Raw genomic sequence first — 118075 nt, 5'->3', positions numbered from 1 at the left:
CTGGACGACATGATGCCGCAGCACCCAGCTCCTCACCTGACCTACCTGCAGTGTCAGCACCACGGATCTCCTGGCGAAGGGTCTCTGCCCTGGCTGACCCCTGACTCTCTGCGGGAAATAGGGATTCAAGGTACGGAAGAGTTGGACTTCAACCTGTGCCAGCAGACTCAGATTGGATATGTTTCCTCTGTTAGGACTTTTCTCAGTCTGAGCTCGGTATCTTCTCAGGAAATCAGCCCCACAGTGGGGAAGGACTGGGTGATGGAGGCAGTCAGCTCCTCGGTAAAGAGCAGTGGGGGTAAAAGGAGGACATGGTGGGACAGTTTTTGGGGAGGTGAGGAGAGCCTACAGACGGAGCTGTTGTCAGATCTGTCCCGGGTCAAGGAGAGGATGGTGACAGGCCGGCTTTGTCCCAAACAGCCAGAGGCCGACATGAAAGCCCCTGCTGCAGGAACAACCGCTGTGTTTGTCCAGAGTGACATAAGAGGAGGGACGCAGGGAGAAAACACTGGACCCACTGACCACAAAGACCAGCCGGCCAACAATGGAGGCCTTCACACAGTCCAGAACACAGAGACATCCACACCTGACCAGCACCTCAGCATCAGTAACCACCTGAGCAGATCAGGAGCTGCCACCACCTGCAGTGAGGTGGCACTCCTGACCCCTGATCAGGACCAGGGTTACTCCAGCCTGGAAGAGGAGCACTTCCACATGTGCCACCAGCCTGAGGTGCGTGTCCTGTGTGAAGAGCCTCCACAGCAGGAGGCTGAGACACCTGAAACCAGAGCTCCCATCTCCCCTGTCATGGATGAGGAAGAGTCTGCATCAAGACAAGCTGCTGAGGAAGAGGAGATGAGTAGTGATGAGGAAAACCAGGAGGCAGCAGCGGAGGAGGAGGCGGCGGTGCTCACTAACCCACAGTGCCAGAACAAGGCCATCGCCTTCATCATGGGCTGCCCCTGCAGCGACGAGGACAGCAGCCAGTCTGAGGGAGAGTCCAGTGATGAAGATGATGATGACGGCTTTGACAGTGAGGGCTCCTCTGATCTGTCTGACTCCTCTGATGAAGAGGATGAAGCAGACTCAGATAGTGAGGAAGACTCTGAGGCCGAGCGGCTCTGGAGCTCACTGTCCCACAACTCTGACCCGTACAACCCGCGAAACTTCACCGCCCGCCTGCAGACCCGCAGCACCCCACCCAGGACTATCCCCACCTCCACACCTCCCTCTTCTGCCCAGTCCACCCCGGCCTCCTCACCTGACACCCCCGTGCTCTCTGTGACCTCCCTCGCTGCCTCCCCTCCCCTCGCCGCCTCCCCTCCATCTGGGAGCGACTCCTGGGACGACTCGACCTCAGCCAGCGAGGTGGATGAAGCAGAGAGCCTCCGTCTGTGGGGCTCCTTCAGCTCCTCTGCAGACCCCTACAGCCCCTTTAACTTCCAGGCCTCCATCAGGACTCGAGGGCCTGCAGAGGAGGGGCCCCGGACCAGGGCCAAGGCTAAAAAGGCCCCCAAGACTCCTTCTTGCTCCAGCCAGCAGAGCCTCACATCCCCGCCTGAGTACAGGAAGGAGGAGGCCGAGGAGCGGCTGGACAGTGGCTTCTCTGAACCCTGCACCTCCAACAGCAGCAGCACCAGGAAGAAGGTCAGTGTGTGTTCACTGAGTGTGTGTGTCCAGTCAGTGTGTGTGTTCAGTCAGTGTGTGTGGACTGTTTCACTAAAGGTCAGGAAGTTCAGATTTCCACGTTAACTTCAAAGTCAAACTAAGGAGAGTTTTTCTCGCACAGATGTGCAGAGAAACAGATTTAGCTCTAAGGAAGTGAAAATCTTTCTGAGCGAGTGTTGAAATCTCAAACAGATGGAGAAGTGAGATATCTAAAGTAAATTTGAACAGAGTGATACTCTTCTTTGCTCCTAAATGCGTTAGAGTTTCCAGGTTCCTGCATTCAGAGTATTTTACTTGATTTTCCTGCAGCTCTTCACATGATGAAACCTGATGACTGGAAGTGAAACTTTTTCACCATGACTCAAGAAGGAGTCATGTTTTATGATGGTTAAAGTCTGTCTTCTGACTCAGCCTGATGACGCTGAGCTCTGATTTTGATGTTTGATCTCACTGATCTTCATCCTTTGGGGTGTTAACGATCATTTGTCAGCTTTAAACGTACATATTTAAATTGGACGTTTAAACAGAAATAGATGTGGTTTGAGGAAGTGAAGTGAAACCAGAGCTCAGGTTAAACCAGTTCAGACCATAAACTGTCTGTAGAATGGACAGCGTGGCTCCACCTTTTATCGCTGTATGGTTTTGAAGCCATCTAAGTCATGTTTGTTTTATTTATTTTTTTCAGGAGCATTTTGTGTTGAGTCTTCTCAGTTGTTTTAAGTTCATATTTCAGTGGTAGAGGAGCTGCATACAAGGGTGGGCTGAAAAGTTCAAAGGAGTTTTTCCAGTGATGAAACTTGGTATGCAATAACTTCAACATTTCCCAACACTTACAGCATGGTTTATATTCAGATTAACTAGGGCTGCCACGACTAGTTGACTTAATTGACTACGTCAACGATAAAAATTAATCGACGCAAATTTTAGTAGGTGACGCGTTGTATGGTAAAATCAAATACCAGGGGGTAACACTCATTTGTAACTTCAGTTCACAGCATGAGGTGCTGTGTTATTGAATACTTTTATGGGAAAAGATCACTAAGTTCATACGTGAGGAATATTGATGAGGAAAAATCTCCACTCCCACAGAGCGCTGTGCGCTGACGGAGGCTCTGCATCTCCGGCTTGGACAGCCTGACCGTTCCCGGAGTTTAGCGTCTGATAACGTGATTTAGAGAGTCTCCTTCACTCTCTGTTACCGACAGTTTTTCAGGATCTGAGCCACAAGCTAGTATCAAAACTCCCCTAACTTTTGAAAAGAGAGGACATTTATGATGATGGAGCTCTCACTCTTAAGCCCACACTGCAGCGGTAACACTCAGCGGTGAGGAGGAGGGGCAGAGTGCGCATGAGCGAAGTGGAAGTAGCGCATGTAGAGAAACGAAACTAAACGCGTTGTCATGGAGAGCTGGGAGAGAGTCAGACGGGATCATAAGAGAGCAAAGCCCAAATAAGCAAATAAACATTAGAAAACAAGCCCAAAGTCACTAATAAGTGGTCTGTCCAACACTGCATACAACACTTCATTTCCCTGTTACCTGCTTCATTCATTTTGAGATATTTTTTTGTATAGTACCTATATTTTTATATGTCATCATGAATGAAATACAGATAAACAAACATGACACAGGGCTGACCAATCAGAGGAGAGAACCTAACTCTGAGTAAATGCAGTGAAAATGCAACACACAGGTTGAGTTAAAAAGGTCTGCACATTTTAAAGGCCAAATTAGGTTAAAACTCAAAATAATTGTGATTAATTGACTAATAGAAAAAAACAATCAATAGATTAGTCGACTTTAAAAATAATTGTTAGTAGCAGCCCTAAGATTAACTGACACTGATCTCGTGTTTAAGGACTTTGTAAAAGAAGAGCCAGAGACATTTTGTGAATATGGATCAAATTTGGCAGCGTGGTTTAATCAAATATCTGCAGAAAAAGGGGTCGACCCCCAAGGACGTTCACACTAACATGGTTGCTGCATCAGGGGATGATGCTCCAGTTTTATCAACTGTGAAAAAGTGAGTAGCTGAATTCAAGAGGGGTGGGAAGAGCTTTGAAGATGACACAAGGTCTGGACGTCCTGCCACAACCCAAGAAAACACAGACCATGTTGAAAAGTAAACCAGGTCATAAGTGTCAGAAAATATTGAACTTAATGCACCCCAAGTTTCATCACTTCGGCATAACTCCTCCCTGTTCAGGCCTCCCTCGTATGGTTATCACAAGCCTGTAGCGCCCTCTATCAGCTGTAGACGGTAATGTTTACTACTCGGTTCATGTCAGTCAGTTTGAATTAACATTTAAAAACATGTTACATTATGTTGATTTTTTATATATAAGTCACACCTGACTATGAGTCACAGGAACAAACAAACCGTGAAAAGAAACACCACTCATTGTCCAGGAAATACGATACAGATAACTTATGGAGACAAAAATCATCCATAACCAAGAAGTCAAGTTTATGTAGCACATTTTGAAACAACTGCAGTCAACCAAAGTGCTGAACAAGCTTAAAAACACAACTATTAAAATAAATACTTTGTAAAAATAATTTAAAAAAATCAGGCAGGTGAAAAAAAAACCCCACAATAAATAGAAGAAAAAGCACTAACAGTTGAGTCATTTAATTTAAGGTGGATAAAAACAGAAGTTTGCTTTCTGGATTTTGCAGTAAGATGGTTTAACTAAAATCCCTGAGAGATGTTTGTATTTAAAGTGAATCACAGCATTAGATTGAACAAACTCAAACCATCACTCTCTACATTCAGCATTGAGGATAAAGAAGATCAAACATCCAGCTCAGCGTACTGATCAGGACTTTATGAAACCCTCTGTCCAGTTTCTAAAGAGCAGCTGTGTTTGATGTGATGGAGTCAGATCTGTTCAAGTCAAAGTTTCTCCTCCAGCTCATCCAAACACAGATGTTTCTTCCTGTTGCTCGTGTTTGTAGAGATTAAGTTCAGGACATTGAGGACAATCTCCGCTCGTTTAATGTGTTGATTTAAGTGGCAGTATCCATATGTTATACTGAAAAAAACAAATCAATCAAGACCCTTTGAAGCATCGATATTTATGTAAGCGTGGTCAAGAAAGTGCTGAGGGGGTGCATCACTTCTAAATCATCTTAAGAATTGTTTTGATTTATGTGATCAAAGTTATTTTTAGGGCCAGTTTTCTTTTAGAGGACAGGCCAGAGGACAGAGCAGGAAAAGAGGGGGAGAGGGAACTGAGCAAAGACTGTATAAAACATGGTCGTAGCCTCCAGGACGTCACCCGTCTGTTTCTGGAACAGTGAAATGAAGCCAATCCACGGACGCAGCCACATTGGATATGACGCTTTGAGTCTTCTTTCTAACAGATACAGGCTACCCGTCAATCACATGACCTGAGCTGTGTCTCTGGTTGGACAACCAAACAATCCTAATAACTTCTAAACAGTGTAGTTAGAAAAACATTCCTTCACCGTACAGTGTGTGCTGATAGAGAAATCAGCGTTTTAGACCTAAGCTGTTTTTTAAACTAGGCTGTAAATTGTTTTTTTAATGCTATAAAAATTATTTTACATAAATTCAGCGTAGGGGAGATCGAGCAAGACATTGAAGTCGTGACCAACTATCTAAAACTACCCAGATATTTTCAAAATAAGACAAACTGTCAAAACCAATTTGTATTTAGTTTGACTGCAATGATAAACAGACATAATGAGCGGAGCCGAACTGAACACACAGCTGGTGTAACTTGACAAATGCAGTCAACACGCAACAGAACAGAGATGTACTGCAGATGTACCTGATGGATTTGTGGGGTTAGATTTAAATTTATCTCAATAATTGGGGTCATAAAGTGTCAGACTAGAGGGGTAGAAATAGTTGTAACTTTGCTTTAAGGCTTTTTTTTTCTATAGAAGATACTTCTGTGATATTTTCTGTTTGTGAAAGTCAGTAAAACCAAAGAGCTCAAGCTTTAAAGTTCAGCGTAAGCTTCAGACTGTCCTCCATCTCTGCTCAGCTGATTTATGAAGAGGTTACAGTAAAGGTTTCAGCCTCTCAGGTGAATATGAAAAATTTGATTGTTGATTTGATTTGATTTTTATTCATCTCAAACCTGCAGATAGGCAAACAACACAAGAACGCAACCTTTAGCCCAAAGAGCAATGATGCCACAACAATCCAGTTCCTTGCCACGATGAAAACAGCAACCAAGAGAAAAAAAAAATGCAACCTGAAAGACTCATCCTGATCAGAAACAAACTTTAACTGTCAGACACATTGAATGTCTGAGTTAAGAGTTCATTGTTTGGATCGAGCAGAGCTGAAATAAGTTGAAATCTGTAACAGTTGAATAAGTTATAGGAGGTCGTTCTGAGCAACGCTCACTCAGGACTCTTCTTCTCCTCTTCCTGTCAGGTTCGTTTCTGTGATGACGTGGAGGAGTTCTTTGCCAGCTGCAGTGAGGAGGAGGAGGACCGCCGGGGCCCCTGGGAGGAGCTGGCCCGGGACCGCTGCAGGTTCTTGCGGCGCTGTCAGGAGGTGGAGCAGAGCATCGCCTTCTGCCTGCAGCCGCAGCACCGCAGCCTGGTGTTCCAACGCCTCACCGTCCAGGACGCCTGAGGCAGATGAAGGACAGGTCCTCTACAGGCCATCCAGGACACAAGGACAAAACTCTGTCCTCTGGAGTCCTGGGACTGATTGAAGCACCTGTTGTGTCTGTGACGCATGAGGAGGACTGAGCTGTCCCCCCAGCGCTCAGTCTGACGTGTCACAGCGAGGACGCAGGCTGCACGTGTTGGAGTCAGCAGCTGCACAGACTGAGAGCTGCTGAACTCTTTCCTGACCCTCTCCCCTCTCACATTGGAGTCTGCGTTTGTTTCTCCAGCTTGGTCTGTCTCACAGAGTCAGGGCTGCTCCAGAGCAGACTCCTCCACTGAAACACTAGCAGAGGGTTTGAAGAGCTGAATCACTGTGAGGAGCGTCTTCAGAGGAAACGTCAGCAGGGTTTTTCTTTTCCAGGAGGAAAACGATGTCTAAAAGCGTCTGCAGCTTCTTTTCAGTGTCACCCTTTGTTTCAACCTCACCTCAGTTCATTCCCCTCCTCTTATCAGCCAGCTCACTGTTTTAGTTTTTGTGCCAAAGGTTTCACCTCAGACCCAGAAACAAGCTGCTGTTTTCATCCTGCAGAGAGTCAGGAGGTGTCAGAGGCACCAAAAGAGGATTTAAAAAAGGAAACATATCTTTGTTGAAGTAAAAACCCACCCAGTGTGCTTCAAACAGATCAGTCATCAGGAATATTTCAGCTCTGTCTCCATCTTTGTTTCATTGATGATCAGTTTTGGATGAAAGCAGCAGCTTCCTCTTTCTGCTCATTCGTCCCCTTGTGTTAAACAAACCCAAGCAGTAAAGAGAATATCTTAAAGTCTGTTAAATATTAATGAACTCAGTTCAGTATTTAAACTCACTGCGCAGCAGAAAAAGCTTCAGTTTTATCTCTAAAGCCAAAGATTGCTCCAGTCTGAGCAAAGATAAGGACGAGTCACGTGTTTGAATCTGATTTGCATGAAATTCTCTCATAAATGTTGAAACTTCCTCGGCCTGCTCGCTCAGGACAAAACACAATCACTGATAATCAGTAACCAGCTTTTCTTAAGTCTTTATAAATTTATTTCTCTGATTCTTAGGCTCCAAAAAAACAGGACACAGCATCAGCTCCTCCTGAAGATGTTAAAACACTTTCTTTACACGTGAAACTTCAATAAAACAGGCTCAAGAAACCGAATATCACCATCACGTCTTCCCTGCTGACTCGGCTTCGATTGAGTCCATCAGATGTCAGGAAGTGGAAAGAAAAACTTGTTTTGATCTTTCAAGCGTTTTCAGTTTTAAACAGGAAACAGGATGAGCAGCTGTGCTTTTCAAAATAAAATAAAAATGCTGATAGATAGAAACAGTCCTTAAAGTTGACAAAGTTTCCTGTCTGGAGATGAACTCGCAGAATTAGTTTAAGAATAACAAAAAAACTCAAAATAAAATCTTTTTTAAAGTCATATTCATCCAGAGCCTCACCTGTTTTTGTACTAACTTCTCAGTATTCAGACTGAACCAAATATTCAATAAAAGATTTGTTGACTCATAAAACGAAGGGATTCATTTGATTTGAAGTGTAAAAACTTTTGAGGGAAACAGATTTAAAAACTAAATGCAGAAAAACTCAGCAAAGATCACAAAGAGTAAACCTGGTCTCTCAAACTTGGGTCACTTTGTAAAGATGGTCAAACTGACTCTCAGGTGCAGATGTGAGGTTAGGAGATTATCATTTTCACAGGCAGTGGAAGAACAGCGACCCCTGCTGTCTGTGAAGTGAATGACTTCAGTCTAGGGACGTAGCACCTGTTTCTAGATGAAGACCTTCTAGAAAACTCTCCTTGTTTTTTCTCTGCTTGGTTTGTGCAGATGTTATCAGACTCTTAGAATAACAACCTGAGCCTGTCAGGGACAAAAATAAGAACTTTGAGTTTATCCAGGGTGATGTTACAGCCTGTTTGTAGGATAAAGAGTTTTTCCACATCTGGTCCCTGTTAGTCAGAGAAAGCCCTGAGTGTTTTTAAAGTGTGCACAGGTTAAGATAAACTCTTTTTCTTTCAGTGTTTGGTCACGCTGTGCTCACAGTGACAGATGCTAAAACAAGTCACAGCGTGTGAACGTAGCTCTGACAGAAGGTCTTCATGTGGACTGAAGCATCTGGATGTTTGCTGTTGAATTACTGCTCAGTGTTAAATTAACCTCAGCCGTGTTTCTGTCCCCTCATGTCCCTGGACTAATGATTAAAATAATGAGTGAACGCTGTGTTTAAAACCATCTGAAGAAGTGTTAGTCAGCAGGAGTTGGAGCAGATAAATCCTTGGTCATATTTTAATCATAAATGCTTATTTTTCTAAAGCATCTTCTGTTTGGTGGCTGGCTCATTCTGCTTCACTAAAAAACGTTTGAGGATTAAATATTAAATCAATATTTAATGATCACACTCTGGCTCCTTTGCGTTTCTTTGTCTTCTCTTTGTCTCTCCCCCTCCACACACAGTAACTGAGTCATAAAATGTGTGTTACAGTGAACCTTGATCAGTCTTTAGACCTCTTACCCAGCAGGTGTCTCCCTTCACACAGTCTAAAGACCACTCTCCAGGTTTGTCAACTTCCTGATGAAGACTCCATTACCCAGAAGCCCCAGACTTCCTGTTTGGTGTGGTTCTTATGCTGTCCCTGGAGTGTGTGGCGTGAAAGGCACATGGTGTGTTTCATCCTGCTTTTTACTCTTTAGGTTTGTAAATACTCTTATTTATACATCCTAAAAGCAGCTCATAACATGAAATGCTATCAATCAAAACTAAGAAGAGGAAGTGACAAAATACACAAAATGAAACTGAATGGCACACGAGTCAGAACTTTTGAATTATTCTTTATTGCATTGATTAATTTGATTGAATTAATTAGTATTGCATGTGGATATTCTCCACATGCAGTCCGCTCACCTTTATAGAGAGTGGACTGTTCATGACCTAGTTCAGCTGTCGCTCACAACAACAGCACCAGGAGGATGAAAGATGGAGAGACACGGCGATCGTCCAAAGCAACGAAACTCTGAGGTAGGAAGAGTTACTCCTAACCCCTTATTCACACATAAAGCATGAGCGTCACCCTGTTCAGATTGTAATTTACATCACCACCCATTCATTGTGCATCACCCATTCACCATGCATCACCTCTTAATTCAAAATAACAGGACCCTCCGAGAAATCAAACAGTTTTATTTAAAACAGGTTTAATTTTTTTTTTTTTTTTTTTTACAAAAGTTAGTCCAGAAAAGGAAAAGGTTTGTCTTTGTACTTTTCAGGTTGTATGAATAAGTCTTAAAGTAGGAAGTGGACTTTCTTTTCCCCAAGTTAGTGTTTTCTATCTGAGGACTGAGCTTCAGTCTCTTCTGTTCAGACTGACAGACACCATAAGACTTACAAAACCTGAACCTAACACAACACTCTGTCTCCAGCCTGGTTTGTACCTCTCCATCAACCCTGAGCTGTAGGTGTATGTAAACCTTTTTTAACACAGAAGCTGCTTCATGTAACCTGACGTGTGCCTCCTCCAAAATGTAAGTTAATGTAAATTTCAGAAAACAGACTGCATGTTTCCTCTCCTCCTTGTCTCACCGTTATGTTTTTTTTTTGTAACAGGATGTCTCAAATCGTGTACCCTGACAGTACAGACAACTTTTTGCACTTAAACTCCATTTCCACCAAGCAGTTCAGTTTGTTTTGTCTTGGTACAGCATGCGTTCTGTGGCATTTCTACTGACTAATCCTGGGACAGGTCCCCAAATAACAGAGACAAACTGTCCCACTTTTTGGTACCTTTATGTTGGGGTGCCATACTAAACTGATCTGATCCTTGCAGGAGGAGCTACAACACTACAGACCGTTGATTGGTCAAAAGAATGGTCACTTCCTGTGTGACAGTGGCAGCTGAATTTCTCCTGTTGGCTCACAGTCTTCTCTGAAACAAAGCTTGATAGTTCTTTGTAACAAAGAGCCACATGCCAATCACAAAGAAGACGAACTGATGGATGTCTCCCGTCATTGCTCTTTGTTTACTGTGTCACATTTTTATTCTACGCTGGATTTATTAGTGGGGTACACTGTGCCACACTGCTATGGCGTCACACTATTATTTAACTGTTGCAGCTATCAGCATCCACCTTAAGGCCCATTTATGCTCAACATACGTACAGATACAGGCAGATACAGTCGCCATGTTTGTTTTTGAGTTTTGTTGTCATTGACTTTTGACTCTGGTTGCCCCCCTCCCCGCCCCCTCATGCCAACGTAAAGGACACACACACAAGTATGTGAGCAGTGACAGTAACATTGTTTGAAACGAACAGATATATTTTCGTACGTGAAGGGAGGAGAAATGGGCCTTTACACGCCACCTACCAGGCTTAACCGAGCCAACCCGTACCAAACTGTACTGATCTAAACCGGACTGCTTGGTGGAAACTGGGCTTTTGATTTCTCAGCTGGTGCACTCAAAAGGTCAAAAAGTTAAGCCCACCTCTAGAATCAGCAATTCCAATATGGCCTCCGCCGACAAAAGGCTTCAATATTCTCTATTAGGGACAGATGGGTGACATCATAGAAGCTGTGTCTTTATTTTATACTGCCAGTGATTTTCACCTTTTTGAAAACTAAACTCTCTTTATTCCTTAAATTAAAAAAACAAACAAAATAAAATTAGCTTTCAGTTCAGGATAGCACAACCATTATGTCATCTACGTCTTTGAGGAACAGTAATCGAGCACTGATTCACAGAAATCTTTGCTTTTAAAGTCAGTCAAAGTCTGTTTCCTTTCGGGAATTTAAGGAATCCAGAGTCGAGTTCTCAAGTAAGTAAAAAAAACAGTTTGAAAACATAAAATTTAATGTCAGATCATGCTTTTCAAGTTCAGTACAATAATTCAAATTCAGTTTCTAAAGACAAATCTCAGCCCACACAGCTGGCCACCAGGATGTAGAGTCACCACAGAAGTATGAGCCAGGATCTTCAGAGACCTTTAAGTCATTCAGGATCTCTTTGGTCCAATGTTTACAGGAGAACTGTTTCAATGGTTTTGGTGGTTTTCTGTTTGCAGTTTTCATAAAGCCCAAAGTGCATTGTGGGAGTTATGTTCAACACGTGACCCCCTCAGACTCTCCACCACAGTCCGGTTCTGGAGACTCCCCTCTGCTGTGCCTGCCGTCCTCCAGCTCCACCAGGCCCTGCAGGTACTTGATGTACCTGATGGCGGCCCTCAGCGTCTCCACCTTGCTCAGCCTCTTGTCGGCGCTCTGACCCGGCAGGTGGTCCCTCAGTTTGGCGTAGCCCTGGTTCACACAGCGGACCCTCTGACGCTCCCGCTCGTTCCGTTTCTGGATGAACGCCGGCTCGAAGGGACACTCGTACACGCTGAAGTGTCCGTGGTGGTGGAAGGGGGACAGGTAGGGCAGGAGACCTGGCCCCCTCAGTGGACCTTTATAGGGGTCCATGGTGGAGGGGTAGAGGAGGAAGGGGACCGAGCTGGACAGGGAGCGCTGAGAGAGGCTGCTGTCCTCACGGTGACCAGCAGGGGGAGACAGGCTGAAGCTCAGGTACGATGCTGGAGAGAAGGTGGAGCTCATCATGAGACCTGGAGCAGACCTCAGAGACCAGCAGGAACCAGCAGAGACCTCAGAGAAGGTTCATCATCAGACCGTCTGAGTCCTGACGAGACACAGAGACACAAAGTCTATTTAAATACAGCACTGCATTCTTGGTACTGCCCAGCAGGGGGCGACTCCACCAGTCTGGAAGTCTGTTTGTCTCAAGTCTCAGGCCCTGTTTACACGACAACATTTCATCTGAAAACGCTATAACGCAGTGAAAAGAAAACCGGCGTTTACACGAAAATGTTGTGGGACTGAAAACGCTGCAGTAATGCTGCTGTAGTTGACGCCATAACTGTCTTGTCTAGAAGCAGCTTTTGGGAGATCTCCACTGAAGTAGAGTTGGGCTGATCATCTGGTGTGTTGGGGAATACTAAGTTAAAAAGTGGAGAAACAGATGAACATTTTGTATAAAGACAGTCACAGATTTAGCAGATTGAGCAGCACAAGCACAACATGGTAGTTCACGAGGATCGTAACAACGGTACTGTTGGATTGTTGGATGCGCTTGCACGAAGTGGAGTGTGACCGTTGCCGTGTAAACGTCCCCTTAGTCTCAAGATGGTTTAAAAGCCAAGGAATAAAAAATGAGTTTTAAAGACGTGTTTTAAAAAATGGACAGTGAGGGGACTTGTGTAATTTCATTACTAAAATCTTCACCTTGCATTTCCAAAGTCAGACCCCATGTCCATTTTCATCTGGCCTCCTGCTTTCATCAATATATTAAGCATGTCCCAAAACCAAAACCAAAGTCTATTAAGTCACGTCTCAATAAACAAAATTTGGACTGAGCTAAAAGAATCTTAAAATGGACTCTAAACCCACTGGCAGCCAGAAGAGGGAGGCCAGGATGGGAGTAATGTGCTCCCTCGGCTGCGTTCTGCACCATCTAGAGGGAGCACTGACTGACTCCTAAATAAAGTGTGAAACAGTAATCCAGCCGAGATGTGGTAAAAGCGTGGATTAGTGTTTCGAAGTGCTGCTGTGTGAGGAAAGCTTCAATTTTCACAATAATGTGATTCTGCCACAGAGCCAGTTTTTCCAATCCACTTCAAAATCACCGTCCATCCTCAAACCCAAGTTTGACCCAAATAAAGTTTGTAATTCCTGGTTATGTCCTGCCAGTCATCTACCAATCAGAGCTAACGTAACCTCACTCTTCATTTTATTGATAGACTCTCAAGTTTGAACAGACCACTGCAGAATAACTGCTGACTGTGGGTTGGAGTCAACATTATGACACAGAGCCAGTTTTTCAAAGGGTTTTCAAATTGGATTAAATTTCAAAAATGGGTTTTTCAAAAGGGAAAGAAGGATTTTTAAAACAGATTAGATCACATAGTCTAATCCTAGTTTTAATCTCAATCAAACTCTCATTTTATGTTCAAAATTTTTCAGTAGGATTTGGATCACTTTAATAAAACAACAACAACAACAACAACAAAATCACACAGGATTATCCTGATACCAACAGGGGGAGGATTTCAGGAAGAAAATTAGTAAAATTGGTCAAAAAATACAACATTTGTATCGTTTAGTCTTTATACTTTGATTTATATTTCGGACTTAACCTGTTGAACTGTTATAGTGACGAAGTAGATCAAGTAGGCAGAGGCTACCAATGAAGCATTTAGTGCAGTAAGGAAAAAAAAGATCTTGTCCCCATGAAATAATCCCTCAAACACATTTTAATAACAAAAAAAAAATCACATATTTGATTTTTTTTGTCATTCATCACTGTAGATTGATTTCAAAGAAACAATCATCAGAGATGAACCTGTCAAAATCTGTCAAAAACCTGTCAAAAAATGCAACTGATGTTTGTGGGGTTTTTTTTGTTTTGTTTTGTCTCAAAATCAGAAACTCTCAAAGTGCGTCTCTTGTTGTTCTTTACGGAGCTGGTAGCCCACATTGTGATACGTGGTCCCATTTAGAGCACTGGTAATCTGGATTTGGAAATTTGAAAACTGTGTATCTGGATCAGGGTGGTCGGATCCAATGTTGCTTTGAAAAACCGGCATAAAACTGAGACTCATTACCTGATGGTGGATAGCAGAAAATGGGATTTTCGTCGTCATTTTGATCATTTAAATTAATTTAATAATTCAATTAAATTCTCCTGTTAAGCTTTTTTTCTGATCTGACGTCTTTTTCTTTTTGACAGTCCAGCTCCAGTGTCCAACATCACTACAAAATAAATCCAAGAAATCCTAGAAACAGTTTCCTGAGTGAGACCAGCAGCAGAACGTTCCAACAAACATCACTAAATCTGAAAATTCATCAGGCCAGGTGTTCAAAGAATTTAATCAAGATCAAAATGATCCAGATTTGGAAATCCCATTTCTCAGTTTTAGGCTGATTTTTCAAAGCAACACTGGATTGGATCACCCTGATCCAGAAACACAGTTTTCAAGATTACCAAATCCAGATTACCAGTGCTCTAAATGGGACCACTTATTACATTATGGGCTACCAGCTCTGTAAAGAATAACAGGTAGTAGAGCCAACATGGGGTCATTATGGGTGTATTTCAGTTTTTAAAAAATAAATAAAAATAACACTGGCATCCACTTCTATTTTTATATTTCTTTTATGACCTCTCATCTGATCCACAACAAATGACTAACAAATATGCCCAAAAAATGTAAAGTGGATATTTAAAAAAGGGTCTGAAATGTTAAAAAAAAAAAGGCTAAATGTCCAATAATTAGCAAAATAATTAAAAAATGTTCAGGGTTGTTCTTCATCTGTGAAGAAGAATCCAGCATTTTAAGCTCAGCTTTCAAAAGGCTGATCTGAAGTTTTTCTCTGGTTTGCTGCAGTTTTTCAGCTTGATTTGTTCCTCTGCCAGGAGTATCTGTGCTTCTGCTCTTTCAGTTTCTCTTTGGTTCTACTTTACTACACTGAAAGGCTTCATTGGTAGGCTAAAATAGCTTTATCTACTTTATTACTGTAATAGTTAAACAAGTCAAGTGCAAAATACAAATAAATGTATCAGTACTAAATGATACAAATGTTGTTTAATTTGACCAATTTTTAAGTTTTTCTTCATTTTTTCATGAAATCCTGCCGCCTGTTGGGATCAGGATAATCCTGTTTTCTTGGATCAAAGTGATCCAAATCCTACCAAAAAGTTCTGAACAACACAAACAGGTTTGATCTAGATTAAAACTAGGATTTGATTACGTGATCCAATCCGATCGTAAAATCCTTCTTTCCCTTTTGAACAAACCTTTTTCAGAATTAACCAAAATCCGATTGGATCACTGTCGAACAACTGGTCCCTGGACATATCCTGGATCATACAACAGAAAGTCATCAGTCAAATCACCTACAGCCTGATGCATCTTCCTCCAGCTCCTTCAGTCGGCTTTAAAACAATAAGAGAGACCAGCTCACGCAGACCCAAAGGTTTCAGTTAAAGATTTCAGTTTGATTTTCCTCTAAAGCAAAAACATGAATAAAATCTGAGAATAAACAGATTATAACCACCAAAATGAAAGCTGTGAGTGTGATATCAAAGAACATGAACTCAGAGTGATAATTAACATTAATGTGTTTATATAACTGTAATAAATGTACAGATATATAACCTCTCCATGTGATCGTAGAAAGAGAAGGAGATGCTGCTTTCTTTGTCTCACCTTCAGGATGCTGCTGCTGCTGCTTCCTCCTCTGACCCGACAGGATGAAACACTGAAGCTTTACCTGCTCTTACATGCTGGAGCTCCGCCCCTCCAGGTGTGTGAGGAGACGTGAGGTAACGAGAGAGAAGTAGACACACACACACACACACACACACAGAGTTGATGACTGTAACACACTGCTTTCTGTCTGATGATGGAGGACTAGAAGTTGGAGGAGTGAAGATGTCTGATTCAAGTTTTTATTTTGTCGACGTGACGCAAAAATTTCTTTAACCTTCCTACTAATGTTATCAGTATGAGTGTACGTGTGTGTGGACGCGTGGAGGTGTGTGTGTAAAGGTGTGTGTGATGTGTGTCGTCGCAGTCAGTGTGAAACATCAAAGGGCACGGACAGATAAAAATGAGTGTTTGCAGTTTCCTCTTCCTAAATCCTGTATTTCCAGATGAAAGACATCAGCGCCACACACCCTTCCTGTCAGCCTCTCATCACACAACACACACTGATGACTGTTTACACACACTCACACACACACACACACACCTGTAACATGAGCTGCTGTCTGAGAGTGTGCTGCAGTCGCCTGAACTGCTTTCAGCAACCGTTTAAAGAAAAGTTTAAAATCTACGGACTGTGCCTTTAGTTTTATTAAAGCTGTGATCATTTCTTCATGCAGAGGATTTCAACAGCTTTACCTTTAAAGAGGAGTCTGAATTTACCTTACCTTCAGATTTAACAGTTCTAACTAAACAAACCATCAGCAATAATACTGATTTGTCCCTGAGTATTTATACTTTTTTAAAAATCATATTTCATGTTTTTATGGAACGTTTTGTCCGCAAAATTGTGTTTTCTTAAATCTTGTGACAAATCTCATGATTCTTCCTTTGATTCTGTAAATAAGCTTCTGCAGGCCACTGATCTTAAACCTTATCAGAGTCAAAGCTCCGTGTTGTGAAATCAACAAGCTGCAGGATATCACATTGTTAGTTCCAGGAACTAAATGGTTCCTGTAGACCAGTGGAGGGCCATTAGAAAGAGTCTTAGGCTGTATTCAGACCAGAAAAGTCCTTTGGTCCACTTGTTTGGTCCGGACCAAAAGCGAACTTGATCATTTTCGTTTGGTGCGGTTCGTATTCAGATTGTACTTTTTACAAGTGGACTATATTCTGTAAACACATCCACGTGTGTGACGATCAGTGCTCTCATTGGACAGCACTGACAAAGGGCGGCACACAGAGTACAGACCCGGAAATGGAGGTAAACATGTGTGTTTGTGCTCTTATTAGAGCTGCAAAATCATTTTCAGTTTCAAGAGCAGCTCCTTCAAAGAAAGCTCAACAACACTCCAGTTCAAATTTTGGAACAGCGAAGACGAATGATCGCAGCAAGGAGGCGCTATGCTCTGCGTGTCCTGACCCACAACATGCTAGCAACAGTGTGGCTAAACAGAAGACGGAGGATCAGGTATGAACCAAAGACGGTTAGGTTACGGTGGCTTTATAGGCCCAAAAGGCACAAATATCCTGTAGTTAGTTCGGATGGACCTTGGTTTGTATTCAGACCTGCACTGGAGAACCACGAACAGCACCAGAGTTCGTTTGGAAGCGGACCGAGACCACCTCAAAAAGAGGGTCTCGGTCCGGTTGTTTGGTCCGCACCAGGGTTCATTTGTGTCTATTCACACCTGCATGAAAAGTCCACACCAGTGTGGGAAACGAATCCGTTTAAAGTGGACCAAACAGTCCTCACTTGCAAAAAGTACAATCTGAATACAAACCGCACCAAACGAAAAAAATACTGCTTTTGATGCTGTTCTTTTTTTTTTTTTTTTTGCACTGCGGTTGGATTTATTGGATTGATACTTGTAAAGTCCTAAACAGGCAAAAAGACGGCAGAGATGGACTGGCGTTTTCCAGTTTAAAGAGTAATTTGGTTAACTGGAGACTTCCAGCTGGGTGCGTCCTTCTCAAACAGCTTCAGAAGTGCAGATTTGGACATTGATTGAAAATTAAACTAGGGAGCATTCCCAACGATTTCTTCTGTGTTTCAACAGCTGTTATAAAATGGATCTACTGACACGTTCAGCTGAAGGTCTCCAGTTTAAACTGTAACACTGGAGCTGACAGAGATACACTCACCAACCACTTTGTTAGGTACACCTGTCCAACTGCTCGTTAACACAAATTTCTAATCAGCCAATCACATGGCAGCAACTCAATGCACTTAGGCATGTAGACATGGTCAAGACCATCTGCTGCAGTTCAAAGCGAGCATCAGAATGGGGAAGAAAGGTGATTTAAGTGACTTTGAACGTGGCATGGTTGTTGGTCTGAGTATTTCAGAAACTGCTGATCTACTGGGATTTTAACCCACAACCATCTCTAGGGTTTACAGAGAATGATCCCCAAAAAAAGAAAATATCCAGTGAGCGGCAGTTCACTGGGACAAAATGCTTTGTTGATGCCAGAGGTCAGAGGAGAATGGACAGACTGGTTGGAGCTGATAGAAAGGCAACAGTAACTCAAATAACCACTGGTTACAACCGAGGTCTGCAGAAGAGCATCTCTGAACACACAACACGTCCAACCTTGAGGCAGATGGCCTACAGCAGCAGAAGACCACACCGGGTGACCCTCCTGTCAGCTAAGAACAGGAAACTGAGGCTACAATTCACACAGCATCACCAAAACTGGACAATAGAAGATTGGAAAAACGTTGCCTGGTCTGTTGAGTCTGGATTTCTGCTCCACATTCAGATGGTAGGGTCAGAATTTGGCATCAACAACATGAAAGCATGGATCCATCCTGCCTTGTATCAACAGTTCAGGCTGCTGCTGGTGGTGTAATGGTGTGGGGGATATTTTCTTGGCTCACTTTGGACCCCTTAGTACCAACTGAGCATGGTTTAAAGTCCACAGCCTACCTGAGTATTGTTGCTGACCATGTCCATCCCTTTATGAGCACAGTGTACCCATCTTCTGATGGCTACTTCCAGCAGGATAACGCTCCATGTCATAAAGCTGGAATCATCTCAGACTGGTTTCTTCAACATGACAATGAGTTCCCTGTACTCAAATGTCCTCCACAGTCCCCAGATCTCAATCCAATAGAGCACCTTTGGGATGTGGTGGAACGGGAGATTCTCATCATGGATGTTCAGCCGACAAATCTGCAGCAACTGTGTGATGCTATCATGTCAATATGGAGCAAACTCTATGAGGAATGTTTCCAGTACCTCGTTGAATCTATGCCACCAAGGATTAAGGCAGTTCTGAAGGCAAAAGAGGGTCCAACCAGGTACTAGCAAGGGCTACATAATAAAGTTGCCGGTAAAGTGTATAAGCTCACAAGTGGTCTGATATGAATCAGTGCCGGGAGCTGACATTTAGGATTCCCGTAGGATAGGAGTCGACTTTACCATCAATCACGGAATTGGGATGGTACAGGATGAAAAGTTAACAGGAGCAGGAACTAATCAGAAAGATAAAATATAATGCGTGACATCTGTTGCCATTTTGTCATTTTTTTCCAATAAGCCTACACTGTAACGCAAGTGAAACAAACTACACTTCCCAGGAGCCAACAGAGCTCCCGGCTGCTGTCTTCCACCGGAATTCAAAAGAACAGCAATAGAGGGAGTAAACACTGGTGTAGAATCCAATGTGCTAAAAGTGATTTGCAATGCAATGTAAGACCAGTCTATTAAACTGATAGAACTGCACAGCTCTCTTGCTTTGTGTCGTTTTTTTTTGTTGTTTGTTAACAATTAAAACATAAAAGATTTTTCCATACTTAATGGTAACAATTGCTTCATAGATAAGTAAAATAAAACTTCATATGCTTGGGTTTATTACACTAAAGTTGGCATTTTTGTTTTGATTGAGGCAATAAATGGCTCCCTATTTTACTACAGATGAACTGTAACTGTTGCCATATCTTTAGAAAAAAAGCTGCATAACACAAAGTAATTAAAAAAGAATGGGGAGAAAATCAGATCAAATTCAATCTTTTGCCTAAAAACTAAAAGAAGGGAAAAACATGGGAGTGAGACAGGAGCAGGACTCATTTTACCATGAGTGGGGTGAGGAGTCCATTCCCCTGTCACTCTCATAAGTACAGTCTGGTACAGGTTGGATCAGTAAAACCTGATCCTGTTTGCATTTCCACAGCCATCCATACTCTCTTGGTAGATGGTGTGTAAGCTGGTTGTTAATAGCAGCATCAAATACATAAAAGCCTGGTGGCATAGCAGCACAGCACAGTGTACCCTGCGAATAAAACCATTGAAGAAGAAAACATCATTTCATTTCGACAGCAGTTTCATGCAGTTTGGTGACGCCATTTTCTAAACTTCACAAAGTCAACTGGCGATTTACACATGGCAGGGTTACCAATGTTTTTTATCCCGCTGACGCACAGGAAGTGACGATTCTTAAGATCAACCAACAGACTATAGTGTATTTAGCTCTTAGTTGGATCAGAATGTCTGTCACCCCAACAGAAGAGGACCAAAAAGTGGAAGGGTATAGGTCGGTACTTTGGGGACCTGTCCCGCTTTTAGTCAAAGGAAACTCCAAAAAAATGTGTTCTGCACCCTGACGAACCGAGCTGAACTGAACTGAACCACTTGGTGGTAATTCAGTGGTTTCAGTTTCTGTGGTCAAAAAGCTCATTTTCATCTCTTTGAAAGCCTCTGTGAGCAGTTTTTTATCCCAATGTTAAAATGAAGTTGTGACTGAATACTCTACAAAAAGTTGAAAAAGACCCTCTGTGAGAAGACTGATAATATAAATATTAAGAATCAATTTACAACAAATGTTATCTCAATTCACATGAATGGGCCCAGACCTGCTCATGTTATCAGTGTCACTTTTTCTCTTTGTTTTTGACAGAACCATCAAAATGACTCCATGAGCTGCTGTAGTTAATGATTCATACACGGACAGAACAGAAGCTTGACATGGGGCCCTATGGGAACTGACTCACTGTAGGATTCAGCCTCTAGTGGACTCTCAGGGAACTGCAGTTTTTCTCAGAATTTGCTGCTAGATGAGGATCAATAATCTGATCCTGATCACTGTGATGGATCTGAATTATAAACATGTTTTGAGGTGAGACCTGCTCCCTGAGAGTATGAAGAGCTGAGAAACTTCAGTTTGTCGTCAGCGTTTCACTTCAGATGTTTCCTCCTCGTGCTAATCTCTGTGTCTGTGTGTGTTCCTGCAGGAGGAAGCTTTCTGTCTCACACACACACACACTCCTCTGTTGTAGTGGTGTGTGTGTTTGCTCTGTTGTTTCAGTGTAACATCAAAGATCGAACATGCAGAGACTTGAAGGACTTTACCTGAGTTTAATACCTGTTTTACTGTCGTCCACTCTTCATGTTAATGACCACAGAGATTTTAATGTCAGTGTCTCCTGCTCTGTGCTTGATGTTTATCTAACCTCAGTTTGTTTCTGTCCCCATCATAGCATCCAAACAGTAATCCTAAAATTGATCATATGTATGTGTTATATGAAATGTTTTAAGTATCTTAAAATTTATCTTAAAAAATGATAGGGATAAAGAAATCTATTAAAATAAATAAAGCTGTAGACTTTGTTTGTTGCTTAGTTTTGTTGTTTAAAAATGATCCTCAGCAGTCTTCACCCCAGATTCTTAGGTTAATATTTACCACACAGAAAAGTGACAGATTCCTCCTGTAAAACTCAAATATTAATATTGCTCAATTTTAAATTCTTCTTCTTTATTTAAATTCATGACTAAAATCTTCACCTTGTGTGTCCAAAGTCAGACCCCCAGTCCATTTTCATCCGGCCTCCTGCTTTCATCTTACAACATATTATGACTCCAAACCAAAATCAAAGTCTGTACATCCTGCAGACACTCAACAACTCTTACAGCTGACGTCTTTAAATGAAGGGATTCATCAGGATGTGATAATGTGAGAGTTCAGGACACAAGACAAGATTAATGTTATGAAATGGAGCAAAAAGACAAGAAATTGCTTCACAAAAAAAAAGGAGAAAGAAACATTTGGGTCTAAAATTCTTGAGGTCAAAATAGTCCTGATAAAATCCAAATCCTGATCCTGATATAAAAACTTCCTGACATGATTTTCTCCATATCGCCCCCTAAAGGAGAACATTTTCCCTGGTCAGAAGCAGAGTTTGCTGATATTTATGCAGCACATTTTACTGCAGAAAACTGACCACTGATCATCTGGTATTAAGAGACACCTGAGGGACAGGTGAGCTTTGATTTCATTAGAGTGTGATGACAGAACAAGGAGGTTTGAGCGACTGATAGACTGATTTTTACAGAAATCACTAAGAGAAATTGTTAAAAAATAAAGCACTCACATGTGACTCTAACAGTTCATAAACACGTCAGTAAGAGCTGCTGGACCTCCACCTGTTTCAAAAATCAAATGTGGCTCTCTTTGAACTCCTGGTCAAAATTTTCAAATGACCCAAACTGGTATATGTTTTGTTTTTTTGTTTGTTTGTTTCCCTGTAAATAACATGTCTCTGTTTCTTTTATTGATATTTTTTAAATCAGGTACTTTGTTTATTATTATTAATATCATTTTGATAATAAAAGCCATAAAAAAACCATCAGTTACTGCAGTGCCCTCACAGCAGTAAGGGAGGATATGTTGAAGTTTCTTTGTTTCTAAAGTAGGAGAAAAGGAAGGAAAATGTATTTCTGTAGACATCAAACTCTTTGATAAATATCTTTAAAAACTCAGATTGATTAAATTCATTTTTTTAAGAATGCTGATGTGCTAATTTAGATAAATACTAACCCTCCTTCATGCAGAAATGAAGGGTTGAAAGAAAAAGGTTGGTTTGTGTTCTACTCCAGAGGAAGTGCACCCTCTTGTGGCCTGTGAAATTTAAGCCAAGGTGGAAGTAACTGATTACCTTTGTTATCGTCTGGCTTCTATGTGACGATGTCATCTACTTATCGTCTTTTACTGTGTTTTATTGCTTTACATCTACCTTTGCCTTTTACCACAGTTGTTTATAGATTTAGGTATTTATTTTTTATTTTTGTTCTGGTTTTTCTCTCTTACTGTTGTACTTTTATGTGTTTACTGTACATTTTGAGGCTGTACCTCTGATTAGCTTTTGTCCTGTCATTGTTTGTTTACTGACTTTCGTGATGTTTATGATTTGCTTTGTCTTTTTGTGGACTTCTGAGCACTTTGTGAACTAATGTTTTTTTTAAAGATGCTGTATGAAACAGTTATTACTTTTATAATTATTAGTATTATTAGAATGAGTAATGTTTGCATACATTTACTTTTCTGTGTATTTTGTGTAAATGTTTCTATTTTACTATATTTTACATTTCATTAGCTACAGATTTAAAAAAGAAACTGTCCATCTACAGCGTGCCCATAGCTGATTGGCTGAAATATCTGGACCAGAGGTGTCAGCAGTTTTATTTTTTAAGGGGAGAAAAGCTGTCCTAGCTATCCTGGTCCAGAGTGACAAGTCATTGCCTCCTTTGGCAGCTCCAATAAATCATTTGTGATAATTCATTCTGAGTGTTTGGCATAGTTCTGGAGGAATCGTGGCCCAGTTGCCTTTGCAGAATTATTTTAATTCAGCCAGATTGGAGGGTTTTCAAGCATGGACCTTTTTTTTTATGGTCAGACCACAACATCTCAGTTTGAGTTTGGTGAGGCTGTTCCAAAACCTGCTTTAATGTGTGTGTGTGTGTGTGTGTGTGTGTGTGTGTGTGTGTTTTTTTTTTTTTTTTTTTTTTTTTTTAAATATGACTGAAGCGGGGCCTTCTCTGCCTCCTTAACTCTTTTCAGCACCTTGGACAGCCCCCCTGTGCACAGACCTGACAGCTGTAAGCCTGTACAAACTTTTCAGAACAAGAGTCTAAAGATTCCTAAATTTAGATCCTTCATAACTTTGGATGGGATGACAGACCTTGTTCTCATGGGGGCGCAAAAGCCATCATGAACTAAAAGAAGAGCTTCACTGATATGTTTGTTATGAACAAACTTGGTGGGTCACTTAACAAGGACAAAACGTAATTTTTACACAACCTTAAGGCCTGTATTGTGTTGTTTGTGATGTTAATAACTCAGTCTAAATTATCAACATTGAGGAGAGAGGCAGATGGTGACGGAGGCAAACAGACAGGGGGATGTGGTCAGTCGGAGAGACAGACACAGAGTCTGAAAAAATTCAGAGTACGGCTCATATTTAGCAGCTGGATAAAAGAAACTAAGACTTTTTCAAGGATCTAGTTTAAGTCAATTGCTAATATTAAAGATGTCCTCACTAAGACCAAGAAAGTGCACACATCAGTCCAGACTGGCTCCCTGTCTGTGAGAGGATAGATTTTTTTTTTTAAAAAAGCACTTCTGCTGGCTTATAAAGCAATGAATGGATCAGAGCCAAAATATTTCAGAGATCTTCTAACTCACTGCCAACCATCGAGACCACTCAGGTCATCTGAATCAGGTCTGCTTTCAGTCTGAAACATGGAGACACAGCATTCAGCTTCTATGCTCCAAATATCTGGAACAAAGTGCCAACAAAAAAAAACATGTTTGCTGAAACTCTGCTTTAAATCTAGATTGAAGACTCAACTTTTTACAGCTGCTTTTATTAGAATATTTTAACTATTCATTTCAATCTTCATCATACTTATATTTTAAGATATGTCTCAATAGATTTTAACCTTCTCTTTTTCCATATTATTTCATTAATTTGTTTATGGCTTCGATATAAATGTTTTCTTTTAATTTGTTTTCAATTTTCTTTTAATATGTTCCACTGACTTTTTTTCAGTGATTATTTGAATGTCTCTCTGATGCTGAAATGTGCCATATAAATAGACTTGCCTTGCCTGCATCTGTTTGGGGTGATAAAAATACCATTACACCGTAAAGTCTGACACTTGTTTCTGATCAAATCTTCACTCTAAGTCAAAAAGTATGAAATATCTTAAACCTTAGCATTTTCCTTTCCATCTTCCTATTACCCAAAGCACAGGTTTATATCGAAACAAGTAAAAAAATCACTTTGTGTTTAGTTTACCTTTTTTAAAACTTCATTTATTATCAGTTTTAGCAGTCTACGAACACAAACTGTGTTCATGACACCACGCATGAATGATTTGAGAAATCTTTAAAAACGTGTCTTCGAGCGATTGAATAAATATGTAGATCTGAGGATGTGACTTATCTTTAACATATCTAATTTAAAGAAGAGTGAATATTCTCATCAAAAAGACACTGAATATAAAATGTTATGTATCACTTCAGCCACCAGGAGGCGCTCGTGGTGCTATGAGAGTGCCAGACTGAGCTGAGAAAACTTTCATGACAATAATCACAGAGCATGAACAGAAAAAAGAATCAGACCTAAAATAAAACGCCCGTGAAACATGTTTATGATGGAAAATATGTTTAATATTTATTGAATAAATGACGTCATGATACAACAGACCAAATTAAAATAGTGGGAGAAGAACGTGCAGCCTTCACAGAAGGCCTGATTCTCTCCGGTTTGTCTACACAGTAGATATTAACAGAAAAATGTGCAAATGTTGCACGACTCAGTGTATTAAAGCTCCAAACTCACGCGCACACTGTGCGTCACGGAGACGCGTGTCCGCGTGGTGCGCGTGGATCTCGTGAGCTTGTCTTTGAAATATGAACATTATTAAGATTGTGGATCGGAAAGATGTCCGAGCTACCACGGCCTCCACAGAGCGCTGTGACTCCGCGCAGACGAGCGCGAGGATGAGCGCTTCCGCGTCGAACTCCGCCGCCTCTGCTCGCCGCACACGTGCCGCTGCAGCGCGGCTCTCTGCAGCACGTAGAAGCGCTTGATCTCCTCCCTCTCTGCGGGCTGCAGGGGCGCGTGGAGCGACAGGTGGCGCAGGGTCTCCTGCAGACACTGGGAGAAGCCTTGCGAATAGCTGGGGGCCACACGGGCCAGAGCGCGCCGCCTCAAGAGCCCCACAGCAAGCTCCAGGATGTCCGCCTTCTCCAGCCGGGAGGGGGTCTGAGCGCCGGGAGGGGCCGCCGGGTTCAGGAGCCCTCTGAGCTCCTCGATGCTGTTATTGATCCGATCTCTCCGGACCTTCTCCGCCATGAGCTTCCGCAGCTGAAGACAGGAGAAAAAAGAATGTTAGACACTGATGAAGAAGTAGAAGAAGAAGAACAAAAGAGAAGGAGAAGAAGAAGATGAAGAAGAGGACAGAAGGGGAAGAAGAAGAACAAACAGCAGCTGGCTCGGGATCTCGTCTCTTACCTTGTTGCTGGAGTTGTTGGGGTCCACAGGTTTCTCTTCAGGTCTGCTCTGGGTCACAGGAGCCATGTTTAGTCTCGGTGTCAGTGGGTCTCTGCTGTCTCGGGGTCTTCGTGTCACTCTTATTTATACTCCTGAGGGGGCCCCAGTCCTCGTGGACTCCTCACACCTGAGACTTTCCCACAGTCTGCCGCCATAAAGCCATAAAGTCAGACTACAGACAGCGTCCTGTCTGCAACACCTCCTGACTTCCTCCTTCTCCTCTCCTCCTCCTCCTCTTCGTCGTCTCTTTGCTCAGAAGTGTGCCGCGGCTGTCACGTGCTGTTACACCTCCCACCTGACGTTCTCACCTCGTGACGGAAACATCAAAGCCCCTCGCGAGCAGACACAAACAAACCGAGAGAAAAACACGGTCTGGGGGGCTTCGTGTGGCTCAAGGTGGGTCACGTGACGGCGGGCACGAGGTGACAGCAGGAAGCGGCTAACGACTTCACACAGAGCTGCTGCCGTGGGACACATCCACGGGACACATCCACGCGCCACCCGGCGGGACGTCCCGAGAGACACGCAGCCGAAACAAAGCGTGGAGGAGGAAGATCTCCAACATGAATAAAAACAACAGAACAGAGGATTCAAACAGCACGAGCAGAACAAACATCGATTAATCGATCAGGCTTTGCTCGGTCACACTTTTCATCTCAGACCTGCTGCTGGGAAAGGTAACAGCGCGTGCTCAGGTGTGACGTTAAAGCTCTGTTCTAAAGTATCTACGCAAGAAAATACAAAAAAACATGTGCAGCGAGCTCTATGCGCATTTTACTCACAGAAGAACTCTTACACTATGAGGGAGATATCTGATGGAGGAACCTCAGATAAAAGTCTGAAGCTTCTCTTCTTCTGTGGCACCGTTTATGATAAATTAACGTTTATGTGATAAAATCTGAACTTTTAGGATGGAGACTCATCAGGAGGGAAAGAACTTTTAGTAACTGCTTCTAAAGTGTAAAAAACACAAAACCACACAAAACCCATAAAAAAAAAAAAAAAAAAAAAACTTGTTTAGGTCTTGGAGAAGGGGAGTCTAGGAGACAGATGTCAGGGGTCAGTCTGGTGTATACAGTATCAGTTTTATGATGTCTAGTAACGCATCAGAAGAGATGTGGAGATTTTGTTTCTAAACAGATGAATTGATCAGATCATTTAAATTTTAAAGGCTTAATCAAGATTTTTCTGTTTCCTCACACACTCTGCTTGGTGCAGGACTCATTCATTTTAAAGTTTATGTACTCACACTTACAACAGTTGGGTTAAAAACAACCCAGTTAGGGCTGTTTTTATAACCAAACCTCTGGGTCATTCCAGCACCAGCTCAGCAGGAATATGACCCAGAGGGAGGAGTTGGTCCATTTTAACCAGATGAGTTTGATATTCTACCCAAATTAACTCCAATTCTGGGTTGTTTCAGCCACAAATATATTTTCAGTAATCAATCCAAATGTTAGGTTAAATTGACTAACACACGTATAAAAAAAAAGGTTGTTCCAACTTCAAAGGTTATTTTTTCCGCAAGACTGTCAGTTTTTAATCTTTTTTTTTTTTTTTTTTTTTTTTTAACTCATTCCAATGGATCGACATGATATTTTTGATGAGTGTGTTTTATTCCTGTAAATTCATTTTTTTCCTTAGACACAGACATTATCTTAAATCCTTAATCTTTTGTTGTTGTTTTTATTTTGTTTAATACATTGTTTTATTACCTTCTGTTAATTGTGTACTTTTTATCCTTGTCCTCCTTGCATATTTATTGTTCATTTTTATTTGAAAAGAACTTTGTAACCTTGTTAAAAAAATTCTATGTAAATAAATAGATATTATTATTATTATTATTATTATTATTATTATTATTATTATTATTGTTATTATTATTATTATTATTATTATTATCATTATTATAGTGGTAGTATTTTGATAGACTGTAATTTTATTTCTTTTATTAAAGCTTATACTAAATGCTTGTTAAATCTAAGCTGTAGATACTGATAGATGTATTAGTTGATGAATAATTTAATAAAAATAATTGTGTCTGAAAACAGAGGAAAACAGATGTCAACATTTATTTCAGTGACACACAGAAATAGATGCAGACATCTTCTCTGTCCTCATCTTTAAACGACTCTTCATCAACCTCAGGTGTTTTCATCATCCTGTTATAAGAGACTTGCCCAGGTTAGTACAGACATTACTCCACCTCCTCACTGACCTCCTCTCTCAGGTCTCACAGAAATGTTTGGAGAAAACTCTTGTTTGATTCAGAGAGCTTTAAGAAAGTTTGCAGTTTTGTTTGAGTACAGCTATTAAATCTAAATCCTGAGCAGACATGGAGGACAAACATTGCAGATCAAACAAAACAAAATGAGACATGAAAAAAAAACCTCAACACAGCACCAGATATGGCAGATGTGGGGTCAGGTGGCAGAGTGCTGTCTGTAGATTTGAAATCACTCAGTTTGATGAAGAATCCATCAGGATGATCAGTCTGCTGCTCCCTGACTGCAGTGTGCTGCTCATTCAGAGCGTCTTTGGCGTTAGCACAACACAACACTATAATAGCTAGCTCTCCTAATGAATTCAATGTTTTTTTGTTTTTTGTTTTTAAATCAAAATGAGACTTTCTATCACAGTGCAACAGGCAGAGGTGAAAGTTTTTAGATGTTTGTTTTCTGGGTCAAACTGGACATCGTGATCCTGAGCCTGAAACAGTTTCTGTTTTAAAGTCTGCATGTTTTTTTTGTTTTACTAACAGATATAAAATCATTTTACTGCAAATAAAAACAAAACATTTGTCACAATAAGAATAAAATAGTCCTGAAACCACTTTTTTTTTAAAAAATTATATATATATGCAAATATTGTTGTGAATATTTTTCAACTTCACTATTTAATACCCATTTCTGTTTTCATCAAGATATGTTTCATCTTCAGGATAATAAAGGTGGGCAGTCAACTGTAAAAATAGAATAAATAGAAAGATAAAAGGTGCAGAATATTGAGATTTTCAAGTGAAAACTTATTATTTTACACCTAGAGCTCTGTAGCTCTGGATTACGAACAGGTTTGACTCTGTATTTAGGGTCTGATTTCTGTGTGTGTGTGTGTGTGTGTGTGTGTGTGTGTGTGTGTGTGTGTGTGTGTGTGTGTGTGTGTGTGTGTGTGTGTACAGAGCAGATAAACTGACCTGGAGTCAGTGTTCAGCTCTTATCTTTATGTGTTTACTGTCCCTCATCAGGACAAAACATCTGCAGCAGGAAGGTTCCCAGCTCATAAACCTGTGTGTGTGTGTGTGTGTGTGTGTGTGTGTGTGTGTGTGTATGTGTGTGTGTGTGTGTGTGTGTGTGTGTGTGTGTGTGTGTGTGTGTGTGTGTGTGTGTGTGTGTGTCCTGAGAGTGTGGGAAAGCTGCTGCAGCCTGGGCCTCATGTCTTTGTCATGTTAATGTGTGTGTATAAATAGAGGAGGGGGCTCCTGGCTCTCCTCACAGCTCACTCTGCTCTCCACTGAAGCTCCTCTCTGCTCCTCCATGGCTCCCTGCTCCTCCACACACTCACAGCTCTGCCTGCCCTCCACCAGAGACAGACACAGAGTAAGTCTCACTCTCCGTCCGTCTGTCTGCCTGCCTGCCTGCCTCTCTGTCTGTCTGTCTGTCTGTCTGTCTGTGACGTCACTGAGCGTGTCTGACCTCCTCCTCTTTCTCCTCCAGATGAGGAAACCTCTGGTGGAGAAGATGCGCAGAGATCGCATCAACAGCTGCATCGAGCAGCTCAAGGTGCTGCTGGAGAAGGAGTTCCACAAACAGGACCCCAACGCCAAGCTGGAGAAGGCCGACGTGCTGGAGATGACCGTGGTCTTCCTCAAGCAGCAGCTGCAGCCTCAGAGCCCTCAGAGCTCTCAGAGCCACGGCTACTCCCGCTGCTGGAAGGAGACGCTGCACTTCCTGTCCTCAGACTCCCTCAAGGAGCTCACGCTGCCACACCTCCACCTGCTCCGCACAGGAGAGCCCAGGCTGGGCCACAGCTGCTCCTCCTCCTCCTCCTCCTCCTCCCCACACGGACACGTCAAAGCTGAAGCAGAGAAGCAGCTGAGCGACTCCCACAGAGTCGTGTGGAGGCCATGGTAGGAACTGAGGATGATGGAGGACCTTCATCACGCTCACTCTGTGGGACTCCTGTCTGTTACCTGCTCAACACTTCCTTTATTTTGAAAGGACACAGGAAGTGAGCTGGTGTTTCTTCACGTTGAAGCTGCTCAGGTTGTGCTCTGTTGATGCTGGCTGTAAACTCTGAGGACAGGTTCATGTTCTCTGACTGAGACTGACCATCAGTCATCACGTCTGCTGCCTTCTGTGAAGGCTCTGAGAGCGTGTGTGTGTGTGTGTGTGTGTGTGTGTGTGTGTGTGTGTGTGTGTGTGTGTGTGTGTGTGTGTGAGTGTGTGTGTGTGTGTGCTCTCTGTATGGATCAATGATTCTGTGTTGGAAACAAAAACTCTTTTCTTGTAGAAAAGTTAAAATGTACTCTCAGAGGAGAAATGTCAAAATAAACTTTTGTTTTTACATCAATTATTTTCATGTTCTGAGTTTTTTTCAAGTCCGTGTTTTGTTGGCGTCACAGGGAAAGGGAAACATAAATCACATTAGTGGAAGCAGAGCAGCAGTAGATATGTGTGTTTGTAGGTGTGTGTGTTGGATCAGAACGTGCACACCTGTCTGCTCTCAGACATCAGAGCAGGGCACAGCTTTCCCACGACCCCACACAGGTCTGATTATAGGAGGCACACACACACACACACACACACACACACACACACACACACACCCTAGCCTCTCTGTAGACTGTATAAAACATGGGCGGTACGTCATCTCCCCTGAAGTGAAGCCAAAACTTTAGCTCTAAATGAATCAGCTCATTAGAGCCTTAAGTGTCTCAAACTCTTTGATTTCAGCATTTAATCCTTTGACTACTTATCTGTCAGCTGCGTTAGTTTAAGGAGAGTGTGTTCGTGTGTGTGTGTGTGTGTGTGTGTGTGTGTGTGTGTGTGTGTGTGTGTGTGTGTGTGTGTGTGTGTGTGTAAATAACAGAGCTGATTAAAGTGAAAGCAGCTCAGCACTCTTCAATAAACCACAAACATGGCTCCTCAGGTTTCCCTCCAGATTCACAGATTACAGAGGAAGAGGAGGAGGAGGAGGGGGCAGCCGGGGGTGGAGGGTTCTCACCATCGTGGGGGGGTGGAGGTGGCTAAGGGGGGGTAATTTAACACGGCACACTTCCTTTGTGTCGGGGATGAAGGGCAGAGAGGAGGAGGAGTGTGGGAACGAGGAGGAGAGCAGGACTCCACAGAGAGGAGGAGACGCCCTGCAGCCGCGAAGCAGCTGTTTGATGAAACCAGATCTGACAGACCTGAGGGGGGGCAGGGCCAAGACCCCCACAGGACACATGATGGAGGCTGCACGTGTGACAGAGTACAGGTCACTCTACATCAGAAAACACGTGTGTGTGTGCAAAATGATGACGATTCATTTATTTGGATTAAAACACCATCTGTTACCGGGCAGATTATCTCTGCTCTCAGCTTCTGTCTGAGTTCCATTTAAATCTTAAACGAGTTGCTCTTCATTTAGCTAGATTATCTTAACAGATGAGTGTTCAAATCTCTGGACATGTTATCTAAAATGTGTAAATATCTTATAACTTTTGTGGGGTTTTGATAAATATGAGTCAGAGCCAAAGAGCTGCAGACGACAAACTTCAGCACTTTTGCTTAAAATTCCCTGGGTGATGTGTTGGTGTCTTGATGCAGGTGTGATCTGATTTGGGATTTGCATCATTTGTGAATTTGTAGTTATTTTTTTTGTTTGTTTTGTTGTTTTAGATTTTTTTTTGCACATTTTTGGTTTGTTGTGTTAGCATTTGATTTCTGCATGCCTTCTTTAAGTTACATCTTTCCTCTTGCAGCTTGTTTCTCCTGATGAAGACAGTTCTCGATGTTGCAGATCGTTTCTGCACAATTTGGTCACCGTACCACAGACTGCACAGAAACAGTGACGACACAGCAGCTCCCCAGAGTGAAGCCAAAATCTAGCATGAGCTGCAGTGAGTTTATTATGAATGAACACATCCAAATATCAGCTGCATCAACTCTGTGTCATAATCTCTGCACTCTGAACTCAGTCTGTTACCGACAGCTGTAATAAGATGAACTTTAACCCCTCACACAGGAAACAAAATGACCTGGAGACTCAGAGTTCTCAAAGTTAAGCGACAGCACATTGTTGGACTCCTCAGTTTCACTTCACAACTTTTCTGTTTTATTTCCTGAAATATTTTCACTCTTTAGTTCTCTTTGTGTCTTGCTTTTTAAATGTAACTTTTCTATTTGTGCATACATTATCATTATTACAAGGGCTGAACGATTTTGGGAAATAATCTAATTGCATTTTTTTTTTTTTACCAATATTGCGATTTAGCATGCAATTTTTGGGGGGGTTATGCTTATCTTCTACATTATTCACTTAACACAAGCGATAAACTGTTCTATTACCAACACAACAAAGGATAGTGTAACATACAAACAATTTTATTCTGTTTGCCAGGCCTACATTTCATGTTTACAAATAACATATACCTTTAACTATCTATTATAATCACAGTAGAACACTAATTAACTGATATAAATTCAAACTTTTTTAGACGTGTAATATAATTATCATTAATTACCTTAAATAAAATCAGAGAAAGGAACAAAGCACTGCAGAACAACAGGCCTATTATGAACAATAAAATAATAAATAAATATGAATCCTCTCGTCTATCTATGGATCTCATATAAATTACAGTTCAGAAATGTAAAAAAGACCAAATCTCTGGCTCAACCACTGAAATATGTCAACATGTGGAATGCACTTTTTCATAAAATGAAAAAGATACACTGTGTGAACATAGATTTAAATATTAATTGTATATAAATCACACTGATTTCTCATCAGTAACAAAACACAAGCTAAAGTAAATGCACTTTATTTGTTTTGTTTTGTTTTTTAAATTGCAGCCTTCACCATTTAAAGATTGCATTTTTTTTACATTGTGATGTCAGTTTTAATTTAATTAATTGTTCAGCCCTAATTATGACTCACACTTTGGTTCATTTGTTTGTAAAATACTGAATTTAAAGCTTAGTTTGAGTCATTTTGCTTATAGCGCTCAAAATTACAGTAGAGATGTAGTTCATACGATGACCAGTAGGTGTCAGCTGATTTACAAAAGCTACAACATAACAGAAGCTAAGAAGACAGTTATGGGCACAGAAAAGTTAGTGAGTGATTGTATGATGAATATATCTTTAATGCTAACATTATTGATTCATAAAGCTAAATATTAGATGACATATTTTTCTGGTAAAAAAAGAAATATAAGTACTATGAAGGATATCACAAGGTGAGACCCCTTCTAAGCTTTATTTATCATAGATGAAGTTAAAAAATCATTTCCTTATTTTGCAACAGTTATCCCAACAGTCCATTAGGATAACTGTCCTCTTTTAACTTCCGTCGTGTTGTGGCTTTTTGCAAATCGTCTGACAGCCGTTTGCCACTGTAAGTTCAGCATCAAATACTGTGAAATGTTTTAGTTTCCACATGTTGAATAGAGCCAGTTTGAGCTCATGGCATGGCTAAATAAAGAGTTTAAAGAGAGATTCAGACAGTCTGCTCAGAGAGGAGCTTGGCTGCAGACTCTGATCATTGTGCACAGACATAAAAACCTCTGTGCTGGTTTAAGGTTTAGCTCTCTTTGTTTTTAATATGGAAATAAGATGCAGAGCTTTTACTAACTGATATTTAAAGACGGTGCTCCTCACACTTTTACCTTTCAACACATCTGAGTCTGACTCAGTCTTCCTGTTTCCTCATTTATTTTAGTTTAAGGTCTTCTTGGCGACATATTGTTAGCCTCATAGCATAATTACCTGGGTCAAGGATATTTACATAGATAATATCATAAATGTGTTTTGTCTTCTGTTCTGATAACTTTTAAATATGACTCAGGGGATTAGGCTGTGAGGCTAAGGATATAATTAATGAGTGGTCGAACTTTCTGCCTGACCCAAAAAATCAGGAACTGAAATAAAAAAAAAACTCAGAACATGAGAATAATTGATGTAAAAACAAAAGTTTATTTTGTCATTTCTCCTCTGAGAGTACATTTTAACTTTTCTACAAGAAAAGAGTTTTTGTTTCCAACACAGAATCATTGATACATACAGAGAGCACACACGGACACACACACACACACACACACACACACACACACACACACACACACACACACACACGCTCTCAGAGCCTTCACAGAAGGCAGCAGACGTGATGACTGATGGTCAGTCTCAGTCAGAGAACATGAACCTGTCCTCAGAGTTTACAGCCAGCATCAACAGAGCTCAACCTGAGCAGCTTCAACGTGAAGAAACACCAGCTCACTTCCTGTGTCCTTTCAAAATAAAGGAAGTGTTGAGCAGGTAACAGATAGGAGTCCCACAGAGTGAGCGTGATGAAGGTCCTCCATCATCCTCAGTTCCTACCACGGCCTCCACACGGCTCTGTGGGAGTCGCTCAGCTGCTTCTCTGCTTCAGCCTGGACGTGTCCGAGTGAGGAGGAGGAGGAGGAGGAGGAGGAGGAGGAGCTGTGGCCCAGCCTGGGCTCTCCTGTGCGGAGCAGGTGGAGGTGTGGCAGCGTGAGCTCCTTGAGGGAGTCTGAGGACAGGAAGTGCAGCGTCTCCTTCCAGCAGCGGGAGTAGCCGTGGCTCTGAGAGCTCTGAGAGCTCTGAGGCTGCAGCTGCTGCTTGAGGAAGACCACGGTCATCTCCAGCACGTCGGCCTTCTCCAGCTTGGCGTTGGGGTCCTGTTTGTGGAACTCCTTCTCCAGCAGCACCTTGAGCTGCTCGATGCAGCTGTTGATGCGATCTCTGCGCATCTTCTCCACCAGAGGTTTCCTCATCTGGAGGAGAAAGAGGAGGAGGTCAGACACACGCTCAGTGACGTCACAGACAGACAGACAGACAGACAGAGAGGCAGGCAGACAGACAGACAGACAGACAGACAGACAGACAGACAAGCAGACAGACGGAGAGGGAGACTTACTCTGTGTCTGTCTCTGGTGGAGGGCAGGCAGAGCTGTGAGTGTGTGGAGGAGCAGGGAGCCATGGAGGAGCAGAGAGGAGCTTCAGTGGAGAGCAGAGTGAGCTGTGAGGAGAGCTAGGAGCCCCCTCCTCTATTTATACACACACATTAACATGACAAAGACATGAGGCCCAGGCTGCAGCAGCTTTCCCACACTCTCAGGACACACACACACACACACACACACACACACACACACACACACACACACACACACACACACACACACACACACACACACACACACACACACACACACACAGGTTTATGAGCTGGGAACCTTCCTGCTGCAGATGTTTTGTCCTGATGAGGGACAGTAAACACATAAAGATAAGAGCTGAACACTGACTCCAGGTCAGTTTATCTGCTCTGTACACACACACACACACACACACACACACACACACACACACACACACACACACACACACACACACACACACACACACACACACACACACACCTGTTTGATTGGAATGTATCAAACACTAAGCTGTCGGCCTTTATCTCCCTAAAGATAAAACGAAAGATCTCTGAAATCAGAGAGAAGTAGTAAAATCTAAAGATGAGGAAAAAGCATGAGAACATCTGCACAAATATCAAAATAGAAGTTTGTTTTATAAACTTTGGGCCAAAAGTTTATATCGATTTGCAGAAAAATTAGCTGCAACAAAAACAACTGACTGGTCCATCATCATAAATTAACATTTTAATTTTTTTGGTCAGGATGTTGTTTTGTGTCGATAATCTGTCTTTGTTTATGACTCTTCCCTTGTAGTTTCTCTGTAAATCGCTCTGTAAACCTGAATCGTGGTGAGCTAAACTCAGCCTGCTGGTGTCAGAGCTTCAGACAGGTTCAGATTTGGAGGGAAAATCACTCGCTGTCATTAAAGCCCATTAAGCCCCGTCCTGTGGGAAGGCACACTTCTATTGTGGGCCCCTCCTCCTCCTCCTCCTCCTCCTCCTCCTCCTCACCCTTCCTTTTGCAGAGTGTGTAATAAATGGGAAAGGGAGTGTGGGAAAGGAGGTTGAGATCCTGCTCACACACACCCTCCAGTCAATAGACCCCCCCCCCCCCCCCCCTCCTCAGAAAGCCTTTCAACCTGTGGGATCAGATCAGAGGCTCCGCAGAGCCGGGGGCCACGTGTGGACCGTCTCTGAGCGTTCCCGCCTTCGCACACATCAACCAGACCTCCTGAGAGTTTCAGCGTGTTTGTACTCACCTACTGATGACTGCACCTCCTCCCTCCTCCTCCTCCTGCTGCAGCTCTCTCATCCACCAAACATGTGCTCCCACACCTGCCCCCCCACCTCTGGAACAACTTCTGACACCGTTCACATCAAAGTCCCTGAGATGAGCTACCAGTCCTGGTTTGTTCTCCCAACGTGTCCCCAGCTTCAGCCAGGCTTCACAGGGACAGAAGGAGTCAAAGCATCGTTTTTCAGACTATCAAAGCAGTGAAGTGTGCAGTTGTTGTTTTTTTGGTGAGTCTCAGTTTCACTGTTAACTGGGCATGTTAGTTTTATCTAACTTTTATTTCAGGTTAAAAACGAGGCTTGTTGAAAATAAAAATCTCTTTTCCAGAGCATCCTGGCTACAACAGGGAGCAGCACAGTTACACGGTCACAACACACACACACACAAATAACACACGTAAATCAACAGGTACACATAACAAATAGCTCCAGGATTCAGAAGATCACTAGATACATGCGACAAAACATCTGCAGACAGATGCATCTGCCTCCAAATCGTTCATGATCTGTTGAAGTGTCTTTCTGCAGGTCATTCCAGTCAGACGGAGCAGCAACTTGAAAGATTTTCCCTCAGGTTCAGTCTGACCCTCAGAGGTGACGGTAATCTAAGATCTTGCAATTGGAGATTATGAATTTGTGTGTTCTTCTGAACACTGAAGGTGAGGAGATCAGAGGGAAGCAGACTTTAGAGTAGGGATGGTACCTTTCACATTTGAAACCATACAGTACCAATGCAAGGTACCTGGAAATCGGTATCAGTACTGAATGGTACCAATTTTTGGTACTTGTGTGCTTTAATGTGGTAATAAATATTAATTGGTTTAAAAATCTCTCAGTTTTTCAATTTAACACATTTGTTCCTCAAAATTTAAACTTGCAATGCTGTGTTCATGTCCAGTATGGAAAATCACCTTCTCTTCCACTCCCTCACAGTCACACGGATGGGTACCTAAACATGGTATAATTTGTTTTTACATGAATTGGTACTTGGTACTACAGACAGAATTTGGTCAGTATCTATAAAGTACCAAATCAGTACCCACCAGTGGCGATTGCTTTAAGACTGCAAGGGAAGCTCAGCTTCCCCTAAAATGTCCCTAAAAAAAGTGGTGATATGTTCTGCTGTGTGTACATTTCATTGACAAAATCTGGGCTTGAATTCCTTCATCTTTTGTTCAGAATCAGCTCCTATCACAGGTAACTGGCTCCACCTCCTTCTCATTCATCCCCGCAGCGTCTCAGCGCTTTAACACAGTCGGACGCTGAGCGTCTTCTGACTTCAGCGGGGAAGCGTAGAGTGGGTTGTTCCACTGTGGAAACTGGACGGTCATTGGATAAACGCTGGGCTTTGTCCCGCCCATCGGACGCTAAGCGTCTCTGGGGGTCTATGAGGCAGTGGGCTGGCCTGGACACTGGGCTTCTGCATGATGATTGGATGATCTGTCTGAGGCCGAATCCCTTTTTGATTGACAGTGAAATGAGCCAGTCAGCGATCTTGAAGTATAACCCTCCACCAGAGCATCTTCTGAGTTTTATCGTCAGTTGTTCTGGACTGATCCGGAGGCTTTATCGCTCCACAGTGAGTTTACCTTTCTTAAAAACGACGAGCGTTGTGTTTAAAGATTCTCTCTCTTTTCACCAATAAGCAGCTACAGCTACAGCTGAGGAGCTTCTCCCCCTGTCACTCACACTTACAGCCTGTCGTAGTCTCATGTAGCAGCTCTAGCTGCTAGCAAGCTGACACGGAGGGTAGAATTTAAGCTAAATAAATAAACTAATTTATGATGTAGGCCGGAAAAAAAATGAGCTTCCCCTCCTTGACTGACCAGCAGCCGCCACTGGTACCCACCCTTACCTAAAAGACATCTAGGAATGATAAAATACCAGTGTTTCAGTCTGTGACAGCAGGGAAGACCATCCTTCACAAGACTTACACCAGGAATACATCAGGTACATCTCCTGTCCTGTTTTGCTCTGTTGCTGGTGACTGCATGCCCTCTCATCTGTCAACTCACACTGGCTGCGTGTTCAGTCCCGTAGGTTGCTTCCCACTCCAATGATGATCCCCTTCCTTTTCATGTTGACGTGTAAAACTTCAAACCTGTTGAATTCTGATCTGGCTGAACCTGCCAGAGCACAGACACAACTGCACCACAAGAAGCAGATCCAGTGTGAGTTGGCCCATTGGTTTGAATAAAAACGTATCTGATCTGGTCATGTGACAGATGAGGATACTGCCAGGATCCATAGCATGCAACACCAAGCACAGACAGAAGAGAAGGAGCAACAAGTTTCTTTTTGGCTTCAAGGAAACTTTGATGTAGAACAGTTTGTTAGCTGCTCGTCTTGTAGATATCTGTTCACAGAGAGAAAGAAGTGTTCCTCACTTTAACCACCATGGGAGCCTGAGGTGTCAGTCTACTGGATTTTGTTCCTCCTGCTGTGACTCTCCATACATATTGTTCTTCCTACAGAACAGAACCATGAGCACAACTCAGAGTAAAACCTGTGAGTGGTAATCAGAGTAGAAGTGCTCTTACATCATATGTTAAACACTGAGGGACTCTCCCAGCTCCTGGAGTAACTTTACTTTGTAGTGTTACTTTAAAAGTGATCATTTGAAAGAGATTTCTTGAATAAAGTTCTTTTACTGTGAATATGATCTCAGAGTGTTGTGTTTGAGAGTGAGGCAGCAGGTGCAGGGATCCTTTCGTCTTCTTCTTCTTCTGTGGTCTTCAGGCCACGTTTCTGACCGATGAGTCACCGTACAAAAACATTCCAGCACCGAGCATTCAGACAGAAAACACTCCCCCCTCCATACGTGCACACGACCAGCAACACGTCTCCACGAGTGTGTGAGTGTGTGTGTTTCTGAGGAATGTGTGAGAGCGGCATGCGACTCCTCGTTCCCACACTTCAGGGTCCATTCACCCTGCGGCGACCGCCACTGATCCCCCCCACACACATTATACTCCAGCCTCAATGGGCCATCTGGACAGTTACTGGAGAGCCAACACACACACACACACACACACACACACACACACACACACACACACACACACACACACACACACACACACACACACACACACACACACCTGAAGAGTCAGTTAAGATCCATCAAGACTCCCGTCCAAACCATGGACAGACTACACTTATAAATGTTTATTTCTGGGGGAGCGTGGTGCAGATCTGACCTGGTGCTGGTATCGATGGTGTTTCTGGTTTCTGTGTGTCAGAATGTGTCCTTCCTGTTCACCTGTGGATCAGACTGTGGATGTGTTCAGAGACCACATCATACAGAGACCCAGGTCACTGTTCAAACACACCGTTAGCAGCAAAATGAGGAGGATAATCTTATTCTGATTTTATCATCTGCTGCTTTAGCTTTGGGTGGTCCCTGAAAAACTTTCTGCAGCTCTCAAAGTCTGATGTTAATGCTAGCTGATGCTAGCTGCAGCTACTGCTGCTTCTTATTCTCATAGTAAATGTCCATTGCAATGACATCTTGAAGAATTGTTGAGTTAAAACTTCAGGAAATTTTTGTAATCTCTTTCTCCTTTGAAACACAGAGAAACATCTACGCAATTGATGTTGTATTTACTCTTGACAGTTTGTTGTGGGTCCTTTACCTTTCTGCTGAGACAGAATGTCTTCAGCTTCTTAAAATGGAAATGAAATTATAATGGTTGTTTTAAAGAGACAGAACTGTATTTCAGGAATAATTGATAACAATAAAATATGCCTTCATCAGACCTCTACATATCAAATGTCCTTATTTATGCAGGGATAAAGTGGTTAGCAGGTGGTTATTGGAACCAGAAACCTAACAGGCTGGAACAAGACCCCAGGCTTATCACACAACTAACTTAAGATAAATCAACTGCTAATTTAAGAAACCATCAAATTTGGTAAAAACTTTAACTAAATATTAGTTTATCAATTTAAAATTATTTTTGCTATCAGATGCTAATTTTAAAGCAAAATTGTTTATAAATACACTTCATGTCCCTTTCATTGACAGTTTGAAAGTGAAAGGATTAATATGATGCTAACCGATGCAAACTTTTTCACCAAATTGTTTTCCAGTATAATGCAACCTGGAGCTAACACTATAGCCACATTATTTACCATAATGATGAACAGGCATCACATCAATAAACAATGTGGCTTATATGTTATGTCTGTTAGCATCCTGTTGGTAAACAATGCGACTGAAAAGTTAGCTTCTGGAAATGTCATTCTGGTGTCAAAAACCAATGATTTGGCTACATTGCTAACCAATACTGTACTAAAAGAAGGTTAGCCACCTTGTTTATCAATATGATGCTAATAGAGGCAAATTTTTAGCCAAATAATTCCCATAATTATGCTAACAGAAGCTAACGTTATAGCCACATTGTTCACAATAATATTGTAACAGAAATAAATGTATCAACTACATTGTTTACCATCATAATGACAACATAAGCTAATGTTTAAGCCACCTCATTTAACAATAAGATGCTAACAGATGCAAATGTTTTTGCCACAGTTTCCCGTTATTATGTTTCGCAACACTTGTGTGTTTTGCCACATTGTTCACCAATATGACACTTAGAGAGGCTTATGTTGTAGCCAAATCGTTTACCAATATGATGCTAACAGGAGCTAACATTTAGGGCACTTTTTCGTTTTTTTTTTTTGTTACGAAATTGATGAACAACCAGCACACTGATAAAAAAAGGCTTGAATACAAGCTTCAATTGGAACAATTTCAGTAAACAAAAGCTAATGTTTTGCCATATTGTTAACCAATATTATGCTAAAAGTGGCTAAGTTAGAGCAATATTGTTTATCCTATAATGCTAACAGAAGGCTATAATTTAGCCACCTTGTTTATCAATATGATGCTAACAAATGCATTTTTTTAATCAAATTGTTTTCCATTTTTATGCTAACGGAAGCTCATGTTGTAGCCACACTGTTTATCTTAATTCTGTTAACAGATGCTACATTTTTTTTTAGCCAAATTATTTTCCTTTATTATTCCAACAGAAGACAGTGTTTTAACCACATTGTTTACCAATAAGATGCTAATGGAAGCTAACACCTTTATCTTACTCCATGGCCGGTGGTGTTAACTAGCAGAGGCTAAACTCTCTAAACTCTTTTCTAAAGACTGGTTTGCCATGATTGTAATCAATTTGTCCCTGGTGTTGCTCATGTAAGTGAACAGTAATGGGAGGTTTGGACCAATCAGAATCAAGCATCTTACACAGCTGGGATGTGCGTAAGAAGGCAAGGCATAATTTAATTTGTTATGTTTTTAAATGTCAAACTGAAGTCATTTGATGTTAGTAGATGTTAGTAACAATACGAAACTTGAATCTGACATGCATTAGTTGCTCTGTTTCATTTATTGTGAACTGTTCATCTGCTATTTGACTAAAGTATCCATTGCATCCGACCTAATTAATCCTTGGCGAATGAATTACTAGAGAACTCTTTTTGTTGCTTTTTGTCCCGCAGCGTGAAGTTATTCCTGCAGAGGGAACTCAGGAGGCAGAAAGAGGACGGACAAAGCAAAGTGACACCATGATGACAGATATTTTTCTTTTCTATTACTGCATGTAACTGCATCCATTCATTTGGTTTCATTATGTGCACAGAGACTGACTGGTGGCTTACCGCTGATATGAAGTCATCACTCTCTCTGGTTACCTGCTGTGTTCACACACCAGCTCACACTGATTCCTGCAGGAGTCTGTAGAAGATGGCAGGACCAAAGCTTGTGTCCCTGCAGCTCACCTGAGCCAAAGTTTCTGGGAGATTTCAGGAGTTGTGTGCATGAATGAAAAAAGCACATTTTACTTTCTGTGCTCCCTTAAACAAAAAGAAAGCTTTCCCGCCATGAGCGGGTCTCTCTGATGACCTGTGGAGAGTCAGAGGTCAGGGGATGTGGCGCCATTTGAAGACTTTTGACCTGAAGGTTTCACTGGGTTAAACTTCAACTTCCAAACAGAAACATTTCACTCTGTGTGTGTGTGTGGAACAGAGCGAGTATTTGTCTCTCTGTCTTTTCTTTCTTGTTGTAACTCCCCCTCTTCACACACACACCCACACAAACACACTCACACACACTCTTTGTCCAAACAGCAACACACTCAATTTAGCATGAAGTCACTGGAACCTTCTTTGTCATTATCTGTGCCGCTCATTGGTCTGTAAGTGTGGGAACCTGCCGCCACACTGACACCCACACACTGCAGAGTGCTGCCCTCAGTTTGGACTGCAGTTAGTCCTCTACAGGTTCTCTGAGTCAACCTGAAAAATAAAAACCTTTGACTTTCGACTTTCAGCTTAAAACTTCAAATACACTCAGCCATAAAACATACACATAAATATTAACATCTCACAAACCTTGGCATGTGCTGACATTAAGAATACAGCTGGAGGAAAGTATAACAGCTCCCCCTGAAGACTGAATCTCAGACTTACAGTAACTCAGTTGTAGTCTCACTGTAAAAAGGGTTTAAGTATGATTGCATCGCTAGATCTGAGATTCACAGTCATTGGGTCTGAGAATTACTGTATCTTGGTCTCAGATCCACTGATTTATTCTTCAGATAAACTCCCTCCAGCTAACAGATTTACAGAAAATAGGTCTCAAATTCACTATAACTATGTCTCAGATTCACTGTAGCAAGGTCTTGGATTCATAGTAACTAGGTCTCATTTTCAGCTCAGTTTGATCTCAGATTCAGTGGAACATGATGAGAATTACTGTACTAAGATTTACTGTAAAATGTATCAGATTTAGTCATACTAATTCCTCTTCACTCTTCTAGGTATCGAATTTACTGCAGTAGGTCTCAGATTCACTGTAACATGGTTTAAGAGTGACTGTTGTCTTTGATTCATAATAACATATTTCAGAGTTACCATGAAAAGGTCTCAGATCCACAGTCACCAGGCCTTATAATTGCTCAATCTTGGTTTTAAGACATGTATTGACAGTAACAAAGTCCGAGATTCACTGTAATGAGGTCTGAGATTCACTGTATCTTGCTCTCAGATTCACAGTGACTGGGTCTCAGTTCAACAGTTACTGTGTTTTGGATGCACAGGAGCTAGGTCTCAGATTCAAAGTCATCAAGACTTAGAATTACTGACTCTAGGTCTCAGTTGCACTGTAAATATGGCATGATGCACTTTTACTAAATCTTAGATTCACTCTTTGTGGAAACAGGTTTCAGGTTCACCGTTCTCCCAGCAGGTCTGTTGATCTTCTAAATAATTTCTTACAAGCCTTTGACAGTACACAGATTGTCATAGATGTTTACTTCCTCATTTGTCTTTTTTTTCTTCACTTCACATTAACAAGGTCTCAGTTTCACGGTATCAAGATCTCAGATACACAGTAACTTTATCTCAGATTCATGAGAGCAAGGTCTGAGAGTCACTGTAACTTTGTTTCGGATTCACAGTAACAAGGTCTCAGATTGTCAGTAACCAGGTCTCAGATTCACTGTAGATATTGATCAGAGTTACTCATACTCTCAGATTCTCTCTTTCTAGGTCTCAGACTCTCAGTTCTCCCAGCCGATCTGCTGATCCTTTAAATAGTCACTTATAAGCCTTTGACAGGTTTCAGTTATTCACAGATGTTTACTGCCTCACTTGTCTTTTTCCTTAATAATCTTTAAAACAACTCTGGTGTTTTTTCCCCAGCACATGGTAGTGTTTTGAAGAGACATGAGACATTGTGTTGGAGATGGTTTGCTTGGAGTATCTTGGAGTCCAGAGGAAAGTTTGCTTAGTCAGTGATGGTTTGGGTATGCTATACTATCTGCTGCCATTGGTCCACCGTGTTTTCTTAAGTCTGGAGTCAAAGCAGATGATCACTGAGACATTACAGAGAAGCTCTGTGAACTCACTGAATTTCCAGTGGACCATGAGCATCACTCCTACAGGAGCTTCCTCGACCTCATCGGTTTGATGCAGATCTCCAGCAGAGAAGAGGACTTCATCACTGACACCCTGGAGCTCCACATTGAGCAATCATGCTTCCTCCTACTGATCGTTTTCCAGCAGGACTTGGCTAAGTTGTGTTCCAAAAGCTGGAACATGCTCATACTGTGCTTGATTGTGCAGAAAACCATGCATGTAAATGAATGCGCTTTTCAGAGGGCAAACATTGCTGCACTTCTTTTTTAAAATGGTCTCTGTAACAATCAGAAGAATCAAAACTGAATTTTTGACCCCAAAGAGATCCCACCTGAATCCCTGAGAGTGCAGGTTGGGTTGTGGTCTATTAGGCCATACTGGGGAGCTGAACCACTGGGAGTTTAAATGATGGGATTTTAAAGGTGATTCTTCCCGGAATGAAGAGAACTGACCCTGGAGGACAACAGCTGACGACTGGGATGCCCCAGTTTCCCTCCAGCTCTCCCAGCAGCTCCCACACTTCATTGCTGGTAAGTGCGTCCATATGTTAATAAGCAGCTTAACATTTCCATGTGAATGATGCACAAAGTGCGGCTTCATTATTGGCCTGAAACTGCTGGATGTGTGACCGTTGAATCAGTGTTGATCTGTTTGCAGAGTCCAACAATGAATATGAGCGCTGAGAACGGTATCTGAAGCATGCAGCCTGCAGCACACTTGCTATTGTGTCTCCATCTCTGGTCCACAACAATGCATTCCTCTCTTTTCTCTGCAGAGGAGCGATGCCTCGGCCACAATGAGAAGACCTGCCCTGCTCCTACTTCAAACACACTCCTGATATAACAATAATTTAGTTCACATGTAAATGAGCATCACATGCATCTTCAATAACTGTCAGTCAAACCATAAAACCCCCAGAATGACCCCTGAGAACAAGGGCTCAGTTAAATATACAGAGATCTGGTTGTAAGGACATTCATTCTAAAAATGCAGATACTTCTGCCAACTTTCATCCAAGATGAAGTTTCAATTCTGAAGATTAATGAGCGTCATATCAGTTTTTAGACTACATGTATCTGCACTTATTAGACCTTTATCTGTTCTTCTATGACAGATGGTCTGTGTGCAAGACTGCATGCTTCTTCTTTTTTGGCAAATCCACAGCATATTTTTTCATATAATGTGCATTGACAATAAAGGTGCTCTATTCTATTCCTCTGTTCTCTTTTATTCTGTTCTGTGTGAGATGCTAACATGAACAATTTGATGGTTTTTCAAAATCCTTGAAATGAAAAACTCACAAAAACAATGGGAATGGGACATCCAAACACCAAGAGTGTTGTAATGCTAAAATAAATGAATAAATTAATGAATAAACTGCTTGGTTTATGATCAACGGGTCAGTCACAAGACTGGGTATAAAACGGACACACCAGAGAGCTCAAATCTCTCAGCACAAAACAAAGGGAGAGGGTCACCACTCTGTGAGAGACTCCGTGAGCAAATAGTTTGACAGAGAATACTGTTTCTTAGAGAAAAATCAGACAGAATCAGAAGATTTATCATCTACGTTCAAGACTCAGAGAATCTGGAGAAATCACTGTAGAAAAGGAACAAGGACCAAAGCAGCACTGGCATCAACAGAATCAACTGAGGAGATCACAAACTGCATTCATTCTAAGTTTTCATAGTCCTGGAAAAAAAGCTTTTGCCACAATCATTTATAACTTATTAATCCATAAACTTGAACGGGTTGGGATCAGGGGGTTAGTTCTGCACTGGGGGAGAAGTTATTTTAGCGACAGAAAACAATTTGTAAAGTTGGAGGAATGTTCATCTTCATGCTTGTGGTGTCCCCCAGGGGTTGGTATTAGGTCCAAAACTATTTATGCTTTATATACATGACATATGCAAAGTTTCAAAGATATTAATTAGTACTTTTGAAGGATGACACAAATACTTTTTGTTAAGGGGGATTTACACTAACCACTGGGGAAGAGGGAATGTACAAACTGAAAATGTGGTTTGACAGAAAGAGAATCTCATATTAAACCTTTGTTAAACCAAATTCATGCTATTCGGCTATTGCAACAAAAATACACGATAAAAGTAGATGCAGTGGATATTGAAAGAGAAATACTTAAAAATAAGTTTATTGGGGCGTAAATTGATGATAAAATAAACTGGAAGTCTCATATAAACATGTCCAAATCAAACTCTCAAGAAGCATTTCAGTTCTGAGCAAACAAAAACACATTCTGGACCAGAAATCACTCCACATTCTCAACTGTCCACTGATTTTACCATATTCACTTCACTGTGCAGAGGTTTGGGGCAATACCTACAAATGTACAACACAATTACAATGAATACTGCAGAGAAGGGCCATAAGAATAATTCATAAAACAGGTTGTAGAGACACAAATTCACAGTTCTTAAAACCAAAAGCATTAAAACTCACTGACCTGGTTCATTTTCAAACAGCACAAATCATGTACAAAGTGATAAATAACCTACTTTCATGGAAAAATTAAAAAAGAAAAAGAAAAAAAAAATCAACAGAAATGGGGGTGATATAATCTGAGGGGGGAGTTCAGCTTAAAAAATCAGTATTCAAAAGTTTCTGTGTGTTTCTGTTTGTAGAGTGAGGCTGTAAAGCAGAGCTGTGTGGAGCTCCACAATGTTCAATCTTTGGACTGTTCAGACACACGGGGTACAGGGATTAAGATGGGCTTTAACAATCAGGTATTTTCATTATGTATTTATTTACTCTATTTTATACTTGTTGTAAATATGTGTGTTTAAGGAGAGTGATTGTTAACTGAGTAGTGGAAAAGGGTTGTGTTAAAACGAGCTCATGCTTCAGACATGTTGGGTTCGTATTGTCATTGTTGTTTTGACTTTTCTCATTTCATTTGTTTGTTTGATTTCTTTTGGTTTGATTTCTTGTGTTACTTGCACTTGTTACTGGATCAGAAGAGTCTGTGTCATGGGGAGCTTACACATCTGTGAAGGTCTCATTAATGTTGAACAATATCCACAGGTTTTGGAGCAACATGTGCTGCCATCCACACAAAGACTTTTCAGGAAGAGCTTACAGGAACATTTGGAGCACAAGGTCATGAGAAATGGGACAAAGGACTCTGAACTATTGAGCAGCTGAAACCCTCCACCAGGACAGAATGGGACATTTCACTTCAAACTCCAAAATCTAGTTAGACAGATGTCTGTCTAACATGAGTCTGGTTCTGTCCGAGGTTTCTGCCCGTTAAAGGGAAGTTTTTCCTTGCCATTGTAACTTGCTAAATGCTGCAAAGTCCTGTACTCATGGTGGATTAAGATAAGATAAGACTCCTTATCTTGTCTTGATGTTGGGTTTCTGCTAATAAAATTTTATTAACATTTACGGGTCTAGACCTGTAAATGTTTTTGTAAAGTGTCTTGAAATAACATTTGTTATGATTTGGCGCTATATAAATAAAGATTGATTGATTGATTGATTGATAGTTTACTGGTTCACAAACGTTGACAGAGAATTCTATTCTATTCTATTCTATTCTATTCTATTCTATTCTATTCTACTAATTGGATCCAGAACAGCAGACCATGCTCCATTATCAGGACAGTCCTGTTACTGTAAACACTCTGCTGCCCTCTAGTGTCTGATGTGGTAAACGCACGGCACTCACCTAAGTGTCTGAAAACTGAAAAAAAAAAAAAAAAAAACCTTTAAAATTGTTAGAGGGCATTTTTGCATTATCATGAAATGTTCTTTTTTTTTTTTTTTTTTTTTTTTACTTTTGGGTGACCTCATCTTTTTTCTTAACCTCTTTCAGTTCAACACTTACTTTTGTACCATTTCAAACTTTTCATTGGACTTAGAGCGCTAGATTTTCAATTAAAAAAGGTAAACGCTGAGGTTTATTGTGGCGGTATGAAAAAAAAAAAAAAAGTTAACAGTCTTTCATATTTTCAGCACGCTGACCAACATGAAGGTCAACAGAACAAGTCAGGACAAGTTCAGCAACCAAAAGGTAAACAGGTCTGAATTGATCGTGGTGGCTGGCAGCAGTCAGGGGTTTGTAGGATAAAGTTGGCAGCTGTGAATGGACATGGATCTCAGCAGGAACAGTCACCATGTGGAGATGGAGGAGGAAGAGGAGGAGAAGGTCCATGTTTCTCCCAGAGAGTCATCCAGGGGGATCTTCCTCCAGGTGCTGCCCTCATGCCTGCTGGCCGGGCTGGGGATGGTCATGGCTGGTATGCTGCTGGACCAGGTTCAGGTGAGTGGCGTGCTGACTGATGGTTGAATGACTGCTGTGTGTAATCCAGACTACTGTAGGAGCACTCCATGGTAATCAGCATCAGAAACACACAGGTCTTAGTTGGATATCTCAGTGATCTAGGGACATTTATGATTGATGCAGAAAGAGTTTCGGACTCCTCATGTCCCTCAGAAGTGACCGGGCTGAGCTGTGAGCTGATGACAGAAAGTGTGGAGGTCACACTGACACAATGCAGCATTAAGTGACCTTGCTCTGTCAAAACAAATTGACATTTTGGCAATGCACATGAATTTTTAGTCCAGTCAAGGCAAGCTACTGCCCCCCCCTTCTCTCCCTTCTGTCTCTTTCTCTTATTCAGCCGATGTGTTTTCATAATTTTGGTTAGAATATTTACATATACCTAAAAGCAAGCAAATCTATATATATATATATATATATATATATATATATATATATATATATATATATATATATATAAAAATATATCTATAAATAAATAAATATATATATATATATATATATATATATATATATATATATATATATATATATATATATATATACATATATATATATATATATATATAAATATATATATATATATATATATATATATCCCCTCCTTGCTCATAGTGGTGAGCAGTGGACAGCTGTCATTTTCTCCAATGGCCTCTGTGGTACAACTGCATATTAGCCGGTGTCAATTTATTTTATTTTTTTTCCAAGGGATTTTTTATTATTATTTTCAATTATTTATTTATTTGTTTATTTGTTTGTTTATTTATGTGTTTGTTTATTTATGTGTTTGTTTTAACAAAAAGCTAAAGACATGTATCAGCGGATTAAAAGGTATTTCAGTTTTAAAGTCACAAAATTAAAATGTTTGACAATGTGTTGTATTGTTTTACAAAGCATAAAAAGACATAGTTTCTTACTAAATTACAAATAAAAAAAATGAATTTATTTTTACATCCAGTATATGCTCAGGCGCATGTAGTCCACTGGAAAACTTTTTTAAATTTCATAGCCCAAGAAGATTTATAACACTTAAGGAAAAAGCCATGACATGTGCTCTCCTGATTCATGCATTGTGGGTAAAAGTGATCTCTGAGGATGTGACCACAGTTAGGGAGCTTGAAACTGCTGTCACTGAAAAAGGTCGCAGATTATTTTTGTAGAGTGGACAGTGTCAGAGCGCAGTTACGCTGAGTAACTGCGCCGGACTAACTGTAACAAGTTACAGTTAGTCCAGCATGCTGCCTACTGATTATGATTGTAGTATTTAGTCCGACTGTCCTGTTGGGTCTATTTTGTTGTAAACTACTCTTGTTTTTTGTTTGAGGAAAGCGGAAGTACAGCTGATGGATTTTTTAAAGGTTTATTATAAATGCGCAAACCATGGGTACAACTTTTAGGCATTTTAGGTATTGCAATGCAACAAGATTGCCCGACGGGGCATGTTGTAGGAATCATTGATGGAGAATACTTATCTTATTTCAGTGAGGAATTATTTCAAGTATAGTATACTTTTTGTGTTTTTAGTGCTTACTTTATTTTTGAATGGTTTAAAGTATATTTTAAATTCATGGAGAAAAAAAAATTGGAAGAGATTTAAGGGCCTTTTTTTTTAAATTCAACAAATAACAAAATTTAAATGGTTTTGAATTATATTACAGCAGAATTCATCAAATTTGTTTTTGAAAATTACAATAAAAGTTAAATTGGTTATTGAAATGAATCCGGAAGGCTTTTTATTTTATTTATTTATTTTTTTTTACAGCTTATTGAAAAAAAAAAACACTTCCATTTAATCCATTCATGGTTCAAAGAAAAAAAAGTTAATAAAGTGGTTTATCTGGGCTTCAGTGAATTTTGTAGAACTAAAAATTTGTGTCATGGTGAACTCCTCTTTTAAGAGAGGAAGTGAGAAGATCTGCCGGGGTTTCCTTTACATCACTTCACTTCTTTCTCATGGACAGCCAACATTACTGATGTTGCACTCCAGCTGTAAAGTTAACTTATTCCAGTAGGTGGCGGTAATTCATCCCAACCTGAGTTTCAACATACAGAAAAAGAAGATAAACAGTATTAACGCCGTGCATTGTGGGAAACAGTATGCCATGAAGACTGGTCTGATACATACTGAGACATTTTCCTGGATCAGCAGGACATCCGGGACCTTTTAGCATACTGCAGATTTCTCTCTTTTTCACATACTACTTACTAAATCTCTACGTACTGCGGGTATAGTAGGGAAATTTCAAAACGGCCACAATCTATGATATTTAGACTGAATCATGGGTAAGGAAGTCAACTTGATAACTGTTTTTCATCTTCATCATATGCCAGGCTTCAGATCTGACACAGGCACAGACATCCACATTAAATCATCCCCACTGTTAAAAATGTTCTCAACAAAACTGACACGCATTGTGAAAACATTCTGCTCTTTAAAGTGAGAAAAACAAGTGAGACATATTCAAAACATTTACTAAAATCTTTAAGGCATTAGGAGCTGAATCTGAAGAGTCAGGCATAAAATGTGTGCATGAGAACAGGGTGGGTATGTGCAGTTTTTGCACTGTAAAAAGTGATTTTGCACATTTGTTGTTCTAACATATTATTTGAAATCAGCTTGACAAAATATTACTGAAGTTATTGTGAGAACACATGATTAAACGTTGTCATCATATCAACTACCAAAATATGTTTCAACTTTAAAATCTGTGTCCACATAAATTAGAAATGCATGTCAGCTTGACAATGAAGATATCTGGGTGGGAGAAGGTATAAAACACACCTACCTCATCATGTTTCTGTTAAGTTTAAATACAGCACTGTTAAAAAAAAAAAACCTGCTGCCAGTACTTTACTGTTGTTTGACATTAGAAAAAAATCTTCTTTTTGTTGTTGTTGTTGCTTTGTAACTGTGAGTGAGGAGAAAAACAGTGGATATCAGACCCTGCTGAACAGTGATTCGTCAAACTGCAGGGGGCACCACCTGTCTGCGCTCTGCTGCATGAACTGGCTGTCTGTGCTCTGCAGCACAGACAGGCTATCATTGCTCCACAGTGCATGGGCCCATGTACTCAATAATTTTTTCAGTGCGTTAACTGTTTATATTAATAAATAAGATGTGTTGATGGGTTATGACAGACAAGACATCAGGTCACTGCCATAAAGCATAAACAGCTGGTCTGTGCCATTTAGAGCACAGACAGCTTATGCCCTCTGTGCAGCATCTCAATGAACAGCAGGGTCTTATATCCACTGTGTTCCCTCATCACTTGCGGTTACAAAACGTCATCATCACAAAAATTACTTTGCTGTTAAAACTTGATGAATTAAGTTTGACCACCACCTTTTGTAGTTCTCTTGACCTTTTTTTCTAGTTCAAAATATTCAACTACTCAGTCTAACATAAAGTAATTGAAAGCAGTAATTGACAAATGTGTTACCATAAAAGTACTCTGGTGAAAGTTAAAGTCACCTTTTAGAATATTACTTGAGTAAAAGTCTTGAAGTACCTGATTTTTATTGTACATAAGTATCAAAAGTAATTTCTTTATACAAAATATACTGAAGTATTAAAAGTATAAGCAAAAGTATTTTTGAAAAGTAGGAAGTTAGAATTTTGATTTAGAAATTTATTGTGGCATCCTTACTGTAAAAGGACAATATCCAGGCACAGGAGAAAGAGGCTTGAACTTCTTCAGTGAAAGCTTGCACACTGCTGTTTCAGTGACTCTCTGCATTTCATCTGGTAGGAAGAAACTTTCACTCCAATGTGAAAAACCTTATCATGCAAATACAGCCACAGGTGTTATCTTCAGAAGCATCACAGAGTTCACAGAGTTCCCCACTGTGGTCAACATGCTCAACCATAGACTACAGTCTGTGCAGTAGAGACTGTGAGGGATTCTGGGAGAATCTGAGAGGAGCCAGGTGACAAAAATAATATTTTTTTTCTATCTTTCGAGAGTCTTCTCTTAAAACTTCTTGACTCTACCTCCTGACATATTTTACAATCCCTGAGAAAATACACAAGAACGTCAGCTGTCAATCATCATTAAACATGACAAAAAACCTCGTTTTTAACCTTAAATAACTAATGAAAACAAAACTTTTCAGAAGAAAAGGTCTTGAACACAAGACAGCCAAATGATATCTTCAAATCACAACAACAATCAGACGTGAGAAACATTTCTACGAGGTGTATTTATTCTTTAAGGTTTGACCACAGCCCATCTGGAATGACTGGGGAGATGGATTTATTTTTTTTACCTATAGCTACTGTAGCCAGCCACCAGGGAGAGCAGTTTTTGTGTTGACCTCACTTCGAGTCGAGCAAGATGATGTCCAGTTTTTTTAACCGTCTATGTGATCAACAGATGTTACCGGAGTATCGTTAGCATCAGTGCCTGCATCAATAATGTGACGTACCCAGACAAACTGAATGTCTTCTTTGCGCTTGACATGGTTGACATGACAAACAGGCATTACGTCACCATCTAAAATTTCTTCTGATTTTATTTTGTAGTACCAAGCACAGTAACAAAGTATTTATATTTTGTTACATTACGACACTGCTTAACTCAGTCAAAGCAAGAAGATGACATGAGTGAGCTCATTTGAATCAACATTTATTTTTACAGTGTGGAGGTGTGAACAGTTATCCTGACAATGTAAATCCTCACATTAGAGCTGCAGTGAATCATCGCTGACATTGAAAGCTGTAGTCTCTCAATGTCAGCGATGATCAAACTGTAGCTGCCATGTGGACAGAGGCCAACGAGAGAGGAGAGGAATATAAAAAGGTAACGACAGGTTAACGAATGAGACAGAGCTCGCTGTGTTTAACACAGCCTGGCTCCTGATTTCTGCCTCCATAATCTGCTCATGTTATCCTCTCTCATCATCCTGTTTTTCTTTTCCTCTCAATGTCAGTTTACCAATACACACAGTAGATATTTAGGAGTGAATTCTGTTCTTTAATTCATGAGCATATGCATCGTATTTAACTTCACGACACAATTTACAGCTGGAAGTCAGAGGGGGGAGCTGCAGAGTGTTGCACCCATTCCAAGCCATGTCTCAAGGACACTTTTCAGCTGAGTCACTGGCTGTATGTGAGTGTGTGTGTGTGTGTGTGTGTGTGTGTGTGTGTGTGTGTGTGTGTGTGTGTGTGTGTGTGTGTGTGTGTGTGTGTGTGTGTGTGTGTGTGTGTGAGGACATGGTCTGACTAAGTGTTCTGTGTGTGTCACATTATCAAGTGAGAACAAAGGATTACTGAGGGAACACACAGCAGAACAAAGTGTCAGATCTTGTCAGATTCTCATTGTTTGACTCGTGTTGAACAGATCAGGTGTTCTCAGAGGCTGTTCTTAGTCATGTCTGAGCCAGAGCAGGGAAAAACTGGTGTGATACTGAGTGGATAATGAGGTCTGAATGACAAGGCAAGGAGAGGAAAAACCAGTGAGCTCTGATAAGTCTAGAGGAGGACAGTAAAAAGACAGTAAGCCGGTGTGTTCCCCCTGATCAAGGAGGAAAATCTGTCCTCTCCAGTCAGCAGCAGCACCACGTGTTGGTGACAGGTACAGCACCTGCTGCTGCTTGGAGTGCGTCACCCACTAATAGTGAGGACATCGAAGAACAGGGAAAGGAGGAGCTATCAAAGAGAGGGAGAGCACAACTGCAGTATCCTCTGATGTGGTCATAAAAGAGAGCAGAAGAGGAGAAGTGAGGAAGGAAGAGTCCTGAGAGTCCGTACAAAGACACATCCTCGCACACAGGCTTATCCCTTCCTCCATCACAGAGCTCTGTCACGACTCATCTCCATCTGGAGCCCGAGGGAAGCCCTGGCAGCGATGCGACAGCTGCCATTCCTCTTCAGAAAAGCCTCCAGCGTCACAGCATCCAGAGTCCCACAGCTCGCAGCCTGGACACACATCCCGGCGTCCCCCTGATCAAAATGAGGAAGGGGCTCCAGAGTGGTCCGGCTCAGACGGGACACCAGCACAGAGGTGAGGAGAAGGAGAGGGAGGCATGGTGGGAGAAGGAGGAGAAGGAATGGCAGCACAGGAGGGCTGAAAAGAAGCTCCTGGCCTTCTGGATGTCCTTGTCCATCAGGACCTGGACTTTCTTCAGGCCCCGTGAGAGACCAGGCTTCCAGCGCTCTGCCTCGGCTGCCCGGCTGCTGAAGAGTGAGGCATGAAGAGAGGAAGTGTGTGTGTGTGTGCTGGATGCATGTGTGTGTGTGGAGGTCTGTCGTTCACATAGTGACAGATGAGGCCTCACAGACCTGCTGTCAAGTGGACCTGTGTGTGTATGTGTGTGTGGAGTGTGTGTGTGTGTCTCAATATGTGTATGCTTGTGTTTGAAAGCAGCTTCCTCTGCCTGCTCCACCACTTGCGAGAGCACTCTGTGTTGCTGCCCCAGTGACAGGTGAAGGGCAAAACAAACTTGTTGCAAAGCTCTCCTCTCCTCCTCCTCTGTTGCCTTTTCTCATTTCAAACCACTTTATGGAAACCGTTCCAGCAACATCTGTGACTGTGAAGGAGCTTTGAGTGAGGAGGAAACCACCTGGGGAAAGTCAGAAAAAGAGGATCGTGCTCTCTACACTCTGCTCAAACCCACCTGAGTGCCCAACGACAAGCTCTGACGCAGACTTTGTGGTGAAGGCTTTGAGTTCACGACCAGCACCTCTCCAGGCGGGGATGGGTTAACACAGACTGGTCATGGTGGTGACCCATCTGGCTCTGGAGCTGTGCTTCCAGAGGAACAAGCTGAGGGGCTTCACCTGTAGGTTGACCCGCTCGGCTCATGGCGTCCTGCCCGAGAGCTTGTGGACCATCGCTGGACAAGTCCTGTTCCCGTACATGGTGTCTGGCCTGGGGATGGTGGCAGCTGGGATAGTCATGGATATCGTGCAAGTATGGAAAGAAAAGTGTGACTGTGCATGAGAGACAGTACTGCTCATGTTAGTTTATCATGATATTTATTTACTACTGTAGAGTTCTAATAAGGAGGATGAATGCTGCATGAGGATCTGTGGCTGTTTATCTGTTATCGGTTCATGGAGGGAGTAAAACAGTGTCAGAGAAATGCAAAGAAAAAAGACTTTTTGGAAAATCTGGGCTATTAAAAGAGAAAATTGATCTTAAAGTCAAGTTTTGTTTTTTTTTTACACTAGAATAAAAGACTTGTCTCATACCAAAACAGAGCAATGACAGTTTGTTCTGGTGACAATAAGACAGACCATCATCAGGGTTTATGAGCTTAAGTCTTTCCCTCTAAAGCCTCTTTCGTCATCACCAGCAAAGAAACAGGACCCTTGAAAACAACAGGTGCACACTCCTGTAGAGCTGACATGTGGGGTTGAATAAGAGAAACATGACAATACAGGAAGTTGACAGAGGTGATGACGATCATAACCAACCTTAAAAAGGCAGATTAAAGTGATAACAGGCCCAGCATTAGATTTTAAACTCACTGTAAAGTTATCAGCTGATTTACTCACAGTAACCTCTATAAGCACAGGCCTCTGAATTCCAGTGACAAAATACTCTGAACCCTCTGATGAATGAATTATGAAAGCCTGTGTCAACATTTGTTCCTAAAGTGTTTTTATTTGCCCTAAAGCATGAAACAAAAAATGTTTTGAAATATTATATTTTGTCCATAAAGTTATAGATGTCCTCTTCAGAGGACTACATGCACTACATATTCCATATAGCAGTATGAACTTAATGAAAAATTGAATTAAATTGTTTTTTTCTTTGTAATTTCATGAATAATTATTTCTTTTAAAGCTTTTTTTGAAAGATTTTGATATATTTCCACACATTTAATTCATATACGTCTATTGTTGCACAGCTATTGAAAAGTCATTTTTTCCTAAATTTAGTGGTCTCTGTGGTTGAACTGGGCTCTAGAGGCTGGGACCACTACCTGGACGTGTTCGAGTTTCAGCTCTCTCTTACAAAGTGACTCTTTTGAATATCCTTATCGCAGTCATGCTTTTGTGTTGATTTTCTGGTAAATGCTTTTGTTTTATGGCCTGCTCCCCGCCAAATAGCAGCTAGGCTAAATAAACAGCTGGTAAACAAGGAACTGAACTAATGAAATCTGTAATGGCTAAATATTTAAGACCTATTACTGATAAAAACACATTATCAGACTCAATATGAGCCACATTTAAAAGTCATTTTCTCCTTATTGCAATGATTTCTATCAGCACCTATCATTGTGTCAGTAAGTGAAAGAAAGAAATATGGATTTTTTTATCTCTCTTTTTCAAAAATTAGATCTTTTTCACAAAGTTATACATGTGCATCAGTTAAGATTTTTAAAACTATGTGAAAACCTTTGGAAAGCAAAACAAAATATTATTACCAAAAATAATCAAAAAAAAATCTTGTCCTATTTTTATGAAAGTAGACTTTGAGTGAACAGATCTTTGACTTTATTTAAAAAAAAAAAAAAAATGCTCAGAAAAAAATAAATTAAAAAACTTTTCCTTCTTATTTTTCCACACTAAGGAGAATAAAACATTTAGGGGTTAATGGGTTAAAATCCATAAATAAGGCCTGATTTGTTTAAAGTAAGTATAAAAAATCACCAAATGAGTCAGAAAATGTTCATGTTAAGTTATTAGATTTTGTGTCACATATGAAACATGACGTTAACATTTGCTTGGATTCCAGTTTTTAAAGTTCCTGCTGAGGAGTTTGTTGTTGTTTGTTGATGATGTTGGAGTTACCTTTACAAGTTAAGGCCACAAACACAACCACAGCTGCCTCAGCTGCTGGATACTTTAAAAACTTAAATCAGGAATATGTCACTGCTGTGTTCACAAAGCCACGAGTGGGAGGAGAGTTAACTTTTACTGGGTTAAAGTGGATTTAAAAATGGAGTAGGCTGTGTTTGAGGAGGTCAAAAGAGACAAAAGGTGGTCTATAAAAACCTTCTCTGTGTTCTGTTTCAGCATTGGGAGGTGTTCAGAGAGATCTCTGAGGTCTTTATCTTGGTGCCCGCTCTGGTGGGTCTGAAAGGCAATCTGGAAATGACACTGGCATCCAGGCTATCAACAGCAGTGAGTGGAAACACACTTGAGCGCGCACACACACACACACACACACACACACACACACACACACACACACACACACACACACACACACACACACACACACACACACACACACACACACACACACACACACACACACTTAGCTTTTTTCAGCTTCCCAACATCAGCAAAGTTTTAGGTTCAAATAATCCTCTGATCATGTGACTTCCTCTCATAGAGCAACATCTCAATTAAACTCTGAAGGATTATCACTCATAAGCTTTAAACACCTTGAACAAATGAGAACATTTGTTAAAGTAATGTTCGTCTAATCTGGACAGGAAGTAGCTCTTGGATTTGGACAGTGACCCATAATAACTTTAAAGCTGTTCCTCACAGACTGTGAGGGGAAAACCTGATGATGTGAACCTGTTTCCATCCGCAGGCCAACACAGGGCAGCTGGACGAGGCTCAGCAGCAGTGGAGGATGGTGATCTGTAATCTGGCTCTCATTCAGGTGACACACACTGCTCCAGCGCACAGCCGCTTCCCTGTTAATAGCACACTCCATCATTCTGACCCGCCTCTGCTGAGTTGGAGACAAATCTATTTAAGCTTTAGGACCTTTACTGCTTCAGTAAGGTCATCCTGACCATCAAAGCGCTTATTTATCTCAAACAATTAACTCTTCTTCCGCTCAAAACAAGAGGGAAATGAGGATACCTGCGGCTGCGAGGGCAGCATAGCTGTTACATCATTTTACTTTGCACACAGAAACAAACTGCAAAATGACAGCCCCCACCACCACCACCACCACCACTAGGAAAAAAAACTTCAAGGGTCAGAATCATTACACCCCCATGCTAACAGTCAGCTGTGTGTCCTCTCTGCTGATCACTGCATGCATGTTGTTTGTTCTTGTTTGTAACAAGTCTCTGACACAAATCAATTTAATTCAATTCAATTCAAGAAAGCTTTATTGGCATGAAATACACATGTTTACATTGCTGAAGAAAGTTTGACATAGAAGAAATGTGCACACAGTTAAACATACTTTAAGAATGAGGAACCCCAGCCTGTTTTTCTATGGTGAATATTTCAAGCTCCTCCAGATCTGATGCTCTTCTGCCATGGACCCTGGTCTTCAGTTCAGACCCCCTTACAGGTTTTTAATGGGATTCAAATCAGGGCTTTGTGCAGGTCAGCCATTAGTGTTCACATGGTTTTCTAGAGCTAGTTCTTCACCAGGAGTCACGTATGTTTTGGGTAGTTGTCATGATGGAAGACAAAACCAGATCCAGTTTTGCTGCTGGTAGCTTGAGGTTTTCTTTCAAAACCTTCACAACTCTTTCTTTCCTCTCGATTCAACCTGGAGGAGATTCACAGTTCCAGACAGAGCCCTGAAGCATCCCCACAGCATGATACTCCCAACGTCGTGTTGGAGTGACGTCTCTCTGTCTCTCAAAAGAGCTCTGGTTTAGTCTCCTCTGACCAAAGAACATTTTGTCTGCTTCCAGTCTGCAGAATCCAGATCCAGATGGTCCTAAGCATCCTTCAGTCTGCTGGCTTGAAGGTTCCTTTCTCTCACTTGTCTTTAGAAGTGGACTTTTCTTGACCTGGATCCTCCACATCAGTACGTTTCTGGGACATCAGAGCTCTAGTGACGGTCTTCTTTGACAATTCCTGACTCGGCTTAGTCCTGAACTGGTTTAGTTTGGTTGTTCTGGGCTCTCGTACACATCTCTCTCTCTGGTTTTCTTTCCAGTGTCCAGTTTCAGATCTTGACTCCCTCCCTCTGACAGACTGGTTCTGTCTCTCTTTGAATTTCTTGATGATACCTCTCACTCCACTTCTTCACACTTGGAAACAACGCTGTGATAAATTTGTGTTTCCTTTGCCTGCTCTGTAAGCATCAACTCTTCTTATTAAGTCCAGTCTAAAGTGGTTTCTTGTTTTGTTGGCCTGATGCTTTCAGCTCCAGTGACAGCTCAAAGCCTGAGCTGTCACTGGAGATGATGATTAAAGCTCCACAGTGGTGCTTTGGCTAAATAAAAAGTTGTTTTTTTTCTCTCAATGGGGGCTGATAATACTGACCTTGGTAGCGTATTTATTTATTTATGTTTGTAAAATAATGTAAGCATCCAAAATAAAAGTAGGGTTAGAGAAAACTGTGTTCAAAGTTCACTGATCTATTTGACAGCACTTGGGACACTTTTAAACAAAACTTAAAATAGGCAAATCACTTTGACCTCAGCTGTGTATGGGCTGTTTGTTTTTCTTACTTTTTACACCGTGTTAATGAAGTATGGCTTTACATTATTTGGCTGTCTTTGATCATCATCCCCCCCTGCATGTTTCGTGACATGATGTCTGACCTATAGGTATCTAAAATGGTCACTAGGGGGCAATGCAAAATTGTTTGTGAAGTTTTGATTTTAGTAAATCATCAGTAAACAGTTGAGTGAGTTTACCGAGCCACCATTCAGCCAATCGTCTACGAGTATTATGACTCACAGATGAAAGAAACTTAAAATTTATTAATATGAGCATGACCTGTGACAGAACCAGAGCCCCTTTTAGCTGTTTCTGAACTGAATTCCAGACTTTCAGAGCGTTTTCTCTTTTGGTGACACCTTTTCTATCAGATTGGTTTCTATTTTCTGCAAGAAGCATCCTGTTAATCTGATGTGTCTACAGAAGACAAGGTTAAAGCACCTTGATTGTTTTCCTGTTGAATGCAGTTTAACTCCTAAATACTCCAGAGATGAAGTTTGTCTGTACTCTGAGTTTGATTCCTCTGAAAAATGAAATGAGAGAGAGAAGTATGTGACTCTTAAGCAAACTGTGGCCTTTAGAGTTTACATGACCTCTTGTGATTTCCCTTGAATCTCCCGTTTCCTCCCACAGTAAAAAATAAATGAATAAATAAAAAAATAAATCACAGCCCATGCAGGGTGATTAGCACCTCTGTACAAAGTGTGAGTGTGAACCGCTCTCAGCCCTGTGATGTGCTGGCGACCTGCCCAGAATGTACAAGCCTCTCGCCAAATGTGAGCTGGGATCAGTTTATCTAATAACATTAATTTATTAGACAGAAAGAATGCTGGGTATTTCAAGTTTAGTTGATTCACACACACACACCACCTCAGGAACACATACACTGCCTGGCCAATAAAAGTCACCACCTGGATTAAACTAAGCAAATAGGTACAAGCCTCCTATTGGTTAATTACTGCATGGGTGATTATCTTTCAGCTGGCAACACGTTATTTAACCACAACTGGTGCAATGAGTTGCTTCTCATTTCTTCAACAACCATGTGGAAAGACACATCCTGTGGTGGTGGAAAAGATGTTTGTCTGTTTGAGAAGAGTCAAATCATTGACATGCATCAAGCATCTAAGGAGGTTGCAGAATCTACTAAAACTGGGTTGAGAACTGTTCAACGTATCATTAAAAACTGGAAGGATGGTGGGGGCCCATCGTCTTCAAGGAAGAAATGTGATAAAAAAATATCCTTAAATTAGGGATGGGTACCAAATTAGGTACTTTTATAGGTACGGTCCAAATTCTGTCAAAAGTACCGGATACCGATTCACATAAAAGCCAAAAGGTACCATGTTTAGGTACCTAAATGCATCTTTGCGACTGTGAGGGAGTGGGAGAGTAGGCAATTTTCCATGGTGGACATGGACACAGCATAACAAGGTTATATATTGAAGAATAAATATGCTAAGTTGAAAAATGTTTATATTTTATTATTGGACAAATTGATATTTTTTACCACATAAATACAAAAAAAGTACCAATAAATTGGTACTGTTGAGTACCGGTACCAATGGCCAGGTACTGGGAATCGGTACTGTATCGTTTGTATCGTTAAATGTGGAAGGTACCCATCCCTATTAATGATCATGATTGGCAATCACTGAAGCCGCGTTTCCACCAAGCAGACCAGTTCCGTTTTGTCTCGGTACAGCGTGCATTTTGCAGCGTTTCCACTGACTTATACCAGGACAGATCCCTATAAACTGAGACAAGCCGGCCTACTTTTTTGGGACTCTTTCGTATGTGTGCCAGACTGAACCGATCCGCTCTCGGAAAGTGGAGCAACACACTGCAGACCGATGATTGGTCAAAAGAATCATCACTTATCCCGACAGCGGCTGCATTTCTCCTGGCGGCACACAGATTTCTCTGAAACAAAGCTTGATTACACTTTGTATCAAAGAACTACATGACAATCACAGAGAGGACAAAATGCTGCATGTCTTCCATCTGTGCTCTTTGTTTAGGAGTAAGCTGCAATGGAATCACGCTATTGTTTAACAGCTGCGGCTTTCAGCATCCGGCTTACATGCCACCTACCATGAGAGAGCACAGTTTGCTGTGGAAACAGAAACGGGATCAGGCTTGAATGTATCAAACTGTCCCAAACTGTACTGAACTGACTCGGACTGCTTGGTGGAAATGCGGCTTTAGATGTTTAGTGAAATCAAACTGAAAAAAAAACAACAGTAGAACTCAGGGCTGTGTTTAATAGTGAAAGTAAGAACATTTCCACACACACAATGAGAATGGAACTCAAGGGATTGGGACTTAACAGCTGTGTGGGCTTGAGAAAACCACTTATCAGAGAGGCTAACTAGAAAAAAATGTCTGATGAGTCCAGGTTGACCCTGTTCCAGAGTGATGGGCCATCAGGGTAAGAAGAGAGGCAGATGAAGTGATCACCCAGCATGCCTTTAGTGCCTACTGTCCAAGCTTGTGGGGGCAGTCTATGATCTGGGGTTGCTGCAGTTGATCAGGTCTACGTTCAGCAACAGTCTGTGCTCAAAGAATGAGGTCAGTTGACTACCTGAATATACTGAATGGCTAGGTTATTTCATCAATGGGTTTTTTTCTTCCCTGATGGCACGGCCATATTCCAAGATAACAATACCAGGATTCATCGGGCTCAAATTGTGAAAGAGTGGTTCAGGGAGCATGAGACATCATTTTCCCACATGGATTGGCCACCACAGAGTCCAGACCTTAACCCCACTGAGAATCTTTGGGATGTGCTGGAGAAGGCTTTGTGCAGCGGTCAAACTCTACCATCATCAATGAAGATCTTGGTGAAAAATTAATGAAACACTGGATGGAAATAAATCTTGTGACACTGCAAAAGCTTATCCAAAAAATCCCACAGCAATGTGTGCTGTAATCAAAGCTAAAGGCGGTCCAACCAAATATTAGAGTGAGTAACCTTTTTGTATAGTGGTGACTTATTTTTGATCAAGCAGTGTATTTTACAGTTAAACATATACGTAAACATATGCATATATGACACAGTGAAAAATGATGTATCAATAGTGGAGAAAGAAATCTATCTTTGCCTCTCTGCTCTGGTTTCCCTCCCCAGCTCCAGGCCACAGTCGTGGGTTTTCTGGCAGCTGTTGCAGCAGTGGGTCTGGGAGTTCTGACCAGGGGTAGACTCAACTTTATCCAGGCCGCCATCCTGTGTGCCAGCAGCATTACCACTGCCTTCATCACTGCACTGACTCTGGGTAAAATGAGCTGCTGCAGAGATAAGAATACTTGAAACATGAGAAAGCAATCAGTGTAATTTAATTTAATAATCTGTATCAAGTCTTCTTCTGGTGTGTCCTCTTCAGGTCTGGTGATGGTGGCAGTGATTATGGGATCCAGAAAAGTGGGCATCAACCCAGATAACGTGGCCACGCCCATCGCTGCCAGCCTGGGCGACCTCATCACTCTGTCTTTGCTGGCTGGGATCAGCAGCCTCTTTTTCCTCTTCAGAGGTCAGAGGTCACACGTTACAGAATCATTTCTTATACTCTGTTTGTCCCTGTGGTTTGTTAGACTCTGTGTTATGATCAACCCAGACAAAAGCAAAAAAGGCTCAAAATGAATCCACAATGTGGGGATTTAGGAGTGTTTCTGCCAGAAGGGGGCATCATCAACAAACAGATAACAGGAGCGTCTGCAGCAATGAAAAGGACTTCTCTGTGTCATTTATGAAGCCGTTCATGAGTTTCTTTTGACCCACCTGCTGTGAGCATGTGAGCACAGTTTCTTTTAACTGATGGGTTTTCTGTCTTATTCTCCAGACTCGTGGTACTTACCTCCTGCCGTGTGTGGCTTCTTCTTGTTCCTTATCCCACTATGGTTCACTATTGCTCGCCGTTCTCCACCAATCAGAGAGGTCCTAAAGTCAGGCTGGACACCAGTCATAATGGCCATGTCCATCAGCAGGTGAGCTAAGCCACCTTACCTTCCAGAGGACTGACTTCCAAACCTACTATGTTCATCCCCTGTTCATCCCCTGCTCTGATCACAAAAGCTTTGACATATTAAAAACAAGAGTATTTCATTCAAAGCTTCCAGGAGGGAGAGGAGGTGTTTTGCCTTATTTCAAGGCTTTATTCTGTCCATCTGGTGGTTTCACATGATTTATGGCTCCAGAAAAATCCCCCTTTTTCTCTCACTGGTGTTTTAGAAAACCCTTATTTCAGCGTTTGTTTCAGCTGCTGTCTCTTTAAGGCTCCACACTCCACAAGGTCCCTTCTCTCTGATTGGCCAGCTTTCTTGAAGCTTGTTGAAAGCCAAGCTATGGGCAGACCTTGGTGTTTGAGGCCCACCCCCCGAACATGTCATAGACCAGGAAGCCTAAATGCAGCGACCTCATCATTTCAGGAAGTCCGAGATCTTGTCCTGTTTTCAAAAACAAAGGATTTTGATTAGTTTACAGACTGATTGGGGGATTTTTATGACATATGAATGTAGTGGCTTGAAAACTTGCACACATTTAGTATGAACATCCAGCACTAATACTTGTAGGGTTAAAAAAATTCTGTGAATTTGAAAATTTCCATGGGAATTTCCAGAAATTAACAGGAATTCAAGGGAATTCTCTAGAATTTATAATAACTGCATTTACCTGGGCATAAACATGTATGCATATTTAACATTTGAATTAGTTACAAGCAGACATCCATACACAGTCTAATGCAGTGTTTTTAAATGACACTGTACATTCATTTTCTGGACTTTTCCCTTACTTTCATGATAATGGGCACAAGTTTTTATCAAAGCAAGCCTCTAAAAATGATCCACATTTCATGAGTATTTGTTAGTTTGACTTAAATGTGTCCATTACTCAAAGTTAAACATATCATATATTTACCTCAGTACTGTCAATAAAGGTTACCTTAACAGGATTTCTGGACTCCAAATCCAGAAATGTGGTCTCAAATGGAACTGCTGTAGGCTGGTGGAGTAGTGACTAGTGATGATCGTGTTTCAACCAGGATCATTTTTGAAAAAAAAATTAAAAAAATCATTAATTGATAATAATAATAATAATAATAATAATAATAATAATAATAATAATAATAATAATAATAATAATAATAATAATAACAATAATCATAATAATATGAATAATAATAATAACAATAACAATAATAATAATATGAATAATAACAATATGAATAATCATAATAATAATAATTCATTTTATTTGTGGGTGCCTTTCGTGAGGTCACCAAATTTCCAAAATTTCCTCGAAATTTTTAGGAGAATTCGTTTAGGTTGACAGCAACATGGCATTCAATGAAATCTACTGGAACTTTTCCATTTGCAACCCCTATTTCCTTTACTTTACTACATCTACTTTTAAAATACAAGTAAGCATAATAACCCCTCTTTAAACTGGTCATGAACCAGACTCAAACCAATACTGACGCCTCTTTATGAGTCCCAAATGCAAACCACACCATCAGAGTAATTATAGGCTTCCCTTTTAACAGCCTCCTGCAGCAGCAGCAGCCATTACATTTCACACAGTTAATTTGCTGTATGAGTGATACATTTGGGTGTTTGAGGGAACAGGGAGAGGCTTTTTTTGTGGATGCCACTCTGCCAACAGGAGTTAACAAAAAGAACCAAACCTGAAGTTCCCCTCAGGACCTTAAAGCAGATCAGTAGAGTCAGGTACTTTAATGACCTCTTTTTTTAACACATATACACGTGCTCTGTGTTGATTTCTCCTCAGTGTTGGTGGTCTGATTCTTGATAAGACAGTAAGCAATCCAGACTTTGAAGGCATGGCAGTGTTGACTCCAGTCATCAACGGTGAGTGGAAGATATAATCATAGCTGAATGTTTAGATCCAGCGGGCCCCTCAAAGTCAGGTCCTCTGGCAGTGACTTGAGTTAAAACCCACATTATCTGCTGCAGTAAGAATTTACTAGAATACATCGACACTCTGGACTGTAATCTGGAGAAGACTGGATAACTGGGTCAGGGGTTCTGCTTTTATTCCATCCATTACTGAGAAAATCAATCTCAGCTCTAACAATGGTGTCATATCAAAACTTTCCAGTCCATTAAAGTTATTTCAGGATTAGCTCATCCATGCTTACATCATCCAGTCTTACTTCATCCCATGCAAATTTACACAGCTGACAACATGAACTCAGAGTCTGGCGTGCTCTCATTCTGATAATCTAACTAAAACCTCTGGAGGCTGCACTCTGACACCATTCATTTCATTTTAGTTGAATAACCTTTGTTTATTTTAAAAACAACCGCCAGCTTCCTTTCACAAGGGATGAGTCTTGATGTGTTTCACAAACAGCTGCGGGAAGAAATAATGAGTCCTTTGTTTTTGCTGTGCTACATATCTGCATGGTCTCTGCCCTTAGAGGTTCTCCATTAAAGCAGAAACAACCAAAGATGATATTTTATCAACACTATGATAAAGTTGGAGTCATGAGCAGGTAGAATTTGTTGATTTCTTGATGGGAAAAATCATGGATACAGCTATATGCAGGATTTATACATTGTTTTATAAATGTTTCTACATTTTTGGTTCAGGGTGCCTCTCACTCTGTCCAAGTCCCAGACCCTAGATCCAGTAAAACAGCCCCAGACCCTCATGCTTCCTCCTTCATGTGTACATTTAATGTAGGGTAATGTATGCATTGGTAAGAAATAATCAAGCTGAGAAATTATATTCTGTAAAACACTGAGGCAGCTTAAAAAACTATTAATATCTTATAGATAGATAGATAGATAGATAGATAGATAGATAGATAGATAGATAGATAGATAGATAGATAGATAGATAGATAGAGTTTATTGTCATTGTGACATGTAAAATGCACAACGAAATTAAAAGAGCCATACAGTTAGTGCAATTTTAAAATCTCTTTCTGTTGATTCTTTTGGTAGGATTAATTTTTCCAAATTAGTCATATTTTATTAGATTCCTGTAACTGGAGATGCTTCAGATATGAAGAATTGTGAATAACATTTGTTTGTACTGATGTTGCAGTATCATTGCTCTCAAGCAGCATGCTGTCGCACATCCAGAGAGCACTGGCGACAGATTTTACCATGTCCTTTGAAATAATTTCACTCACACTGTCAATGGTGAAAGGTAAATGGACTTGAGCTTATATAGAGCTTTTCTAGTAGTCATGGACTACTCAAAGCCGCTTTACACCACAGGTCACAGTTACCCATTCACACCCAGTCGCACGCACATTCACTCACTGGTGAAACACAGTTTTTTTTTAAATAAAAAAATTTAAATATTCACCAGTATATCTAACACGTTCACACACTTTCATGCCCATTCCCACACCACTGATGTAGCAGTGGGGTTTAGTGTCTTCCCAAGGACATGCCATGTGTCGCTCAGAGCGGGGCTTGAACCTCCAACCTTTCGATCACCGACCAAGCACACGCTCCAACTGCGCCACCGACGCCCCTCCACTGATAGGTTTACTTCTGATTTCCTGTGACTTTCTCTCACCCAATTAACGATGAGCGCTTATTCCATGCTTAAAATCAACCAACCAACTGCTGGTGGACGCGAACGCATGTTGAATTCAGGCAGAGTGGTGCTGTGTTCAAGGCAAACGGAAAATATGGGACAAAATTGCATCCCGTATTGATTCATAACGGGACGCAACCTTTGAGTGTGAAATACGGGACGCATTTTACGGGACGGGTGGCAACCCTAATTTGATGTCACACTCTGAGGAACTATTCTTTCACCTACTCGACGTACGCCGTACAGAAATCCTGATGATGAAACAAAGATTTCAGACTCTGATTCATTAGTTCATATCTCCATCTTCCTGTCTTCAGTAGTCCGTTGGTGGAGTCTGATGATCCAGCCTCTGGTTCTTCTTCTGCCTCTGTCTCAGTGATGGATGTCTTTCTTTCTGCAGTCTGACATGTCAAAGGTGCAGCTCAAAGTCTTCTCTTCACAGTAACTGAAACTGAGACTGAGACACTACCTCTTCTTTGAAGCTGTGGAGCTTGAAGCTGTTGACCCTCAGAAACTGGTCTTCTGGTTCTGGTTCTGGTTTAGCTCTGCCAGACCTCTTCCTGTCAGAGTCTCCTGGCCCAGTTTCTAAGTGTCTTTGGATGCTGAAGGAAACTCTCCTCACTGAGCTCACCTTGACTTTCTTTGACTTCATGTCTCTGTAGTAAAGACCTGTTTCTGTAAATGTTCTGATGCTCTGTCTGTCTTTCTGCATGAATTACCTTTTCCTGATCATTTTTAGAGCGTGAATGGGCATGAAGAGCGTCGCACGACTTTCTGCAGAACAATACTGTTCAATAACGGAACTGGTAGCACAAACTTTCAGGGCTTGATCAATAAATCTTTTTGTGTACCTTTCAAGCCACTCATTGGACTTGAAATGCATGAATTTCAATCTAAAACTAGAAAATTTGACCGTTCTGAAACTTTTAACTGGTAGTAACGTGTGTTTGCTCTTTTAATTGAAGCTGAAACAATCTGAAATGCATCCCACTCACTGAGCACAGAGATGAATACAGACATGTTTTCCTGACGGAGCAGCAGAGCTGGGATGAGGGGTGGTGGAGTCTCAGCAGTACTTATCTTTGAAGAGCATCATGTGACGAGCCTCATTATGATCATTAGAGAGCGCCTCATGGAAACTGATGTCATGTTGAAACAGTCTGAGCATGAAAAGCCTGCAGCGTATTCCATTATTAATGAAGCTTTTATATTTCAGCTATTAATCAATCATGAGGAATTAAAGTGGCTCTGAAGTGGAGCAGCCTCCTCCCAGGCAGCCCCAGACACGTATTAAGAGCCAGATCTTCACTGGCTGAAGTTTGGTGCCCACAAAGCAGCATACTAAGCAGAGAGAAATAACAATGGTCTTTACATGGACCACAGGCCTGATCAGAATGCCAACTATGCAGTCACTGGCTCCTGATCGCAGCATCTCGTCTCGCTGCTGCCAAAGAATCCTGCCTCTATTGAAGTCACCGTACAGGAAGTGCATTTGCATATCAACTGAAGCGCTCTTACCCTGTTCATCGGAGCTGGTGGTGGAAGAAAAAAAGACTCAATAAGCTCCCTGTAGTGTAAGCCCTGAATTTCCCAGTTTTATACTTTGTTAGGAAGAAAATAAAAGACCATTTAGGGATCTAAATTCACAGTTTTATTTACACAAAACACATCAGTGTGCAATGTTATTATTTCAGAGAGTGTTCTGGAAAAAAATAAGCTTTATTCTACTTTGTCAGCAAAATACCTAAAGAAGAATTTGGCCTGTACACAAAGCTGTCAGATAGATGGACTGGGATTAAAAATTTATTTTTGAAATGATGTTCAGCAGAAATCTGAAGTAGCATAAAATGCTGGAAGAATTAATCCATAAAAGGTTTTTAGGGTTAGAGGTAACCTTCTTGTTTTCTAGAACAAATGTTCAGCTGAAAAATGATCAGTTAGCTGTCACTATCTCACAGTTTGTACGGATTATATTCTAAATTAACAATGACGAGTTTAGGCCCAATTTTTTTCAGCATTGTAAGGCATAGAGTTTTATCAGTTGAGTCTCTGAATCATGTTATGCATTTTTTTTATGTATTTTTAATTTTGTTCTTTGTTTTGAGGAAAATAGGATTTTTATGACTGGCAACAATTGTTGCTGGTTGTCACACAGCTTGTCTCTGGGTCACCTAAGAACTATATAGAAATAATAATAGTTATAATTCTGATAAATTTATAAAAAAAAAATAATATGGTCATAATAAATTATTTAAAAAAAGGTTGTGTGTTTGTGTGTGGGGCGTGGTATGTGTGGGCATTGGCTATTATAAGTTCTTGTGTGTCTAGACAATTGCACCTGAAAAGTAAATTAAGAGCAATCCTACAGCCAGTGTTTTCATTCAGTTTTGGGGCTCTAATTTTGTAGACCAGGCGCAAGCGCAGGCGCACCTGCCCTGTACCGGCCTTCGCCGCGCGGACAGGGCGTGAGTGGGTTTAACACAGCCGAGCGCTGTTTTCACCAATCAAATGAGCGTCTCTCCTCGCCTTTAAATGCCCTGCGGCCGAGGCGCAGCATCTGATTGGTCTGAGTGATCCCGACTCGCGGAAAGTGTGCTGGAAAGACCCGGTAGCGGAGACAGTCAGAGCTGCTGTCCCTGCAGCAGGAGAATGGACAGCGGGGCGCATCGGAGGACACGAAGCACGTCACCATGTGGGCCAGCTCCCAGGACAGATTTAATCTGTTCCTTTGTCATTAATAGGAGTAAAAAATGAAGAGACAGTTACACAGCTGGCTTATCCATTCAGAATACTTTTGATCCACCTGCACTCCTGGTTTGTCATCGTCAAATAGCAGAACCTTTGGTGATATACTGTATACTCTCCTGGTGTCTCCACCTCATCCTCCTTACAACAATGTACTCCATCTTTTTAGATCAGGTTAAAAATAAAGACTAAAACAGAGAAATATGGGAAACCACGGGTAAATCCTGAGTGACATACATTTATTTTGTCTTTTTTTTCTTCGTCTTTTCTCTCCCTCTTTTCTTTGAATTAAATGAAATGAGAGAACCAGATTTATACTCAGTATCAGATGTTAAGGCTGTTCATTGTTTAATTGTAAGATGTGCATCAAACTTCCAGCTGCCATCAGGTTAACTTTCCATTATGACAAACGGCTTTAATCTGACATCAGATGTGACGGGAAGATACAAATGTATATGCTGGTTCAGACAGTTACATTAAATAGTGATTGCTGTGATTGTTTATTGCATTAAAATGTGCCTGACACTCTGGAAACCTGCCTCTGAGGCTTTGATGACATGTGCGCCCGTCACCAAATTACAGCTGCGGAGGGTGCGCTCCGCTTTGCGCTGAGAATAGACCAGTTTGGAGCTGGTGAGCTTTCAGCGCACTTTCTGCTCTGTTTTTGGCACGAAATTGTCACTGCACCAACATGAATCTGATGACACCTACTAGCATATAAGTGGGAAAAGTTGCACTGGTATCGTTAAGATTTGTTATTGTGAGAAGAAATTACAGTGATACACTTCAGCTACAATTGTTGCTGGTGGGACAAAACAGTTTATATATCCCAGTTCATTTTTTGTATGTCTGGTCTGTCAATTCCAGCTTAAAAAACAAAAACAAAAAAAAATTCACAAATCAGCTCATCTTAACCTAAGAATGTATAAGTGCAACATGTGTTTTCCACATCCATGCAGGTGTTGGGGGAAATCTTGTTGCCATCCAGGCCAGCAGGATGTCCACCTACCTTCACTACTGGAGCGTTCCTGGAAGTCTCCCAGTGAAAGCAGGAGACAGCTGCTCTGGACCCTGTGCCACCTTCTGTTCTTCAGGTCAGACTCAAAATATGTTTAAAAAGCCCCTCTTTCTACTTTTAGTTTGTTGATAAAGCTTTTGTTTTTGTGCTGTGGTACCTTTCCTGTTAACAGTCATTTTCCTACTGTAGCTAGCTGAAAGACAGAAAGAAAGACACAATACTTTTTGCCTGATCCACACCAGTAACTGATACGCTGATCCAGCTGTGAGCAGTTCTGGCTGCTCCCAGAATTTCATTGTTGTCAGTTTGTGGTCACCAATTCACAGTTGGGTGTTTTACAGAAATCTAAATGAATAGTTACAGCTCTGCCACTGAGAGATTTATATGTAGGAAATGTTTGCGAGGGTGAGAACATAATAAGGACAAAGGTTCAACAATTCAACAGTGTTTTTTGAATGTTACTGAGCACAACAGCTCACACAGCTTGTTACTGCTAACCCACTGTTTCTCTAGATGTGAACTCCAAATCAGCCCGAGTCCTGGTCTCCCTCGTAGTCCCAGGTCACCTCCTCTTCCTGTACTTCATCCAGCTTCTACAGGGTGGCCACACGGCGATGACCCCCATCTTCATCATCTGCTACATGTCTGCAGCTCTGCTTCAGGTCAGGTCAACCCATCCCTGCTGAGCAGATAAACAAGTAGAAAGCTCTGGGGTAAAAAATATGAGACCACTGCAAAATGTCCAGTTTCTCTGATTTTACTTTTTAGGTTTGTGTTTGAGTAAAATTAATATTTGTATTTTATTCCATAGACGCTTAACTACAAATCAAAATATTGTAATTCTGCGCATTTATTTGCAATCCATGTATTTGAAAATGACAGATAGTTAAAATATCAAAGAAGATGCAACGTATTCAGAACCCAAGTAATGTAAATAAAACAAGTTTATATTCATTTTTTAACAACACAATACTTCTGTATTACTTTAGGGGGAGTTCAGAAATCAATATTTGGTGGAATAACTGATATCCAGTCACAATGCTCATGCATCTACACGTTATCTATCCATTAGTATTTCACATTAATGCTGGTGACTTTATGAAACTCCTGGATCAAAACTTCAAGCAGCCCAGCTTTGATTGGTGGTTTGTGACGATCCGTCCTCTTGATCGCATTCCAGAGGTTTCCAATGGGGTTCAGGTCTGGAAACTGGACTGGGTCTTGAGCTGATGGTCCTTCATCCACACCTTGATGACCGACCTGTTTGGCATGGAGCATCGTCCAGATAAAAAAAACAATCTTCAGAGGTTGGGAACATTGTCAGAGCAGAAGGAAGCAGGTTTTCCTACAAGATGACCCTGTTCATGGCTTTATTCATGCGTCCTTCACGAAGATCAATCTGCCTGATTCCAGCTGTGCTGACAGATCCTCACTGATCCTCCACTAAATTTCACAGTGGGTGTGAGACACTGATGCTTCTAGGCCTCTCCAGGTCTTCATCAAACCATTAGACCAGCAGGTGTTGGGTAAAGCTGAACTCCAGACCCATCAGAAGAGAAGATGACCATACACCAGTCCTCTACAGTCCAGTCCTTCTGGTCCTTCTCAGACCTCAGTCTGGCTCTTCTTTGCTACTCATTGCAGAGGGACTTTGTTCTAGCTTTACGGGACTCGAGCCCCTTCTCCAGGAGCCTGTTTCAAACTGTTCTTTCTGTGAACTTCACCCCAGCTGCCATTAGCCGGTCTTTCTGGAGGTCACATGACGTCACCCTGTGGTTGCTGGGTGACACTGGATGAGTTGGCGGTTGTCCTGCTCAGTGGAGACACGTTTTTCGCCTGTAGCTTTGTTGTTCCCAATTTTTGATCTTTCTCTTATGAACCGCCATCTGAAAAGTTTTAAGGGTAAAGGCAACCTGACACTTTCTGTATCTGTCTGCCAGTAAAGCCTAAATTGAACCCCTCCTTCTTCTTATTCTAATATTTTATTTTTAACTATTTTGGAATATTCAATACTGTACTGACCCGAATAGAAGACAAGGTTTCCTTTATTAAAAAAAATGTGAAAAAGTGGGGTCGTCTTATAATCAGGGTCCAACCATTGACACAGGCCGATAGTTGTCTAGGGTAGCTGCTTCACACCAGAGGGCACCAGCTTTTTGTAAAGCCACTGACCTCACGGTGGCTGCAGTGATCTGTCAATCACAGCAGATACACAGTGACAGGAGATGGGAAATGGAGAGGGGAAGTGGTCAGAGTTCAAAGTGGACCATAAGTTGGGTGAGATGACAGACAACTGAAGCCAAGTTATGATGCTGGTTTTAAGATAATGATGGTCAATGCAGCAGAGATGTTAAACAACTGTCAAAAAAACAAACAAAAAAAATTAACAGAGTGTGATGTCTGAAGTCCACTCATCCAGAAAGCGTCTGAAAAATGAGAACTGCAAAAGAAAAGCTTATGGTGGTTCTCAAAGCGTCCGTTTCCAAGAGACTGACGGTCAGGTGTGCGAGTCTGTTATTAAGAAATGTAGCAAAGGCACACCCCTTACTAGAGCTGTCATCAGAATTACACATGAAACACAGATCTTAGAATTTCAAAAGTAGTATCTATAAATAAAGTAAATGTTGGTTATCAGAGTCTTTTTCTGGAGATTGGTCTTGAAAAGAGAGGGGTCATCTTATAATCGGTGTCGTCCTATATCCAGGTCAATACAGTGGTTATTTTTCGGCCCTTTTACTTTTGAAGTCCAACCATAACTGTTTTTACCATCCAGCTGGTTCCACTGCAAGAGGACAGTGATGACCACAGTAGTGGTTTTATACTTTTCCTTGTTGGATCAGATTTGGTTCAGGTCATCAGCACCTCATTACAGTAGAATGAGGTCTGCTTTGGTGGTATGAAACAGACACTGGGATGAAACGGCGCTAACACATGTAGAGATGATGTTTCAGGAGAGATTAGCAGTGGTCTCTTTATTTTTCCAGAGCAGTATGAACAGTATAAATGTTCAGGTCTATGTTTTGTCTAAGGCTTCAGAGACTCATTTTAAACCACTGTCATCATCCAGGTGGTGATTTTGCTCCATGTGGCCGGCCTGATGGTGCGATGGCTGTGGAGAAGGGGACAGGATCCAGACAACTTCTCCATCCCTTACCTCACCGCTCTGGGTGACCTGTTGGGGACGGGCCTGCTGGCTTTGAGTTTCAGACTGATCCTGGTGGTCAGTTCCTCTGGGACTGGACTGTGACACTGACCTAAAGGCCTGGACTCCCTGAGTGTGCAGTTCACTTGATACACGCTGCAGAGAACACTGAGTTTATGCAGGGGTGAGACCCACATGTAGTTTTTCGGCTCAGTGCTGAAACCAGGATGGTGGTGAAACATTTTACTGGGGATTTTCACATCAGAAAGAGTGATGACACAAAGGATGCTTAAATTTCTGAGTGTGAGCACTGACGCTATAAGGCCCATTTATCCTCCCTTTACGTACAAAAATATATTTGAAATAGCCGTTACTGCTCACATATGTCCATGTGTCCTACATTGGCGTTGCTGTTAATCACTACATCCACCAGGGGGGGCAGCCCAGAGTCAAAAGTTCATGACATCAACAAACATAAAAACAAACATGGGGACTGTAAAGGAGATATTGCTAATGTACCTCTTGCATAAAATACAAAAACAGAAGCAGCGTTGAAGGAGGCGGTGGTCGGTGTGGTCGTTAAATACATCGTGAAAGTTCCACCATTGTTATTTCTTCTTTGTGTCTCACTTAAGCTTAACATACCGGGTTGGAACAGCAACACTGCCCCCACAGTTTCCGGTGGTACTGCTCCGTTTGGTTCCTATCTGTAAGCTTTATGGGAACGATCAGAATTACGGAGAGCACAGACAGAAGGCTCTATGTAATGTTGAGCAAAAATTGGCCTTCACAGTGTAACCTCCATAGGTTTACTTATTGGAAAATCAGTCCAACCAAGCATATTAAAAAAAAAATCTTTTTTATTCTCCTTGACATCATTTTGCCTAATTCAAGTTATCCTTAAAACCTCTCACAACTTCCTTATTTTATCTTATAAAGCCAGAAAAATGAATTCAGCAGTTAACGAATTCAAAATTTAACCTCTTAAGACCCAGCGTCCACATATGTGGACATTACATTTCTGCTTCTCAGACTCATGATACTTCATTTTTTAAATTTTGACCTATTAGCCACATTTAGGGACCCTGCCCACGTCATCTTTTGGTGAAATCACAACATTACACCCATTTTAGTGAAAAAGAAAACAACATATCTAAGTACAATAACACTACTAGCAGCTAATAGAGAAGTCATAACATATATAATCAAACTTCCTGTACAAAGACCAAGTTTAGGTATTACACTTATTAGGTCTTACTTATCCCAAATAGCATGGTGAATTTAAAATTGCACACCAGACAAAAGCTCAGGTCTTAAGAGATTAAACAAAAAAAAACAAAAAAAAAAACATTTTCTGTATTTATCAACACCATACATTTTGAAGGTGTGTGATACAGAGCGTTATTCTTCCCAGTGAGCAAAGTAACATTCAATGAACCAGAGCAAAGTGAACCAAAGCTTGAACATCCTCACAGGACACGAGGCACACAGCTAGAGGATAAGAAAACAAAGTTCAAATCAAACCAAATCGGCTTGATTTTACTTTCATTCTCCTCTCTTTTCAGAAGAATCACAAAGCAGATCGAAAGGACTGAAGAAATGAGGTTTTTATTTTGTGCTTATAGATACAGTCAACATGAGAGCAATCAAACACATAAAAATCAGATCACAGAAAAATTTGTCTTTGTAATCAAATAATCAAATAATCCTGGTGTGATAGATACTTTTCTCTAAGTATAACTTATGTGCTTGGTAGGATTGTTTTCTCTCCTAAAAAATCCCCTTAACTGTCGAGGATTTAGCTTTAAGGGCAACAAAGATGAAACATTTGGCTCAGAGTGAGAGGAAGAGGATGAGGAAGGTGTGACTTCAGGCTCTGTATTCGCCGGCTCCCTGTTGTCAGTAGTCGTACAGTAGTCGTACACTGTTCCTGGCTGATCTCAACGCTAACACTGCCTGTTGACGGCTATGTAAAAACTGCATCCATCTAAATCTGTACACGGCGCTCTATAAGCACTGTACCGTATAGTGTTGACACCTGTACACCTGCTGTCAGCTCTTAAGTATTAGGCAGCACATGAATGTATTAAGGCAATAATACTAATGTAGGCATTTAGAGTAAATGTTTATAATTCCTCTGCTGCAGTTTGCAAATGAATGTTAGATTTTATTCATTTCCACTTGGACTGTGAATCCTCTTCAGTTCTGCTCCTTCCTCAGTGCCGCTAATTATAAACTCCTGTGCCCAAGTGTCTCTACGTCTGTATGCTAGTCTGTGTTTCAAGTTTTGACGGATACAGATATTACTTTGTGCTATTTTTGTGATGAAATAGTTTATAATGGGTCTCTCTGTATGAGGCCCTTCCTGTTGTTTGATATGCACTTTTAGATAGATACTTGTCTTTACAATCGATCTATTAATAGCACCTAATGATGGTAATAATCCTACTCGCACAAGGACAAAAAGGCTTGGTAGAGCTGTGTAAAACTCTAGATGATATCTTTGCTGAAATAAAGACTGATCTGTATGTTATATTAACTGTGTTGTGCAGAATGTCTGTAGAGGAGCAGCAGTGTGCGGAGTTGAAGACGCTGTGTTCACATCACAATGACTCCAGTGTTCACACCAATGATCAAAGTGTTGCTGTAATAGATTTATTTGTCAACTGTAAAAGAAACTATTTAACCATGTTGTTCTTGGTTTAAAGGAGAAACACTTAACACAATAAATTAAGACAAAACCATAGTTGCACATCAATCTTTTCCGGCAGCACAAAAAAGTCACAGTAACAAACGTCATTGTCTGTGGGGATAAAAAAAAGGCTCAATTAAAGGCACATCCATGTGGAGGCATACGCTGAAGACGGTAACACTCCTGATCAAAATTTCAAGACCAGTTGGAAATTTGCAGCAAGTTGCATTTTACACTGTTGGATCTCAAAGACGCTATGAGGATCTGCTTTTATTGGGCCGGCTCGCCACCTTTTGGCCCAAGATGTGACTTTTCACCAGGTGTGTGTTTTTTTGGAACAAATTTTTTTTTTTTTCAGGACAACTTTGTACTGGATTGCAACATTGTAAGGTATTTATCAGTACAGTTACGTAGGGCTCTTGTTTGAAATGTGACAACAAGCTAACATTGTCATGTCATGTCCTGCCGAACATTAACACAAACAGTTTAGTTCCTGTGTTAGCCTTTAGCTCGTGCTCTATCTCTCTCCTGATATCTTTCTTCTGCTCTTCTGTCCTTTTTCTGTCTGACAGTTAGGCTCCAGTGTCCACCATCCCTACAAAATTAATCACAGAAATTGTTTTCAGCAGAGAAAAACACATATGCCGCTTTTCACTACTGAACTTCATCAGCTGGCGTGGTGTTGTCATAGAAACTTTGACGTGCCGTAAATCAATCTGGTCCTGCTCGACCCAATTGGGAAGCCACAAAGTCACATTTCAAAATAACCTATATCGGTGCTGATAATGTGATTGTGAAGTGTGGATTATGATCAGACAGATAACTAAGATCACTTTGAAACTCCCTACAACCCCTTTAAGAATGTTCTAAGTGGAATTTCAAAATTAAGAAACAGGTGCGAAAAAAAAAAAATAAATAAAACTGAGCAAGCAATTTATGGAAAACAAGTAGAGTAGTAGTAAAGTAAAACAGTCTGTTTACCAGCTGATCAAAAGTTTAAGACCAAAATCTGCACAAAAATGTGGATTCGATGTCATTTCCTGTCAGGTATTCTCTCTGTTATGACCTCTTGATAATAAAGGCTAGAAGACTTTCTTTTTTTGAACATGGTCGGATTGTTGAGCTGCATCAGCAAGGGCTCTTACAACACGCCATCACTGCTGAGGTTGAAGACAGATATTTTGAATTTCTTCAAAGACCCTGAGGGTTATGGAAACAAGAATGTTCAAGTGTTTGACCCACCCAAAAAATTTGCTGGCGCTGAGCTGGAGGATCTGATTGGCTGTCTGTCAAGACACGGGACGATCCTGGACCCAAATTAAGGCTGTTAGTGGAGCCGACTGCGGCCCAATAATCATCAGATAGCTTCTGAGAAAGAAGGGCTTTGAGGGCAAACACTTGTCAAAGGTCCAAACTCACTGTTTGGACTTTTTCAGAGAGCAGCAAACATGGGACACTGAAAGGTGAAGAAAGTTTGATTCTCTGAGGAGTAAAAACTGAACCTTGACATGACCAAGAGATCCCACTCGAGATGTTTGGATGGTGGCGCCATCATGATCTGGGCTTTTTCCTACAATGGAGCTTCAGGTTGATCAGGGGCGCCAAAGGGTGGCTGGCTCTGTGGAGATGTTGCAGGGGGCCTCCTTCATGACCGAGGGCCCTGGTCTGTGTGGTAATGACTGGGTTTCTTAACTTCTTCCAGAGGAATGAGCTCTCTCTTTGGACCATCCTGATGTTCCCCTGATCTAAATCACTCTGAGAACATTTGGGGATGGATGGAGAGGGACGTTTACAGAAATGGACATCAGTTCCAGACAGTTGATGCCCTTCATGAAGCCATCTTCACCTCTTGGAGCAACGTCCCCACAGCCTCCTGGAAACACTCACATCGAGAACAAGACTGTGGAGCTCCTCATCACTGAGTCCTTTCTTGAAACTTTTATTTCTACTTGAGGAGGTTTTCTTTTCTTAAGCTTCAATCGTAAACTTTTGATCAGCTGGTGAACATCCTATTTCTGTTTGTTTTTATTCAACGTAAATTGTTGCAGTTTTTCAGCTGGTTCTTTAAATTCTGATCAGGCGTGTACACACATTGCTGCAGCAGATTACATTTTTCATCAAAACAATAGACAAACCAGAGGTTGAACGTTATCATTCAAAGGCAGTGACCAAAAACAACATTCCAATCACTGTTTTACAGTAAATATTCCCTCTTCCTTCATATCTTCTTCACCACTTGAGTCCTGCTCCTGAGGACATTCAGAAGCAGGGAACAACATGTGTTTTCTGCAGTGGTCCATAGTAAGGCCAACAACACAGAATCCTGGCTCCTCAGGGTCCAGTTTTGTTGTAGTTGAGTCCCAGCCTCATCTGAAGTTGAGGTAGGCTGGAACAGAGTAGTTGAAGAGCAGGAAGTCCATCCGGTAGAGGTTATACAGCTTCTTCTGGTAGAAGGGGCTGATGTTGTGGAAGAACTGAGCCGCCATGTCTCCTGTAGTCCTTGTGCTTTTGGATGAGGCGGGAAAGCTGACCTGGTTCTCCACCCCAGCCAGCTGAAGCACATAGCGGGAGTCCTGCTCCAGCGTCTCGTACTTCCCCACAACGTTGTAGTGGATGAGGCAGGGATGGCACAGCGAGTGCACCCGCTCCCAGTGCTCGTTGAAGGGCTCTTCCCGCTGAGTGGCCGGGTCCACCAGGTAATACACAAACTCCTCAAAGGAGACGTCGTTCCCTCGCTCCAGAGCCTCAGCCTGTGGGTTCGGCCGATGCCGCTGTACGATCTTGGTGCCGTATCGTTTATGGAAAGCCGTGTTGTAGCTTCGAGTGAATTTGTTGCGGTAGGCGGACACCAGCCGCTCGAAGGGCTCACGCACAAAGATGAACTTCAGGTAGGAGCGCAGGCGCTGGTTGATCTGAGAGGTGGAGTACTCCGACAGGGTGCGAAGGTTCCCAGCAACATGGGCCTCATTGGCAGGGATCTCCAGTGGGTCCTGGTGAGGCCCTGCTACACCTGTCAGAACCATGAGCACCCGCTTCCAGTTGGTGCACGCCACTTTGGGGACATAGCAGTACAACAATCCATGCTGATCATCCACAATGACATGCTTCAGATCCTCGGGGATAAGGACTCTGCGTTTGCGGGTGTAGGAGCGGCAGCCTTCTTCCAACACCTCCCTTCGACCCTGATGGATCGCCTGAATGGCTGACTCAGTCTGCAGAAAGAGAGAAAAACTAATGAGACAAAGAAATTCTGAAACAACATTTAGGTTCACAAATCTTAATTTCAGGACAACACTGATGGATACGGTGTGAGTGAAAACAAATCTGGGGGGAAGTTGCAGCAGCAGCAGAGCCAAATTGGATCAGTCTAATCAAATAATTGAATCGACTGTTCATTTACTGCACTGGTGACAGCAGCCTAATGCGCAAGGAGGTTTAAAATAAATATATTTATGTGGCTCAGATATTGGAACACTAAGTCTAACTCTGAGAATGTACTGTATTTACAGTAACTTCTCCTCTGGAGGTCTTGATAGTGGCCCAGCCCTTTCCTTATAAAGTCATGGGTCAGCAGGTTTAGCCCGGCCTTCTTGTGGCACAAACGTCTTATTTACTTCTTTCATTTGCTCGGCCTGGCTCTCCTCTGCAGCGGTCACAGCCCTGAGTTGCTCTCTTTGACTCAGGGTCTGACACGATGTGTGGCTCTCTGTGTTTACTGGCAGACACTGTGACATCAAGGAAACAGCCTTTTGCTAAGACCTGAGCCAACAGTGACCTTCTCTCAGCAGGAGTGTGTGTGCTGTACATGTACACTGCATGTCTGTCCACCTCAGGCTCTAAAGCCTTAATACCAGCCACTTCCAGGTTTTTCATGGTCTCCCTTTTCAGAGGAAACCAAAATAGCATCAAAGATTTACGACAACACTACATCCCATTCAGAAGGTACACAGCAGTGTAAACAGACACAACTGGGGATGCCCAATACCAAACTAATTTCCAGGTTTTTAATATCTGCCAATACTGAGTCCTGATCCAGTATTTGGGTTCACAGACATAAACTTTAAGAGTTCTATCGGAAACTCAAAAACCATCCACTCCCTCTCTCTTAGTTGATTTGATCCAAAGACGCTGCAGGAGACCCCAGAGACAGAGACAGATAACTGTGCTGCACTTGTTGATGAAGAGTTTATCAGAGCCTTAGCTGTTTTCTATCTTTCTTTTTTGGTGTTGACATGTCGTGAGTTATACTAACGTAGCTCTGCTCTAACGCAGCATCCACTTCAATCAGGAGAGTCTAGAGCAGCGGGAATCATAAAGTGAGAAGGCTGACTCTAAAATAGGGAAACGTGTGTCGTTGTGAAGTTCTGTCTGTCTTCGGTGTGTGATGCGCATGTACGCGACAGCGCTCTCTCTTCAGAACAGGGAGAGTTCAGGTGGAGGAGACTGACTGAGCCAGTGAAAGAGAGGGAGAATTCAATCCACAATGTCTTACACAGTGCCCGTGATAGATGAAGTATTAAGACATAAGCACTCGCACGGCCAGATGAAAATTTTTACTCGCACACGCTGAAAAAATGCTAACAAGCTAGCCACAACTTTGTTCTCATCTTCTGCCATTCCTCTCACCGCTCTAACCACTCTGCCCGCTGTTCGGACTTCACGAAGGCCTATGCTCTTCTGTTTTTGTCCCGCCCCCCAAAAAATCAAATTGTGATTGGTCAATTTTCCTGTCTCTCTCCAAACCAAAACACAGCCTGGCCTTAATGAAGTCTAACGAGCTAGCAAACCGGGCTCCGTTAGAGATAACATGTCTCAAGACAGTAACCCTTTCATTGCTGAAGTGAACTTTGCAGCAAAACTTACATGGTGTATTAAATGTATTTTATTCAACTAAATGAGAAATTATATTTATATATATATATATATATATAAGATATATATATATATATATATATATATATATATATATATATATATATATATATATATATATATATATATATATATATATATATATATATACATATATATATATATACATATATATATATATATATATATATATATATATATATATATATAGATAGATAGATAGATAGATAGATAGATAGATATATGATATATGATACGTATATATTTTGGTCCAGATTTTTTAAGGCCTCCTCTGAAGGCCTAGAAGTCCCTGAAGGTTCCCCACTAAAAAATAATAACTAAAATATTCTTGAGCTCATTAATTCCATTAACTTAGTCCAGCTAGTTTTGATGTTAAAGTCATTTAATCTATTTTACATGCTCTCCTATATGAGGCCTCCTGAATGTGTGTTCATGTAATACAGCACACTCAAATCCAAGACTGCCCTGAACACAACTCTCATGAAATGGTCCTGGACCATAGCCATAAATATTAGATATTAACTATCTCATGTTTTCCTCTTTTTCTAAATGTTTGTTTCGCCACAAACTACATTACAGCTCAATCCGAACTGAACCATCCCAAACTGTTAAGTACCGGAGTCAATCCAGTGTGCTGCGAGGCTCAGCAGAAACACAAAAAAACATCTTTGTCAAAAAAATCTCATCATGTTTAAAATCCCCTCTCATGTTGTCACAGACTGTGCTGTACAGCTCCATTGAGGTAGGATCAAAAACCAAGTGCTTGAACAGCAGGACAAATGGTGAATAACAGAGATGGCATGATCCTGGGATGTTTTGTGGTGCATGAATGTATTCAAGTGTGGCTGTTGGACTGCTTTCACTTTGTTTGATATTTCCTCACTGCTGGTATTGAAGCCATAGAGTTGCAAATGCTAAGGTAACAGACTTTCCTGTGCTTGTTTGTTTTGACCTTTAAAAACTATATGTCCCTGGAGAGTTACTCATTGTACCTCAGGTCTCTAGAGTGGTATGGAAGGTGGAGCTTTTAGTTATCGGACTCCTCTTTCTGGAATCATCTACCAGTTGATGTCCTCTGGGACAGACGCCCTCTCTATTTTAGAAGTAGGCCTGAGGGGGGATGGTACAGAAAGCTGCTATTTGCCTCTCTCCTCTGTCTGTCAGTCTAACTTCTGATCTATGTTTTTCTGATCTTGATGTTCCAGAGTATCATGTTAACCATAGATCTTCCTGGGAGTCTCTGAGTTTGTCTTGTAGGTTCGCCTAGATTGTTGCTGTGGACAGCCTGCCATGACTTTTTCCAGTTTCACCATAACCCTTACTACAAGCCAAACTACAGACTCCATCTCTGTCTCTCTCAGAGGTTTCTGACCATTAAAGGGAAGTTTTCCTCTGCCATTGTAAACTTGTAAATGCTGCAAAGGTCTGTACTCGTGCTGGGTTAAGATAGGAGCAGACTCTCAATCTTGTCCTGATGTTGGTTCTCTGGTAATAAAATAGCACTAGCAGGTCTAGACCAAGCGGCAACCTCCGGTCTAAGAATATGAGACAATGCTGAAGTGCTAAAATCTGCTGTTTCTGGAGAGTTCGCTTGAGGCTGGCTCTGGAAGTACCAGAAGTCACCAGACATGCACCGATCGATTGGTGCCAATTTCCTTAATTTTAGGTGATCGGTGATCGGCCTTACATATGAAACTGATCTTATATACCTCAGGGAAGGTCTGGCAGCCAGCCATTGTTGCTTTTTGCTCTGAGACCTAAAACTCAGGACACTTTATTGGTTGTTTCAGCTAAGACATAAAGATTTTATTGTTTCACTGGTATTGTTCAATGATTTTCAATAAAACAAGATTGGAAAATTGAAGGTATGTGCTGTCAGTTATAAAAACAAAAAACAAACAAAAATAAATTGGTATCGGCAGGTCAGGCTTTTTAAAGATCGGTGATTGGACAGAAAATTGAGATCTGTGCACCCCTAGAAGTCACACACGAATCAAGCCAAAAAAGGCTGTTTTCAAAGCAAAACTTAACCTATTTACAGCCTGGTTCAAAAAACATCTCCTGTCTTTAGGGATGGGTACCTTTCACATTTAAAACAATATGGTACCAATGTCCGGTACCTCGCAATTGGTATTGGTACTCAATGGTACCAAATCTTCAGTACTTTTGTGTATTTATGTGGTAATAACTATTAGTTTGTTTAATAACAAAACCTCAAAGTTTTTTTATTTAACATACTTCTTCTTTATCATATAGCCTTGCAATGCTGTGTTCATGTCCAGCATGGAAAATCTCCTACTCTTCCACTCCCTCACAGTCACGGGGATGTGTTTAGGTACCTAAATATGGTACCTTTCGATTTTTACATAAATCAGAACTCTGTTCTACAGATGGGATTTGGTGAGTAACTATAAAAGTACCAAATTCAGTACCCATCCCTACCTGTCTGAATCGCTAATTTCACCATCGCCACACGGAACAGGGGTGAATTTCTTCTAACTCTGCAGGATATGGAGATTGTGAGCTCACCCAATCAGAGGCACAGCTCAGCTCATGTGACTGACAGGCGCCCTACAGCTGCACTCAAAGCCGCCATAGCCAATGTGCTCCATAGTCTGTTTTAAAAACAGACGGATGACATAAGGGAGAATATGTCCGTCTGTGGTCTAGACCTGATCATGTTAATGGAAAGTGTCTTGAGATAATGTCTGTTGTGATTAGGCGGAACATTAATAAAAATTGACTAATTGAATGATCTATGTGGCTTCCCTTATATATGACACACACTGGTGTCATGAAATGGAAAGAATTGATGGTTCAGGATTTTCTAGCTGTTTGTCAGATATTTCAGGATTCACTTTATTTGTTCCAGAGCACAGTCAGGAAGTACTGACTATATTTAAAAACATCAGCTGGGTTCTTAAACAAGTATAAGTGAAAATGCAGGAGAACAGATCAGCAGTAGTCAGTGTAAACAGCTGATGAAGCTGGATTTCGTCTGTCAGTGGTCTGCAGCTCATTAAGCTCAGACTTTATTTAATTTCCTGTAACACGTCGCTCTGAGCATGCTCATATTGCAGGCGCTTGTTAAAACAGATGAAGACATTCTGCATTAATCCAATTTAGCGCTGCTCTTCACCTTGGCAGCCTGCAGCTTCCACATCTTAGAGAAATGTTTAAAGGAAAGGGGGGGGGGGGGGGGGATAACAGGCTCCTAAAAGTAGAACGATGTCTGCTGGAGCTGCTTCCCTGGCATGTTCACCTTCGTCCTTTTCAGGAAGATTTAACCAAAAACAGATGTCACAGAGGAGAGGAGATTGTATCGAGCCATGTCCTACGTGTGGCGCAAAAAGTGACATTGATGAATATCTGGAAACTTTCATTGCTTCTTAGAAAGATTAAACAACATTCAGGAATGAAGATGAATCAGGATGATTTAACTAGAAATATGACGGGAATAAAGGATATATTAGTGTGTTTGTTTTAGCTGGAGCTGGGACTAACTGTTGGATCTGAGTTGACTGTGTTTGGGTCAGGCTGGAGGAGGCCTGCTAGCATTGTTTCTTCAAAATAAGACTGAAGGGAATACTGTCAAACTCCCGGGGCAAAAAGGAACACACCACATGTCCACAGATCTTGGTTTGTAATGATGTCGTATTTGCTTTTTAATTCTAGCTATTTTAGTTCAAATGTTAGCAAGCTACAGATTCCTTTTTGAATGAAATTAAAGTCAAAGGTAGGGTCAGCAGGATTTTCCTACAAGAAATAGAAAGTCAACTTTCACGGGAATAATTCTGCTCAACCATCTCCTACAAGCCTCAATAAATGTGTGTCAGTGGATAAGTTTACATGCAGTCAGTAACCTTTTCATATTCAGAATATTAGCAATAACCTGGTTGCACACAGCCATGTAAACACCAATAACCATTTTAAAAAACCAGTAAATGCTCATATTCCAGTTTTTAAAAGCCTGAAAATTCCAAGTGTTCTTGCTTTTCTAACCTGGATATTTGGTCATGTATACACCTATCAGGATATCCCCATCCAAATGAATATTAATTTGTGTTTGGCGCATGCTCTGTTCACATGGAATCTTGTTTTTGGATATAGGAAGTCTGCCGTGCTGCTGCTGTTGTTGCTATGGATACAGGCAGAAGAAGAGGAAATGAATGCATTGCGTCATGAAGTTGTCCGTGCGTCAAGATGTTGCTCATGCGTCTGTTTTTATCAGTGTACCATGTAAACAGGAATAACCCTGTTCACTCACACGTGTAAACAGGTTATTCTGAATATTTACGAGCCCTGAATATTGACCTTAAGCCGAATACTGGCTGCATGTAAACGTAGTCAGTGTCTGTGTCTGCCCCAACCCCCTCCTTAGCCAGTATGATAATTTTTTGGTTGTTTCAGGACAGTTCGGGGCAGTGAGTAGACATTGCTACCTCAGCATGCCCAAATGACTTTGAGTGCTGATTAGCGGGAAGAAGAAGCTAATCAGAGCAGCTAGTGGACATAGCACAAAGAAAAAAAATAACCAAAGAGAAACAGGACAAACAGATAAAGCTTTTTCCTTAATGAGGGTGAGGCTTGGCTCAACTTTCACTCACTTTGGGCACTTAGTATCAGAACCACCAGTTTGTAAAGTTTCTTTTGTTACCTTTTTGCTAATTTTCCACTTCCTGTTTCATTTTGTTAACTTGTGTCTCTTTCTTTTTCAGTTCCTGTCAAGCTTCTCCCCCACTGCTGATCACCGGGCCCCTCCCTTATGTGTTTCACCTGTGTCTTGTTTTCTGTGCACTCCCTGTGGGTATTTTACCCTGGTCTCCCCTTCACTCCCTGCCAGATTATCACAAGTAGTACTTTGATTTTCCAGCATCTCTTCCTATTTGATCTCTCGTGTTCTGACCCTATTCTAGCTTTCTCGTTGACCCTCTGCCTGCCGATTTTGTACCTCTGCCTGTGTTTGGATATCTCGTGTACCGACCTATTTTCTGGATTAAAGACCTGTGTTTGAACTCTGACTCCTGTGCCTCGAGTCCTCCTGTCTGTGCCCTTGACACTTAGAGAGAAGCTTGGGATAAAGAGCGACGCCAGTTGACTTTCTGCTGGGTATATGTCAAATACCTGTGATTAGCTTGTGCTAACATGCCAAGTCAGGTGTACGGCTCTCAAGTCTCTCCCATGTAGAGATTTGATGCTACAGGTGGTTGCTGGGCTAGTGAGTGTGTTAGGAGGGAGGTTGTGGGTATGTGATGCTGCTGGCACCGAGCCAAGGAGGAGGAGCCTAGTTTGAATTTGTTCACCAACACATAACGAAAATTCCCACAGACCCTACCTTTAAGCTGAGGCTGAAGGAAAATCATCGTCTAATGAAAGCATTTTTCCAGAAAGTAAGAAACTCCCAGATTTATTGGGCTTCTTATCACACAAGTTGCCATTTTGACCAAAGGTCCAGGTTCTTTTGGTCCCTGTTAAAACATTTCCCAGAACGAAACTGTTCCTGTGATGTTTAGACTGTGAGGCTGAGGTCCCGGGTAGGTTAAGCAAAACAGCAGAATGTCGTACGGGGAGAAAAAACAAAGGTAAACGCAAAACACCACCTGACCATTAGAGGGCAGTAAGACCACAAGAAGGACAGACAATCTGTGTGGCACTGAAAAGGGACAAGTGCTTGTGGCAAAGCCAGCGCTGGTGGAAAACATTTCTAAAAGCCCCAAACAGCTGTGACCAACAAAATGGAGATAGATGCATGTTTCAGCTTAAATAACAACCCGGATTATGGATGACTTTTAGTGGGAAACATTCTTCTGTAACAGCTTTTGATCATCATTAAATATTCATCTGGTGGGTATATTTTATCACATATATCAAACTAAACTAGAACACATTTTTCGAGAACTTCTCCTTTGTTTAAACAGCTGTTGTAAACTGGATCCACTGACACGTTCATTTGAAGGTCTCCAGTTTACAGGGTCACTCTTTAAACTGAAACACTGGGAGCTGACAGAGATATGACAGAGACATTCACAATATCAGGCTCAAAGAAGACTGTTGGTTAGGAGGAACTAAACCAAGTTAATATAGCTGGGGGTCATCTCATTGTGAAGGGAGTGAGGGAGGGGGAAATAAAACACTGTGGCTGCTCCACCAATCAGAGACCATGATCATTTTCAGGGATACGTTTCTCCCCAGAGCTAGACTTCTACCCTCATTCTGACAATTTAAAAGCACATTGTTCCAGAGGAAAGGGCCTAGTTCCAGATGGTGTTTCCTATGGTTGAAACGCAGCTTTATCAATTATGCCACAAAAGCGCACAGTAGAAAAATATCTTCTCGTGTTACTCTTTATTGTGGTTAAACTACCTCTGTTATCTGTGTGTGTGTATTTCTCTTGCAGGCATCGCTTTCCATCAGATGCTGCTGAAGTCAGAGCTCTGACTTCCTGTAGCCTGACACTGCCAGTACAAACTCATAAATCCTCCGCTGCCACTGGTGTAATTCAGCAAAGATGGCTGACCTTTAGTTCACTGGAAATAACAACATCAAAGCAGTTGTATCTGACAGGAAGAATTTCCCGGTAATAAAAACATCGCTGGGATTAGAGGAGATTTATGTATCTGCCACTGACTCTGACCAAGAGATGCTTTTCTGGAAGCTAAATAGAGACAGGTTGAGCCTGAATCAAATGAAGTTGAACTGAAATGGATGTAACCATCGTTAGCTCAGAATCATGTTGAATGTTTGTTTTTCTTTTTGTTTGTTTTCTACCTGAAAGCTGAGCATCTTCAATAAAAACTGCGCAAGGCAGACATATTCAGTCCCAGGCTGTTGTGCAAGTCCTTGGCATCCTTCATTTTCATAAGCACATAAAGACCAGACAGAGATAAGTTCAATTTAAACGTCATCTGTTATCTGAATTTGTGCTCCATGAAAGGAAGTAGATCAAACATTTTCAACTTACTGTTTGGGGACAATGACAGAAATCGCTGAAATATGCAGAAGGAAATCAAACAACCATTTAATTGAACCTGAGATTTTTTGTGTTCAGTTAATCTGATTGATTCCACACTATTGGTGTGCTAGAAAAACTGAATGGGGTTTTCAATATCAGAATTGAATCCTCTATTGTACTGTTTTTCAGTCTAATCTTTGTTTATAACTTGGGTTGGAAAAACGTTACCACTTTCTCCAACAGAGGGTGAAATGTTTTTCTTGGACTATCTAGTGATGTAAGGTCAGATCCTAAAAATTGACTTATGTGATGTGCATTTCTTGGGCTCCTGATATGGTCTGTAGAGATTGTCATCATCATCATTAACTTTTTCACATAAACTGGTGTTAAAAAACTAAACAAAAAATTGAAGAACTGGAGTTCCCAAAGAATTGCAAATTACACTAGCTGGGCACCCAAAAAATCATAAAAGAATGAAATCAGGAGAAAGCATATCGTCCCAGCCCTTCTAGCTATGGTGTCCTCCTCTGGGTGAGCTCAGCTAGCTTCTTGGCCCTATTGCTGGAAAATTAGCCCCAAGGTCCCTCCTGGTTGGCAAAAAACAGCTGCCCTCTTGGGCGACAAGAGCATCCTGTATGCGCCTTTTTTTCGCACCTGCCCTTCAAAACATCTGCACACACCACTGTTCACATGTGTACAAATGATCCAAGCAAAGGAGAAAAACACTTTCCTGTTTTGGCAAAAATAAACAATGCAGTTGTTGAAGGAAGCCTCAGTTAGTGGTGGGTTTCAACTATGAGCTATAATAAATGGATGTAGTACCTGTGATGTCATCCATCCGTTTCTTATAAGGGGTTTTGAAGCAAACGGTCGTGGGAAACCTAGTGACTCATGGACTTCTAGCCTCCTCACTGACAGCTACAGGGGGCCAGACCTGTCAGTCCCTGTGAGCTGGGCCTCTGATTGGGTAAACTTTTAATCTTAATATCTTCTAAACCAAGTCATGAAATAAATTTAATCCCCTGCTGTGTGTACTGTAAGAGAAATGAACTATTCAGACCCAAGACATGAACCAGGCTGTAAATGTGTTTTTTAATGCTGTTAAATTCTGCTTTTTGGCTTGGTGTGTGAGTGGTTTCCAGTCGTTCTGCAGCCAACCTCAAGTGGACACTTGGTGAACTACAGCTTTTAGCACTTTTACAAAGGCTTATGCCTTAAGACTGGTCTAAGTCTTAAACCTCTCCATTGGCTCATCTTCAACAGGAAGGCTGTGGCTGCTGGTTTGAGGATTTTAAAGGGTTCCTACAGGCTAGGGCAAGTTAAATTCAAGACTTCTTCAGACTTTTTGATGCCATTTGAAATTAAATTTAAGACCGACTTTACAATAAACACAAATGGAAAAGGCCACATTAATTACATAGGGTTGGGGGCAATTAATGGAGTCCCAGCTGCAACCACATCAGTGTTTGTTGGTTCTGCCACTGTGATTGTGTGATGTTACCACCAGAGTCACTTTGTAAATTACTTTCAAAAAAGGATAAAATGTTAGCATTTATTTTGAGATTCAGAACTACCTACAATTACACTTATGTGTTGAATTTTTTAAGACTTTAAAGATTAATTAAAGACATTGTAAGGCCGTCTGAGGCCTTGTTTTTAGAATAATGAGTTCAATGCTCTATAATACTCCCAGGATTCTGGGAAGCCTGTTTCAACCAAATGTTTTTCCCTTGCCTGTGAAGTTTTTCTCAAAGTACAAGGACACAGTACAGATAAACATATATGGGGTTTATCCCATATCATGGGGTTTGTAGGTGTCAGCCGGTTTGCAAACACACCAACACAAATGCAAGAGCAAAAACATGAATGCAAAACCCTTGCGAAAGAAGAATATATTGCAGCATATTGGAAAATATCATGTCATATAGTAGGTAATATATTCCCATATATGAAATTTAGTATTTATATTTTCCAATATATTGCAATATATGGAAAGCAGCAATCATTTGTATATTTTGCAATATTTTGCAATATATTTCATGAATATATAATACATTGCAGATCTGCCCTCAATATATTATTCCATGTATATCATAATATATAACAATACATTTCAAAAAAAATATTGGTACATATATTTTTCTTTCGTAAGGGAACCCACAACACATCGGAAGTTAAGAGAACAGTTATCCTAACAGACACAGAAAAGTTGTGAAAGTAAGGACATTATCATTTTCTTTTTTGACTTCAGCTATGACAAATAAAGCTTTAATGCTAACGTTGTGACATGACTGATTCATATAGCTAAATCTAAGATGACATATATTTCCTATAATTAAAGAAATTAGTACTATGATGGATATACAAGGTGAGACCCCTACCAAGCTTTGTTTATCATGGATGAAGTTAAAAATGATAATCATTTAATTACTTCTCAATTTTTCTGTGTCTGTTGAGATGATTAACCTTTTCTGTTGTGGCTGTACTTCCATTGTGTTGTGTTGTGGAGTTTACATTTGTGTTGTAGCTTTTGCATTCGTGTTTTTGCTCTTGTATTTGTGTTGTGGCTTTTGCAAGTTGTCTATTTATAGTTTTCTAACGGTATAAATGCAATTGCTTCTTTTAAAACACAAAAAATGACCAAAAAAAAAAGAAATATATAGTTAGTAAGTGTCAGGTGGCGAGCATCTTTTGGTAACACTGTACTTCAGAGGTCCGCAAATGTCACCACACTTAGGTAATAATTAGACAAAGTTTTTTCTTATGTCTTTGAAATTAGCACATAACTTCTTTACAATAATGTCCAAATTTATTGTTGCAAGTCACAATTGGTAGGTTACTGTTTTTTCCAGTTTCTTTGAAATTTACTACAAACTGCAAGGTAAGAGGGTGACGATTAACAAATAATTTATTTGAAATTAGATCACAACCCACCACAAAATGTTTTTAGAAGTATCCCAACGTTTCTGCTATTTCAGGCAGGTGATAAATAGCTGCTTAGTTCTTGAAAACAGAAGTTAGCTTCATTGTTTCCTCTGATAATTACCTTTGAAATGTGAATAATTCAATTTCCCAATAAGCAGTTGATAGGTAGCTAATTGTTATTTAATTTCACCAAGTTCTTCAGCACCGAGTTTGTTGGTATGCATAATTGAGATCAGATGCAAAATGATAAACCTTTATGATTAGGCCTATAATATTTTACATGATACAACTGAAGGCTTCAGATGTGATATTCACCCAGAGTGGGGTTGTAAATTGGCCTTACCTGATTGTGATTTATCTATTGTATTTATTTATTTATTCATTTATTTGATTAGGACAGTGCACATCAATCAACAATTTCGATAAACACGTCATTGTAAATATGCCGAAATTAGCACAATAGCTAAATTTCATCCGTTGTCCTAAGGCAGGTGATCAAATGGGAAGAAACAAAGTAAAAATAACAACACTTTCCACAAGACACAAGAATAAAAAACACGCCGTTTTAACAAACAAGATTGACGCAACGTGTAAACAACAGATGACTCACAATCTATCTAAAAACAATAAAAGATAGACACTGTGAGTACAGGCCCACTGCAAAACAGAATCTGGCCTGAAGTTATGTGCTAAATTACACCAAATTCTCATGAAATTTTGGGGGTAATTTCAGAAAAATAAGAAAAAACTTTGTGTAATTATTACCTAAGTGTGATGAAATTTGCGGACCTCAGAAGTAAAGTGTTACCCATTTTTTTGTTCTAATAACTGTATGAAATTTGCCATTCGTTGGCCATAAATACATGGTATTGTAGCTTGGAACACTGAGGAAGTCAGGAATTCAAAGTGTAAAAGAGTCCAGGTGTGACAGCCACTATGTTAGACACTTGCTAACTGCTTCTGTGCCCCTAGTTCTGGAGGAGCTGGACTCATTGCTTGCTGGGCGTGAAAGCCCCTCGACAGCCTTGCCTGAACACTGACCAGCGTCCCCTGTTTGTTTGTTTGTGCTATGGTTGTGGGTGCACTGTGTAAATAAACTTTGGTTATCCTCAATTTAAGCTGTTCCTTCTCATATTTGTCATGGCTATGAAGCCAGGTTATGACACCAGGCCTGAAGAAAGCTGTTTGCTGTAAATCAGTGTTCACGTTGTTGTTTGACAGGACTGACCTGGTCACCCTCATAAAGTGTCTGCAGAGGACTCCTCCTCGACTTCTGCCCGCCGCCCCGCTCCCCCGGCGGCTCCGAAGCTGAGGAAAAAACAGAACACATCAAGAAATCTGAGGGAAAAACTTGAGGAACAAATGTGTGCTGAGTTAAGATAATAATCAGATCAGTGAAATATCAAATAACAGCACTCAGTGAACAATCCTTTAAAACTGTGGAGCGTTCCCCTGAGAGCTAAAGCAGGGAGAAGAACTGGGGGAAAGGCTAAATGATATGTGATCCAGCAGAAAAAACTTGTTGTTCTGGAAAATAAAAGTTTTATGGGGTTGTTGCTGCCAAAGTTTTTTTTGTAGGATACAGGTTTTTGGTGGGGACTGGCTCAAACTGATAATATGTCGCCCTATCTCAGATGTTAAAAGTAAGACTACTGCCAGACTGAAATTAGGTAAGAAGTCAGCCTCTGTCTCCTTGGTAACTCCTGACGTGAGTGAAAGTGTGAAGTGCTAGAGGATGTGTTTGAGGTTCATTTTATTCTGTAATAACTGTCAGTGGTTATGTTTCCCTTGTATGATCACAGCAGACAGTAAAGACAGAAACATGTCTGCATTATAACACTGCATCTGAAAAACTGTGTGTGTTTGTGTGTTCAAGCTTTAATATTAACCAGCTTTCTATCTGTAAATGTATACAGATGGGGGCACAGCTGGGGCTCATTAGCTAGTCTGTGTCAGCAGTGTGTAACTCTATCTAAAGCTTTAAAGTGCTGAGTCATTGAGACAGAGGAAGAGAGAATGAGACCTGAGAAGGTTTCACCACCAAGACAACACAACTCCAGGAACTGTGACAAAGATCGACTTCATTTACAGAAAAAATAAGCTCTTATGGTTGACCTCAAACTCATTTTTTAATATAATTGTTCTAGAGAGCATCAGCCTGGCATCATTACAGTTAAAGATGCTAGGAGGAGGATCTGTTTGAATTGCACTCCCTCCCCACCTTCTGGCCTGGAGTCTCACGTGCACTGTCATAAATTACTTTTCGTGAGGCGTGTGTTTGTTTTGGGATTAAATGCAGATCAGAATGAAACAAATTTTTATCATTCAAGACAACTGGGTAAGGTATTTATCAGTAAAGTGGCTCTAGGGTTTAAAGTGTGTCATCAAGCAAAGGTTGTAGTAGCAGGCTATATGTAGCGCTGTCAGCAGCTGGGTGCTCTGACGTAGTAAACACTGTCATTTAGCTCAGCTGACAGCCTGGTGCTCTAAGACATGTCTGTAACATGTAATGTTAGTGAATCCTGGTTATGACCTGCCAGTCATCTACCAATCAGAGCTAACATAACCTCACTCTTCATTTTATTGATAGACTCTCAAGTTTGAACAGACCACTGCAGAATAACTGCTGACTGTGGGTTGGAATGAACATTAGCACAAACAGATTAGCTCCAGTGTAAGCCTTTAGCTCGTGCTCTATCTCTCTCCTGTTTATCTTTCTTCTGCTCTTCTGTCCTTTTTCTGTCTGACAGTTGGGCTCCTGTGTCCACCATCACAACAAAATTAATCACAGAAATCGTTTTCAGTAGAAAAAAAACACAGAAATTGGCGTTTTATCTCTTCTCACGACTAAACTTTGTCAGCCAGCGTGGTGTTAACAAAGATACCTAGACAAGTCAATCCAGTCCTGGTCAACCCAAACTGGAAGCTAAGAAGTAGCAATTTCAAATAACCTGTAACCTGTAATATTGGCGCTGGTTATCTCATTTTAAGTGTGGATTACAGTCAGGCAAATATCTAGAAGGGAGACATTTTCAAGATCACTTTCGAACTCCTCACAACTTCTTTAAGACTGGCTCAGGATTTCAGGAGTGAACATAACCAGAATAAGAAAAGGTGTACACTTTCTGATTCAGCTTTCACTCTCAAATGAAAGCTGCTTTCTAACTGAGAGAAAAGGAAACTTCTTCAGCTGTTGTTACTGTATAATCAAACAAAGTATGCAGTTATTCGTCTCAGTTGTTGCATCTTTTTTTCAAGTGATACAAGTTAACAGAACAGAGTCTACAGCATCTAGCAGGTGTGTGCCGGATGCCAACACTGTCGTTTCATGTAAAGACTCTTGAGCTTTCAGAACAGGGGACAGATGAATGCATGACTGAGGTTTCTTTCTGATAGAGGAGTATCTGTGCTCACAGAGCTGAATGTTTAGGACGTGCTGTGGATGGCACAGGGCGTCATCTTGTGTTGGAAAAGACTAAAAATAGAAAGAGTGGACCTTTCCTCTGCTTCCCAGCCTCAACAAGAACACAAGTTAACGTCCTCTGAGGACGGCTCATACTTCCAATATCAGGGGACGTTTGTTCCAAAATATTAAATACAGATCAGTGCAGATAGCTGTAAGTCCACTGCTGGTACAGTCACTGGGAACAGTGGGAGGTACTTAGAGCATTCTCACAGTGTGAACCAAGGTTATTAGAAGTATTTTCCTTTATTAAAGTGGGTGTGTTTTTTCTGACAGTTGCATTAACAGAAGATTTATTTCAATCCTTTGCATCTCAGCTGCTTGAAACTTCCAATAACAAGGGTCAAAGGAAGCAATTTGAACCCTCCTGGAGCTTGAGGTCATTTTATGAAATTAAAAAAAGCCTCTACCCAAAAAACCAGCAACCCAGAAAAGTTGCTTCTTTCAAAACATTTTGGTTTGGTTATAAAAAGCTATGTGGAAATGAACTCTGTACAGTTTTGATCAACATTCATGAGGAATTTCACAAAGAGTCATATAAAAACATCACAGGTTTAATTTAACTGTTCAGCTCAGCAGATGGATGGCTGATAACACAGAAACAGTGCACCACGCACAAACCAGGACATGACAATCTGTCTTTAAAGGGTTAAAAAAAAAAGTCACGACAAGCACAGCCCATATGGTGCATAAACCCGTCTCAGCTGTAAAATAAATTCTCCCATTGACGAGGCCCACCAACCCCACCTCAGGCCCAGTCAAAGGAAGGAGCAGCCCCCCTCCTGGTCTGAGTTAACCCTATCTTTGAAGGAAAACTCAGGCATTCCTCCTGGCTCGTGCAGCACTGCGGGCTCAGGGAAATGCAAAATATAGAAAGGCTGATGTGTGTTCCTCCTGTCTGGGCCATAAACGGAGCTCTGTGTTTACGTCCCGCTGGGAAAACTGGGGCCCCTCCCCCCTCCTTGGCCTCTCCTTCCAAAGAGCAGCCTCACTCAGAGACACGCTGTACTAGCGAGGGCCTGATCTTCGTAGGCCACAAAAACGGTGTTAGAGCAAAGTCAGACAAATGTGTGAGCCAAAGCGTCTCATCACTGAGTTTTTAGAAATGTGAAAATTTACAGTGCCTTTAATCTCTAATCAGGCAAATCAGCTCATCTGATGTTGGCAGCCTTTGGTTTGCAGTTATAAACCTCTCTGCAAACAATCTGATACGTAACGTTGTGTAGGTGTGACCTGTTTCTCTGACATATCAAAATCTAACCTCACACTTAAATCAATACAACCTCTCTTTTTATTTCTAAATGACACTACACCATAAAAAAAGTCTCTGTTGAAACTGTAGAAACAAATTACTAATACCCAAGATGCTCCTCACTATGTTAGTTAGGGTTAAATAACTTGTTGCCAGCTGAAACATAATTACCCGTGCAGTAATTCTCCAATGAGAGGCTGTTACATATTTTCTTAGTTAAATCCAGGTGGTGAATTTTCTGTAATGTATCACATTTGAAGAAATGTGCAAAACTGAAGACAGTCTGTGAACCCTGTAGAGTTTAAAATCTGTGAATCTGAAAAAGGTAGATTGAGTAAATCTGTTTGTTCTTTCATCACTATCTATACTAGCCTTACTTTAATCAGTGGTGGTCAAAATGATTAGACCACCTGACTGATTTGACAGTATTGACCTTTTTTTGCCTGCAAATCATGATGCTGAAAAATGAAGATGGTTTCTCTGAGCACAACAAATATCAGTTGAAAAGAGTCCTTCCATTTGTATCTCCTCTGAACTTAAACATTAGTTTGTTCACCTTCTACAGCAGTCACAGCAGCACGTCTCTAGAAAAGTGTCAGTCGGTTTACGTGCAGATTTTTTTCATTCTAAATGAAATCATTCCGGTTAAAGATCTCAGGTCAACTGTTAACATTTGACATGATCTATTTTAATCTGGTGTTTACATGCGCCACAACAATTAATCAAAACAGCCATTTTGCCAACATGTGGAGCACAGATCTATAAACACACTATGTAAATATCAAAGATAGAGGTCTATTGTCAATTAAGCACATTAGTCGCAACAGATAAGTTTCACCGATTACATGACAAAACTTTGCTTAAATGATCGGTTTGAGAAAAGTAATATTCTACCTCTGTGAAATTAAATACAACTTGTTTTCAGCCTGTTTAGTCTTACAGTGTTTATATGGCGCATTATTATTTGGTTTGAGCTTCTAACCCAGCTCTAATCAGAATATTAAAGTGATACTCCGGGATGGAACAAGTTGGGTCCTATCACAAGGTTTAGGGCAGAAATTACCCCTACAGCAGTGTTTTTGTGCAGCAGGAGCCCAGAGCGCTCACACCAAACACCCCCTCCCTGCTCCTCAGATTCTTTCCTCTGCACTCAGACGGGGCCATTTTTTACTTGACCAAAAACACAAATAAACAGATTACCACCGAAAAAATCTGATCAGCCGCCTCAGTTACACAATAACGTAACACCATAGCAGCACAACACAGGGTACCCAGCGAATAAATTCAAAGAAGAAGACAAATGGTACACAGTAAACGAAGAGCAATAATGGGAAAAATCCAGCATTTCGTTCTCTCTGTGATTGGCATATAGCTCTTTGATACGAGGTGAAATCGCTAACGCACAGTAAGTGATGATTCTTTTGACCAATCAATGGTCTGCAGTGTTGTAGCTCCACCTTCTGGGATCGGATCGGTTTAGTCTGGCACCCTAACGGGAGGGTCCCAAATCGTCTTGGTTATTTGGGGATCTGTCCCTGAATGAGTCAGTGGGAATGCCACAAAATGTGTGCCTTACTGAGACGGAACAAACTGAACCACTTGATGGAAACAGGGCTTTAGGCTTCATGTAAACACAGCTAATAAATTTTCTGAGAACTTTAGCACCAAAGTTATCCCATGTCTTTAGGCTTTCCTTTGAATGTACAATAGATCTGCCTACTTTATTTTACAACTAGACCAAACCTGCTGGATGGGGCAATAAAGTAGTCACTGTTGCTGGTTGTGTGCATGGGTTTTAGTGCATTGATCTGATGTTCATGAGTGACCACTAAGGCTACGTTCACATTAAGGGCTGCAGTCTGAATGTAGCCTATAGTTGGGTCATTTTGGAGCGAAACGTGACCGCAGTGAGCGAAGGTCCGTTTCTCAATGGATTTGTCATCTAGGAGGGCTAAAAAACAAATTTAGCCGGGGTGTATTTTTTAAAATGGTGGGGAACATTTTTTAGAGGCCAAAATCCAAAATGGCTGTCATGGAAATGATCTTTTTAAAAGCTCAGGAGCAAAGACACGTGTGATGTCACAAGGAAAACGCAGGCTGTTTTCAAATTCACCCCCTACATACTGTGTATGAAAGTAGTATGTAGTAGGCACTGCGTACTGCCTACTACACTTGAATGTAAATTGTACTTTGACTGTTCTGTTAGGTTTATTTCGTAGCGGAGCGGAAAAAGGATTTTTTTTCTAAAAAAAATTTTTTATACGATTTATTTTTCAAACTTAATTTTGATTGTACAAAACAAACCATGAGTAGCCGACATGTTGACATTTTAGTTATTCATCTGCAAAAATATTGCCAGAAGCAGCATTTTATATGAAACAGCCAGTTGTGGAGAATACTTATTATTTCGTAGAAGAATTACTTATCATTTCGTGACGGTGTACAGCGGCCTATTAGGGTCACTCAAAAGAAAAAAACACATCAAGGATAAACATCACACACACAATTCAGTATTAAGGATGAGGTGAAGCAGGAAAATTTAAGGTGGTGGAAATATAGAGGTGAAATACAGAATGTAACAGTAAAATGTCATACTATACTTGGCAGTGGTTTACACTAATAATGCCACAGTCCGGCCGTTACAAACTGTTAACAGAAAAACAACAACAGACCTTTTTACAAGTTCTTACACATTAAAACCTGCTTGGAGTTTCCTCCAGCTGGCATAGCTCTTAAGGTTCACTGAGATATTTAAGCTCCCTTACCACGACAAGGTGCAAATGACTGAACGTTGAAATGCTGAGACCTACATAACTTTTGCTCGAAGGAATAATGATATCACAAGGGAAAAGGAATGTCCCATCCAATCATAGTTTTTTTTTCATGTAAACAAGCAGGAAAACACTGCGGCCGTTTTCAAATTCACCTTCTATACTAGCAGTGCGTACTGATTTTTCCAAAATGTAGCATGTAGTATACAGTATGCAAACAAAAGCAAAGTTGCAGTATGCAAAAAAAATACCCAGATGACGAACTGATTCGGGAAACAATTCACAGTACACATTGGACCAGTCTGCTTCGCCTACTGTTGCAGGCAAAGCACCTGAATTGAAAATGACTGAGAGCTTTAACAATCAGAGAAGCAAAATATACAAATACAAGAGCCTCTACTTGTTATCTTTACGTTTTCAACACGCAATAGTGTGTAATAACTTCTAAAAACTTTTGTAACTTAAATTGTGTATATATTTTTATTCTACTCTGTACAAAGTTCTTGGCTTTTTGTAATATTTAGTGTTTCTCTGAGGGTCTTTCTATTCATAGCAATTGTACTGAGAGAGTGCAGTTTAAACCGGAGTCAAATACCTTGTATTCTTGAAAATACTTGGTGAATAAAGGCGATTCTGATTCTGCAAAGGTCTGTTGTTTTTCCATTAACAGTTTGTAACGGCAAGACTGCAGCATTAATAGTGTAAACCACTGCCAAGTATAGTATGACATTTTACTGTTACATTCTGTATTTCACCTCTATATTTCCACCACCTTAAATTTTCCCGCTTCACCTCATTCTCAATGCTGAATTGTGTGTGTGATATTATCCTTGATGTGTTTTTTTTCTTTTGAGTGGCCCTAATAGGCCATCATACGCTATCACGAAATAAGTAATTCCTCTCCGAAATAATAAGTATTCTCCACCACTGACTGTTTCATATAAAATGCTGCTTCTGGCAATATTTTTGCAGATTAATAACAGAAATGTCAACATGTCGGCTACTCATGGTTTATTTTGTACAATCAAATTTAAGTTTGAAAAAAAAATCCTATTTCTGCTTCGCTACGAAATAAACCTAACAGAACAGTCATAGTACACACTACATTCAAGTGTAGTAGACAGTATGCAGTGCCTACTACACACTACTTTCATACACAGTATGTAGGAGGTGAATTTGAAAACAGCCTGCGTTTTCCTTGTGACATCACACGTGTCTTTGCTCCAGTGGTTTCCATGGTGATGATAAATCTCCATTCATTTAAATGGGAGCGAAATAAAGAAATCTATTGATTTCCATTGGTCTGAAACTGCAAAAGAATTTAATAAAGCCAAAAAAATAGTGATATAGACCTGAAAAGTCATTTCTGCATAGTCCTTTTGAATGGGAAATGGTCAATCAACAATGGTTGTTTACACATAAACATCCACTTTATTGACTTCAGATGTTATTTCTGTGAACTTTAACTGCATATTACTCAACTCATCATAAGCAGAGCTTCCATTTTAACCTTATAGAGACTCTGTAACAACACTGAAAAAATATGCCCCCAAAATGGCAAAAACTCCCACAAAATACCCTTAAAAAAAACATCAAAAGTGGCAGCCATCTTGAATTTGAAGGTTCAAATAAGGGCAAATCATTATCCAACCCTGAAATATGTTTTTCTCAACAAAAATAAGGTCTGAAAACATGTATTGTTCATCATTGTAGGTCGAGCTTTTAAAAAGATCATTTCCATGACAGCCATTTTGGATTTTGGCCTCTAAAAAATGTTCCCCACCATTTTAAAAAATACACCCTGGCTAAATTTGTTTTTTAGCCCTCCTAGATGACAAATCCATTGAGAAACGGACCTTCGCTCACCGCGGTCACATTTCGCTCCAAAATGACCCAACTACTAAGTAACCTCTCGAACATCATTTAATGAGCAATAATATGGAAAGCTAAACTTGTTGATTAAATAGGTTTTAAAGCACAAATTAAACCTTTGGAAAGGATTTCAACCTGGCTTCAGGCAAAGTTACATCTCTGAGACACTTCAGCGCTGACAGACTAAAACTCTGGGGTTCCTCAGGGTTTGATTCTTGAGCCACTGTTTTTTTTACATGCTCCCTCTGAATCGTGTCGCACAAAAATAGATTTTGTTGTTCTAAAAAAAAAAAAACAAACTCATATTAACCTACAAAGATCTTCTGATAGATGACTAGGTGACTAAAGCCCTTTAGCATCAGTGAATCACTGTTTGGATCAGACATCACATAAGTATCATACAAACCACCAGTTTCTTGGCTATCCCTGGAAAACTCATCATCAGTTTGAATTTTTTCACCAGCCAAAATGTTTGTAGAGTGGTGGCAATGGGAACACTCGGGAAATATGAACAGCTAGCATCAGTGTTTGTGATTGGGGCATCACTGGATGTGTATTTCTATGCAGGACAGTAAAACCTGAGATGTTGCTGTAAAGCTTGTCATATCTTCTTTTAAGAGCCGTTTAAATTTTCTTGCTAGCCCAAATGGTTGAGGAGTAACGATACTTTAAAGAGCACTTGTAAAATGAGAGTGCCAGCACTCTGATGGGTTTCTAAGTGTTTTAAGAGCTGGATGCAACGGTTAAATTTACTTGACACAAAAATCCTGAAAGACATAAATATTTTGCCAAAGCTTGAACTCAGAACTACAACCCCAAAACTGAAGCAGCTGCAGCCTGAGTTTCATCAAGGTTATAGAGAACAGAGATAGAGATCACAGAGAAATTACAGAGCACCTTACTGCTTTCCGGAGCCCTTAGACAGACTTCTACCTTCATTAAGATAAGATTTTGAGTGCTGCTGCTTCTCTATAATTGAATCAACCTCAGACAAGTGTCCAATCTCAGTGAAGAATATTAACACGGTAATAAAACTCTGACCTTTTCCTGCAGATATCTGAAATATGCTCTGAGTCAATGATTTTATTCATGGTTTCTTAATTCTGCGACAGTTTTATCTGCATTTCTTTGACACTTCTCTTTTGAACTTCTTTGAATGAAACGTGCTGTGTTAATAAAACTGCTCAGCCCTGCCAAGACTCCCAAAGCAGATGGCCATACTGAAAAAAAATATCCTGAATAATTGCTGAATCATCAGTTTATTAAAACACAGCTGGCCGGAGGGGAAAGGTTGAAACAGCAGGGGTCACCCTGAGCAGTCAGGAGAGGGTCCTGATGGCTGAGGATCCGAGGAAATGAGTTCAGCTGGCAGCTCTGTGGGATCACAAAAAGTTTAGATCACATGCTGTTCATCTCTGAATACCTTTAAACTGTATTACCTTAAAAGTCTTGAGGGGACTTTGGGACATTAAACTGATGCCATGTCCAAGTTATGTCAAAAGCAGCCCTCCTAATAATTAGTTTGAAGCACCAGAAGTGTGGGCTGAGGTCTGTGCCACTAGATTTAAAATGTTTGAAAGGGATGATTTATAATCAAATTTAATGTTTTGAAAAAAAAATTGCTCTAAAATTGTTTTAAGATGAGTAACCAAGCTCATTAACGAAGACGTTACCTTCTGGAAAAGTTGATCCGCTTATTCTATTCAAAATTGATGACACATACCCCCACCTCAGCACAGATGTCCACTATCACAGTCATTAAGTCCAGAGGGGTTTTCCACAAAGCTGGCAAAAATAGGCCGGGCTATTGCCAGTAAGCGTGGCTTTTATAAGCGGCCACTTTAATCTAAGCTGCAACTCGTTCCACTAACGAGGCTCAGCTGATTTTCAGAGATGCTTAAAGCTATGGTCTACAATTTGAAGCTAGGTAATTATTATTAACAGCGTTTTGAGGCCGTTATGGTCCGCTCTACTCACTATAAAGACCAAAAAGAACGAAAAAATCCATTCAGTACAGCAGCTGCAAAACGGCTTAATAATTGACCAATCTGAACCGCCGTTTCCCTCATTTCGGATTTGTGTGTTAGTCCATCCTATCCCCTGTCTCCTCTGCTCTGCACCGTCATGCCCATGGTCCCACCTCGTCCTTCCCCACTACCCCTCTCACGTCAGCTAGCTGCTCAGCTACCGAAGCATCATGGAGCCAGAGAAAACCGAAACCAGGAAGCTGTTACTGTTACCCTCCACAGGGAAGGGAAGAAACGAAAAAGTTTCAAGGAAAAGGCTGAAGCAAGGAAGAATTATGAGCGATGCAGGTGCCAACAGAGACTGAATTGGAGAACTGTACGACCAGTGGAAAAAGCTGCAGAGAGATTTGGGACTGAAGACTGACGCCGAGACAGCTGAGTTTTCTGTTGAACAGGTAATGACTTTGTTTACCACAGTGGGAGATGTGTTACAACGAGGATGACTGTCTTGTTTGTTACATTTTCTGCCGGCCTTCTTGCTCTGTCGGAGGGAGCGTGTTGTTAGGAGGCGAAGAAGGGCGATATGAGCTGGGGGGCGGGATCTTGGAACATGGAGGGGAGGGGTGAGTGAGGCTGCGTTTTTCAAATGTGTCTCATCAGCCAAACTGAGTTTCAGATTGTAGACCATAGCTTTAAGTAAGTCAGGATAATTTTGCCCTGCACTCTGACCACTCAGCCACTGACTTTCCTGCATCAGGGACAGAGAGTCTAGTATCTGACGTGTCTTGATTCACGGTTATTCCAGTCTAGTATGACTGGGGTGGTACACCTGTCAAAGGATAACGCAGGTGTCCCAAAGCGAGCTCAGGGAGGATGGAAACCTCTCATGGAGCCGAAGGGCAAAAGCTGGCTTCATCTTAATTTTCAGATTTTCAGTGTGAATACAGAACGTGAAAGCGGGGCCTCACGATCCTTCTGACTTTTTGAGTTGTAAGCAGGAGTTGTCCGAAAAGTTACCAAAAGGTCTCAATTTATGTTTCCGAACAAGAACATCATTCATTACAGTTCTAGACTAATTTAATGTGACACATGCAGTTCACAAGGCGTCTTTCAGAAGCCTGTCGGACCTTCTCTGAAACACAGCTAAGGTAAGCCTGACTGTAAGCCTGCCCGGGGCCAGGCTTGTCGCGCTGGCTAATTTACCATGGTTTCCAAGCCATGCTAGCCCTAAGCCTCAGTTGTGGAACCGAACTCTCACTAAAGTTAGCGAGGCTGACTGAGCCAGGCTTTGAGCTAAGCCAGCTTCGTGGAATAACCCCCTGTACTGAAGTCTTGTAATGCCAAACCAAATAAAGGTGACGCAGTGGTCGTGCCACGCAGAACTGAAATTGAATTTTTTTCAATCTCATATCTGCTTAAGGTCTCCAATTATTAAATTTGAATTCTAGGACATCACAATTACATTTTGTTTTTCAGCAGGGGGAGGTGGGGTGTGGTGGAGCTTGTCAATCAAAATCCTGCTCATAAACTTCTGTGGGTGAGAGCGGTGTGCTTATTGGGTGAGAGTAGGGCTGAACAATTTATTGTTTTCAGATCGAAATCGCAATTTTAGACAATGCAATTTTGAGATCGCAAAAGCAGCAATTTTTTGCAGCGCTCCTGACTGACTCAGGATCTGTTGTGTCAAGTATTATACACATTCTGTTTTACAAATTTGTAGACAATCAACATGTTAAAAGTGCTGTCAAGCAGGTCAACAACACAAAGCCTCTGTTTAGGAGTAGAAGTTGATGAAAACAGATTATTTATCATCATTATTGATGATTAAAAAATTGTGAATTGCAATATCTGCCAGAAAAATTAGATCTTTTCCTAAAATCATTCAGCCCTACATGTGAATATCCCAAAGCTTGATTTGAAGAAAATTGTGAATGGAATTGAAATCACAATATCTGCCAGAAAAATCGCTATTCAATCTTTTCTTAAAATCGTTCAGCCCTAATATGAGGAGAAGATGTGAGATGACAGAGACAAAGAGATACGCTGCAAGTCAGAAAAGTTCAGGCAGCTCACGCTACAACTGAGGATGTGTGACTAATGAGCACTGTCAGATAAACGTCACACTTTAAAAAAAGGTAAGGCAGTTTTGACGCTAGGTTGTAATTCAAATCCTGAAAAACTGTCAGTAATGAAGGGTGAAGAAGATGGGAGTGATCTTTTATTTCTCTAAATCCCGTTATTAAGCACTAAACACTGGTATCTGTCAGGCTGTCCAAGTCTGAGAAGCTGAGGATGTGTCGCCTGTCAGGGGCCATGGAGATATTTCCTCATCAATATTCCTCATGTATGAATTTAGTGACTTTTCTCCTTGAATGTATCCACTGACACAGCACCTCACTAATTTGGTTTATAAGTAGCACCTGGCTATAAGTCACAGGACCAGCCAAACTATGAAAAACAGTGAGACTTAAAAGTCCTGAAAATATAGAAAATAATTCAATTTCAGTTTCTAATGACACAAATCTTAGCCCATATGTAAGTTCTTCAAGAAGGTTCTTGGAGGATAAAAAATGCATCACAATGCAATCCAGACCAGCCTTCCTCCCACTCATGTCTGGTGGTGTACTAACCGTATAAATATGCACGTCCTCATGGTGAAGACACCACACAATGGAAGAGACCATCTTGTCCAGACATGTCTTAAATAAAATCTCAGACTCGTAATGATGTGTGATTTTTCTAACTCAGACGGACGGTTGTGTTAAAGGCATCTCATATTGTGTCCTCTGTTTATCCCATTGTGTGGGTCTGTGACAGTGCTGCAGTAAAGCCACCGTGCATCCATATAATTATCCTAAATTTAGGTCTGCAACGTGAATCCTGTCTGTGACAAAAAAAAATGGAAAAAGACAAACAAGTCAGTTTTAGGCTGAGTAACTCTGAGTTGGTCATGCATTCCTTTGTTATGTGGCTGATCTCCTGCAGCTTCATATAGTGTTTGCACAAACATTACGACCTTTAGCCCAGATGGAGCAGAAGCAGGAGGACAGAGGTGTTCTAAATGCAAATGGGACAGACTGGATAAATTATCTGAAACTAATTTAAATGGATTTAAAGTGAACAGGCTGCGCTGATGAAACATGAAACCTATTCTGTATTCAATCTGACCCCCAAACACCCTGATACCAAAGGCAGAGTAAGGTTAAAAGAATCAAACTCAGACATTTTACCCTTCACCCAAAGAGCTCTGAAAGGCTGTTTCTATAGATTTTTGTCCCAAAGTAATCTGCAAACAAACTAATGATATTAGTTATCAGATTAAGGGCATTATGCCACAAAATGACACACAGTTCAGGTGTTGTGGAAAAACTAAGTTGGTCAAAGTTTGAGAGAGTTTTAGTAAGAGGAATCTTAACTCCATACTTCTTGTTTCCCAAACAGTCCGTGCCTGTGTGCCCTCTCACAGCTCACTGTAACCCAAAGCTGTTTCTCTTCTGAAGGGAACAGACTCAAGTTTTGTGTCGGACCAGATTCTCTTCACTGCTAATTTCAGAGAGTTCAAGGTTTCACATTACATCGAGTAAACAAAAGTGCACCTTAGATCTGAATATCATGTGATTCAAGGCTGGCCAAGTCAAAGATCACATGACTACAGTCAGCAAGAAAAACAAACTGAAATCAGTGCAGAGAACGGTGTTCTGTCATTCTTCACTTTGAGCAGATAGCATGAATCGATGCCTCCACTCAGACTTTGACAAGTCAGCAGATTTCTCTCCATGTGTTAAACATAGTCGAGAATTCTATCTTACTTTTGAGTCGGGATGTTCAGTCCAGATCTTGAGCATCGGATCAAGGCCAATCTTGATCCTTTTAACTGATTATTCATGTTAGCCATCATTACGCAAAATTTACCACTGAACACTGTGTCAGTATAAACAAGTGGTCTGAGTTCACCCAGCCTCATCAAGTTGATGATAAAATAATAAAATGAGGTATGGCACGTTGATATGAAACAGGAGCCACATTCAGCTTTGCGATAGAACACACATGTGCACAGCCAGACACTTTACAGCAATATCATCTGCTTTACAGCACCCTATGGTAAATCTCCAGGGACCTACAGCACAAAGAGGCCAAAACAAAGAAATGATCTTTCTCAAGGTGTTCAGTAAGACCAAAACATCCTCAAACAACCTGCAGTGTAGTTTTCTCACAGAAGAAAGGCTGTTCAGCTGTTTCTGTGCTTTAACAGAACACATAAACATCCACTGAGAGAAAGAGTGTCCACAAAGCTCTGAGAAGAAGGTGGGAGGCATAGACTGATGAAAAAAAAAGACATCAGCTCATTTGGCTCGTTGTCAGGTCTCCACAAAAACTGCTCACACCCCTGTGCTGTGGTGATATGAAGATATTATCAGGCTGTATTGTGTTCAAGTCCTCTTTTTTTTCTGAAAAGTTTCTTTTTCATTGGTTACCAGACATTAAAAACAGGGTTTCACGTCGCGTTCAATGATGATTGACAGCTCCTGTTTCTGTGTATTTCTTTCATGATTGGTAAGATATGACATTAAGGAGAACCAAGAAGAGAATAGACTCTCAAAAGAAAAATAACCAAACTCACTCAGACTCTTTACTGTACAGACTTTGGATGCACAACAGTAGCGTCCCTAATGGTTTTTTTTTTTACATTTAAAACCGTAAAATGCTAAAGGGGAGGCCACACTGTCGGTTCTATATACAGTCCATGGCAGGACACATGTTTATGCCATCTTGGTTATTCATGGCATGTCGTGCCATTTAAACACTTTGTTTCCAAGCAGAATTAATTAAGAATTAACATTAACAATTAACAATTTGAAATCTAGGATATCACAAAATTGTAGTGCATGAAAAATCAAATGATACACGAAGAAGAGAAGATTTGTAAATTTTAAAACGTCCGTGTTCACTGCCACTGACATCTATAGACATCAATTAGATTGCAACTGTTTACTGGGTCTGTAGGAGTAAATTAAGTTTTTCAGCAGGGGGAGGCAGGGTCTGGTGGAGCTTGTCAATCAAAATCCTGCTTGTAAACTACTGTGGATGAGAGCGGTGTGCTCTTTGGATGAGAGCTCAGCATGGATATGAGGAGAAGATGTGAGATGACAGAGGCAAACAGAGACGCTGCAAGTCAGAAAAGGTCAGGCAGCTCATGCTCCAACTGAGGATGTGTTGGCGTAGTTTGGAGAGAAAGAGCGGCGCCATCATGAAAAACAATGTTGAAGATCATGGAGAGGATCAAAGGATGGAGCACCAAGATGAACACCATCAAAAAAAAAAGTATGTTTTGGTCTGTTTTTTGGATCAAAAACAGGTAGTTTTGGTGTTAACATGGCCTTGGAAAACAATATTATTTGGGTCTTGAAAGATCGTTCAAGATGCTCTGAAAATGGCTGGCAGTCAATGAGTTAGTGCTGCATTAATTTTAATAATGCGCTAATTTTAACTAATTAATCTAACAAATGCGTTCCAGTGATAGCCCTCAAGGAGAAAAAACACAAGTTAGTAACATTAGTGTCTAATATTTTGGTTCATAGTCTCACACCATTTCATGAAAGAAAGGGTCAAAAATGTATCTCTAAAAGCCTCCATTATCGTGAGTCCATGGCAGAGTCCTGCACTGGGTCCGACGGGTACCCACAGGGGTACCCACAGTACCCCAGGCGGGTACCTGCAAAAACAGCTGATTTGCGGGTGGTTTTTAAAAACTTTTTTTTTCCCGGGTTCGGATCTGGGTGGAAAAAATAACATGCAGGTCGGGTCGCGGGTTTTAGTTTGACACATCAAATTTAATATAAAATAATAATAAATACAATAAAATAAAAACGTAAGTTGTAAGCTGGTTGTACCTGCTGAGCGTCGCTTAAGTCTGGACAGAAAGTAAGTCTATTTGTATGTAAGAAGATCACAGAGGGTTGATGATGGAGCTGAAGTCAGGCTTTTATTGGAATATTTGCTTTATTCAGGTGCGTTGTTTACTCACTGGCATCTGAACTATGGCGATATACCATTCAATTTTCAGACAATATGACCAAAAATGATTACCTTAAATAAGGTTAAGGGTCGGGCTGCGGGTCGGGTTTCAACGGGTCGGATCGGGTTGCGGTACTAATCGGGCTGATCCGTGGGTTTGCGGTTCGGGTGCGGGTTTGTACGTCCCTGGGTCGGGGCGGGGTGGATCTTGAAAATTGGACCCGTGCAGGACTCTGGTCCATGGTCAGACAAACTGTTAATGAATGAAGTAAGTTCAGCACTGTTACTGTGCAAAATGCCCAATGTGCTGAAGAAGAATCCTAGGGTGTCTGCTAAAGACTCACACAAACCTCTAGCACATACTAACAGATCTGTTGACCAATCTACGAACACTAAATAAGAATGGAGCTCATGGGAGAACAGTATGAAGGAAGCCACTGCCATCCGAAGAAAAATGTAAATTTAAAAAACTGCTTCAGGTTTAGTTTGTAAAATAGGACCTGGATGTTTCACAGCACTACTGGCAAAATATTCTGAGGACAGATGAAAGCTTATTTGAGCTGTTAGGAAGGAACACACAAAAACTATGTGTGAAGAAAAAAGCCACAGTACACTAACGTCCAAACTACTGCTGCACGATTTGGGGAAAAGGTGCGATTTGCAATTAGGTGGACAGTATTGTGGTTGCGATTGTGCTTGCGATTTAATAAAATAAGTTGTGTCATGATGAGTCTACAGACTTGCTTGGTTATCATGGAGAAAAATCTGAATTGCATGTGCTGACATTGCGATTGCGATTGCGATAATCGTGCAGCCCTAGTCCAAACCTTATCCTTACTGTGAAGTTTGGTGGAGGGGCATCGTGGCTTAGGGGCTGCTTTGCTGCCTCGGGGCCTGGACCGATTGCTGTCATCAGTGGAAAAGCAATTTGAAGCTTAATAGAAGATGGGTGATGTAACAGGAAACTAACCCAATGCACAGAAGTAAATCAACTACAAAATGGCTTCAACAGAAGACAGAGGAGTGGTCCAGTCAGAATCCTGACTTCAAACTGATTGAGATGCTGTGAATTGATCTCTAGAGAGAGATTCCCACTTCAACTACAGGACACATTTAGTCAAAGTTATTGCTGCCAAAGGGAAGGTCCACTAGTTATTAAATCCAAGGGTTCACGTCCTTTTTCCAGCCTGCAGTGTGACTGACAGATCACAACACATTTTACGACCAAATTACGCAGAAATTGAGGTCAACCAAAGGGTTCACAAACTTTTTCTTGGAAATGTACATTAAATGAGCAGAGCTTTCACAATAAACACTCAAAAACAACAACTAGTGCACAGCTGTTCACAGTTTTTAGCACATACTGTGATAAATAAATTCATATTAGATCAGAGGGTTTTAAGTCCACACGCCAGGATCACTCATGAAAAGTCAACAAACTCCACAGCTTCAGGCGCCAACATCATTCTCTGATTCCCTCTCCCTGAAATCATTTTAATGCCGCGGCCACACCAAACGCGAACACGCGAATTTACTCGCGCGAATGGCCTGTAACGCGCCGCGTGAACGCCCGAGTCTCGCCGCTGGACTTTTTTGACAAGCTGAGGCGCGAACGCGCGGCACTGCGCGGCACTGCGCATGCGGAGTAGAGAGCTCGTTCATTTAAAGACCGAAAGTCCAAAAGAGCAGCTGAAAAACAATGAGCTGTGGTTTCCAAAGCATGACAGGAGAGTGTGTGAAAGCTTTGGAGATCACAATCAATGCCTGCTGCCTCTCCCTGGTAATCCACCAGCCCTGCTTGGCTGTTCCCTGCGATCTCATCCCCGATCCCCCGAACCTCCGACCCCCCGTACCCCCGACCACCCGAACCCCCGACCCATGTTCCCGGAGGTCTCCCTGGAGATAATGAAGGGGTGGAGGAAAGAGAGGAGCACAGAGAACTTCCATCTTTCCCTGGCTCTGCCCCTGCCCCACTCTTTCCTCCCCTCTATCAGGCTCAAAACTCCTCTGAGGAAAACACAGTCGGACTCAGTTATAGCCCGTACAGGCAGATCCAGCTGGGAACGAATGTTTTCAGAACTTACATTCAAAACCTGTCTCCTCAGAGACTTTCAACCAAGCCTGCTCCTGTTTTTCTGGTCTCTGTAGAGTACACACGTCGTATCGTATAACTCTGGATGATGACACACCGCACAGATTGTTTTCTCCTCCATCCTCCGGCGGAGTTGGAGCCGGAGCAGGCGGCAGTTGCCCCCCAACGTTGTCAAAACAATGACGTCGTGGGGGAATATTTTGAACTCAAGCGAATTCGCGTCTACCGCCCAAACGCGTGAACGCTCCAAACTCGCCGCGCCAAACGCGCGAATCGCGCCGCCCAAGGCGAATCGGCGGCTAAACGCGTCTTTGCATTGACTTTGTATGTAATCGCGCCGCAAATTCGCGTTTGGTGTGGCCGCACCATTATACATCCAAAAAAAGCACGTGTTTCATAATTCCCAACTTTGACAGGAAGGCTGGATCCCGTACAGCTTGAGTCTTGTTTACAGCTGTGTTATATGATTAATTGGAGGATGGGAGGGCACAGCAGTGACAGGCTGACAGGAAGTTTTCTCGCTATAACTGCTGAAACCATCACTGTGCGCGGTCTTCACAGCCCAAGTGGTTAAAAAAGGCATTGGGTGTCTCTACTGTCCTGTCCAGATACATCACAACACACAAAACCAGATCTTACTGGGCTTCAGATTGTCCAACACAAAGACTTTGACACCTTCTGTGGGCTTTGACTGAAGGTCTATTTTAGATTTTCTTTAAGCTGCCAACTGTCAGTCAGGTGAACTGTGCCTCCAACAGGGAAACCTTTCAAACCGTTATATTTTGTAAACTGCTAAGTTATATAAAATACAACCCATACACTGAAATGTTTTTACAATACAAATTGCCATTTCTAGCCTTGTGTGTATGTGGTTTCTGGTACTTCCAGAGCCAGCCTCTAGTGAACACTTGACAAACTGCTGTTTATAGCACTTCAGCAGCAGATTCTTGCATTACTGCTTGGTTTAACCCTCCTCTTTTTTCCAGGATGGGTAAGTAAGGCTCCATTTACACAACAACGTTTCATCTGAAAACACTTAAACGCAGTGAAAACAATCTGCGTTTACACGGCAACACTGAGGGACTGAAAACGCTGTAGTAAGCATGCCAGGCCTGTAGTTGGCGCTATAACTGTCGTGTCCAGAAGCAGCTTTTGGTAGATCTCCACTGAGTCGATCATCTGGTGTATTGGGGAATACTAAGCTAAAAAAGTGGAGGAAAAGATGCACATTTTGTTGAAAGACAGTCAGCAGATAGAGCAGCACAAGCACAACACGGTAGTTTGCGACGATCGTAACAATGGTATTGTTGTCCTGTTGTATGCACTCCGTACGCGGGAAGCATAGTTTCAGTTTCCACTGAAAACGCCAGCTTACTGTTTACATGGCAACAGTATTGGCACCTTTTCAGAAAAATCCCACTCTGGAGGCCGTTTTCAAAAGTTTGAGTTTAAGGTAAGCTGAAACGCAAAAAAACTTAAGCATTTTACCCTAAAACCGTTGTTGTGTTAACGGCCCCTAAACTATGGTAGCACATAGAGGTGAGTATTGGCAAGAACAGCACTATACAATACACATCATGATACTTCGGTCATGTTACAATATCACAATATTGAGATATTATTGTAATATTCTCCACAGTTAACTATTTGATTGAAAACATTTTTTTTTTCTTGTGTTTGAAATAATTAAAGTCAGATCCAGCGTTTCATACGTTAACTTAACTTGACAACATAAAGTGCATCAAGTCTGTCACTTACACTACTGTGACATTAAACTAATGTTGCAAACAATCATTGATTAAAGTCGTGTTCAGTTGGTGAAACTGATAAATGTCACTTAGTGTAACCAATGTTACTCATAAATATCTAATATTGCACAAAACATGACTATGATTTTTATTTTATCAGTCTGCTACACTATAAAGATTAAACTCAACATGATTTTAAAGTAACTGACCCAAGAACAGAGAAAAAACATTGATGCTTAAACTATCAAAACTCACATCATCAAGTTTAGGAATAAAACATGTTGAATATATTTCTTACAGCTTATAGGCAACATACAGCGGAGTAGCTCTTTGGCGCCATCTACTGCAGTGGAGGTGTGGAAGATGTAGCATACTTCCAACTTAACTAAAATATACATTTTTATTTTGACAAAAGAAAAAAACTATATTAAGAGTAGAGATTGGTACCTTTCACATTTGAACCGATACGGTTCCGATGCAGTACCTGGCAATCGGTACCAGTACTCAACGATACCAATTTTTCGGTACTTTTTTGTGTTTATGTGGTAAAAAATATCAATTTGTTTCATAATAAAACATAAAAATTGTTAAGCTTAGCAAATTTATTCTTCAATACATAACCTTGCAATGCTGTGTTTATGTCCAGCATGGAAAATCACCTACCCTTCAACCCTCTTACAGTCACAAGGATGCATTAAGGTACCTAAACAAGGTACCTTTTGGTTTTACGTGAATCGGTACCTGGTACTTTTGACAGAATTCGGTCGGTACCGATAAAAGTACCTAATTCTGTACCCATCTCTAATTAAGAGTTTGAAAGTTGTTATTTTATCACAGGTCAAAGAATCACAATAAATTGCTGATTCATATTTTTCACACCTCTAGTAGCACATAAATGTGCACATCGTCGACAAATGAAAAACATTTTAAAATATTGTATTTAATCTACAACAATTTGTGTGAAGTCAAACACAGTTTTTAAATCCAGACGAGAACGACGAGCTCTTTCACCACATGTCCAAGAAATATGCTCATCACAACCTTCAAGCATAAACAAATATCTAAGAACGATTGAGACATTTTGTTGGTTTTATTTGATAAAGCAAGAAAAAGGAACTTGTTGGTAACCTCATCAAAAAAAACTTACAATATGCAACATGTAAGTTGGTTAAAACCACTAGCTTCTGACCAAACTGAGCTAGCCGAGTTGGTATAATTTGGACGTAGCCCCATGTGCGTCACCTTTTGAATCTGAACCAGTTTTGAAGCCAAACTGTTCTTTATCTTGTGAGTGGTTAGAGGGAAACGAACCAGTCAGATGCTTCCGGCTTCACTTCTCATGGCCGGAGGTTGCTACTTGAAATAAACTTAAGAAATGTTTTGTCCGAGCTTTTCAAACCTGGACCTGGAACCCCTGCAGGGGCTCATCAATGCATGGTGAAATCCTCCTGCTCAATGAAGTACGCTTTATTCAGCTGGCAGGGTGTCCACAACTTAAGTTACACTCCAGGATGTAGTGTGAGTCTGAAGGGTCCGGTTGCAGAAAAGAACCCAGAACTGACTGACCTCTCCCTTAAAAACCCAAAGGCTCCTCACAGTATGAGCTATATAAGCTTTTTGGCCCGTGATATAGCTGGATGTGTCTGAATGAGGCCTTTGTATGTGGCAGAAAGCGAGAGAGAGACCTTGGAGAGGTGGAAACAGATCCTAGTGAAGGCCAATACCAGTCAGCTGCAGTGTTTCTCAGATCCCCCTCAACATAGGAGAGGAAACATTCTACAGATAACTTCTTTAATGAGAGTGTTTCGTCTTGACTGCACAATCAGCAGCTTTCTGGGAAATCTGAACACAGGATGGGAGTGAAACGGGTGAAAGACAAATCCCTTAAGGATGTGAATACCTCAAATATAGAGCTTCTTTGATCCTTATCTTCCTTTATACTTTGTTTTTTTAAATGGTTTTTATCAGTTTTTAAAAGCACCAAACTACAATTACAGAGCATGATTAGTAAATGGTTTATTATCAGCTATGGAGGTACAAATAAAACTGTGAACTTTCCTTAACCTCTCCAAAGTGTATCTTTATTTTTATTTATTTATTATTATTTTTTTAATGAACAGATTCAATGTGCACAAGCTACTTAAGTTTTGAGATACTAAAAAAATCCTAATTTTTTTTTCTAGGGTTCTGGACCCTGCCCCTTTTCTATCTACCACCTCAGTTTCAATGATATCACTTGTGAAAACTATTATCATTTTCACCCATTGTCATGGTTGTTTCAAGTAAAGATTCGTAAAGTTGTTAAATGGGGAAAAATAGATATTTAAAGTGAACAACTGTGAAGATATAGAAATGTATATTGATGTAACAGGAAGCAGAGCAGGCTGTTGAGTTGTAATGCTAATCGATAAGAACAGGATCAGCTCACCTAGCTTCAGACTGCTGTTGAAGTACAGGAGGACCATAATGAAACATCCAAGACACAAGGCGAAAACCATCCGACTGACTCTGGGGCTCCTCATCCTGAGTCTTTGGAGCTGCCCCAGAACAGAGTCCGTTCCTGCCAGTATTCATGCGAACAAAAAGCCGGTTTGTTCGGGCCTCGGTGCCTACTTTATCACCGATGAGAGCACCGATCCGGCTCGCTGACCCCTGCTAACCCGCGTCTCCCCGCACATCCTTGGTGTCTCGTCTGGAATTCGCGGCGGTGAAGAACAGGGAGAGGACGGGCTCAGTCGAGCCGGGTCGCAGACTCCAGCGGTCCACCGTGGTTCACGTAACGGTCTGGTGTGCTCGTCCAGGGAAAGTGGAACAGGCTGTGTGACTGACGGTGTAGTCGAAGCAGAGGCCACCAGTTTGTTTGTTCAAGGGGGGGTCTCACAGCCAACCCGAACAGCGTCTTCCCATCGGTGGGCTGTGTCTTTAACCCCTGTCTCCCCGCGCCGGGGTCTGTCTGCATGCGGGGCTCATAGTGATATAATCAAGTTTGCTCCTCTGCCTTTAAAGAAACAGGAAGCTGGTTGTTCCTTCAAATTAAATGTCCATGCTACCATCCTCATGCGACAGTGACCCCAGCAGTTTTCAAATGAATGATACAAAAAATTAAAAGCCATGACACTGTCACTGTGAAATAATAATTAATAAAATATTCATATACAATTCAGATTGGCCTTAATTTCTTTTAATTTTTTTTTTCTGAACACTGCTCTGGGGGAATTGCATGCTCTTATTTGGAAGTGTACACGCTTAGAAATGAAGGTTTAGAAATGTGCCTTTAAAGGTACATGTACCTTGTTGCTGCAGCAGTACCCTGTCAGGGTATGAGCACTGTACTGTTGACATTGGTAAATTTTTTACCTTTTCCTTTGTACCTCTAAAATAACATTTCGGTCTGGCACGAAAATGTACTTTTTGTGGGGGAACAAAACTGGTATGAAGTACAGCTGGAGCAACAGCCAATTTGAGTTTTTATGTGGTAAAAATGTCCCTGGAAATTCAGACACAAAAGTTTCACATTGATCAAATGACTGTTGTAAAAAAGAAATTAGTTTACATCTTTGACAAAATCAGACTTTTCCATGCTAATCATCTTAATTAATTTGTTTGTTTTTTGGTTAATTCAATCCATGTTTGTTATATAGCTACTGACCTGTTCATAAAATGCCAGACCTTGGTAAAAGCGAAAGTCCAAGGGCTATAGGCAGGGGTGCAAATCCTGGGGGACAGTGTGTGTGTTCCCCCCTCCCATACCCTACATCAGCACTCACCAACAGTCCAGCCTCTCACTGTGTTAAATGCAAGTGCAACAAAGCTAATGCGAACACCACAACACGAACGCAAAAGCCACATCAGAAGATAGGAGGACAGTTATCCTTACAGAAAAGTTGTGAAAGTAAGTTAATGATTGTTTTCTTTTATAACTTAAGCTTTGATAAATATAGCTCTAATGCTAACGTAAATAAAGAAATATAAGTACACTGAAGGATATCAGTGACACCCCAACAAAGGTATATTTATCATAGATGATGTTTTGAAGAAACTAACTTGGACAACTTTTTTGTGTCTGTTTGGATAAGTAACCTCTTTTATCTTCTGTTGTGGCTGAACTTCAGTTGTGTTGTAGCTTTTGAATTCATGTTTTTTACTTTTGCAATTGAGTTGTAGCTTTTGCAAATCATCTGACACCCACCAGCCTCCGGACCTTATCTCCCTCATGTCTGAGAGCTTGTGCTGACCAGCTGGCCCTTGTTTTCACCTTGATCTTCAACAGATCTCTGGAGCTACACTATTAGTCCAGTCCCAAAGACACCCTCTGTCACAGGACTGAACGACTACAGGTCCATCAGCCTGACATCTGTAGTCATGAAGTCTTTTTAATGACTGGTGTTGAGCTACCTGATGGACATTACAAGACCCCTGGAGGAAGAAAAGGATAAATGTCCCTATTTACCAAAACAACATAAACAAAATAGCGCTAACTTGATGCTAATGTATATTGAAAAATGCATTGATATGCTAGCGGCTAGCATACATTAATATTACTTTAGCATCAGGGTAGAATTTCAACTTTCATCACAGAAACATATCTTTGTAAACAATACAGAAAACTCCAAATGTCAAATAGGCCAACTATCAGTCAAATGAAAGAAAAGTTATGTGCAGGCTCGTGACTGGCCTCATAACTACGGCAAGGTTCCAAACAACTCAAACAATTGCAATAACCACTTCAAGACACTAGATGGCCTACTTGAGTCAATAATGTATAAAAAAACAGTACAGCAACGTGGCATGAAGTGCCATTTTTACTTATTTTTATTTATTTACATCCAGAGATTCAGATCTAGTGACCAGTTACATATTTATTAATAAATATAAACTCTATAAACTCAATGTTGTTGACCCTGGGGTCCAGATGGCTTAGCAGTCTAGGTCACACCCCATGAGGTTCGCTCTTGAGCAGGTGGCCTGGGTTCGAGCCCAGTCTGCTTTCCACATGTCATTCCCCACTCTCAACTAGTTTTTTTCGTCTCTATCCACCGTCCTGATACCCCCCCCCCCCCCCCCCCCCCAAAAAAAAAAG

General features: G+C 41.1%; 7 protein-coding genes across 10 annotated transcripts in view; 3 read left to right on the top strand and 4 right to left on the bottom strand.

Annotated features, from left to right (window-relative positions):
* The window catches only part of ppp1r15b (protein phosphatase 1, regulatory subunit 15B), a 7313-nt gene extending 1028 nt beyond the window's left edge, over window positions 1–6285 (top strand). Inside the window, exons 1-2 of the mRNA XM_074692904.1 lie at window positions 1–1647; window positions 6082–6285. The exon at window positions 1–1647 is cut by the window's left edge and continues 1028 nt beyond it. Of these exons, the coding sequence (XP_074549005.1) occupies window positions 1–1647; window positions 6082–6285 (1851 nt within the window). The remainder of the gene's footprint in view (window positions 1648–6081) is intronic.
* A 5101-nt stretch (window positions 6286–11386) lies between these two features.
* On the bottom strand, window positions 11387–11875 carry LOC141807002 (achaete-scute homolog 5-like). Its single transcript, XM_074692792.1, has one exon. The coding sequence runs from the start codon at window positions 11873–11875 to the stop codon at window positions 11387–11389; it is 489 nt and encodes a 162-aa protein (XP_074548893.1).
* A 13203-nt stretch (window positions 11876–25078) lies between these two features.
* Window positions 25079–26095, bottom strand: LOC141794636 (transcription factor HES-5-like). Its single transcript, XM_074675007.1, has 2 exons — window positions 25838–26095; window positions 25079–25690 (listed from the first exon to the last, which is right to left on the bottom strand). Exons 1-2 carry the CDS (start codon window positions 25901–25903, stop codon window positions 25274–25276), a joined length of 483 nt encoding a protein of 160 aa, XP_074531108.1. The 5' UTR covers window positions 25904–26095; the 3' UTR covers window positions 25079–25273.
* A 3285-nt stretch (window positions 26096–29380) lies between these two features.
* On the top strand, window positions 29381–30006 carry LOC141794638 (transcription factor HES-5-like). Its single transcript, XM_074675021.1, has 2 exons — window positions 29381–29472; window positions 29590–30006. Exons 1-2 carry the CDS (start codon window positions 29410–29412, stop codon window positions 30004–30006), a joined length of 480 nt encoding a protein of 159 aa, XP_074531122.1. The 5' UTR covers window positions 29381–29409.
* A 4165-nt stretch (window positions 30007–34171) lies between these two features.
* On the bottom strand, window positions 34172–36302 carry LOC141796243 (transcription factor HES-5-like). Of its 3 annotated transcripts, none has more exons than XM_074677236.1 (3): window positions 36280–36302; window positions 35018–35119; window positions 34172–34874 (listed from the first exon to the last, which is right to left on the bottom strand). In XM_074677236.1, the coding sequence occupies exons 2-3, from the start codon at window positions 35078–35080 to the stop codon at window positions 34455–34457; spliced, it is 483 nt and encodes a 160-aa protein (XP_074533337.1). In that variant the 5' UTR covers window positions 35081–35119; window positions 36280–36302; the 3' UTR covers window positions 34172–34454. The 3 variants fall into 3 exon arrangements, with proteins under 3 accessions (XP_074533337.1, XP_074533355.1, XP_074533347.1); XM_074677254.1 differs by having other exon boundaries at window positions 35018–35050; window positions 36280–36301; XM_074677246.1 differs by having other exon boundaries at window positions 35018–35097; window positions 36280–36296.
* A 17547-nt stretch (window positions 36303–53849) lies between these two features.
* On the top strand, window positions 53850–77012 carry LOC141788686 (solute carrier family 41 member 1-like). 2 transcript variants are annotated; one of them, XM_074667678.1, is made up of 10 exons: window positions 53873–55463; window positions 57518–57625; window positions 58047–58118; window positions 63006–63150; window positions 63259–63405; window positions 63715–63859; window positions 65661–65740; window positions 71153–71287; window positions 71725–71873; window positions 74279–77012. In XM_074667678.1, exons 1-10 carry the CDS (start codon window positions 55269–55271, stop codon window positions 74456–74458), a joined length of 1356 nt encoding a protein of 451 aa, XP_074523779.1. In that variant the 5' UTR covers window positions 53873–55268; the 3' UTR covers window positions 74459–77012. The 2 variants fall into 2 exon arrangements, with proteins under 2 accessions (XP_074523788.1, XP_074523779.1); XM_074667687.1 differs by lacking the exon at window positions 65661–65740 and having other exon boundaries at window positions 53850–55463.
* A 94-nt stretch (window positions 77013–77106) lies between these two features.
* Window positions 77107–115982, bottom strand: LOC141788697 (carbohydrate sulfotransferase 11-like). Its single transcript, XM_074667700.1, has 3 exons — window positions 115424–115982; window positions 93044–93123; window positions 77107–80257 (listed from the first exon to the last, which is right to left on the bottom strand). Exons 1-3 carry the CDS (start codon window positions 115515–115517, stop codon window positions 79412–79414), a joined length of 1020 nt encoding a protein of 339 aa, XP_074523801.1. The 5' UTR covers window positions 115518–115982; the 3' UTR covers window positions 77107–79411.
* Between the last annotated feature and the right edge of the window lie 2093 nt (window positions 115983–118075).

This window comes from Halichoeres trimaculatus, unplaced genomic scaffold, assembly GCF_033239565.1.
Source record: "Halichoeres trimaculatus isolate MK-OKI-2021-1 unplaced genomic scaffold, fHalTri1.1 fHalTri1_scaffold_1, whole genome shotgun sequence".
Lineage (NCBI taxonomy): Eukaryota > Metazoa > Chordata > Actinopteri > Labriformes > Labridae > Halichoeres > Halichoeres trimaculatus.
This window is presented reverse-complemented; position numbering and strand designations above follow the sequence as displayed.

Bases quoted from the DNA above. Each gene is read 5' to 3' on its own strand.
- LOC141794636 (XM_074675007.1), bottom strand. From the start codon at position 25,903: ATGGCTCCTGTGACCCAGAGCAGACCTGAAGAGAAACCTGTGGACCCC. The intron at 25,691-25,837 runs GTAAGAGACGAG...TCCTGTCTTCAG, and splicing joins CCAACAACTCCAGCAACAAG to CTGCGGAAGCTCATGGCGGA.
- LOC141788697 (XM_074667700.1), bottom strand. From the start codon at position 115,517: ATGAGGAGCCCCAGAGTCAGTCGGATGGTTTTCGCCTTGTGTCTTGGA. The intron at 93,124-115,423 runs GTGAGCTGATCC...TTTTTTCCTCAG, and splicing joins CAACAGCAGTCTGAAGCTAG to CTTCGGAGCCGCCGGGGGAG. The intron at 80,258-93,043 runs GTCAGTCCTGTC...CTCTTTCTGCAG, and splicing joins CACTTTATGAGGGTGACCAG to ACTGAGTCAGCCATTCAGGC.
- LOC141788686 (XM_074667678.1), top strand. From the start codon at position 55,269: ATGGTGGTGACCCATCTGGCTCTGGAGCTGTGCTTCCAGAGGAACAAG. The intron at 55,464-57,517 runs GTATGGAAAGAA...GTTCTGTTTCAG, and splicing joins TAGTCATGGATATCGTGCAA to CATTGGGAGGTGTTCAGAGA. The intron at 63,860-65,660 runs GTGAGCTAAGCC...ATTTCTCCTCAG, and splicing joins ATGGCCATGTCCATCAGCAG to TGTTGGTGGTCTGATTCTTG.
- LOC141796243 (XM_074677236.1), bottom strand. From the start codon at position 35,080: ATGGCTCCCTGCTCCTCCACACACTCACAGCTCTGCCTGCCCTCCACC. The intron at 34,875-35,017 runs GTAAGTCTCCCT...TTTCTCCTCCAG, and splicing joins CCACCAGAGACAGACACAGA to ATGAGGAAACCTCTGGTGGA.
- LOC141794638 (XM_074675021.1), top strand. From the start codon at position 29,410: ATGGCTCCCTGCTCCTCCACACACTCACAGCTCTGCCTGCCCTCCACC. The intron at 29,473-29,589 runs GTAAGTCTCACT...TTTCTCCTCCAG, and splicing joins CCACCAGAGACAGACACAGA to ATGAGGAAACCTCTGGTGGA.
- LOC141807002 (XM_074692792.1), bottom strand. From the start codon at position 11,875: ATGAGCTCCACCTTCTCTCCAGCATCGTACCTGAGCTTCAGCCTGTCT.